At 36.7% G+C, this 144,179-nt stretch overlaps 1 protein-coding gene and 1 non-coding gene across 2 annotated transcripts; both read left to right on the plus strand.

The window, feature by feature from the left end:
• Positions 1–20,034: 20,034 nt before the first annotated feature.
• LOC118830431 lies at positions 20,035–20,141 on the plus strand. Its single transcript, XR_005009066.1, has one exon. It is a non-coding gene; the product is annotated as a U6 spliceosomal RNA (small nuclear RNA).
• Positions 20,142–33,253: 13,112 nt separating this feature from the next.
• Positions 33,254–114,243, plus strand: RAB11FIP2 (RAB11 family interacting protein 2). The gene is made up of 5 exons (XM_036735427.1): positions 33,254–33,791; positions 43,621–44,063; positions 44,776–45,244; positions 98,903–98,948; positions 109,918–114,243. The coding sequence occupies exons 1-5, from the start codon at positions 33,439–33,441 to the stop codon at positions 110,143–110,145; spliced, it is 1,539 nt and encodes a 512-aa protein (XP_036591322.1). The 5' UTR covers positions 33,254–33,438; the 3' UTR covers positions 110,146–114,243.
• The last annotated feature ends 29,936 nt before the right edge of the window (positions 114,244–144,179 follow it).

A 144,179-nucleotide genomic window follows, 5' to 3' on the forward strand; every position in this document is an offset into this window, starting at 1 on the left:
TGTATGTACAGAATATTACAGAATTTCATATATACATATATACACATCTGCAAATTTTCATATACACATATACACAAATTCATGTATGAATTGTAATAGGTGTATTATTATTAATGTTCCTATCAATTGATTTCATGTATTAGGCATCATGGTGCAGTGGAAGGAATAGAAATCAGGCAGCTTAGCTCTAAAATTAACTAATTAGCATCCAAATTACTTACTTTCTCGGGACCTCAGTTTCTTTATCTGCAAAATGAAAACTAATCAGTCTCTCATGTTCCAAATGGTATTATATATCATAATTCTATCATTTCAGAAGTAAAAGCAGTGACATGGCTTTTATTTCTTTTTTTTTTTAAAGAAACACAGGACTTGGAGCTGGAAGTCACCTTAAAGGTCATCTAATCCAGTCCTCTCGTTTTACAGACAAGAAAATGGAGGCCTAGAGAAGGTGAATAACTTCCCCAAGTCTACATAGTGAAATAATGGCAGGGCCAAAACTAGAACCCAGGTTCTCTTGACTCCCAACACCCGTACTCTTTCCACCTTGCAAAGTGGAAAACACTTTCAATAATGCCATATTGAAACATGCATTTTAAAAAGTTAGTGCCTTGGCTTAAACAGATGAGAAGGAGAGATGCAAAAGAAAGGTGAAACTCCTATCATTATCTACTTCTGGCTGTTTGTGCTGCTATTTACACCAGGTCAAATGTGGCACCTTTAATTTTTTTTCTTGGGGGACAGCTTATTTTTTTTTAATGCACAAAATAACTAGGTGTAATGGAAGGATTTGTGTCACAATTGTCACTCCAGAACCTTGGCACGATCCAGGCAGGAATTGAAGGCCACTTATGAATGCATACAGTTTCTTTGTATAAAAGGTTATAGTAGCTCTAGTTTCACTAACAAAAGGATAACAAGCAGTAAGTGGTTTGCTATACAATTTCTATTTATTTAGTCACAGTTAAAACCTTTTAATGTTGCTGCATGTAACTCATATGCCGATATGATCATTTGTTACTGCATTTGGTGGGTTTTATTATGACAAATCCTGGCTCTGTAGAAAGCAGCAGTGTTTTAAAGCTAGCTAATCATATTTCATTTACATCTAAAAGCCTTTTCTTTTAATAAAAACACAAAGTCAAGAAGTGAGGATTCATTTCTCAGATTTGGATGGTATAGAGTGTACACAGTGTGTATGGAAATTCTATTTGGACATTGTGTTTCTCATTGATTTTTCCTCTTTGTCTCAAGGTAATAAAATGCCTTGTAAAACCGTACCTACACTGCAGTAGTTCCATAAGCTCCACTAAATAAAACACATCTTCTTGATATAATAAAGTTTAGAAAGCGCTGAGTTTTCTTTCCTATAAATGTATCGTATTACACTTTAACAGGTAATAAAGTCTCAAAGAATGAGTGTGTCCATCTTTTCACAATCTGAGCCTTTGCAAATGTACATGAACTTAACTCTGATCCCTTATGTGAGAAGATGCTGGAGACAGGAAAGTACATGTCTTCTTTCAGTACTGGGCTCAGGATCAGCAGCAGCTGACTGTCAAGAGAGGGCAGCAGGGAACAGAGAGGACAGCTGGACATGCAAAGTTCCCTGCTGCTCTCTCCTACAAGCTCCTGCAGGTAGAGTTAATGAGGTTAATAAACCATGGTCAAAGCAAGGAAACCTATGCGGCTGAGTAGAAATGAAGAAGATATATAAATAGGGGCCAATTACCAGAATATCAGTCCACAGGGTTGGAAGAAGAGCAGATATCCACCCAAACAGTTAGATATTTGAAAATCACAGGATTTAGAGCTGGCCTAGGCTTCAGAGATCATCTGGTCCAATCCCCTCATTTTACAGAGGAGGAAGCTAAGGAGACACAATGAAGGTCACACCTGTAATAAATTTCAGAGCCATGGTTCAAACCCATCTCTGGACTCTAAGGCTAGCATCCTTTCTACTGCACCACATTATGCTACTTTCCCTACAGTAGACCACCTGAGGAGTAGAACTAAAATCTATCTTATAGAGGGTGGAACATAGGAATTGGTTCCTTCAGCCATTTCCTGGTCATTCTTAGCTATTGGGTGGTTGATTGAATATTGCTGATGAAGATCCTGTGTCTTTAGATTCAACCCTTTCTGAGTTATCATACCTAAAAAGTTAACAATGGCCTTTCTTTCCTCTGAATTAGAGCTGAATAGAACTTTGTGCTTCTCTAATGTGGTGATAATGTTCCATCTTAGTTTTGTATGTGTTGTGTCTCCCCCCAATAGATCTTGGGAGAAGCGGTATGTCTTGTCTTTTGAGAGACAGCATAATGTGGGATAAGAACTAGATATGGAGTCACAAAACCATGGATCGAATCTTAGATTTGTTTCTTGAGATTTGTGTGATTTTTGACAATTCACTTAATCTTGCTGGGCTCCCTCTTCTGTGGAACAATGTGGTTTGATCAGATAGTCACTAAATTCCCTTCTTGCTCTAAATCTGTGATCCTGTATGAGAACCTCAAAATTGGGATCAATGATATCAAAAAGAATCCTCCTCTGCACCTAGCAAAATGCCTCAAACATGGTTGATAAGGTACATAATAAATGTTTGTTGAATTAACAAATATATTGAATGTTGAGTCACTTGCAATAAAACTTGGATGCTCCACAGAACTGGTCACTTCATTGTATCCAAAAGGTATGTTAGAAGGAGTAGTTCCCACAGAGTATCCCTTACACCTACGAAAGCTTCTGCATTCAGGGAGTGTAGTGAAAAGTCCAAATAACATTGCCTCTCCTTACCAGCCTGAGCCCAAAATGGCTTCCTCTGGTCATAAAAATGCAGCATATTGTCAGAAGGTGAGAAGTTCAGGAATCCTCTGCCTTTGAACCTGTTTTCTGTGTATCTTCTAGTTGAGGGATGAACTTCAGGAGCCTAGTTTAGCCTAATCCTTCCTAGGAAATCCCTTTGCTGACTTGTGATTAGACTCTTCTAACACTTAATCAATGCATTCAAAAGGAGTCATGCGGAAGGCACTGAGAGAAGGGGGTAGTTATATTCTGATTTTATGTATAGAAGCTTCAGGTCTTTTTTTTTTCTTAGCAGCAGTGGATAGAACTACGTTGTCCTACTGGGAGCTCCCCTGAGTCACTGCCTCTTCAGCCAGGGCGGTTATTTCAGTTTCAGCGCCCTAGGGAAGGCTCTGGCTCTAGCAAAACCAATATGTAGTTAGGGGTCGTTGGCTAGTCTTACAGTTGTTTCCATGAGTTCTCTGTTGCTCACAGACCTGGTAGTTTGCCAAAATCTTTGTGCAGTTGAGAAAATATGAATTTTTTTTAAAGAAAAATTTCCAAGCATTAAAAAAGTTTCCCAGCAAAACTCTGCTTGGTGTGAAGTTGTGCCTGAACAAATATTTTTGTAAATGTTTGCTTCTCAAAAAAAAAAGAAAAGAATTGCATTGCAGATGTGTCTTAAATAACAATGACAGCTTTGAATCATGTTTTAAAGTTTACAAAAACACTTTTCTCACAACTGTATGCAGTAGGAAGTGCAAGCATTATTATTCCCATTTTATGGATTGAGGCTTAAAGAAACTGACTTATCTGTGGCCACAGAGCTTAGTAACAGAGCCCAGCTTTAAAGGCAGGTCTTCTGACTCTTGCGTTCAATGCTATAAAAGCACACCAGGCTGCTTCACATAGTAGCTAAAATTTTCATGTGTCATCAGTCATTCAGTTACAGCAAGGTCTTGATTAACACTAGTTTAAATGATGCAAAATTCGATTTAGTGTGGATGCTATAAAATGATCCCAGGATGCATTTAATGCAAGCCAAAATTCAATGAATGCGACCCATGCAAGCTAGGTGAGGGTGTTCACACTTTGCTTTGTCTTCAGTCTCCATGTGCCTATTGCTGCACATGGATAGGACGTGCTGCTATGTACCTCATATTGCATAACGCACCACATTATCAGCAGTGGTATTCTTTTTTTTAAAGAATCTTTTTTTAAGAACCTTAATAAAATGGACAAAGAAGAAATACTTTTGATGGAAAGCAAAACAGCACCCAAAAAAGAGTTAATACATGAGAACAAAAATCAAGAGTTGTTACAAGATTGTTTTATTACATAAGAACAAGAAATTGGTACAACTGCATGACCTGAATGTAGACATAATAACTCATTAAAATAGGACAAGATGTTGGAATGCCTGAGCCTCTAGTATGGAATGTTATAAAACATGCAGGTGAAATCAAAGAAAAAGGCAAAGTTGCATCAGCTTTTGTGGTTTGCAAACAACTACAAGGAAGAGAAATATTCAAATGATAGAAATAGAGCATCTTTCAGTTGTATGAATTGAAAACTGCCATCAAAAAAGCATTCCTCTTAGCAGAGCAGCCATTCAGACAAAAGCTTCAAGTTTATGTATTTATTGCAGTGAAAGAAAATGGAAATGAAGCAGATATTGAAGAAACTTTTATTGTAAGCTTTGGTTGGTTCCATGGCTCTAAAAATTAAGTTCAATTACATGTTAAAATTACAGGACAGGCAGCCAGTGTAGATGAGGATGTAACAGCTAAGTATCCTGAAGTTTTGAGGAAAATAATTGAATAAGATGACCACTCTGATCAACAAATTTTTAATGTGAATGAAATAAGGTATATTCTGGAAAAAGATGCCTTCTAGAACTTACATTTCTAAGAAAGAAAAAGAGCTCGGCTTGGATTTAAAATGTCTAAGTATTTCCTAACACTTTTATTGGGGGATAATGCAGAAGGGGAATTTAAATTAAAAGCAATGCTTGTTTATTGGCCTCCAAAATCCTCCCGATCTCAGAGGCTACAACCAGCGATATCTTCCAGCCTTTTGGTGTTCAAATAGCAAGCATGGGTGACTAAAGCTGTTTACTAGTTTTCCAGTAAATTTTTCCTAGCTATTGAAAAATGTTACGAGGACAACAATGTAATGTTTAAAATATTACTGATTTTAGATAATGATTCAGGTCATCCAACTATACTTGGTTCATTGTGTGAGGATGTAAGCATGAAAATTTAGGGAGATGTGGATAAAGCTCTCTGGAACCTAGCAGCACATATATGAAAATATGAAGAAAGACAAGACACTTCTCTCTATACTGCTAAAATATTTTAAACAACAATAACAATGTTTTCATCGTATCATCAGTATAGGCTTATCTTTAGGTACAATATTCAGTAATTTAAAAAATGTTGCTTTCTATCAGTATTGCTTTGTAATACACTTGAATCAGAAATACGTTTTTCTTATCCTGTTCTGCTATGTTATGATAATAAACAGATAAAAAACTTATTTAAAAATTTTTTATTGCATAACTATTAGGCTGGAACCAATTACCATATATTACATGTAATTATAATTTCAAATAGTGTAAATTCAAATAATGAGACTGCTTCATTGGATTTATTATTAGCATTAATTAGGACCTAGCTGCAAATAAGTTTTGTCAGACTCTACTATGTGTTTATCATGCAAAGTGCTATGGGAGAATAGAAAAGAACTAGAAGAAGCAGTCCCTACCTTGAGGGAAATTTTCGTAGACTATCAGAAGTGAATCATCTAGTCCAAACTCCCTTATTTTATAGAAAGAGAATGTGAAGCCAAGAAAGGTAAAGTATTTTGATTTCCATCTCCCAGTGAATGAACGGTGGAGCTTATATTACAGTCAGTTATTTTGACTAATCAAAAAATTGTTGAATGTTAGAGCTCCAAGGGCAGTTCCAAAGCCTTAATTTTATAGAGGAAACTGAGGCCCACAAAGGCAAAATGACTTCCCAAGGTCATGGATGGTAAATAAGGGAGAGAGACCTAAAACACAAATATTTTCACTCTTTCCACTGGAGAGTTTACAATGTTGTTGAAGAAACAAGACACAGAGCAAATAATGTGAAGCAAAGCAAAGCATAAACTCAAAGGCAAAAATGTGTCATGCAAAAAGTAAAACATGCAGAAAATTTAAAAAACATACTAAAGGGGAAAAAACTCATTGTTTTGAAAGCTTCAGTTATAAGTAAAAAGTGGAGGAGGAGAGGGAAAGGAGTATGTATAACATATTATATCCTGACAAAAGAAAAAGCCTCCCTGCTTGGTTAAGTATCACACCTAATGAGATAGTTTTACTACTGGATGTGACAATATGGAGATATGGTCTAAGTTTCACATTATAAAAGTATAAAATAAAGAAAAATTTCCCTAAATGTTTATACCTCAAAACAAACAAAAAACCCTATGGTTTTATCATGATGTGAGCTCCTATGCAGTTATTAGCAACAGTCTTGAAATACCAGTCAAGTACCAACAATGAATTAACTTTTGATCCAGGAAAAACTCTTTATTTTACTCTTTTTGTATAATAATTTAACAATATTTCAACTCAGTCTCCAAAAAATAGGCACTTCACCATTGATGTGGTTAGGTTCTGTTCAAGGTGTGAAATTAGTACGTGACAACACCAAAAGGAGATATTTCTTTTAATATTGTGCTTTCATGACATGTCTAAAAGATTATTGTTCTTTGGGAGGAATCCAAAAAAGCGTGGTGAGAAATTTTTATAGCATATGAGTATAATAAAAGATATTTAATCATAGACTAACAATAGCTTAAACTAGTAGGACATAGTTTACATTAGATCACAGGAATGAATATCAAAAATATAGGCAATATTTTTGAAACAACAACCAGCAGTGAAAAGTTTATTTATAATACAAACCAGATACTTCAAAATAATTTGTGGTTTGCTTAATTCTTACCGTTCATCCTATATTCTTTTGAATATGCCAAAGGAAGGCACCCGCGTAACTGCATCAGATGGTTTTGATTTGGAGTTTGAATTTTCACTGAGATGAAAACTCACTGCATGAGAAAGAAAAAACGCATAATTTTTATAAACAGATTTTTCTCATCTAGATATATTAATTGGGGGGAAGAATTATTTTAATAAATTATTGCTTCAGCATTCTATCATTATTTCTTAACAAATAATTGTATGTCCTCACAAAGACTCACATTGCTTCCAATGAGCTCTGCAATTTGCCCTCATAGAAAATCATTAGAGTAACAAAACCAGCTGCATGTAATAGAAAACAAATGATTTATGATGTTACTATAAGAAACTACTTTATTTCACATTATCATAAAAAGAGCAGAACTGAATATTTGCATAACAAACACAAGAATCCAGGAAATTCCAAATCTATCTCATTTGGGGGATATTTTAATAGGCATTAGCATTAGCAGGTGAATTAAAAGGTCTCCTGTACTACAAAATATTTCCAGTCTGCACAGCAATATCACTAGCACTTAAAACTTGCTGACTGGTTATTCATTCATTGAAAGAAAGAAAGGTCTAAATTATTAACAGTAAATAAAAAATACAAAGGAGTTCTTAGAATAATGTTTGTTTCTTTCCTATAACATTTATTTTCCAAGAATCTGATATTTCATTAATTTGAGTACAATATATTTTTCTTTAGTTTCATCAAGAAATGAAAGATATAAACATATTGTACATTCCTGTTGAGCGAAGAGTTTGTTTGCATTTGTCTTTAAGATCAACTATGTTTTTTAAAAACATTTCACCAACTAGAGGATGGTTAACTCTAAGACTTTCGGTTCAGACATATGATTGAAATTAAGAGGACTCAAATATTTCCTTTTATATTGAGCTTCCAAATTGACACCATAGCTTTAGTTCAATCACAGGCATTTTGGATCATTGATTATTTGACCTAGAATAGCAACTATTTGCTGAGAGGTCAAGATCCCTAGTATAGAGTCTAAGGACTGAACACATGAAAAAGCCAAAGTTGTTTCAAAATGTAATTATAAAGAGTCATGCAGTGATTGTCATAAAATCTTTGGATCTTGGTCTCTAATTGCATTGCTGTGGTATTATATCTATATAATTATATGGCATACAAATGGCAGACTGTATAGCAATGCTATAAAATAGGAGGTCATCTCTGAATCTTGTAGAGGCAGCAATTGGCACAGTGGATAGATTAGAGCCTGGAGTCAGGAAGACCTGAGTTCAAATCCAACACCAGACACTTAGTAGCTGTGCGACCCTGGACAAGTCACTTCTGTTTGTCTTGGTTTCCTTAACTGATAGAAGTAATAGCACCTACCTTGCAGGGTTATTGTGAAACCCAAATGAGATAATTTGTAAAAATTGCTTCGCACAGTGTCTGGAACACAGAATCTTTCTATAGAAATATTTACTTCCCCTTCCCTTTGCACTCTACTCAGTTTTGTGGCTTAGCTATATTTCCTTCCTGATAATTGGTTATTTTTAGTCAGATGTTTTGGGGCTAAATCGGTCAAGTAGAAGCCAAATAACTCAAATAACTTCTTCCTGTTTCTTCATCTCCATTTCTTCACATACTCATAAATCTTGAGTTTGATGTTGGATGGAGATACTTCATAAAAAACATCCTGCCAAGAGGAAATATACTTACACTTAATGAAGTGTTAAATTAGTTTTCTATGCCTAAGATGGATATCACCTGAAGGCTATTCCTGTGATGGACTTAAAGATTGGCACAATAGCCAGTGATCCTCTTTAGTATTTTGAGCCTAAGAAGTTAACTAAAAGTTTTTATGGGTCCATCATAATAACTCATTTTTATCGTGCTTTGAGATTTTAAAATACCACCTTCCTCAGAATAACACTGAGAGGTAGATATTCTAAGTAATCTACCCCAATTTTACAGATGAAGAAATGAACATTCAGAAGAGTAAGGGCACTTGTCCAGTATCGCCCAGCAAGTAGGAGTCGGAGCTAGAATTCAAACCAAGGGGTTTATACTCCTAGGTCGACGCTCTCCAAATGTCAAAAGTCAGAACTTGTGAAGTGCTTTTGTCTTTATTTTTACCTCATGTGCACTGGCTTTTTATTAGCACCTTTTTATTTTTTTAAACCACCACATTCTCTGTTATCATAAAGGCAGCTTGGTAGCATAGAGAGGTGGGCTAGGAGTCAGGAAGATCTGAGTTCAAATACTGCCTCAGATACTTACTAAATGTGTGACTCTAGGGAGTCTCTGGGCTCATCTATAACTTAATGGCTCTTAAGGTTCCTTCTAAGCTCTAACTCTGTGATCTTATGATTTTTTAAGCCATTGACAACAATGGTGATTTCGGAGTTAATAAGGGGGCCTGAAAAGATGACCATGAAGAATAGATGAAATTTGTCCCTAGATGCCACAGCTACTGGTTGCAGCTCAGTGTCCTCAGTTTTCAAAGCATGTGACAGCTTCCATCAAAATGTACTTTCCCATCTTGTGTTACTACCATATTTAGAGTGCTTTGCTGCTTTCCTCGGGAATCAATGTTTCTTTCAGTCTGTCAATACCATTTCTTCTCTGTGCCCACTTTAAATGATCCCACTTCATATCACCATCTACCTGATTGCCCTCTTCTCAGCTATCCTTCAGTATTAAAGCTAAGTTACTACCAGTAAACTAGCATCCTCTTGTTGCTAAGCCTCTGAGCTGCGGTTGCTAGCTGTCCGTGCTGAGGGACGCTGCCGGATGAGCTGAGTGAAGTGCAAAAGAAAACAGCAGTCTATGGCTGGACAAAACTAACAGTCATAGGGTAGGTTGGACCTTGTCACAGGTACTGGTGAAAACTGCTAGTTTGTTGCAGGTTGGATACTCTTTTATCTAATGTTAATCTATGTATGCCCTTTTTTTTCACCCATGTATCAGCTAACCTTTTGGCAGAAAGGATGTCAGTGAGCTAGGTGGCCCAGTGGACAGAGTGCTGTAACTGGAGTCAAAAAGACCCAAGTTCAAATCTAGCTTCAGACATTTACTGTGTCAGTCACTCAACCTGAGCAAGTCATTTGACCTCAGCATACCTCAGTTTTCTCATTTGTAAAATGGGGATAATAACAACCTCTATCTCCTGGGGTTGTGGTGAGGATAAAATGAGATAATATTTGTAAAGTGCTTCACACTATATAAATGCTAACCATTTGTTACGGTAGGAGTAATGATTTCTGAGATGACCTTTGACTGTGTACATAGGATTTCCTAGTATTGTATTTAAGCCATACATTGTCTTGTTCTTGATATGTACCACACTATTGCCTTTAGGTGTGCCTACTGCTTAAAGAACCTAGTGATACTAGGTAAAAATTAGGTAAAAATTAGATCCATTAGATTTTTTTTGTGCTTCTACTAAAACTTGTAGGCATTATGGAAGAGAAGTCGAAACAGCATCTAATAGAGCTGAGGAGTGAGCACAGTATATAGGATGCCTTGAGAAGTATCACCTGGTATTCTTGCTTGCTTGGAGGAATAATTAACTACAGATTATTTAAGAAAGGCTTTGAGTAGAGACTCGGGTAGTGTTTGAACTAGTCAATATTTGTTTCTAGCCAAAGTGTAAAGAGCAGCATGATTGGGAAGGGGAGAGTTCAATGGAGCTGCTGATACACATGAGCCTATATTGTCACCATAGTCTTTGGGTTCTCAAGTTTCTCTCCTTTTGTGTATAGCACCCCTCTGAGGCTCAGCCTCACAGCTGGGCACTCCTGCCTCGAACGTTGGGTCCCCGGAGGGCAGAACTAACTACTACTACCCTTTCAGAGTTTGATGAAGTAATCTTGAGGGTCTCATGGAAGTTTCAGGAGGTCTCTTCTAATGGCTCCACATGTAAAGCTGTTTGGTCATGGGAAGTTGGATTAGCTTGCTTGTCACAAATCCCAGGGACAGCCCCTCGTGTTAGGTTTAATGGAGGTTACTGCTCGTAAGCAACAATAAAGAATCCTAAGAGGATCCACATACAAGGTATACATGTGGCCAAAGAAGGTTAATTCACATCTGGGGCATAAGAAGCCCTTTTTTCCCATTGTGGAGTCCTTATGAAGTTCCCCTAGGTATAGCTGTCTTTTGGACAGGTCATCTGTTACTGGGCCAGGCTGCCACACATGGTGGGGGGCCAGGCCCTTCCACTGATGGGTCAGGCTATTAGATCACTGCTGATATTCTCTTTTCAACCCTGCCCTTCTGCTCAGGTGAAAGGGAATGGGAAGATGCAAACTACTGCACAGTTCGGCTGCTGCTGAGGAAACTGAGGCAAATTGAGGTTAGGTGCCCCAGGTGCCACACTGTAATCTTTTCAGATTAAAATGCCCATGATATTTTTGCCTGGGTTTATCTCTCTTAAGGGTGATGAGTTATTTCTGGACGCTGGTGGCTACTGATGCTTGTCTCTGTCACAGACTCCAGTTGCTGGTGGGACCGCTAATGGCACCTCTGGATATCCTGCATTCACAAGGTCACTTGGGCTCTCCCCTCTTGGAATATTCATTCACCTAAGATCAGGAAATAACATAAAGAAACAAAGGTGCTGTGTGCTCACAGATATATGGTGGAGGAATGTGGCCAGCTGCCCCACCCCAGGCTAGCAGCTGCCAAGAAAAAAGAGATAGATAGAAGGCACTGTTTGTATGTATACTCAGTTCTATCTCAGCAGACTCCTGTGTCATCAATTCTTCCAGCTCTGCAACCAATCAGAAGACTTTTCATCTTTACACAGTATTAATCCCTATGTCATTCATGGCTAGAAAAAGGCAGAGAAAATTTGTGCATATTGTAAGGATTAGAAGCAGTCAGGTAACATCTACATATGTTTCAAAGACTGGGCCTTCATAGGCCATTGTCTGTACAGACAATTCCTCATCTACTTTCAATCTTAAATATATAAATTCTCTCTGACTTAGTTCCTTTCTTAAGTTTGAGAGAATGCCTTAGAGTTGTGTCCTGGAGTGAGAGAGAGACAGAGAGAGAGAGACAGTGTGTGTGTGTGTGTGTGTGTGTGTGTGTGTGTGTGTGTGTGTCCTGAACTTCTTGTGTGTCTGAGGCTGGAGAGAATATACTAGAGCAAAACAGCCAATGGTGAGGTGAATGCCCACAGACTCAGGTAAGCATTATTCTTTATCTGAAGGTCTTTAGCAGGGCTTTTTCCCTTTTCCTTGAGGATGTCTATTTCTGAGGTCTTTGTACCTGACAAAAGAATTTATAGACACTGAGTCTTCCTCAATGAATTTTAAATAATGTCCATGGCCAATTAAGCTTGTAAGAAATTTTCAACCTGAAGACTTGGTTTCCAGGTTTTTTACCAAAAACTTGACATTAAAAATTATAACACAGGCACATATTTCCTATTTACTTTGTTGGTGATGTATAATAAACAGGACAAGATGTTTTAAACTATACAAAATGAAACTAAGCTAGAGGCAGCTGACTGTGCAATGGATAGTGTTGGGCCTGGAGTCAGCAACATGAGATCAAATGGCAGCATCTGACACTTATTAGCTGTATGATGGCTGGGCCATCTCTAGTCATCCTGATCTATATCTGGCTACTGGATCCAGATGACTCTACAGGAGAAAATGAGGCTGGTAACTTTGCACAGCCCTCCCTCACTTAGATCCAATTCACTTGGAAGTCATGGCATCATCTTCCTGATGTCATGGTCCTCTTCGAGAATGAAGGACAAACCACACAACAACACAAGTATGACCATGGAGAAATCACTTAACCCCTTTTTGCCTCAGTTTCCTCAAGTGGAAAATGCGGATAATAACAGCACCTACCTCTCAGGTTTGTTATAAAGATCAAATGAGATCATGCTTAGCATACTGCCTGACACATAGTTGATTGGTTGTTGTCCTTTTTTCTTGAAGAGTACCAAAATGACATCACTATGTTGGGGTGAAAGATTGTGCCCAACTGTGACTGATCAGACCAATGTGAGCATGGAAAGCTCTACCATAAATCGAGTACAAATAGTGCATATGAACATTAGGAGTGAAGATGTCTCTAAATTTGCACATCTCATGTTTCCTTTGAGCTACTGGAATTCTGCTTTGCTCATAGAGCACAGCACCTTCTTTGATGTGGATACGCCATGCTGGCACATAGAAGGCACGACATAAATGCTTATTCCATTCCCCCTACATTATGTTAGAAAAATGACAATATAATGGTTTGGTATGAAGTCAGGCATAGGGGGTAGGGGAAAGCTCTGAACGAATTTTCTTTGTAATTAAATAACATGCTTCAAGGTTATACAGATTGGTAAATGGGAATTTATCTAATACTGATTAAGAGAATGGTTAGATTATCAAGTATGCTAAAAGGAGCTGCTAATTTTTTCAGTAGCCAAAATTCACTTAGAAAATGGTTAGGTGACAAGTACCTAATGAATTAAATGAAGATATCTTGTATGATTCATTCCATAAAGTTCTTGTTCATCTTCCTAAAGTAGGAGGCATATAATTTAGATAACATCCATTACTTTTCTACATGTCCAGAATTTATGATAATTCTTATACCTTTCTCACTACTGAAACAAAAGATTTATATGTCAACATTTATAAGGCAATTAGAAATTCCTAAGATTTTTTGTTTATGTTTTGATGGGTTTGGTTAAGGTTAAAAAAAGTTCCAGTTCCAACTCTTATTAGCCATGTGATTGTGGACAAGCAACTTCGGATCTTGGGACCTCAGTTTCCTCCTATCTAAAATGAAGCACTCGGCCTAGACCTAGATTATATCTCTAAGGAACTTTTCAGCTTGGAAAATCTCATGACTATAAATACGGCATTAGGATAGAATCAACGGCAAGGCAATGATAAAGATGACCATGATGATAACAATGATGATGATGACGACTCATACTTATAATGTGTTTTCCTCACAGCCCTGTAAGGTAGGTTTAGGAGTATACTGGTAAGTGTTTAACAATTTGCTTCTGGAGGAAAAAAAAACTATATTCATTTAAGTTTAATGATAATAATAATAATAATAATAATGATAATAATGATAATCTGCATCATTAACTCTTCTTGAGCTCAAACAATCGATACAACAATAAATCAAGCCCTGATTTGCAGTGTTTGCCATTTTCCACTTTCTTTCATGATCCCATAGTTGCAAAGTGGTAGAGTTAGAATTAAAACAACAGTCTCCTGATTCTAAAACTTGCTTATTAAACATCCAGCTAGCAATGCAGACCTTATCAGCCTTTGCCAAAGATACAGACTAGGATAAATCTACATAGACTGGAAAGACAATATGAAATTTACTATGCTTAAGAACTTCAAAAGATATTTAGCACTAGAACAAAACCTAGCAATCAAGGGAGTTCTTCATGCCTCTGTCTCCCTGAAAGCCCTGAGGATGATGCCTCTGAAGAAGGCCTTCCAACTGAACCTGCAGCAAGCATGTGATTATGCGAGGGACTTAAAAGCTCTGAAGTTTAGATATTTTGCGCTTTTAAAACTTAACCTTTGTATGCCTATTTTCAAGGACTGAATTTTTTCCTCCATTTTTAACTCATTCCCAAATTTCACACAGCAAAAAATAAAATGGACTAAAAGTTGCATGGGAAAAGTACCCCCCCAAAAATCTCATTTTTGGGGGGCAGAGTCAAGATGGTGGCTGGAAAGCAGGGACTTGCTTAAGCTCCCCCCCAGGTCCCTCCAAATACCTACAAAAATGGCTCTGAACAAATTCTAGAGCTGCAGAACCCACAAAATGGCAAAGGGAAGCAGGGCTCCAGCCCAGGACATCCTGGATGGTCACTGGGAACGGTCTATCACACGGAGCTGGGAGCAGAACAGAGCACAGCCCAGCATGGGCCACGCCAGGATCAACCAGACCGGAAGCCGGGCGGAACAGGCGTAGTACCCTGAATCAGTGAACTGTGGCAGTTACCAGGCTTCTCAACCCACAAATGCCAAAGACAACAGAGAAGGTTAGTGGGAAAAGCTGCTGGGACAGAGTGAAAGGACTTCGCAGTCAGCAGGTGGTACAGCTCTGAGGCTGCTTCCAGAGCTAAAGCTGCAGTTGCCTCTGGCCCCAGGCCCACCTGATGGGAGGAATTAAGTAGTGGATTAGAGTGGGAGTGCAAAGCCTGCTTTGCCCTGCCTGGATCTGGGCCACAATCCTGGTTGGCGGTTCTTGGGGGAGAAAGAGTGCTGGTGTGGCAGAGCTTGCTGTGTAGAGGTAGCTCTGAAAATAACAGCACAGCCCCTCAAGCTTGGGAGAAAGTACTCTATACTCTACAAGCAGTCATGCCCTGACAAAAAGCTCAAGGGTCAAGTATTTGGCTGGGAACATGAACAGGAAGTGAAAATGGTTTCAGACTCAGGCTCAAACTTTGGAATCTTTTTTTTGGTGACAAAGAAAACCAAAACACACAGCTAGAAGAAGTCAACAAAGTCAAAGAGCCTACATCAAAAGCCTCCAAGAAAAATACGAATTGGTCTCAGGCCATGGAAGAGCTCAAAAAGGATTTGGAAAAGCAAGTTACAGAAGTAGAGGAAAAATTGGGAAGAGAAATGAGAAAGATGCGAGAAAACCATGAAAAACAAGTCAATGACTTGCTAAAGGAGACCCCAAAAAATACTGAAAAAAAATATTGAAGAAAACAACACCTTGAAAAATAGACTAACTCAAATGGCAAAAGAGCTCCAAAGAGCCAATGAGGAGAAGAATGCCTTGAAAGGCAGAATTAGCCAAAAGGAAAAGGAGGTCCAAAAGACCACTGAAGAAAATATTACCTTAAAAATTAGATTGGAGCAAGTGGAAGCTACGGACTTTATGAGAAATCAAGATATTATAAAATAGAACCAAAGGAATGGAAAAGTGGAAGACAATGTGAAATATCTCATTAAAAACCACTGACCTGGAAAATAGATCCAGGAGAGATAATTTTAAAATGATTGGACTACCTGAAAGCCATGATCCAAAAAAGAGCCTAGATATCATCTTTCAAGAAATTATCAAGGAGAACTGCCCTGATATTCTAGAGCCACAGGGCAAAATAGAAATTGAAAGAATCTACCAATAGCCTCCTGCAAAAGATCCCAAAAAGAAAACTCCTAGGAATATTGTCACCAAATTTCAGAGCTCCCACATCAAGGAGGAAATACTGCAAGTAGCCAGAAAGAAACAATTTGAGTATTGTGGAAACACAATCAGGATAACACAAGATCTAGCAGCTTCTGCAATAAGGCATCAAAGGGCTTGGAATATGATATTCTGGAGGTCAATGGAGCTAGGATTAAAACCAAGAATCACCTACCCAGCAAAACTGAGTATCATGCTCCAAGGAAAAATATGGATTTTCAATAAAATAGAGGACTTTCAAGCTTTCTCAGTGAAAAGACCAGAGCTGAATAGAAAATCTGACATTCTAACATGAGAATCAAGAGAAGCATGAAAAGGTAAAGAAGAAAGAGAAATCATAAGGGACTTACTAAAGTTGAACTGTTTTGCTTACATTCCCACATGGAAAGATGATGTGTGTAATTCATGAGACCTCAGTATTAGGGTAGCTGAAGGGAATATACCTATACATATATATATATATATATATATATATATATATATATATATATATACAGAGGGCACAGAGTGAGTTGAATATGAAGGGATGATATCTATAAAATCAAATTAAGGGATGAGAGAGGAATATACTGAGAGAGGGAGAAAGGGAGAGATAGAATAGGGTAAATTATCTCACATAAAAGTGGCAAGAAAAAGCAGTTCTGTGGGAAGGGAAGCAGGGGAGGTGAAGGGGAATAAGTGAATCTTGCTCTCACTGGATTCAACTTGAGGAGGGAATAACATACACACTCAATTGGGTATCTTACCCCACAGGAAAGAAGGAGGATGGGGATAAAAAAGGGGGGGATGATAGAAGGGAGGGCAGATAGGGGAAGGAGGTAATCAAAGGCAAGCACTTTCAAAAAGGGATGAGGTCAGGGGAGAAAACTGAATAAATGTGGACAGGATAGGAGGGAGCAAAATATACTTAGTCTTTCACAACATGAGTATTGTGGAAGGGTTTTACATAATGATACCTGTGTGTCCTATGTTGAATTGCTTGCCTTCTTAGGGAGGGTGGATGGGGAGGGAAGAGGGGAGAGAATTTGGAACTCAAAGTTTTAAAAGCAGATGTTCAAAAAAAAAGTTGTTTTTGCATGCAACTGGGAAATAAGATATGCTGGTAATAGGGCACAGAAATCTATCTTGCCCTCCAAGAAAGTAAGGGAAAAGGGGATGGGAGGGGAGTGGGGTGACAGAAGGGAGGGCTGACTGGGGAACGGGGCAATCAGAATATATGCCATCGTGGAGTGGGGCGGGGAGGGAAGAAATGGGGAGAAAATTTATAATTTAAAATCTTACGGAAATCAATGCTGAAAACTAAAAATACTAAATAAATAAAAATTTTTTCAAAAAAAAATCTCATCTTTGAGTCCTTAATACACTATTGTTTGGTATAGTAGATAATAAGTAAAAGTTTTTCAAAATGCTTTCTTAATTTTCCCCTAAATATTTAAAACCTAAACTAGCTATAAACTTAACTAAACTAGCTATAAACTTAACAGCCTTTTGGCATAGTAGACACTTGGAGAAGTGACTCTTGGAAATAACATAGTGAACCATGGAGTCCAGAAGATCTGGGTCCAAATCCTGCCTCTGACATTTAGTTTCCATTTAAAGAGCTTTAAAGGAAAAACTGAGTGCCAACTCCATGCCTCTGAACTATGAATCTTTATACTGATAGGCAGCTAAGTGGCCCAGTGGATAGAACACTGGCTGCAGAGTCAGGGAGATCGGAGTTTAAATCCAGCCGCAGATGCTTACTATCCGTGAGACCCGGGCAAGTCACTTAACCTCTGTTTGCCTTGGTCTCTTGATCTGCAAGATGGAGATAATACTAGCCCTACCTGCCAGGATTGCTGTGATAATTGAATGAGCATATTTGTGAGCATAGTTCCTGGCACATAGTAAGTGCTATGTCAGCTATTATTATGTTCATTTTACAGATGAGCAGTCTGAGGCTCAAAAAGATTGATTTATTCATGGTTACATAGCTACAAAGTGGTAGAGTCAGGCTCCAAACCCAGCTCTTCTGATTACAAAGCTTTCTGAGCATCAGTTTTGACATCTGCAAAATGTGAGTAATAATTCCTATAAAACCCAACCCCCCAGGGTTGTTGGGAGGTCCCAATGAGTTATATAAAGGCTTTGTAAACCTTAAAGTGTTTCATGAATGTTAATTACTATTATTTCACGAAATGAGGACTTTGGTACAGTTCTGCATTGTTCAGTCATGATACTCAACACAGAATATGATTGCTCAGTGATTCACAATTTTTAAGAAGCACAATTTGGATAGTGTGAGACCATACAGCAGATTTAAGGTCTCAGAGCCTGCTAATAATGGTACCAAGTTAATCTGTGGAAATATAGTTTCTTTTGATGTGATTCCGCTGAGTCAATGATCTCCATCCAAGTGACCTTGAAATTACTTTATATTAATTTGTATCTACTTTAAAAATATTTTATTATTTCATTAAATATTTCCCAGTTACATGCAAAAAATTTTTAACATTATTTTTTAAAATTTTGAGTTCCAAATTCTTTACCTCCTTCCTGTCCCTCCCCATTCCTTGAGAAGGCAAGTAATAAATAGGATATTGATTATATATGTGAAGTCATGCAAACTATATTTCCATACTAGCCATTTGTAAAAGAAAATATACACACACAAAAACCCCCCAAAAATAAAGTAAAAAAAGTATGATTTGTACTCAGAGTTCATCAGTTTTCTTTCTGGAGGTGGATAGCATTTTTCATCATGGGTTCTTTGGAACTGTCATGGATCACTGCCTTGATCAGGATAGCTAAGTCTTTCACAGTTGATCATAATTATAATTTTGCTTTTACTGTGTACAATGTTCTCCTGGTTCTGCTCACTTCACTTTGTTATCAATTCATGTAAGTCTTCCCAGGCTTTTCTGAAACCACCCCCTTCATCATTTCTTACAGCACAATAATATTCCATTACAATCATATACCACAACTTGTTCAGCCATTTCCCATTTGATAGGCACTCTCTCAGTTTCTAATTCTTTGCCACCACAAAAAGAGCTGTTTTAAATTTTTTGTATGTATGGGTCCTTTTCCCTTTGTTTAATTTACGTCTTTGGGGTACAGAACTACTAGCAGTATTGGTGGGTCACAGGGTATACACAATTTTATAGCCCTTTAGGCATAGCTCCAAGTTGTTCTCCAGAATGGTTGAACCAGTACAAAGCTCCATCAAAAGTACATTAGTGTCCCTATTTTTCACATCCCTTCAGCATTTGTCATTTTCTTTTTCTGTCACATTAGCCAATCTGATGTGGATGAGGTGATACCTTAGAGTTGTCTTAATTTAGCATTTCTTTAATCAATAGCGACAGAAAATTTTTTCATGTGACTATTGATAGTTTTGATTTCTTCTTCTGAAAGCTGTCTGTTCATATCATTTGACCATTTACAATTGAGCAATGGCTTGTACTTTTATAAAGTTGACTCAGGTCCCTATATATCTGGGAAATGAGGCCTTTATCAGAAATTTGCTGCAAAATTTCCCCCCAGTTTTGTTTTCCTTCTAATTTTAGCTGTATTAGTTTTGTTTGTGTGAAAACTGTATCTGCTTTTAAATTCACTTATCAGTGTACTATATCTCTTAGGATAACATAAACTCCTTGAAGGAAAATACTTTTATTTTTGGTTTTTGTATCTTCAGCACTCAGTATAATTTCTTACATATAATAAGTTCTTAATAAATGTTTGAATTGAATTGAGACTACTTTGTTCAGAGCAGATACTGTTGCAGGGTTGATTCCCTCCAGTTTTTAGCTTGTCTGAAAGGTATCTATTATTCTACTTGGAGGCTACATCCAGACACTTACTGGGTCTGATGCCCGGGTTCTTTACTTCAGCCTTATAAAAATCAGGGGCACCATATTATTCACACCAAATAGAAAAGATGTTTCTGACATGAATCTTTGAAAAATTTAGTCAAGATTGGTAGAGAATTATTTAAAATGTCTTAAAGCAACACAGCCTCTCCTGAGGAGAGATCCTAAGACTTGTGAGGAAAGTGTTTTGTAAAATGCTATAGAAAAGAGCTACTAATTTTTTAAAGGTACTCACTTCGGCAGCATATATACTAAAATTAGAACAATACAGAGAAGATTAGCATGGCCCCTGCGCAAGGATGATGTGCAAATTCGTGAAGCATTCCATACTTTTTTGACTACCATGTAAATAAGTTTAATTCGAAATTATATGTAGAAGATACATCGGATTCCATGCCGTTTTGGGGAGGGGTGGGAGAGGGGGAAAGCAAATCTGGAACTCAAAATGATGTGGAACTGAGTGTTGTAAACAAAAAAATAAAAAGTCTTAATTTAATTAAAAAAAGAATGATAAAATTGAAAAAAAAAATTTTTAAGCCTTTCATCTTGTCAATAATATCTGGTGACCATTTATATATTCCCTTAGAAAATTTGACCTATACTTTAGTATCTCTCCCCCCAACCTCAAGTGGTTTATTGCTAGTCTGAGGCCTATCTCTATGTAGATGAGCAGCGATTTGGACTTAGAAGTATGGTTCATTTCTTTCCAATACAGTTGGTTCTAATTCTTGCCCTTGCTACTCGGCAAACTCTTTTGCAGTTCAAAAAGATCATATAAGATGAGCACAAGGATGATATATATGCAATATTGCTTTTACTGTGTACAATGTTCTCCTGGTTCTGCTCACTTCACTTTGTTATCAATTCATGACTGAACAATGAAGAACTGTACCAAAGCCCTCATTTCATGAAATAATAGTAACAACAGTAAATTAACATTTATGAAACACTTTAAGGTTCACAAAGCCTTTATATAACTCATTGGGACCTCCCAGCAACCCTGGGGGGTTGGGTTTTATAGGAATTATTACTCACATTTTGCAGATGACAAAACTGATGCTCAGAAAGCTTTGGAATCAGAAAAGCTGGGTTTGGAGCCTGACTCTACAATTTGTAGCTATGTAACCACGAACAAATCAATCTTTTTGAGCCTCCGACTGCTCATCTGTAAAAAGAACATAATAATAGCTCACATTTCTATAGTACTTACTATGTGCCAGGCACTACGCTAAGCACTTTTACAAGTATTATTCTCATTCAACTGTCACAGGAATCCTGGCAGGTAGGGCTATTATTTTCTCTATTTTGCAGATGAAGAAACCAAGGCAAATAGAGGTTAAGTGATTTGCCCAGGGTCTCACAGCTAGTAATACTGTCTTGACTTTTTACACATTATAACATATTTATATTCTCTATCAAGTTATCATAGGATTGAGTGCTGGGAGGTACTTTCCTGGTCATGTAGCCTAACTCTTTCATTTTATAGATGAAGAAACAGAACATAAGAGAAGTAAATTGACTCGACTAAAGTAATACAGGTCATAAATGGCAGAGCTGAAACATGAAATGAGGTCTTCTGGGTACCTATTCCCTTAGGTAACAACCTATGGTTAAATATGGTTGCGTAGAGTAGATTAACAGTAGAGTTAGCTGCTGGCTAATACTTGTGAAGTTTTTAAGATTTTATGCCAGTGGTCGAAACTTCTTGATGATGTAAATTGTAAATACTCCTATGTCAAGCTTGGTCAATGGAGCAATGGAGTTGAGTGGTCTACTGCATTCTTCTTTCTTAAAGTTGGGCCCCATCCAACAAATCCTATTTGGAAGAAAGGTTTCCAAGGATGGAGCTAGGCATGCTCTGTTTTTATTTTTAGTGGTGTAATTTTTTTTTAAAGAGTTACATGTAGAAAAGGTTAAATTTACCTCATGGAGCAGCATGGTAAAGGGGAAAGAACATTCTCTTTGGAATCGGAGGACTTGGATTCAAATCTGTCCTCTGGCACTTACTGGGTATGACCTTGGGCAAATAACTTAACCTCCCTGAGACTCATTTTCCTTACCCACAAAATAACAGAGTTGTACAATTCTAAATTGATGATTGTATTTTAAATTAAGGACAGGAAATGGAGAATTTCATTCAATAAAGAACAACGTTTTTCAAATGAGGTCATTTCCAGTGCTTATTTTGAGTTGAATTGTGTTTTAGGAATGGGAATATGGAAAATATAGAAAGGTAAAGGGCAAAAAAGGTTGGTGGCAGAGACTAAAGGAGAGAAAGAGACCTGTTTAGAGTGAAGGAGAGAAACATGGAAATATCATAGAGAGGGAGAAGTGACGACAGGTCATGAAACGTTAGTCACCTACTTTTGATTTTTTCATAATTAATACTTACTTATACTGAAGGCTTTTGAATACAAGTCAGTGTCTTTAGCAATGTGAAAAAAAAAAACTAAAACAAAAACACTAGTTAAGGATTGATCACAGCTTTGAGTTCTTTTTCCTTAAAAAAAATACATATACATACATATATATGTATATGTGTGTGTGTGTGTGTGTGTGTGTGTGTGTGTATGATGAAGTTAGGAAACCATATGTTTTTAGTGGTCCTCGAGACCCCAATACCAACACACTGGGTCCTGCTTAAATGAATTCAACTCAAGCCTTCTCACTGCCAAAGAAAGACAAAGTTTATTAAAGGTTTGCCATATTAGGTTGAGTCTTAAGAAATCTTACCATTTGTGACACTTCTGCCCAAAACCAATTTGAGGTAGATTGAATCTAAGCACCTTCATGGAGGCAAGATGAGATTTATATACAGAAAGACTGTGGGAGGGACCCCAGGGGTCCTGGGGTAATGGGAGGAGGGGTTTAGGGAGGGTCTTGAGGAGGAGTCTGAGGAGGAGCTTGGTGGGACTCCAAGAACTAAGAGAATGGGATTAAGGGTGGGAAGTAGCTGGACCATGGAGGGCTGGGATAGGTGAAGAGTAACCTAGAAATTTGGGCCTAGTGATAATGAAAGGCTTATGGCCTCAGGTAAAACACCTCATCTAGTGGAAAGATTCAAGGAGACTTCTGGGTGCTCCCAGATCCTGTACCCCATCATATATGTGTGTGTGTGTGTGTGTGTGTGTGTGTGTGTGTGTGTGTGTGTGAGAAACTGCTCTGAAAAGAATAACCATGTCACTCCACCAAAGAGTAGATTAATTCTCAAAATGGCAGGATAGTGATAGAATCTGCATTGCCCTCAGGGGTGAAAGTTCCATACACAACTGTTTTATCCAAGAGTTTTGAAGGCAATCTCTGGTTTCTAGTTGTAGAGATTTCTCTGATTTTGTGTTACTCAAGACAGGTCATTTGAGATTCAAATTTCTAAATGTGTAATATGAAGAACATAGTAGTTGGGCTACATTTCAGAGGATGACTGATCGCTGAACTAAGTTACTGAACTCATTATTGAGAGCACTCTCATTGAATCCTCATCCCCTTCTTAATTCCCTTGAACCTATTTATGATTTTATAGACGTATAAAATAGTACGGTTAGGATAACAGCTTGTAAGTACATAGCACTTTACAAACATTATTTATTCCTAACAAGAACTCTATGAGGCAGGTGCTATTATTGCTCCCAATTTTTGGCTAGGGAATTGAGGGAGGCTGAGGGTAATTTTGACTTGCCCAAGGTCACACAGACAGTGTTTGAGTGAAGATCTGAACCTGACTCAGTTCAATGCTCGATCCTGTTATGCTACTCCTTTCACAGGTGAGAGAGTCCACTGTCCTTAGATAGCTCTGCCAGCAGCAGAAGGACAGAACCAGACTGAGAAACTCATCTAGTGCCTCAGGGAAGTTTGTGGAAGAGGGAGGAGACTGTCTACAATGAATAATTCCTACAGTGTGCAGGGTAGCCTACTGCTACTCCATTTTCCTGGACAAGCACTTAAAAGGAGTAGTGATGATATTTAAGTAGGTATTTTTAGCATCATCTTTGCTGAAACCTTAATTGGCAGTTCTCTCAGTCTTTAAAGAACTGTTAAGCATTTTATACTTTTTGACACTAGAAAGGTCTTAGGGTCTCTAGTAGGAAATACTAAGCTGGATAAACTATTGCCTCCTGGAGGCTTGGTTAGGCTGAACTCCTCTGAAAGCAAGAAAAGTCATCTTCTCTGCATCTACTGCGGGTCAATGGAGTCACTGAGCAGAGGACTAGTTACTAGATTCTGGTCTGAAGGTTTAGTGCTAATGTAGAGGTAACTTATTTTGGAAACTGGCTAGTGCCTTCTTATTTGCAAATATAAGCTTTGAAAGTGTTTCCTTTTTTTCTTTTCTATCACCTTGAACTTCTAGTCTGAACTTTTACTCATGCTGTTGTGTCATTTTTGTGTTTTGTGTTTGTCTTAGGAACCAGTGTTTTCTCTTGTTAGTCAATGAAGTGCTTACTATGTGCCAGGGATCATGCTTAATGCTGGGGATACAAAAAAGAAAAAATATAAATGGCCTTCGCCTTCAAGGAGCTTACGATCTAATGGGGCAAGATAACACACCAAAGGCTAGGGGAGGATGAAAAATGAGGTGGGAAAGAAGGGGGTAGGGGTATCTTTATATGGACAACAACAACGCAAAGTCAGTGAAGTACCAAAGCAGAGCAACCAGGTGAAAAATAAGATGTTCTGATCTGAATCCTCCTTAAATGAAGATTATAAACTCCTGGTAGGTTGTACCTTGTTTATATAGATGTAGAGTGCATGTGGATGTCATCAGCCAGCTTATCATGACTGTAGCTATGTAGGTAGAATATTGGCCCTAGCGTCAGAGGGCTCAAAATCCTGCCTCTGGGGCTTATAATTTTGTAACCTTGGGCAAGTCATTTAACCTTGAGACCTCAGGATTGGAATGGAGGGTGGAGCCTGAATTAATTATGCACTTAAGATATCTGGTGCTAAGTGCTATGGATACAAATAGAAAATGCTCTAGGAGTTCACATTCTTTTTGGAAGGAGATAACATTTCTGTACAACTGAGATGTCAAACTAGACAACCATTTGAGGTCCCTTCCAAACCTTAAGAAGCTTTAATGAGCTAGTTGCTTCTGTATATTTTCTATATAAGGAAGGCAGCATAGTTTAGTGGAAAGACTATGAGATTTGGAGGGCAAGGGGTTATGTTTGAATCCTATCTCTGCTACTTATTATTTGCATGACCATGTGCATTTAACCTTTAGGAGACTCAGTTTACTCTACAGAATGAGGGATTTGCATTGGATGATCTCCAAAGCCTTGTCTAGCTCTAAATACTATGAGGGCTTTTCTCAAATTATTTCTTTATGATGCTACAAATGGCCAAAACATCAATTTAGTGGGGAAAAAAAAATATCAGTACTACTGTATTGGCAGTACATAAGCAAAGCCATAGCTTTATGGTATTACCTTGTGACAGTCTTGATTTCTTCATTCCTCTGAACAGTCACCTAGAGAATGGCAATTTCCATTATGTAGGAGACTTGAAATCCCTGAATCAGTAGATTATTTGCAAGGTACAGTAATACATCAGTTTATTTCCAACAGGAAAACAGTAATATGTGGTATAAATTCTCTTGGGAACTTTCGTAGTGAAAAGTATGATATTGAGTAAATATCAAGAAATGTGATTGTAGTTCTGGAATACCTATGATGTTTCTAAAATTTTCCTTTGTGAAACTCTTTTGATAGCTAATTTATTAGTTATTTTTATTTCTGGTTTAATCATTCATATTCATTTCAGCAGGGATCTTATACTACTGAGTTGAGGATTAATTTTTTTTTTTTTACCATAAAAGTGTCAAGCTCTCATCTTTGGAATGGTCTCAAACATTCCAGGACATATTGCTAGTCACAAGAAAATAATGTTACCCTCTTCTATTCTGGCATCTTGTTAGACATTTCATTCTTCTTTCTTTCTTAAAATATAATTTCCTATATATCTGAAATCAACAATCAGTGTTTAAAACAATTGGAAATTCAAAAGAATTTTGACAAAGCCTCTTTACAAAGTTAAAGCATACATGTGACCTGACACCAGAGCAGATATTTTGGCTGCCCTTCAAGAGTAGTCTTTTAACCCTAGGAAGTTCAGTATAGTAAGCTAGTTCCAAGGCCCACCCTGCTCCTGCCTATCCAAGGAAACTTCAGGAATTTGTGGCTATGCTGAACACATTAAACACCCAGTTCTCACAGCCCCTTTTCAAGTGAGCCACTAAAACAATTCAAAGGTTAAGTGAAACAGCTCTCCTGTTCAAGGATGGACACCCACTTTTGAATCAAACAATTACATAGAAACCACTTCCCCTCTCCTTTGGGAACATATAACTGGTCATTTTGTGTTTATCCAACAGGCCCTTTTCAAGTGAGCCACTAAAACAATTCAAAGGTTAAGTGAAACAGCTCTCCTGTTCAAGGATGGACACCCACCTTTGAATCAAACAATTACATAGAAACCACTTCCCCTCTCCTTTGGGAACATATAACTGGTCATTTTGTGTTTATCCAACATTCATCAGGTTAATTATTCCCAGTAGCATTTCTTCCAAATAAAGCATTGTTTCACAGTACAGTCTTTCTTGTGTCATTAGGTCAACCTCTTATATATCAGTTATCCCAAGTCCCTTCTGTTCACTTGAGTACAGCCTTTGGGGAGAATCTCTTCATAATTGTGGTTGTTATCAGTTTATTGCTTTAATCACCTCATCAGCTTTACTCCAGTGTATCATTTCATTTGTCATGCTTCCACCTATAGCAACTATAGCTCACTTAGCAAGTCATTTTGGGATTGAAATATCCAAGTTCCACTCAGTTTCCCAAAATGATCTGTGAGACACTACTTGGCATCTGAAAAATATTTTGTAAAGACATAATGTGAAGTTCTACGTGCCATATCCAATCACTTGATGGTTCCTACCACCTGGCCTTCGAGCGTACCCAATCTGCATGATCCAGAAATTTATCAGTAGACAACGGGTACCCCACTCCTCCTCAACCATCCCTAAATATAGGATGGTTTAGGATTTCCAATCCATCTCCTCAATAAACTACATTTAACTCTGGACATGTATCCAAATTATAATATGTAGACTATCTTGCACCATGCCTGTGTTCTCCAACTTGGTTTTCCATCTCGATATAGCTACTCAAAATACAATGAGGAAAAAAAAGCCTGCCAAATTCGGTGGTTCTTGGTCAAGGATAGGACTATACCTAGCAACAAACAATAAAAATATATTGCCTAGAGTTGTGAATATGATCCGGAAAGCTATAAATTTAAAATGGAAGGGGAAGCAGAAAACACTTCACATATATCTGCCAAACCAAATACCTAAAACAGTATCAGTTATGTTATAACTGGAAGAAGAATTGCAGGAGTGGACTAGCAAAATTCACAGGAGATGAACTAACAGTAAAACTCATGGCCTCACATATCCATATACAAATGCCAAAAGTATGAGTAATAAAGGGGGTGAAATGGAGATTCTATCTCAAGGAGACAAATTTGATCTCACAAAATAAAGACTTAGGGGATGGGATTCATGGTTGGAATACGTTTCTGGAAAGGCATATCTTATTCAAAAAGGAATACAATAGATAAACTGGGTGGTAGAGTAACATTATATAATATGAAGATATGCTTACGTAAGAAAAAACCAGGACTGTGATGGGGAAACAAAGTGAAAAAGCATTTTGGTGAAGATCAACAGTGGGAGAAAAGAATTAACATTATTAAAGGAGTATATGACAGACCACCTAAAAACAAGAAGGAATTAGATCAAGAGTTGTACCAATTTTCAAATAAAGCAAGAAAAAGTCTGTAAAGCATAATCTTCGAAATTGGCTTTTACACCTGGCAAAGTCATAGAATGTACTATTTAAAGGGATGGTGTGTAAGTATTTAAAAAAGGAAGTAGTAATCACTAAGAGACAGTGTGATATCACTATGAACAGGTCATATCTGATGAAATTTATTTTCCTTTTTGACAAGGTAATTATGTTGATAGATTAAAAGTATCTCTGTATTTAGTAAAAAAAAATTTAGGAATTAGTCTTCCATATTATCCTTGACAAGATAAATATTAGCTAGATATTAGTATAGTCAGGTAGTATGAATGACTAGTCTCAAAAAATAGTTATCAATGAGCTCGCATGGCTTCAGAGGGAGATATCTTGGAGTATGCTCGAAGGGTCTTTCCTTGGTTCTATTCTGATCAACATTTTGAACACAAATCAATGACACAGAATGGTTTTCATGTATCCTAGAGCATGGAAGAATAACTAACATAATGAATTGCCGAGTCAGGAAACCTAGCCCAAATTCTGCCTCAGGCATCTACTAGCCATGTGATAATGGTTATTTAACTTCTCAGAATCTTTTTCTTCCTCAGTAAAATGAGAATAAGATATGCATCACCTATCCCCATCCAGCAACACATCTTACCTTCAGTTATGAGAACCATCAGAAAGGGGCTTTATGCAAATACAATATGCAAATACTAAGTATTCAATATAGCTGGGGATGAATTTTAGCCTTTGCAGTAATGTCTCTATCCTTCTTCCCCTTATTAAACAGGGCTCAATGTAACTCGATGGCAAGATACTTCTCTTATTTTTAGACAGAAAGACCCTGGCAATTTTCTGAACCTAGCATCTACTCTTTATCCAATTTCTTTGAAGGGGCCAAAGTCTTAAGGTAAAGACTAAGATTGCAGTTTTCTCAAGCAGTCCTTCTTGGGCCTAAACCAGATTTGCCCTATACTTGGGTACTAATGCCAGTCTTTGCTACAGGAAGAGTTTTTTCCATACTCTTCATTCCAGTCATACTGGATTTTCCTCTGTTCCCCCCCTCTATATTTATTCCCTCTGTATTGTTCCCTGTTTGGGAGATACTTTCCCCTATCTCAGTCTGCCAATGTCCTAACTATTCTTCAAGGCAGAAGCTTACATACTACCACCTTCATGAAGCTCTTTCCTGAACCTTCCATCAAGAAGTGATTCCTTCCTCATCTAACTTTCATAGCCAAGGAAAGGTACCCATCAAAGGCCATTAAAAGTTGTCTTGACTTCTGTCTTGCCATTGGATTTTGATAACTCTGGAGGAGAGAGCAAGGCTCATGACTTTATGCAACTCTGCCTCACTTACATTTAATTCACAACCAAGTCAAGACACTACCTTTCTGATGTCATTTGGCCTCTTCCAGAATGAAAGATGAACCACAACTTTCCTAGCACTTTGTATTCTTCTTTTGTAGTTAATTGTAACATACGTATCTGTACGTGTCCAATTAGCTTTATTGGAGTGCAAGCTCCTTGAGACCAACAATCATAAAGTCTTGTCTCGTGTATCTCATTTAGCATTTAGCACATTTTATGACCCAGCAGGTGTTTAATAAATGCTGTTGATTAGCCTGCAGGGTCTAGAGTTAGGGTCTCAATTTGCCGAAATAACTATTTCAAGTAGCTTTTCTTCTGGTCAGCACTTGAGAAGCCTTAAAGGAAATTTTGGTGATATGGGAAAAGGGCTCAGAAATTCACTCAAAAGTCTGCTCTCTTGCCTTTTTAATCATCATAGAATTGTGTTGAGTATGTTATGACATTACTGTGGACTATTCAGCAGCTTCCAACTTAGACTCTAGATATGAGTATACATTATTTCAAGTATAGGTGAAGTAATATTTGTAAACATCTTTACAATCATTTTATAAAGTTTATCTAGCAGTTTGTGTTTCAGAAACACATTTGATGTAACTAATTGTTCTTTACTGATGCATTATTACAACAAAAAACACTTAACAGTCAGCTGAAGGATAACCTTTTATGAATGTAATTTATGTATATTCAATTTTCACTAAAATAAAACTTCACAAGATGTTTTCAGATTTTAGCTATCAAACTGGTTTGTTTTTTTTTTAAACAAATTCTACCATTGCACTGGTCTTTTTTAAAAATTTCTAGGAATCAGCTTCTTTATAGCTGACAATTGCCCACTCTAGGACACAGATAACAGATTTGTGCTTATAATTCACATCATTGATCTTTGTATCGATTTGACTTTCCATGCACAGCCCCCAAGTCCCATCTTTGAAACAACAATATCACGCTCTCTTACTTGAGTGTATTATATTCTCCCTCCTTTTTTAATTCATGAAGGTAAAATCTTTGGGATGACTTAAAATGCAATTCTCTTGTTCTGAGTTATCTTTCAGTCTAGGATTATGTTGTGGGTCTCTGGTGTTTGATAGCCTCATCAAACTGATTTGACATCTAGTCTTTAATGAGACATAGTTCCCACTACGTGTAGAGTACCATGAAAAGTACTGTGTGTAAGCGGTGCTAAAGAAATAGTAGATATGCCCTATACCTTCAAGGGAAATCTGTCCTCAAAGTTCTTCAACTCCCAAGAGCCTTGAAAGACTGGAAGATACGGGCAAGGTCCCTGGTATAGTCTTTTATCTCTGTTATGCTATTCCTCAAAGTAAGTACAGCATCTCTTCTTTTCCATGATGATAAAAGGGATAATTTTCTCTCTCTTCAAGTAGTTTCCACTAAATATGCTTCACATACTTGCAAACATAAAACATTTCATGTAATTAACATGCCCCTAACTTCCCTTTGCTTCTTACAGTTCAATTCAGTTCTATAGTAGGGGCCTGTGAACATAGTGCTACTGAAAAGGGAGGAAAGGGAAGGGTCATTTAAAAGTATTTTATCTGAGGACATAAAAAAGTTCTCAGATGGAGAGCCTTTGAATATTGCTTGAACATCGGAATAAAACCTTAAGCTATGAAGTTTTCAAAGTGTGAGTTAGCTAAGGACTCACAAATTTCACAAATATTTATTGAATGCTTATGATATCCAAACTAGATGCTCTGAGAGACACAAAGATATGTGACAGAGATCTTGTAATTATGGAGCTTTTAGCCTCATTGGGAAGATAAAGCTGCTTTAGTTGTACTCAGGATTGTCATCACCATACCCTCACACCCCCAAGTAACTTTGTCTCCCCTTCCCCATGAGAATGTCAGATCCTTGAGAGTAGTGACTCCCACTTTTGTAATATCTATTTGGAGCTCTTAGCAACTCTTCAATAAAAGCTTGACTGCCTTTGTTTTGTGTGTGTGTGTGTGTGTGTGTGTAGTGTACTACTGTAAAGGAGAATAGATTTCCCTGTGACCACCAGGTGAGTCAGTGACTAGGTTAGAACTAGAAGTCAAGTCTGCTGACCTCTATTTCTGCTAGGTCAAGCTACTTCCAAACCGACTGCAGCACAGACTCCTACGCTCCATTCCACTGAGGCCTAATCCTAAACAAAAGAAAAGCAGGCAGCCACTCTTGTATACCTAAGATAACCTTGGCCAGGTCTTATCTTATTTGTCTCCCTCCCAGTTTTCCAAAATGCCTAACTTGAAATCCCTTCACTATAGAGTGTTTTAGTATGTAAGACATAGATGTCCCCTGGTCTTACCTTTCTCTTACTAATGAGGTCCACAGAGATGGAGTGATTTCTCCCAAGTCACAATCAGAGGTTAGTAACACAGTTAGGATTTGAATCTAGGCCTTCTGACTCTACTAAATCCAATTAAGATTATACAGGAAGCGTGGGAGAAAAATTAGACTATTAACTTCAAGTAGGTGGGCAGTCAGAATTATTTGAACTTCAAGTCTATCACCAACCCTTTCGCCAGGTTTGGAGATCAGAAAATATTGTTAGGATACACATTTTGTCTTCTTGGGAGTAGGGGAAATGGGCGGGGTATCTTTGAAATATAGTTCGTTTGATTTGGGAGATCTGGAAATCTTTGAATTTACTTCAAACATATTTGTGTTTACTTGGGCCCATGCTCTTTCCTGCAGATAGAATATAAGTTTCTTGAAGGAAAGGATAATTTCAAAAAATTATTTTTGTTCTTCTATCCCATAATGCATTCTACAAAGTAAGACACTAGTGTTTTCTGAGGTGAATTGCCCAATCTTTTTTGCTCTTCTTTGGGCCTCCAAAATTGAGGGAATCTTTCCTTGCAAACAATCTAGTGAAAAAAATAAGGCATGGGGGGTGGTAGCATGCATTGGTTGGGGGTGTGGTTTGGAAAAATGGGTATAAATGGTTGATACGGTAGTCAGAAAGCACTGACTTGCAGGACTGCATGCCTGGGTCAGTACAGTGTTGTTTTTACGTTGTTTCCGCCATTAGTCTGTGAAGTGCCCAGAGTAGGGTTTTTTTTTTTCCCTTTGAGATATCTTCAATGCTTAGCAAACGCTTGTTGACGTCACTATAGCACTGGTTCACCACAACTAGCTGTGTGCCCTTGGTCAAGTACTTTATCTTAGGGTAGGACCTCAGTTTCCTATTGTGTATCAATGAGGGGCGGGGCTCTGGAGCTCTAAGTCGGCACGTGGCGCTAGAGCTGCCTCCCCCCTGGAACTGCGAACTTTGGGCCTTCGGGGGAGGGCCTCAGTTTCCCCATCTGTACCATAAAGGCTTCAGGCCAGACGATCTTTTAGGTCCCTTCCACTCTATGACCCCAAAAGAGACGGTGCTTTCTTTCTTTCACCTTCCCCCCCTCAAAGTCACACCTCGGGCCTGGGCGGCCCACGGAACCATGGCAACCAGGGAGGGGCTTGACCCCTGACCTCCCCGTCGCCGCGCCCTCCCCCCCGTCACGTTCCAACATGGAGAAGCCCGGACCGGAAGTGCCGCCCCAGCCGCCGGGCCCTAAAAACACCCGAAGCCCCGGCCTGTCCTCGCGTCCCGCCGGTGCCCGTACCGGCCCAACCCCTTAGGTGACCGAGAAGCGAGGGCCGCGGCTCGGCAGCCCCCGCTTCTGACAGGAAAGGAGGAGGAGGAGGAGGAGCAGCAGGCGAGAGAAGGGCAGGAGAAGGAGGAGGAGGGAGGTGGAGAGGCAGGCAGGGAGAGGCAGAGGTAGCCGCCCGAGCCGCCAGGGGTTCGTATTAGCCGGGGGCGGGGGTCCCGGGGCGGGGCCGGGCCGACCTCAGCTAGCGCTGGGAGCCCGGCGGTGGGGGGGGGGTGGGGCGGAGGGAGAACCCGAGCAGGTGCAGCGGCGGAGGCCCCGGGCGGGCGCCGGCGGGGTGGGGGCGGCCCTGCCAGAGAGGGGGAGACTGAGTCCCGGGAGCCCCGCGGCGGCTTGAGGCGAGCCCCCACACTGCGCCCCGCCCCTCCCCTCCGGGCGCCAGGTGACTCAAGCAGGCCTCACCTGCTCCAGGGGCAGGGCCGGGAGGTAGCGTTGACCCAGACCCAATTCTCTCCCGGCTCGTAGCTTAAAGATTCTCCGTAGGCGGTGGGGAGGGAGCCAGGGGCGAGCAGCGGCCCCCCGGCCCGGGGATGCCAGCCCTTGGCCCGGCCCCAGAGGCGGCGACAGCGGGCGGGGGCTCCGGGGGCGCCTGCTTCCCTGGACCACGAGGCAGGAGGGCTGTTTGTTTGGACAGGAAGCAAATAGAAATTGGGCAACTTTGAGCTGCTGTGTCTGCGAAGTGCCCTTACCATGCAGTTATTAAAGACTTAGGCTCGGGGAAGTTTCATTTATTTTTATTTTTTGCTACTGCTTGTGTCTTCCTCTCTGTCGTATCGGGGACCCCCCCCCCAAAGTAAAAGGCAAAATGATGTTGTCCGAGCAAGCCCAGAAGTGGTTTCCAACTCATGTGCAAGTCACCGTGCTTCAAGCCAAAGATCTGAAGCCGAAAGGCAAAAGTGGCACCAATGACACATACACTATCATCCAGCTGGGCAAGGAAAAATACTCCACCTCTGTGGCAGAGAAAACCCTTGATCCGGTCTGGAAAGAAGAGGCTTCTTTTGAGCTGCCCGGATTGCTCATGCAGGGCAATCCAGAGAAATACATTCTTTTTCTGGTAGTCATGCACAGGTCTTTGGTGGGTCTGGATAAATTTTTGGGGCAGGTGGCAATCAATCTCAATGACATCTTTGAGGACAAACAGAGAAGGAAAACAGAGTAAGTCGTGCAATTTATTTTCTTGTTTTTGCAGTGTTTAATATATTTCCCATTTTATAAACAAAACACTTTCTATTTGAGAGGCATAGGTTTCTGGATGAAGTGTGACAACTTCTAACCATCCCATTCACGTGAATCAGAAGTAAAAACAATAAGTAACCCACGGGAAGAAACCTTTAAAAATGGCATTGCACATGTTCCATTCTATCATTTCTGTTATAGTTTAAGCATCTGCTTAGGAATTCCAAGTCTTAACGTTTTTTGGTAATGACTTTAAATAAATGGAGTTTTTTGGGGTATGATTAAGATTACTTGTAAGAAGCAGTCACTTTTAACCTTTTAAAACTAAGTAGGTATATAATTATATTTTTGAAAATTAGTAAATGAAAGAAATGGGGTAGTTACAAAGTTTAGTAGCCTCTGGAAAAATATATGAAACACATTAGTGCAGCATTTTAATATTGAAGTTAAATTTAGAAATCTTGGAACTTCTTATTCACATTTTGGGATTACATACACAGTAGCTCTTCATTATTTCTCTATCAACTGTTGCTCCCTCTCAAGACAACTTAGTATGTTCTAAGGCATTTGGAAGTCAAGAATTTCCAAGTTAAAAACTTGTCTCCTTTCTGACCTTGACTATTCTAATAACTTTACTTTTATATTTTCATCATATCCATGCTAGCATATTCCTTCAAAATTACTTCCACAAAGCTAATGTACTTGGACCATGCTAAGCGATTCAAGACAAGAAATACTGATTTAATTCTTATGATGAAGCAGCTTAATAGCATCTTCATTGGAAATAGGGCCTTCTTAATATGGATATTTAGTCATGAGACCTATTTTTAATAAAGAAGATAAGTCAAAACCTCAACACAGTGTTAGAATGAAACAAAGTAGGCAGTTACTTCCTAATTCAACTTTTAACCCAAGTATAAGTATGAGGAAATAGTCTTATATTCAGGAAAAGTACAGGTTGAATTACAGGTCTACAAACTTGGAAGAATGTTTTGAGAGTGAGTAATTCACTCATAACCACAATCAAATTTCCTCTTTAAAAATCATTTGACTAGTGTGAATTTACCTAATGACATAATTTCACATACTTTAACCATAAATATGTAGACTGAAGTATATTTTACCTCAAAACTTCTAGAAAATACTTATATTCTAAGCCCTGACCTAAAGTTTGTGTTAGTGATATGAAAACATCGAGAATGTAAGATGAAAAGTGATAGTAAATATTTTAAAATAATTAAGGTGAAAATGTCCTAAGGAAATGAAGGAAAGGATAAAAAGTTAAAGCTGATTGTGTCTGTGCTCTTAGCATAATGAAATACATTTTGGATTTCCTTTTTAAAAGAGTCATTATCCATTGAGCTTTTCTCATATTGGAGTTGTTTTTATAAAATCACATTTATGTGTATGTTAAAATTGTTTATTTTATACGTGTCTGATGATGCTTTAGTGTCTAATGTTTTGAACATACTTCTAATAGTGTCATGACTATGAGTTTCTTATACTGCATTCATTTTCAAATTTTATGCTGTCTTTTCAAATATTTAATAGGTCATGTGTTATTGACCTTCTTTTAAGAGTACATTTTCCAAATGTAAATTGACCCAGCTTCAAACTTAAAAATTCTTAGTTTGAAACAACCCCCAGTTTACCTTGATTGAAGATCTTTTCTTATGTGGTATCATTTATCCAAAAAAGTGGCAGTTGACAGTCTAGTTTCTACGTGCAAAAAGTTTGCATATGTATGTTGACTATTAAATAAAATTGATTAGTATTGTTTGAAATAAAATTGTTGCTTTAAAGTATTATTAGGCTTATAATGTTATTGTATTGAAAATGATTTTCTTATGTTCTGTAGCCTTAACATTTTTTGCTTTGTGTGGGGATGAATGGGGACCAGGTTGTTTGATGAAGTGTCTTTATTGGTAATATTTCTAGTTTTTTAATATATTTAATAGCTTCCTCTTTCCAGCACAGCTGTACATATGGCCTTGCAAAAGACAGACTTGAGATGCTGGTGTGGTACAAAAAAGATATTTAATATTCTGCACAATGCTGAACCTTGTCAGCAATTCCCAAGTGTTTTTTAGAAAATCAATATGAGTGATGAAGGCTACCAGCTGATTTAGAATTCCTATAAAAACTACAGGGTGACACTTTTTTTCCCCTTTGATACTGAACTAAAGAGAAATATTTACAGGTTGCTTTATTCCAAATTGCATCATGATAGATAAAGGATGGGATTCTGTAAACTTCTTCTGTTTTTCACTGACCCCACTCATTACTTTCTTCCCCTTGAAAGGAAGAAGGGAAAATGGCTGAACCTGAATAATTTAAGCAAGGGCCTGGAGAGTACTTCTGTGTCTTCAACTTTTAATGGCTGGCTGGCTTGGTGCTGCCATGAGACTTGAGAAAATAAAACCATGTTTAATATAGCAGAATAATAAAATTGTGCATGCTGTTATGTAATATCTATTGCTTTTTTACAGCAATATATTGTGTGTTTAATGCTCATGAAAATAATAGTAGTTGGAATCCCTAGAGTTAGGTATGATGCAGGCATGAGCTTTTTAAAACTTCTCTGCTCAGCCCTGCCAGTGCACCTGCATTCTGGCCTGTAGCACCCTTAATGCCAATCTTTTTCCCACTTCTGACCAAATAGCACCAGTTGTTTGGGAATAGTTCCCACATGTGTGGTGATTTTTCTAACATGGACTGGTGCCCACTAAAAATTGAACTGAGGCCATATTGAGTTTAAATCCAGGACTCGGGATGAAAAAAAAATCAGCAGTAATCCACTTAGCCCCAAATGCTATGTCTTCATTTTATCTTCAGAAAGCTTGGGAAAACAAATGATATCTCTAGAATGGCTCTTGAAGGTCTCATTAAGACTTCCCTGTTAAAGCAGTATAAAAACAACATCAAAGCAACTGAAATTACTTCTTATACTTAATTTTTTATTATGAAGTTTTATGTTTTAGCTTGTGGATACACCATAAATCTGGTGAGGGACTTCTATAATTGCTAGACTGTATGTGCTCACCTCAGCCTTGATCTAGCTCATGTTAAGTACCTATTTGTGCTTCCCATCAAAGCTTGCCCGTAGCTTTAGAGCAGAGATTCTTAACTTAGGGTCTGTGAACTCAGATACCTTCTCTGTTCACTCTTTTGATATTAACTGATGTCTTGTAATTTTATGTATTTAAAACTCTTATTGTGTGGAGGGGTCCACTGGCTTTACTAGACTGCCAAAGGGATCCTTTACACAAAGAGTCCTCCTGCTTTGGAGGTGTTTTATAAGTTGATTAATTCTGGAAACATAATACACCAATTATATCTTCGACCTCTACATCCTGATAATTATCCAATGTCCTAAAATATATAAATATATATATATATATATATATATATATATATATATATATACTTATGTGTGTATATATATATATATATACTTGTGTGTGTATATATATATATATCCTGCAATAAATGTGACTTAACTAATTGATAATTGGACTATTTATCAGGAAAAAAAAATCCTTTAGAATGTTCAAAGGGAATTCAATATCATTGACTCCTTTATTTTTTCTTTTTAGTTTTTATTTGACCTTGTGCAAGATACTTTACTTTGTTAGGTCTTAATTTCCCATTTAGTAAAATGTGGAAATTGAGCTAGTGAAATCCAGCTTTAAAGTTTATTCCACATCTGCTCGCAAATCTTTTTGCTAGGATTTGGAAAGGATAATAAGAAGTTGAAGTCATTGCTGAAATAGAGCTTCTTGTTTAATACAAGATATGCACAAAAATAACTTGATAAGAGTCAGTGTGTTCGCAAAGGAGTTCCAGACTTAGAATGATAAGACCTAGATTTGAATTCCTGGTTCAGCTGCATAGTTGCTGTATGACTGTAGGCCAGTAATTTCCTCAACCTCAGTTTCCTTTTCTGTGGATGGTAATGCTTTCACAACCTAACCTAACTCATTAGGCTGTTGTGAGGATCAAATAAGGTAGTGTATATGAAGGGCTTCATAAATCTTAAAGTGCTGTATAAATGTCAGCTATCATCATCATTATTGACAGTTACAAAGTGCTTTGCTACTTCAGAAGGTATAAGACTACGATGTTAAAGTATCGAAATCACTTGTTATGGTTAAATCTTATAAATTGTCGTCATGTTCTTGTCAAAACACCTCACAGATTTAAGGTTTTTTGTGTATAAATTCTTTGATTCTATTTTCCTTTTCCCCTCTCTTCTTTTGCCTTTGGGTATCTTTCTACTTGTCCTTAATAGTGTGATACCTCTAGATATTATTTACCCATTGTTATATTCTCAGTTGATGGGTATTTGATGTGTAGGTTGTCTTTTTTCTGTAAATTATTGCTGTTTGTGATGTATAATCTATCAGATTTCTCAGTATGAATGTTAATTGATAATTCTGTAACTATGTTACTACATTTTCTGTTTTGTTTTTTCTAATATCCTAAATTCCATAAAGATTGTAACACTGTCTTCTCCTGTTTTCTAGTTCATGTCATTGAATTAAACTGTTTGCTTCAGATTAGTGCTACAGGTTAATTCTTTTTTAACTTTAAGTCTTTTATTCCTTATGTAACTTGTTTAACATTGTTGGTTCTTAATTGCTAGTATTGTTTAATGTTAATTAAGAAAATTATTTTCTTAAATATTAGATGCTTGTAAAAGTAATCAATAGAAGCAGTCTATATGAATAATTAGCATTGGAGACCTGAAGCTTAGCTTGAAAAAGTGGAAGCAAATTATGGGGTTTTCCACACATAGCTAAATCTCTAGATTTTAAGAATTAAACAAATTGAGGCACCACTTAACCTCATAACAAAGGAGTAGAGATAAATTGCTAGGAGGTTGCTTTTTGTCTTAGTGCCTTTGATGATACATAGTTTGTCTTCTTTTGGTCATTTGGGAGGTCAGTATATTAGAAAAAGCAAGAGTAGGAATTAAGAAATCCAGAAGGCTGACTACTGCAAACTTGTTATATAACCTTAGTTCAGTCCTTTAACTTATCTGGGTCACCAGTTCTTCAGCTGCAAGTTGAAGGGATTGATTAGAATGATTTTTAAGGATCCTTTAAGCTCCATTTTGTGAAAATTTGGCAGGTATCTTTAATATCAGTAATAAAAGTAATATAGTATTTAAGGCATTTATCATGTTATGTTGTTGGTCTTCATAATAATCTTACACAGTAGGCTTGCCTTGTGATAGAACTGATATATCAGTCTTCTGATGCCAAATCTAGGCCTCTTTCTACTGTACCATAAGTAGCTATCCCGGATATTATTTCCATAATTAAATAATAACTACTAGTTTAGAGAAATTTTCTTAGAGGTCTGGTATTAGAGTAGTGATTAGTTCTCTCAGTGGTTGGTTTTTGAATGTTTTTCTTTCTTAGTATATATGAAGATGATTCTACTCATTTGTTAGGTCATATGCTATGAGGTGATATATATATAAAGCACTTCGAAAAGTATATCTGTTGGCTATCATCTAGTATGAATGCATTCTCACTCATCCATTGACCTCTTCTCTCCTTTGTGACAGACATTTGTGAGATAGGATTAACATTGCAAAACTAAAGGGCTCAAGTAGTCATGACTTTAGCCCTGGTGTACTAAACTACTAACTATAGTGCTACATGTTCTTGTAGATATATCAGAGAAGAAAAAAGACTAGTAGAGTATATTGAGTAATTTCTTTATATGTAAAGTCAAGGTCAATAAATGACAGTTAATCTTGATAAGTATATATATAATCGGTGAAAGTAGGAGAATGTGATTACAATTTTTATTTCAAAATAATTTGTCTCATTCATTTTATAGCATCTTGAATCATGTTACTTAATTATGTACAATTTTATTTCAGATAGAGTTCAATATCTACACAAAATATACTCAGTTGAGTCAGCTGAAAGGAAAGAGGGGGAATGATAGAGAAGCAGAAGAGAATGAACTTGTATATAAATTCTTTCAGATTGGTTATGTTTTAAAAAGTTGTATTTAAAAAGTAACGACTTAACATTCTAGTGCTTACACCCCACTGTGAGGAAGAACTGGTGAACTCTCATTGCTGGTATGATACAATGAAGATTGCGTTTGGTCTAGCATATTCTGAGGTCTTGGGACAACCATATGTTAAAGCTCTATATACACTTTGGCCTTCTGGGCTTTATTTGTTGGAATAAATGAATCATGTGTGGACACCTGCAGAATTATTGTAATATCAGTTTTCCACCAGTAATCTTATACACTAAGATGTGTCCTGTTTGAATTTCCTAGAATAGTATCTACATAGATCAAAAAAGGATATATTAATAACAGAGCTTTTATACATCTTCTTTCAGTTAGAAAATCTAAAAGTAAATACTTGTCTTCAGAGATTTTAAGTGTAATTACTTAAATTCATGAGAATATCACACCTTGCTTGCCCTTGTACTATTTAAATATCTAACTCTAGGCTAGTACTATTTGAGGTACTTTGTTCAGATGTGACTACTTTACCTGTTGCATAGTAAATGTAGTAGCTTGTGTCTAGCATATTCTGAATGGGACCTATGTAAAATTTAGTCATTTAATTCCTTTTTAACTAAAAAGTTTTTTAGGTTTGACTTTCTGGTCTTCTTATGCCTTACTTATCTTTATGTATACTTTGATCCAGTGACACTGGCCTTCTCATGCAAAACACTCCATTCCCTGATTGCAGGCATTTTCACTGGCTATGCCTCATGCCTGGAATTCTCTGCCTCCTCATTTTTTATCTTTGGCTTTCCTACCTTCCTTCAATTCGTACCTTCTACAGGAAGCCTATCTGGATTCTCCTTCATGCTAATGCCTTCTCTTTATTGATCATCTCCAGTATATCATGTATGTGTCTTATTTGTACATATTTTGTTTTCATATTGTCTTCTCCATTAGACAGTTCCTTGAGAGCAGTGATGTCTCTTGCCTTTTGGTAGGTGCTTAATAAATATTTGTTGATGTGTGGACTTTACTTTATAAAAGACTTTTGTGTCACTTGATAATGAAGTACAATATCTGTACTTTCACAGGAGTTATTTAAACATAGTTAATAAGCATGTATTAAGCCTTTACCATATGCCAGGATAAATGCTCTTTTGCAGTGCTATAGCTGTTTGCTCTTGTAAGAAGAACTACTTGTGATATTCTGAAAATTGTAGTCTTTTTTATGGTTAAAAATTCTGTAAGTGAAACAAGTAAACTATGCCTTGCATACTCCATTTAAAAGTGTGTAGTACGTTGGGATAAAATGTCTGAAAATATAAAACTTGGCTCTATTTTAAATTAGTTTTTTAGTATTTCTACTTTAGTATACTATTGTGTGAAGCACATGGATGCTAGCAGGAGGCATTTAAGCTTTTCTTTTTCAGTAATCGTATGACAGCTTATTAGAAACTAGGTTTCTCAGCATTTTGGTCACTTCGCATGTATTATAAAAACTCAATTCAGCATACATTTATTAAGCTCCTCTTGTGTATAAAGTATTGTTTTAGGCATTGAGGATGTTCCCTTCACCCTCAAATAGACCCTACCATCACAGTGCTTACAGTAACTTTTACTGGTGTTGGGAGTGGTGGTAGAGGGGATTGGGGAAAAACAAAACATGTATACAGATAATATAAAGTTGGGGACAGGGCTTAATTTGAGGATATTCAAGAAAGGTTTCATGTGGGAGATGTCACCAGAGCTGAAACTTGAAGGGAGGCAGGAATTCCAAGAAGCACATAGGAGGGAGAACATTCCAGGTATGGAGATCAGTTAGCTTGTGCAGGGTCATGGAGGTGACGGATTGCCTTCTACACATTCAGTTGAACAGAGTGAGTGGGATAAACATGAAATATATTTAGACATAAAGGTTGGAGTTAGATCGTTAAGGCCCTTGAATGGCCAACAAAGAAGTTTGTATTTGTTCCAAGAAGTAGTAGGGAATCACTGAAACTGTGAGCAGATAAGCTACATGGTCAGATCTGTGCTTTAGGAATTTCAGTGTGGCAGCTGTGTAGAGGATTGATTAAACTGCGAAGAGACTAAAAGCAGGGTGACCAATCCTATAGTCCAAGTGAACGATGATGAAAGAGAATGAAACTAATGGCTTTGTAAGTGAAAAGAAGTGAAAATGAGATGTGGAGGTATAGTTAACAAAATTTCCCATCTGATTGACTTGGGCTAGGAGTGTGAGGGAGAGTGTGATGTCTTAGAGTTGGCTCTAAGATGGCAGTCTTCAGTAAATTATATGATGGTGATCCTCTCCACAAGAAATAGGGGAGTTCGATGAAGAGATGGGTTAAAGAGAGAAAGATTTTTAATAGCCTTCTGGACCTGTTGAGTTTGAATCACTTTTGTGACATCCAGGTGAAGATGTTCAGTCTGTAGTTGGTAATGTGAGACTAGCTAGCTAACAATAGCTAGCGTTTTTAAGGTTTACAGAGTGCTTGACAAGTCATTAAGCTTACAGCCTTGTAAGCTAGGTGCTATTATCTGCTTTTTACTCCTGAGGAAGCTGAGGTAGAGAAGTTAAGTGACTTGCCCAGGGTCACACAGTCTGAAGCTTAATTTGAACTTGTCTTCCTGATTCTAAGTCTGTATCTTTATCTCTGGTCCCACCTCATGTAGATTTGGGCATCATCTGTATAGAGGTAATAATTGAAGCCATGGGAATTGATGAGATCACATAATATGAAGAGAGATCTTGTGCTTTTTTTTGAGTTTTTATTTATGAACTGAATGTAAAATGTAACATAAGTAACTTGCATTATGTCCTCAAGTGGTCTCCAAAGTTACCGAAGTCACCTTGTTTGGGTGAGTTAAATGTACATGTCATACCCAAGTAGTATTTTTAGTGCTGAAGGACTTTGGGAGGCTTATTTTTCAGAGAACTTGATCATTATTTGTCATTGTAAATTACCTAACTCAAAAAGAATTTTTATTGGTGAGTGCTTTCAGATTCCCTCCTTCAGTATTTTTCAATGTCAAGAAAATTTACTTAGGCCATTAGCAACACTTATCACACATGGAAACATGTTAGCTATTACTGATAAGAATTTTAAAGGTGAGTGGTTTTAAAATTATACAAGAAAAGGTCACTTAAAAAGGTATACTGACACTTCTGTTTTCAGGCCTGTTCAGCTAGCTTCATGTCATAGCACAGAAATAGTTGCATAACCTCTATGAAAATGGATAAAGCTAGAAATCTACAGTGTAGCTAAATTTGATAAATGTTGTTATTCCATGTTTAAACATGAAAACAGCCATTTAGATATGTGAAATTTTAGAGTTTCTATGTAATGAAAATATACCTTACTGATCTTTAATTTTTAAATGCTTTTATGTTATTCTCTTTATGTGGTATGTTTTAATATAGATTGGCTTGATGCATGTATTTGTTTTGGAAAGAATTGCTATTCTCCCTTAATTTTTTTTTTTTACTTCAGAAATTAAAGAAAGATGCTACACTTTAAAATGTCAGGAGAAGATACTTGTAGACATATGGCTACTCACATTTGAGTTGGGTTAGGGTAGGGGATGGGTGCTACAAAAAGTGCTATATATTTAAAAGAAATTTAAAATATACAAACTTTGGAAGGTGTATTTTGTAGTTTTCAGAGCACTTCAAGTCTTGGGCTTCAAGGATACCTTGTATGATTGATGGAAATTTTTTTGAGTGTTCTGTATTACTGTGCAAGTAATGAATTTAACAGAAAAATAGGAAATAACATAGCTTAAATGCCTGATACAGCCCATTTTTTTCCTTCTTTTTAAGGTGGTTTAGGTTAGAATCTAAACAAGGGAAAAGAGCCAAAGACAGAGGAGAAATAAAGGTCAACATTCAGTTTATGAGGAACAATATGACAGCCAGTATGTTTGATCTATCAATGAAGGACAAAACAAGATCTCCTTTTGCAAAACTAAAAGATAAAATGAAAGGTAGAAAGAACGATGGGACGTTTTCTGATACTTCTTCAGCGATCATTCCAAGTACTCATATACCTGATGCTAACACTGAACTTTCAAGTAGTGAAATACAGATGAAATCCAAACCAAAAAAGCCTTTTCTTTTGGGACCTCAGCGACTCTCTTCAGCTCATTCAATGTCCGATTTAACGGCATCACATGTTTCTTCAGAGAAATTGAAGACCAGTACTATTGGTCATACACATCTTTTCAGGCGCCAGCTAGAGTCTTTCGAATCTGTTGAGGAAAGTGGTAAGTGAAATGTTTTCCTAGGTATTTTGGTGGAAGTTTGAACTATGCTTTGGTTTTCTTATGTAATTTTTAAAGTTATAAAATGCTTTTTTTTTCCTTTTTTAGAGTTTTTAAGTTGAGCTCTTCTTAATCCTTTTATTATTAGTAGGTAATGTAAATTCATTTCTGTTTATAGCAAATTTTCAGCATGAATTCTTTGGTTTTAAAACCTTCTTTTATGATCCAATTCTGTTTTATTGCTATTTTTCCCATATTAAAGACTTTATAACATTTAATTCTGCATAGATTGTGTTACAGGATACACACTTTCTGGGGTCAAAAATGTCTTTGAAAATAAATCCTGCATATTAAAAACAAGTTTAATAGTAAATGATTTTGAAAACCCACACAAATCCTTGAAATGCTTTACTGCTTTCTCATGCCAAGAAGATACACTGACACTACAATTTGTTTACATCATGTTTTGTCTGAAGTGAGGAACTTGATAGGCACGTGTCTAGTAATGCAGTGATTGTCATTAGCTTACAACTTTTATGCCATTATACAGTGGCTTCTTAAGATGAATTGTTTTACGAGATTATTTTTAAGGTTAATATCTTGAAATAACTAATTGCTCAACTTCTAAAAGCAGAACCAGTGTGCACACTGAATGTGTCAAATAGTGTGATGTAATGTCTCACTGGCTATGTATTAACTACAAAATTGTTTGCAGGAAGTCTCAAATCTCCACATAGAAGAACATTAAGTGCTGATACTTCTAAAATCAACCAACCTGACAGCATAGTTGATGAAGGTGAATCGTCTTTTGGAACACAAAATGACCCATTTACCAATGTGACTGCTTCATTACCCCAAAAATTTGCAACACTGCCAAGAAAGAAGAATCCATTTGAAGAAAGCAGTGAATCATGGGACAGTGGCGTGAGTTTATTTTCAAAATCAGTTGAAGTCAAAAAAGAAAATAAAAGAGAGAAAAGGGAGAAAGTTAGTCTTTTTGAAAGAGTGACTGGGAAAAAAGATAGCAGGAGGTCTGACAAACTTAGCAACGGGGGATCGGACAGTTCTTGTGACTTGAAATCACCTAATGCATTTGGTGAAAATCGCCAGGATTATTTTGATTATGATTCTACTAACCCGTTTACAACAAACTTCAGGACTACAAACATGATGCCATCTTCTAGGTAAGCTTAATCTTGGAGGGGAGGATGGTATTTTGAAAAATAATGTAAATGAAGGAATAAAACACCCTAGATATTTTTTTAAATACTTCTGCTTTGGCACTCATTTCATTTAAATTATGATTTTTGTTTACAATCTTTTTTTGTAGCAGTATTTGTGCCCTTTATAACAGTGGTTCTATCTTGGTAACTCCAGTGGGGCAACAAATCCTTCCTTTCATCTATTTTCTTATAATTTAAAAAAAAATCAGCAAAATTTAAGGAATGAATGCTAATCTTTTTTGATGAGATATAGTGAGGAGTATCTTCATTTATTTTAAAATTTTCTGTTTTGAAGATTCTTATATTATAGATGGTAATGCTTTAAGAGACCAACCCATACCACACCCCTTGAGAGCAGGAGCAGACCAATTGTATAGTCTGTAGACTACACTTTTGAAAACCACTATCTTACATCTAGAGTTAATTATCATAGTGCTTTGATCTTTGGATAAGTAGCCATCTTCAGAAGATAGCAATTTGAGATTTTTATACCATAAACATTTGTTTTTTAATTCTTGTAATATCCCCTGAGACTCCAAGTGAATAATTGTTGCTCATGTAGTACCTTAACAATCATAGCGCTATCAATCTCAGAGCCAGAAGTAGAAAAGATTCACATGTAGTATAGTAGTCTGTGTCTGGCAGGGAATATATGTATTCATTCTCTGTTTTTAAGAAAAGCATCAGATGTTGGAGAATATGAAAATATATTTGTAGAGATTTGCAGTAATTTTATGTGGAAAAGCAGTGATGAGATTTTGCAGTATAACCATGGAGTCAGTTCCTTATATTTTTTTCTTTTAGACAATTGCCTAATTTCAGAAGCTCTGCTTAGTCCCCTTCCACTGCCTGCCCACCACCACCTCAACTCCCCTCCCTACTTTTCTAAGTAAGGAAGAATTCTGTTGAAAAATATTGCATTATTTGTTTTCTGTGTTTGAATTCTGTTGTACGGAAAGGTCTGTCAAGTAGAATTGGTACTAAAAATTTAGAAGAAATGTATACTTTTTATTTTTGCCTTGAGAAAGATTAGGTGGTTTGCTATGGTTTAAAAAAAATCCACTGGATTTTTTAACATGATACCCAAAAGAAATTTATTGTTATTATATAGTATTGCCATTTCATTGAGAAATACATACATACATATATATATAGTCTACATATATATCCTGCTTTTAAATATTTTATTTCCTTTGTATTGTAATAAGCCTCATTTCATCAAATCCCAAAGGATCAGTGAACAATATACTGTAGTTTTACCTCACAAAATAAAAAAACATCATAGAATGTTAATTATGAAAAGGATTCATTTTATAGATGAGGAAATTGAGGTTCAATTAAGGCCACTGTTTTACACTGTTTAATATTTGCATAGTGCTTAAAGGTTTGTTACATGCTGTATGTAATTAGTTGATATCACACAGCTTATAAAAGGCAGAGTTTAGACTCACTCAAGTCTTCTAACTAATTTTAGTTCTCTTTCCATTATACTATGATTCCTTCCCCCTTTTGCCTTTTTCTGTTTTCTCTCATTCAACTTTTTATGCAAAAATTTGGTCTAAGACAAGATAGTTACTTTAAAGGGCCTGAATGAGTTTTGTGGGGCTTTAAATTCCAAATAAGTGAAAAAGAAAGGAAGGTAGTATGATAGTTTTTTAAATTGTAAAGTGTTAAAGACTGTGTGGCCCAGGTGAAATCAGCGTGTTACCAAATCTGGGATTGCAGGGCCATGTGCACCTAACCCAGTGCAAAAGCTATTAAATAGAGTTTTGAAATCAAGAATTCCATTTGGCCTGATCCAGGCTTGCCAGTGGCTTACTTCATAGTTAGTGCAGAATTTTCCATTAAAACTGGGCTGTTTCATAATATGGTTAAGTTTTACATAGATGAGTTAGATTTTCAATGACTATTTTCAGTAATGATATGCTAAGTATAAAATAGTATAGGTTGACAAATTTGTTTGAAATCTAGGAACTAACTTCAAATCTTGCAGAAGGAATTTTTTGGCTTTCAAGGAAAGAAAAACAAAAGGAAAAAAAAAAAAGTAAACATGCTCTACCCTAGGGCATTGGTTCCCAATCACAGATTGAGGCCAAATTAGGATCATTGAATATTGGCAGAAGAATCTTTACAGGATCCTCTTAAGAAAATTCAAAGACTATCCTACTAGATCAGGTACTTTTGGGGGCAAATAGAGGAAAATGAAGATAGTAACTAATTATTCCTTTCCGTATTCTATCTGTTTGCTCTCTCTGTTCTTCTAATGGACTCTCCTTTTTCCGTCCTCATGGTTAACTGCTTTCTCCACCATGCCTCTGGTGATTTGGCATTTGATCATTAGAATACCTTACTTGAATCCAGTTGCTTTTTGGATGAGTGGCACTATCTGGCACATTGAATCTCTTTTCATGTTATTGTAATTACAAAATCAAAAGCATATCAGTTCAAAATTAAGCACATCTCTGTAGTTTCAGGTAAAATTTCCCTCAAGTGCCATGTCACAGTGTTTGGGATTTTTCAAGCCCTTAATGTAGCATGGTAAAATATATAATAACATAGTATATACCTTCAAGATTATGATTTTTTAAAAATCTCACCATATAAAAATGCATAGCAGAAACATAGTGATAGCTAGTTTTTATTGAAAGTATATAAAAGGATAAAATGTAGGGATATTGATTTAAGAGTAAAATGTAGGTCAGACTCTTTGGAAAATAGCCTTATCTTGTATGTACATTCAGAATTTATTTTAGCACTGAGGAAGGCCTCTCTTTTAAAATCTGTCTTTTATTATCTACTTTCCTGTCTTACCCCTTGCAGTGATATTTGGTTGATTTTTTCATATTAAAGGATGAATATAGTCTGTTTGTTGTATGTTATAATTATATCATGGTTAATACCAGCAAGTCTCTGAATTTCTGTTAATGGCCAAAGGTGTCACATTTTCACTGTTTTTCTTTGTAACTAATGATATGCATTTGTGAGAATATTTGGTCTGAGAAGTGTAGGAACTGCGTATCTTCTATCTGAAGTACTTGGTCCATAACTGAATTGAATGATAGTAATCGCTAGCACTTATGTGGTGCTTTAAAGTTTGCAAAGCTCTTGGAATATCTCATTTGATCTTCCCAACAACTCTGTGCGGTAGGAGCTATTATCTCCATTTCATAGCTGAGGAAACCGAGGCTAAGAGCAGGTAAAGTGACCGGCCCAGGGTCATGAAGCTAGTATTTGATGGAGGTATTTGAACCCAGGTCTTCCTGACACCGATTCCACTGTTCTGTCAGCTATGCCACCTAGGTCCCTCCATCTTGGTATCATACTAACCATAACAGGAAAAGCAGAGATTTATCTTAGATGAAGGGTACAGTTTATTTTGTTAGCGAGAACTCTATGTACCAGGCAATCTGACTGTATTAAAGAACAAGTTTAAAGTATTTCCTGGTTTTTCACTCCTTAACCAGTAAAGTCTGCCAGAAAAAAAAGACTTCATATTATAGGATCATAGAGTGAGAGCTGAAAGGAACCTTAGAGGCCATGGCGTCCAATCCCCTCATTTCATAGATGAGAAAATTGAGGAACAGAAGTTAAGTGATTTGCTGAGGATCATACAGCTCTAAGTTCCAGAGTACTTTGTTTTGTCTCTGTTATGGTGTTACATTGTAATGATGCAAGTGATAGAGAATTCTAATCTGTCTTGACTACATAAGCCTCCTTTGTGTGTGGTGATGGAGTCAGTGATAAGACTGCCTGCCTTGGGGACAGGAAGACAGATTCAAGGTGACCTCTGACACATACTAGCTGTGTGACCCTTGGCAAATCATTTAACCTTTTGATGCACTGTACAACTTTCTGAGACTTTAATTGGGGAGGAGATACCAACATACTTCAAAAAAGGGAGTTGCTTTATCTTTTGAGCTCCTTGAGGACAGGGTACTGTCTTTAGCTTCTTTGGCTTCACCAGCATTTAGCACATAGTAGGCACTGCAGCTGTTTGTTGACTGATTGGAGTCACTCAACTACACCAACTAAATCACAGGTTCACTGCCTAGCCTATCTTTTCTGTGACTTAATTTTTGATATTTCAGGTTAATTCTTTAGATTTTAAATGTAATATGAAAAGTATTTTGCTTTGACATGATAGACTTAAAGAATGGATTGTTAAGTTGGAGATGGAGAACCCAACAATTTGTTGTTGATTTCTTTCTTAATCCTGTTTTTTTGGTTACCAGTAGTTTTTAATTGCTTTCCTTCAGTTGTTCTGGGAGCTTCTTGGTTTTTCTGCTCCATTGTTTTCCTAGTTCTCTCCCAGCTGGACTAATCATTCTGAAGCACTACTTCTCCCCCCACCCCCATTTTCAAGATCCTACAATATTTCCCCTTTGCCTATTATGTCAGATCTAAACTTCTCTGCTTATCCTTCAAGATGCTATAATTTAGTACCTGACTTATCCAAATCTATCATTACTGGTTTGCCAAAATGTTATTCCTAGAGTACAGGTCTGACCGTGTCATTCCCCTGTTCAGTAAACTCCAGTGACTCCCTTTTACTTTCAGGATCAGGCACTTAAAGAATTAACTTGGGTCCAAACTCCATTTTCAAGCTTGATATTCTTTACTACTTTAGGTGAATTACATGATCCATTCAAACTGGCTTTTTTTCTGCACATGACATTATACCTTTCATTGTTCTGTCATTCCAGCTCCCCATGTATGGAATGCATTCCCTTTTCCTTTTAGGAATCCTTGGTTTCTTTCAAATCTCAAACACCAGCTTCTGCTGGAGGCCTCTCCTAATCCCCAAAGCAGCTAGTGCCTTCTTATCCCAAAATTATTTGCATATACTTGTTGTTGTTATTTGTCCTTTGTTCTCAGGAAGGTAATGCCATGACTTACTAGTGAATTGGATTTAAGTGAGAGAGGGCTGTGGAGTCAGCAGTCTCATTCTCTCCTCTGGAGCCATCTGGGTCCAGTGGCAAGATATAAATCAGGATGACTGGAGATGGCCCTGGATGCAGGGGGAGAGTTGCATATACTTAAATCATTCAATCAGTGAGCAATTATTAAGTACCATGTGAATATCAGGCATTATGGTACTTGCTAGGTATATACAAAGTCACAAATGAAACGTCCTACTTGTGAGGCAGACAACTTTTTGGGGTATAGTATACGAGAAATACAGAATGAATTCAAGATAGTTTTAGGAGGGAGTCAGTGGGTCAACAAATATTTATTAGGATGGTACTATGTGGCAGGGACTTGACCTAATTGCTGAGGGAGGGCACTAGCAGCTGGAAGATGAGTCAGGCTTAATCTGTAAGGTGGCATTTGAGTGGAGTATTGAAGAAGTACTCCAGAGTACATACGTTACTTGGGAGACTGCCAGTGCAAAGGCACAGTGATAGGAATTGGGTTGTCGTGTATACTTGACAGGTAGAACAGTATGGTTGGATTACACTATGTGTGCAAAGGAACACTGTGATGAGACTGCAAAGATAAGAAGGGCAAGTTGTGAAGAACTTTGAATTCTAGAAGTCTGTATTTAATCCTTAAAATAATAGGAAGCTGCTGGAGTTTAATTAGAGGGGGAATATTATCAGACCTACTCTTCATTTTTTTAAATTAAATTTTATTTTCAAATGAAGATCTACCTTTTCTCCTTTTTACCTCCCCTACCCCGCATTGAGCAAACAAAAAAAACAAAATCCTTGTTATACATGGATAGTCAAGCAAAACAAATTTCCTAATTGGTCATGTCTTAAAAAAAAAAATTTCAGTCTGCTCTCTGAGCCTGTCACCTCTTCAGTATGTAGGCTGCATGTTTTATCATAAGTCCTCTGAAATTGTGTTTGGTTATTACATTTACTTAGAATTTTCAAGTCTTTCCAAGTTTTTTTGTCTTTTTGTTATTACTGTATAAACTGTTCTGGTTCTGCTCACTTCACTGCATCATTCTATACAAGTCCCAGGTTTCTCTGAAACGATCTTCTTCACCATTTCTTACAGTAAGCACAATTAATATTTCATCAAATTCATAAACCATGATTTGTCAAGCTATTCTTCATTTGATAGACATTCTTTTAGCTTTTAGTTCCTTGCTATCACAAATATATTTTTGTACCAAAGGGTCCTTTTTTTACCTTCTTTGATCTCTTTGTAGTTTAGACCTAGTAATGTTATTGCTGTGTCAGAGGTTATGCATTAGTTTAATAGCTATTTGGTAGTTATATAAATAGTTCCAAATTGCTTTTCAGAATTGCTGGGCCACATCACAGCTCCACCAGCATTGCATTAATGTACCTATTTTTCTATAGGCCCTCCAACATTTGTTATTTTCCCTTTTTTGGTCATCTTTGTCAATCTAATGGGTCTTGAGGTGAAAGCTCTGAGTTATTTTGATTTACATTTCTCTAATTATTAGTAATTTAGAGCATTTTTTCTTATTGCCATGGATAACTTGGTTTTCTTCCTTTGAAAACTGCTTATTCATATCCTTTGACCAGTTATCAGTTGGGAAATACCTCTTGTTATGAATTTGAATACTAGCATATCTTATTACCCAATAATTGAGTGATGGACTTTTTTCTTTCTATATTCTACAACTGCTCAATTTTCAAAAAGTGATCATTTTGTTTCTTTTTTGCCTATATTTATAGCCTCATCAAGTGGAGAAATTGTGGAGAAAGGGCCCACCTTTCTCATCCTAACTGGCAACAACTGCTGACCAACTGCCACCAATAGGCAGATGGGCATGGGAGCCCTAACAGGGGCAGCAATCCCAAAATCACTGGTTGTGCTTCTAGTCCAGTCCTCACAAACATCAAACAACACCATTCCCACCACCTGTCACTGACTGCCACACATAGGGCAGACAGGCCAGCCTGGCTGAAGCAGCTGGCCACCCAGAGGGAGAGAGAGGGTGTAGAACGTGTCAGGCAAGTCAAACCACCTCCACCACTTTGACCACTGTTTTCACTCAAACCATGATAGAGACAGCCCAGAACTCTGAACCGAAGAGCCTTGGAAATAGCACTGCTTCCATCCCAGTGCCCTCAGCCATCATTCTGGAAAGTAGCCTGTGTAGATATTCTGCAGCCTGGTAGCTGTTTTTGTACAGAAAGGAAAGTTCTTACCACCAAAGTCCTTAGCACTGTTAAAGAATTCAGCATCAGAGGCTGATAAATGGTTTTAGCGATGGAAATGATATTAAGGAGATCGTACACTAAGGACCATGGGACTTAGGATCATGGGATTTAGCTGAAACCTTCCATAGGTCACGAATCCACCATTACAACATGAATTCCTTGAGAGCAGGGACTGTCTTAATTTTCTTTTTTGTATCCCTAGTACTTAACACTGTGCTTTGCATGTAGTAAGCGTTCCATCAGTGCTTCATTCAATTAGAAGTGCTCAGAAAAGATAAAATAAGTTCTAGTTTATGAATCTAGAATACTTTTGCATGAATGAAAACACTGTATAGTATAAGGGACAACGTAGAGTGAAAAAATCTTTGCATCAGATATCTTTGATAGGGTGTGTTATGGAAGATATGTAGAAAATAATAGAAATTAATAGGAAATTAATAGACACATAAGATTAAAAATCATTTAGCAATTGATAAATTGTCAAAGATATGAATAGTTCCTTATGAAAGACTGCTGTAAATTACCAATACTAGCACAAATGCAAATCAAAACTGAAATTGTACCTCACATCCAACAAGCTGGCATAGATGATAAAAGATTTGGAAAAAGTTAGCTATCTGAGCAGCTATGAAGAGGAAGGTACACTAAAGCATTGTTCCAATTGAATTGGTCCAACCATGCTGTAAAGCAATTTGTAATTATGCTAAGAAAGTGACTAAAATGTCCATACTCTAAAAACAGAAAGGTCCCATATATAGCAACACTTGGTAACAAAACTGGGAACAAAGTATTTGAAAACTGGGGGATGGCTAAACATTGCGCAGTATATGAAGGCAGTGTAACAGTACTCCATAGTAAGAAATGATGATGAGAATTAGAGAAGCATGGGGAAAACATAAGTTGGTGTAGGGTGAAATAACAGAATCAGGAAAAGAACATACAGAAAGCCTACCACAATATAAATGAAAAGAACAAAAAAATAAAACTAGACCTTGGATTACTGTAATGACCAACCTTGGCCCTAAAGGAACATTGAGAAAATGCATTCCCCCATCTTCACCCAGATTGTAGAATAGATACAGAATGTTGTATATACTGTCAAACAAGGAATGATACATTGATGTTTTTCCCCCTCTATTTTAAAGTTCTTTGATACAAGTAATAGCTAAATAGGGGAAGTGGTAAGGACATATTTAGCAAGGAAGACAATGTAAAAAAAAAACGGATAAAGTAAAATTTAAAAATTAGGACAGAGGACAGAGTAAAACCATAGGAAAGAAAATGGAGAATGGAAAAAAATAAAGACTATTAAAAGGAAAAAAACAGGATGAGACAGAAGCATTTTAAAATAAAATTCCAATTAAAAAACAAAATATAGAGAATAGTCTTAAAGAGTAGATTAAATGCTATAGTTGAGAAACCTATGTATTTTTAAATTGTTTGCATAAAACTAGCAAAGTTATAATATAAGCTTGGGGGGAAAATCTCAAATGAATAATCTGAATTACTTGAATACCATAAATGAAATGTCTGTAACTCTTTAGGTACAGAACACTGATTTGTTCCATCCACAGCTCCTTGAGTTGGGTTGTTTCCACAAAAGGCAGTGATCACGAAAAGAGATGTGGAATTGGATATCCAGCTATACCCAGTCTGGGAACAAAGTATCAAAACTGAGTCTATCTGTAATAAGCCTAAACATATGCCTCCTGTGCCTTTGAGTTCCAGATTAGATTTCCAAAATGAAAAACTACTGTCCTGATATTTCATGCAGGGGCAAAACCCCCTGCCCAACTTCAGCCTCAGATACCTTGCTGTTATAGAGCGTAAATCTGCAAGTTGGACCAAGAACTCCTAATAATATTTTTATACAAAATCCAGATCTAAGATGTCATCATGACACAGGCACTAGTGCAGATATTGTCAAGGATTGTTGTGTACGTTTAGAATCCAAAGGAAGATAAACCTGCTAGCTACAGAGATGGCCAAGAACATGTTTACAAAAACAAGTCGAAAAAAAAATTTAGAATTTTTCTCAATATTTATTCAATGGATGATTAAGACAATAGTCTACACATGTAATAGGGCTCCCCTACTCCTCCTAGATGCCAAATTAAAATTAAATTCTACTGAAACCATTTTAAAAGCTAGATAATGATTTATAAAAATCTTTCTATTACAAAGGAATATCAATTTATGAAGTATTTTTTTAAAGTCTTATCAGGGACCTGAGAAGAACTTGATTCCTACATCTGATCATGTCGTAACAACCTGTTCACTTTAACTATTGGATTCTCTATGTGTTACCCTGTGTCCAGTGCATAAGAGCTCGTTAATTACCTAAACTATATCTCCATAGGTCTTGTTAATTACCCGTCTCCTGTCTCAGAGGACCTTGTTAATAACTTGTAGAGTCTCTCTAAAGAGGTCCTAACAACACATTAAAATTAAAGATGCTTTTCTTTTAGCACCTGTCAAGTGCTGTAAATTGAGAAATTTTCACATCAGTTTATTGGACTACAGCAGTTTTTGTGGAATTTCTTTTTTGGTTTGTTTTCCTGTTCTCTTTCTCTCAGTAAAATAACTTAACAAAAGTTGGACTTTTTTTGTTAGAGGTTTTTGTTTTTTTTTCTTTCAGTTTTGAAGAATATAGATATCAATTTGCATTAGAGTCAGCAGGAGGGTAGAGTAGTTGGTCTTCTGCAAATTAACCCACAGGGAAGTAGAGCAATTAATGAAGAGTTATTATAATGAGCATTAGGATGACAAAGAATAAAAGTTTCAAGTGGTGTCCAGGGAGTTTGTGATAAAAGTTCCGGTTACTGTTAAGGGAACTAATCATACTGAATATCTGATAGTCTTAGTCATCATTTCGTTGGCTGCATTCAGTAAATCTCTTAGCATTAATAGATTAATGGATTTAAAAGCATCATCTGACAGATTTTTTGTTTGTTTTTTCAATTTGGCTACAAATTTTTCTAAATGTTAGATTTCCTAGTAGTTCTGCTCATAAGTTAAAAAAAGGCAAATCATTCTTTATAGAATTGACAGGTGAGAGAAAAATAATTCTTAGTTCTCAAAATTGAACTTTTTTCAGACTTATAATACAGTATTAATACATTTCTTTCTCTTTATGGAACCATTATGCTCCCAGAAACATACACTAGTAGGAAAAAAAAAACCTGTTTAAATTACCATTATAACACAGAAATAGTGAGGAGTTTAAAAAATTTGTAAAACTTCTGTGAAAATAAGATTTTGGGAATAATTTGTCTAATTATTAAATTTTTTTAAAAAATTTCAATTAACAATAGATTTAACCAACCTTTTCACATGACACACATGTACATTTATGTAATAGTTACATGTTTCTTGGTCATATGGCAATGTTTTAAATATTTGAAACTTTTAAACCTGTTTACATATAAATCACGTATACATTCTAGGTTACCAACTCTCATGGGTGTTTAAAAAGCATATTTCGGCTTCAATTATAACAGATCACTGTGACCCTAAGAGGGCGAAAATGTCAGTTTGACATAGGGAAATATGAATTATTAAAGGGACAATTAAGATTTTTGTTTCCTTGGCCTCTATACTACTATGAACAAAGGATTGTTAATCAGCCAAAATTAATTAATTGAAAGCCAGAATCAATCAATGTGAATTGCAAAGAGAACTGTGTGTTCAAGTAGCTTCAATCCTGTTGGGGTAATATTAGAATGTGAGCTACTGTGATATTCAAGAGTATTTACAAGATAACATTGCCCTAAAATAGAAAAGTCATTGTTACCCAGAATCTAAAAAATTACTTAGCCACATTTAAACAGATATATACCCTATTCAAATAAAAAAATAGAAGGCATGTTCCCAAAGCAAAATTCTCTAGGTAAATCATCTCACTGAAGTTCTACCACTCTAAGTAATGAGACATCCCTTACACTGCAAACAATTTAAACTCACCACGAATAGTTCCCAATTGAATTTATTCCTCTCTCTTCCCATCTCACAGGATTTTATTTTTAAATTTTTTTTTTATTGATGACTTTCATTTTAACATCACATTTGTGAAGAAATCCTACTCCTTCCCTTTCTCAGCAAACCATTCCATGAAACAAAGTTTAAAGAAAGGGGGAAAAACAGTTCAGCAAAACTAACCAACAGAGTAACCTGATGCATGTGCAGTATTGGTTGTTATAATTAAACAATGTTCAGCTAAGTTTGTATGTTATGTTTTGTTTTGATTTACATTGTATCTTACATTCTTTCATGATAGCACAGTCACAAAAACTGAAGAACAAAATTTTTAATAAATACATGGCTGTGCTAAATACTCATAACCTCCAAGCTACATGGACCAAAAGCCTTAAAAATATAAAAATCTAGCAGAAATCAAAATCATGTGAAAGCAAATTGAGATATCTGTCATCCCTGTTACCCTGTCTGCTATTAGAGTTGTACTAAGGATGCTTTCTGTGAGCCTACATTCTAATACTTTTGTTTAACTACAAAAAGCATTTTATTCAATTATACAAGAATATACAGAACATTAAATATAATATAATAGAAGGGTAAGGACTTGTCTCAGTATCGTTTCTATCTGAACTCCACTGAAAGAGGTGAGAAGAAGTTGATAATAACATTAAAGTTTACAAAGTGTTTTGCATATGTCATTTGATCTGCACTATAAACCTCTGAGGTGATTATTATGTCCATTTTACAAGTGAGGAAACTGAGGCCACACAGCTAGTAAGTATCTGAGTGGGATTTGAACCCAGGAAGTCTAGCACTGAACATAAAGGAACAAAAAATAAAAAAATTAATCTGACAATACACTCTAGATCTTGGCACAGATTTCAGAAGATTTAGGGAAAAGATTAGGAGTATCCTACTGACTAAAAATATACAGGGTAGGTCAGCCCGAGGAGGAAAACCTCTCAAAAATGAAATTTGTTTGCACTAAGAAATAATTCTAATGAGAAGGAAAAAGGAATTGTTTAAAGAGACCAGTGTAGATATGGAAGAAATTCAGTCAACTCACATATGTATATATATGTACACACATGAAAGCAAAGGAAGTAATAATGACTGAATATAGAGGAATGACAGAAAATATTAAGAATTTTTATAGAGCTTAAGCTCAGAATGAGCTGAGGGAATGCCAAAAATGGCAGGGACAGAGGATTTTGAAGGAGCTATTCTAAGGAAAAGGTCAAAAGAGGGTTTGGGACAGCATCTTAGGATAGATGGAATGATAAGAGAAAATGGAGAGAAGGCATATATGTACTCAATTTTTCTTTTCCTTCTAATATTCTTCCAAAAAAATATTTTTGTAGTGAAAAGAACAAAAAAAAAAGGCTAAATGGTAGTTGAGACTCAAGAAAAGTAGGGAGATAGTGGGCACTGCTGAGGATGGTTTCAAGAAGCCACACTCAGATTCACTTCAGGCCAAGGTATTTAAAAAACTGGAAGATATGAGTGCTGGGCTATTGTCAATGATCTCTGAAAGATCATGTAGAATGGGAAAGGTGCTACAAGCATAATAGCTAACAATTTTGAATTTCAGTATAGGGAAGAGAATGGTACCTGCAAACTGTAATTCAGTAAATTTAACCTAAATTCTTGCTGAAATTCTAAAAAAAAGTTTAAAAGTATTATTGAGCAGTGAACTTCTAGAAAAGGAAGCAGTGATCACTGAAAGATAACATGGTTTTGAGAACAGGCCATTGCCAGTATAACCTTATTTCTTTTTCTGTTGTTAGTCTGGTCAGGCAAATTACAGAGTATGAGGTTTATCTACATTTTGGCAAAATACTACTCTCTCATGCCATTCTTGCAAACAAGATGGATAAATAGAAACTAAAAGTGTAGTTGGTTGGATTTGAAAATACATGGATAGGTCACATAATGAAGAGAGGAATCTGTGCAGCCCAGTACTCCTCCACAAATACTCCTATCTAACACCTAAAAAGAATCCCAAACCTAGTTGTGATGGGGAAATCCAAGAAGAAAACACAAAGTCATTTTTTCAGCCTAGGTCAGTATAGATCTTTGGGTACTGGGCACATAGTCTATCCAAGAAGACTTTAAGCTAAATGAAGCTATGTATTAGAACTAGAGCAGGAAGCATTAATGGGTCCAGGAGGGAACAGGTCTGACTCCAGGCAGGGAGAAGGAACAGGAGGCAACTAACAGCTCTGTTGCTCTGACTCTAGAGCGCTTTCAAAGACCTAGTATGGATTAAGGAGGGGACCTGCAAGAAGGGTCATCTGACCTGATCCCGAGGCTGTGTATTTACTTAAGGAATAGGAGTAGAAGTGAGTAGCAGCTGTATGGTTCTTACTCTAGAGCCAGATCTCAGATTTTTGCCTTCAGCTCAGTCTGAGGTTTGCAGCTGAGTGACCGGGGAGGGATACTCAGACCAAGGATGAGCCTGTAATTCTGTCACTTTGAACCTACACAATCTTGCAGCTAGTTGAAAGAGTCTAGAGCCAGCCTACGAGAGGGGCTGGGGCAAACCCACAGTGGTATTGCCCAGACTCAAACCCTGGTCAGAAGAGCCTGCAAAAGCTCAGACCAGGATGACAGCAATGAGACTTAAACCAAAAATCATACTGATTTGAGCAAACTTTAAGTCTGCAGGTCGTGGGCCTGAGCTGCCCATGAGACTTTTGAAGAAGGTGGCCCTGAATATTCGAAGAAAACAGCAGCAGAAACGCAGAGAATTCAAATCAGGACCAAACAAATCTTATATATTCCCTCCAGAAGTACATAGAACTGGACCCTAACACAAAGTCCAAGTTCGGGAAGAAAGACTTTAAGAATGAGTAGCATAAAAAGACCCACCATAAAGAACTATTATGGAAACAAAAGACACTTGGAAGAAGAGAATGACTTCAACAAATCTGTAAACTCACAATGAAAAATACAGCTTAGCCACAAGGTCAACTAGAATTGCTGGAAGAAATTTGAAGCAAGAATTTTAAAAAGAGTTGAGGTACAAAGTATTAGCAAACTGAATATAGCAATATATCACAAAGATTACATACTATGAGTAGATGACATATATAGTAGGAATGCAGGGTTGGTTCAACATTAGGAAAACTGTCAGACAACAAAGCTGTTGTTGTTATCCTTCATTTCTGAAGAGGACCAGTGACGACATGGGGTGATGTCTTGACTCGAGCATGAATTGGATTTAAGTGAGGCAGAGTTGCACAAAGTCACCAGCCTCACTTTCTCTTCCAGAGTTATCCAAGTCCAGTGGCAAGACGAAAGTCAAGAAGACTGGCGATGGCTCAGGATGCAGTGGATGACCTTGGCGTCTTCGATGTCTGACCAAGCTCTAAGTGCTCCACAGCACCTCCTTCAGCCACATTTATGGCCTTTGAAACAAATTGTTCTCATCCGCCCATTAGGCCTGGGGAAGTCTTCACATGCCTGGGGTAGACATCCCCACAACTCACTGACAGGTTTGGGGCCTGTTGGTTACCCTCAGCCTGGTGTAGCCCATCTGTCGAGACAGTTTTACCAGGGTGTGGCTGCTGCGCATGCTAAAGCTTCTTGGAGCCACAGGTGAGAGTTGGGTGAGACGTAGATATCAAAGTTGGATGAGTAGTGCTGAAGAGGATGGCAAGCCCTCGCATCAGAGGTTCCAGGCCTCCCTGAGCACCGAGTACACTGTATTATAACAAAAGATGCAGAAAGAGCTTTTGACAAGATAACATATTATCTTAGAATAGTGTTCCTACAAAAAACCAGTAAAATATGTAATTGACTTATACTTAATACAATAATTAAGAACTATTTATCTGAAAACAAGAGCTAACATTACATATTAAATAGAAACTTAGAGGCCTTTCTAATAAGAAAAGAAAGCAAGGGTCTTCACTGTCACCACTACTAATTGACATAAGGCTAGAAATATTAACTATGGAAATAAGATGAGGAAAAAATGAGGGAATACAGGCAAAAAAATATCATTTTTTGAAGATAAGAGAAACCTAGAGAAGCTACTCAAAATTAACTGAATAACTTCAGCAAAGTAGCAAGATATAAGAAAAGTGCATATGAATTATTAACATTTCTGAATAATAAAAACAAAACCCAACAGGAAGATATAGAAAGAGAAATGCAGAAATTCCATTTAGAATAAAGAACATACAAAATTTAATGGATTCTGTCTTTCAAGACACAAACAGGAACTATACAACTACAAAATATTCTTTACACAAATGAAGACAGACCTAAAAAATCGGAGAAATAGTAATTGCTCATGGGCAGAATGAATCAATATAATAAAAATAGGAATATTATCTAAACAAGTTTACTCACGAAACTACCAAAGGATTACTTTATGGAGCTGGAAAAAATAATAAAAGATCAATTTCAAGGGAAATAATGAGAAGAAAAAAGGGAAGGAAAGGAGCTTAGCAGTACCAGCTATCAAACTGCACTACGAAGAAGTAACCACCAGAATGATCTGGTTATGGCTAAGAAATAGAGAGGCTGTTCTGGCTATTCTGGAAAGTAACTTAGAACTGTGAACAAGTGTAGCTACATTGTGCGTACACCTGTAACCCAACAATACCCCAGTGTGACTAAAGAAAGTAGAAAATGATCCATATGTACAAAAATATTTATAGTAGCTCTTTAGTAGCAAAGACCTGAAAAGGGGGTGTCCATCAACTGGGAAATGACTAAACAAATTATATGTAAATATAATGGAATGCTGTTGTCCTGTAAGAAATAATGCAAAGGTTAGTTTTAGGGAAACCTGGAAGACCTATGAACTGAAACAAAGTGAAGTAAGTATAATAAAAAGAATGACTTATGTGATAAAAAAAAAAACGTAAAAAGAGATAACTTTGAAAGACTTTAAGAACCCTTATGAACATAATAATCAGTTATTCAAGAGGACTGATGATGAATGGTGATGGATTCAGGATGTAGAACGAGACAGAGTTAATGTGGGAATTAGTTTTGCTTGACTATACATATTTGTTATAAAGGTTTTGTTCCTTTTTTCTCTAGGGGTGGTGGAATTGTGGGAGAGAGAGAGAACAGATTTTTGTTCACTGAAAAAAATTGAATTAAAAGAAGAAAAATAATTTCTAGAGCCAAAGAGTATTCATTAATATTTCTTTAAATAGTTCAAGAGACCGTTTTGATAGGAGGTCTGTAGTGAAAGAATCATGGATTTGTCCCTGTTGCTGTGCTATTTATTATTTTTATCAATGACTTGGATGAAAGCCTAGATAGCAAATTTATCAGATATGCAAATGACAAAGCAAGGAGGAATAGCTCACACGTTGGTAGATAGGTTAGACAAAAATCTTGGAATGTTGTAGAAATTAGTAAGTCTTAAACCTCAGGTCCAAAAAACAATTAACTTTAGAAGTAAAAGGGAATGTGAATCTTGACTGCTGTTGCTATGAAAAAAATCTATGAGTTTTAGTTAAATACAGATTCAGTAGGTGAGTCCAATATACAAATACAGAGTCAGTAGGTGATGTCAGCTCATAATTTTAGGCTGCATTAAGTGAGGCAACAGTGTCTAGAACATGGGAGTTGAAAATCCTATAGTGCCTTTTCCTAGTCAGAATATTCTTGGAATAGTGTGTTAAGTTTTGGGGAATAACATTAGTAAGTTGAAGTGTACCTAGAGGAATAAATCAGGGTAACCAAAGTCCTCAAGAGCATGCAATGCAAGCATGAGCTGAAGGGACTAGGAATGTCATATATGAAGAGGGCATGGGTGGAAAGAGTGCATGAGTGATAAAATTGTCTTCAAGTATCTGAAGGACAGTTATCAGATGGGAGATGATTAAACTTGTTTTGGTTGGCCCAGGAAGGTGAATTTTTACTAAAGGTAAAAAACTAAACAAGTCATTTTGGGAGGTTAAGGGGTGCTTTTAGAGATCTTAAACCATTAGAGATACCCTAAAAACAATAGAGATCTTAAAAGATGCATTACCACTTGATGATGCTATAAATGGGATTCTATTTTAGGTACAGGTTGAAGATGGCTTCTGAAGTCCTTTTCAGTTGAAAGTCTGATTATAATTTAGTGTAGTACAGTGGAAAGAACATTGGAGTTAAAGTCAGAAAAAATCAGTTCAAAACTTATCTCTTGTGTGGTACTGGGCAAGCCACTTGACATCCCTGGGCCTCAGTTTCCTAAGCTGTAAAAGGAGAAATTGAGACTGGAAGATCTCCAAGATACCTTCTAGCTTCCTGATTCTATAATTTTTATAGTGCTTTGTCAAGTATCATAAGTCCCATTAAAAATTAAAATTAGAGACAAAGAATGAGTGGGTTAGAGAGCAAATAATAGAAACAGCTAGTATTTTCGTTAATGATAATGATGAGATAGCATACCAATTGGGATGTAGCCAAAGGAGTTCTTAAGTGAAAATTTATATCTGTAAGCAATTTTATCAGTAAAAAAAGAATACATCTATAATTGGGTGTATAAATAGAAAAACTGGAAAAGCAATAAAACCCTTAATAAAACAGCAAAATAGAAATCCTGAAAATCAAAGAAGTGATTAACAGAACTGATACAACAACAAAAACAGTGATTAATAAAGAAAGTGAACTATTTTATTGGGGGGAGAGGGAATTAAATAGACAAACCTTTAGCTTACATGATTTTTAAAAAGAAAAAAACCACATGACCAGTGTCAAAAATGAAAACAAATTCACTACCAGTGAGGAAGAAAAAAAATTATTTGTCCAACTATATGACAATTTAAAAGGATAAATATTTACAAAAATACGAAATGACTAGATTAACAGAACAAGAAATAAATGATTTAAACACCATCTTGGGAAGATAAATCAGATAAATCAAATTCTCAAAGGAAAAAAAAATACAAGACAGATTTACAAGCAAATTCTGTCAAACATTTAAAAAATAATTCAAATAGTATGTAAACTTTGAAAAAAAAAGGAAAAGAAAGGGTCTTGCCTTATGACAAAAATATGGTTCTGATACCTAAATAGGGAAGAGTCAAAACAGAAAATTAGACCAATATCCCTCATGAATTTCAATGGGGAAAAAAAAAAAGATTAGCAAGGGGAGTACAGTAATATATGACAAACATTACAGACTATGGCCAGGTTGAATTCATACAGGATTGTAGGGCTAGTTCAGTATTAGGAAAACTATAATCATCATTGACTATTAATAAGAACATATTTATTTGTCTAGCCCTAACTTTTCTCCTCACCTCCAGTCTTGAATTTCCAATTGCCTGCTGCACATTTCTGAGTAGATGTCTTATAGATATCTTAAAATTAACATGTCCCAAACTGTTTTCATTATCTTCCTGCCAAATACTCCCTCCCCTCTTTCTCACTTCCCCATTACTGTTTGGTATTATTGAGCCCTGTTATCTGAGCTCAAAATCTAGCCCTGTTATCTAGCTCAAAATCCTCAACTTCTTACTCTCATCCCTCCCCATGGCCCGGCAGTTGCAAGTTCTGTTGTTTCTACCTTCGTGATGTTTCTTATACATTGCTTTCCCTCTTCAATAGTGCCACCACTCTGGTGCAGGCCCTTATCACTTCACACTAATTAGAAGTTAGGAGAGAAATGCTGTATTATCACATACCAGTCTCCTGCCTTTGAGCTAAGGGGAGAGGGTGTTACTCCATCGTGCAAAGTCTTCCTGATCTCTAGTCTCCTAGGGAAGAAGAGAAATGCCCTTCTAACATGCTTCAGTCTCCTCAGTAGTCTTTAAAATTGGAGGGAAAGAGAAAAAATGCCATTCCATTGCACACCATTCTCCTACCTGTGAGGTAAGGGGAAAAAACATCATTCCATCATGCTAGGTCCCCTCCCTGGTTCCCAACCTTTCTTGGGAAGAGGAGAAGTAATCATTGGTCTCCAACCTACTAGGGAAAGAGGAGAAGCACAATTCCATTAAATCTCCAGCCTGATCTCCTGCCTTGAAGGAAAGCGAAGTAACACCTTTCCTTCAGCTCCCAGCACTTTGCCTGAAATGCACAAAGCCTTGAGAGAACTACACTCTGAGGCCAAACCCCCATGGACAATGAAAACCTACCTCAGCTCATTCCTTAATGATTAACAAACTATCTCCTGATGATTTTCTTCCCATCCTAGTGATTCTGAATCCCCTGGCTGTCATCATTCAGACCCAGGGCTCTGTCCCATTCCACTCCCGTTCCCTTTCTCTGGCTGGTGTCTCACTCTAGAGCAGCCTGCCTCTTCCAGTGTGCTCTCCGGAATGTCTGCTCCATAGGCAACAAATTTGCATTAATTTCACCTGCTCCTGTATTCTGGCTCTCTTTGAGACATTGGCTACTTTCTCGTGAGACATTCTCCCTACCGGACTGGCTACACTTTCCCTCATTGTCCCAAACTCATTGGACAAAGTGGAGAAGTTAGAATAGTCTTTGTTCTCCATTGTCACTCGGTGTATTACCATCGCTAAGTAACTTTTTCTTTGGGGTTCACTTAATCCATACGTGCCCAAACAAAATCTGGGTAGCTGTTGTTCTCATGGTAACTTCCCTTCTCTTCTCAGATAATCAGTGTCCAGGCTCACAGTCTTTCCTCCTCAACTCTTGCACTCTTATTAGGGGACTTTAACATACATAGTGATATTCCCTCACTCAAATCAAAGTCAACTGCAAGTCGTGTCATCATTTCCCTGATGTCGTGGTCCTCTTCGAGAACGAAGGACGAACACAACCTGACATCCCCTCAGATTCTCCAATCTCCCACTTCTTAAGCTTAATCATTTCATATCCCACTGCAGTCTACCTCAGCAACCCACAAAGATGATCATACACCTGATCTGGCCATCACCCACAAATGTCCTACCTAACTCATTTTACTGAGTTACTCCTAAGGATTTTCTTCCACCTTTCTCCATACTTTATGCCCCATGCTCAGTCTGGTTTCATGGACTGCCTGATTCCCTTTCCAGAGCATCTCATATTCATTACCTTCGCTCCACTCAAATAGCTACAACTTCAGTTTAGGACCTCATCACCTAGCCCCGAGATTATTTTAATAGCCTCCTAAATGGTCTCTTTGCTTCTAGACTCCATTCTTCCTAATACATCTTCCAAGCAGCTTTCAAAGTAACCTTTCTAGGATAAAGTTGTGAATGTCCCTCCATGCTCAAAAACCTTCAGTGGCCTATTGCATTTTGTATTCAATATAAAACTCAACCTGGAATTTCAGGAACTCTACCCCCTGGCCCCAACCTACCTTTCCAAGCTTCTTTCATATTACTTCTCTTCAAATACTTTATATTTCAATCAAACTGGACTGCTAGCTAGCTACTAACCAATTCAGTTTCCCCCACCATTCCTTTGCATGACCTGTCCCTCATCCCTGGAATGCACTCCTTCCTTAAATTCTGCTTCTCAAACTCTTACCTTCATTCAATGCTCAGGGGTCACTTTTTCCACATAGACTTCCCAAATAACACCACTTGTTAGTGTTTCTCCTCACATTGCCTTGTATTTACTTATCTGAGACCATGATATACCGCTCCCCCCTGCCCCCCCACCATGAGGATAAAATCTACTTGAGACAACTACTTAGGCATTATATTTGTATCCCTAGTACCTACTGGAATGCATTGTACTTGATAAATGTTTATTGAATTAAATTACACTAATGAATTAATTCTTAATGTATTTAACCAGGTAATTGGCATTAAAAGTGATCTAGAGGCTTAATAATGATAGCTGACATATAGCCTTTAAGGTTTACAAAGTGTTGTATGTACATTATATAATTTCATAATAACAGCTCTGTGAGGTAGATGTTAATATCCCCATTTTATAGGTAAGAAAACTAAGGCTGAGAAAAGGCAAGCCAGGATCACACAAAAAGTTTGAGGTATGATTCAAACCCAAGCCTTGCTGACTTCAAGACCAGCACTGACGCATTATGTCATGTTACAACCTCGATATTATTGTTGGTAATAGTTGACTTCATTGGGACACTGTGAAGGGTAAGCTCCACGTCCCCTATTTGTGAGAAGAATAGAAGAACATTCTGTTGTTCTTCCTATTCCGTTCCACTGTGGATGACCAGTACAAAGATAATTTTTTTAAAAGCTTTTGAGAATGTAAAATTAGAAAGTCATCAAATCCCCTTTAACCTTATACCCTCATGCATGTAAATTTCATTTGTACATAGTTGTTTACATGTCATCTCACCAGTTAGACTGTGATCCCCTTGATAGCAGAGACTGTCTTTTGCCTTTCTTTGTATCCCCAGTGCTTAGCATAGTGTCAGGCACATAGTAGGCACTTGATAAATTATTGACTGACTGAATAGCCTGCTAGTTGGTCTCCCTGTCTCAAGTTTCTACCCATTCCAGTCTTCACTCCATTCACCTTTCAAATTGATCTTCCTAATGCACAAGTTTGATCATATCTCACACACACCCCCAGCCCTCCCCTTTACCCCCGTTCAGCCTACTCCACTGGCTTCCTAATGCCTCCAGGATCAAACATAAGACCCTCAGTTTGGCTTTTAAAGCCCTTCAGAACCTAGTCCCCTCCTAGCTTTCTATCCCTATCCTACTGTGTACTCTTTAATCCCATGACATTGGCCTCCTTGCTGCTTCTGGCACCAAGCACTTCATCTCTCAACTCTTAGAATTTTCTCTTACTGCCCCTCCTCGTCTCTGCCTCCTAACTTGCCTGGCTTCCTTCAAGTCTCAACTAAATCTTGCTTTCTGTAAGAATCTTTTCCTGATTTATCCCCCTTTATGCTAGTGCTTCCCTTTATTGATTATCTCCAGTTTATCTTGTCTATGTTTTGTTCATGAATAATTATTTGCATGTTATTCCTTCCATTAGACTGTAGTAGCTTGATAACAGGGATTGTCAGTTTTAATCTGTTTTTGTATCTCTGGTGCTTAGCATAGTGCCTAGCACATAGTAGGTACTTAATAAATGCTTTTTGATTGAATGCCTATTTTGTTTTGAGCTCATGAGGTTTATTAAAATCTTGTACAGGGATGACTTTTGGTTTGGTTTGTGTTTTGTTATTGATGATAATTGTACTTCAAATTAATAACAAAACACTTGACAACTATTAATAAAATGTAATTTGAATTTATCTAATTGTAAGAGGAATAGAAACATTTTTGTATTTTCCCTTTGGTTATCCTTTGACATTACACATTAAATATAAGTTGATTTTGGAGTTCCTTTTTGTATTTGGTGAAACGTATCTTGATACCCTTGGTTTGGCTACTTAGTATATGAGTAGAGATTACAATCCAAACCACCATCTCATCATTTCTTTACTAAAAAAAAAAAAAAATGCATTCGGAGCTCAACCATATAGATCACAGAATTCATGAACTTAATTGTTAAAGACTCATTCCCAAACCAACATAAATGTTATATTAGTCTTTTATAAACATTTTGGTATTATGTGTGCATTTGCATTTTGCAAACATATCATTAACTTTATACCAGTTTTTACTCAGGAAGCTATGGAACTTTGCCTTCTCTCTTCTCCTTGCTACTCACTCTCTAGCAGGTTTTTAGCTACATTTGTTCCTTTAGGCAATTGTGAAACCAATTATAGTTTACCAATAGGGTAACAAGTTTTTTTTTTTTTAATCTAGCATAGTTGGTGAATGGGATCTTTTGGTTTAATTAAATATACTGATTAATAGGCAGCTGCCATATATCTTTATAATATTGCCCTTTAAAAAATCAAAATACTATAAAATGCAATCAAAACTGAAATACATGGTCCACATTTTTATCATTTTTTTTTTATTTTAAAGGTATGTCAGTATTTTGTATCTGGGGGTTGTGATGCCAATGAATAATTCTGGTGAATAGAAAATACTCAGGAAGCTAGATGGTGTAGTGGATAAAGTGCTGAACTTGGATTCAGCAAGACCTGAATTTGAATCCTGACTCAGACACTTACTGACTGTGTGACCCTGGGCAAGTTACTTAAACCTTTTCTTAGTCTTAGTTTCCATATCTGTAAGATGGGGATAATAATAGCAATTACCTCAGAGAAGTTGCAATGATCAAGTGAGATAATATATGTAAAGCACTTTGCCAGCCTTAAAACACTGTATGCCTATTAGCTATTACTATTACTGGCTAACCAAGTTCACTGTGTTTGCACAAGGGCCACAGATTTTTTAGTGTTGGAGAAGACTTCAGAGAATAGCTGTATTTCATAAAGTTGATATAGTGCACCAAATTTTTCAGAGAGATAGCCGTTTTTATTTTGCGGGGACTTTCCCACATGTTCGCTGTGCAGATAGTTCATCTGCTTAAACTCCTCTACCCTCTTTTCAGGTCCTTTTTATGTGTTGCCTTCCCCCATTGCAATAAAGCTTTTTGAGAGCAGAGACTGACTTTTTGCTTATATTTGTGTTGCCATTTCTTAGTGCACATAGTAAATACTTAATAAATGCCTGCTGCCAGCCTGCCTTCTTAATATCCTAGAATTTCGTTATTGAATGAATACTGTCCTGTTTAAAGAATAGGCCATAGAAAAATCTGATTAATGTTCACCAGGTTAGGGTAACTATTAAGCTGTTAACTTTTCATTTACATTTTATTGGAGGAAGTGAGTAAAATCCCTATTTTGATAGAAGTATAGAGAAATACCAAGGAGTCTTCTTAAGGCATTATCAAAGTTACCATCAAATGCAAAGCAAGTGTTAGCAAGCTGTAGGTATGATTCTCAATGTTCTCTCTTGAGTCTGCATGTATATACTCATTCATATAGATGTAATTGCATCACTTTGAGTTCCTGAAGGAAAAAGAAGCCATTCATTTTACTCATCTTTATAGTTGTATATCTTTGTAGTAAGTAGAGCAAAGCACTTTTATGGTGGGCCATAGGCTTGAGTTTGAAAAATAACTATTTTCCTTATCGTGAAATTTGTTATACACATTTAAGAGAATTTAACATGAAGTAGGAATTAATACTTAAGAGATTCTTGATTGGGCTTTTATTTAACAATATGTATGCTTCGTATTTAAAAATTTTCCTTACTTTCCCTAGTTGGAGTGTTTGCTGAAATTTTGTGGTAAATTAAACTTTGGTATATACTTGTGTTGTAAATGCATTATTTAAAAGAACTCAGTATCAAATTTTGATGTATGAGAGATCATTATCTCTTAAATTTGCTTCTGTGGCATGAATTTGGTTTTTTGAAAATTCTTTTTCATTCAACTCTTGAAATTCTAGTCACTAAGCAGGTAGCAATGCAGATTCAGCTTCTGCAAATAGAGACCCTATTTTCTAGATGTTTTAAGGAAACACTAGTTGCCCCTCAGAATGAACTTAAATAAAACAAGCAAATTGTTTTAAATCATCTACTCTTCATTATAACTTATAACCTGAATGTAGTATGAATACTTGACTGTATCTATCATCCAAACTGGATAGCTACCTGTCTTGGTTAACTTAAGAAGATTCTGTCTGAACAAAAGTTTAATGAATTACGTTGTCCCCTGGGTGCTTCTCACCACAGAATTCTGTAAAAGTATTTGATAGCATTTTAGAGGGTATAATAAAGTTTTCAACAATCTGGCTGCAACTCACCTTTGAAAATGTATTTCATGTTACTTCCCTTTGCACACTTTGTTTTTTTTTTTTATTTTTTATATATATTTAATTTATTTAATATATTTAGTTTTCAGCATTGATTTTCACAAGACTTTGAATTACAAATTTTCTCTCCATTTCTACCCTCTGGCCCACTCCAAGATGGCATATAGTCCAGTTGCCCCATTCCTCAGTCAGTCAGCCCTCCCATCTGTCACCTCACTCCCCTCCCATCCCCCTTTCCCTTCTTCTCTTGAAGAGCAAGATAAATTTCTACGCCCCATTGCCTGTGTATCTTATTTCTTAGCTGCATGCAAAAACTTTTTTTTGTTGTTGTTTTTGAACATGTTTCTAAAACTTTGAGTTCCAAATTCTCTCCCCTCTTCCCTCCCAGTCCACTCTCCCTAAGAAGGCAAGCAATTCAACATAGGCCATATGCGTATCATTATGTAAAACCCTTCCACAATACTCATGTTGTGAAAGATTAACTATGTTTTGCTCCTTCCTAACCTATCCCCCTTTATTCAGTTTTCTCCCTTGACCCTGTCCCTTTTCGAAAGTGTTTGTTTTTGATTACCTCCTCCCCCTATCTGCCCTTCCTTCTATCGTCCCCCCTTTTTTATCTTCTTCCTCCTTCTTTCCTGTGGGGTAAGATACCCAATTGAGTGTGTATGGTACTCCCTCCTCAGGTCAGATCCGATGAGAGCAAGATTTACTCATTCCTCCTCACCTGCCCCCTCTTCCCTTACTAGAGAACCGCTTTTTCTTGCCACTTTTATGTGAGATAATTTACCCCATTCTATCTCTCCCTTTCTCCCTCTCTCAATATATTCCTCTCTTATCCCTTAATTTGATTTTATTTTTTTTAGATACCATCCCTTCATATTCAACTCACCCTGTGCCCTCTGTCTATATATATATATATATATATATATATATATACACACATACACTTATATATAGACACTCGTATATATATATATATATATATGCATACACACACACACACACATATATATATATATATGCATATTCCTTTCAGCTACTATGATACTGAGGTCTCATTAATCATACACATCATTTTTCCATGTAGGAATGTAAACAAAACAGTTCAACTTTAGTAAGTCACTTATGATTTCTCTTTCTTGTTTAGCTTTTCATGCTTCTCTTGATTCTTGTGTTTGAAAGTCAAATTTTCTGTTCAGCTCTGCTCTTTTCACTGAGAAAGCTTGAAAGTCCTCTATTTTATTGAAAATCCATATTTTCCCTTGGAGCATGATACTCAGTTTTGCTGGGTAGGTGATTCTTGGTTTTAATCCTAGCTCCATTGACCTCCGGAATATCGTATTCCAAGCCCTTTGATGCCTTAATGTAGAAGCTGCTAGATCCTGTGTTATCCTGATTGTTTTTCGTAATACTCAAATTGTTTCTTTCTGGCTGCTTGTAGTATTTTCTCCTTGACCTGGGAGGTCTGGAATTTGGCAACAATGTTCCTAGGAGTTTTCTTTTGGGGATCTTTTTGAGGAGGCGATCTGTAAATTCTTTGAATTTCTATTTTACCCTCTGGCTCTAGAATATCAGGGCAGTTTTCCTTGATAATTTCTTGAAAGATGATGTCTAGGCTCTTTTTTCGATCATAGCTTTCAGGTAGTCCAGTAATTTTTAAATTATCTCTCCTGGATCTATTCTCCAGGTCAGTGGTTTTTCCAGTGAAATATTTCACATTGTCTTCCATTTTTTCATTCCTTTGGTTCTGTTTTATAATATCTTGATTTCTCATAAAGTCCCTAGCTTCCACTTGCTCCAATCTGATTTTTAAGGTGGTATTTTCTTCAGTGGTCTTTTGGACCTCCTTTTCTGCCTTTCAAGGCATTCTTCTCCTCATCGGCTTTTTGGAGCTCTTTTGACATTTGGGTTAGTCTGTTCTTTAAGGTGTTATTTTTGTCAGTATTTTTTTGGGTCTCCTTTAGCAAGTCATTGACTTGTTTTTCATGATTTTCTTGCATCACTCTATTTCTCTTCCCAATTTTTCTTCTACTTCTCTTACTTGCTTTTCTACATCCTTTTTGAGCTCTTCCATGGCCTGGGACCAATTCAAGTTTTTCTTGGAGGCTTTTGATGTAGGCTCTTTGACTTTATTGACTTCTTCTGGCTGTATGTTTTGATTTTCTTTGTCATCACAAAAGGAATCCAGAGTTTGAGTTTGAGTTTGAGTCTGAGTTTGTTTTCGCTTCCTGTTCATGTTCCCAGCCAACTATTTGACCCTTGAGCTTTTTGTCAGGAAATGACTGCTTGTAGATTAGAGAGTACTTTGTCCCAAACTTTAGGGTCCAAGCACTGCTGTTTTCAGAGCTGCTTCTATTCTACTGTCACCCCAGGCTCTGTCACAGCCCCGCTCCTCCTCCCTCAAGTACCACCAACCGGGACGGCAGTCCAGATCCAGGCAGGGCACAGTAAGAGAACCTTCCTTTGTGCCCACAAAGTGCTCCTTGCACTCCCCCTCTGATCTGCTGCTAGATTCCTCCCACCGTGTGAGCCAGGGACTCAGGAAGCAGCTGACGCTGGAGCTTTGGAAGCAGCCTCAGGAGCTTCCTGCTGCTGCCACTGCCACTGCTGCACCACCTCTGCTTCCCCCAGGGCTGGTGGCTGAACCAGTCTCAACTCGATCCTGCAGTTTCCCACTAACCTGCTCTTTGGCCTTTGTGGGTTTAGAAGTCTGGTAACTGCCACAGCTCAATGATTCATGGCCCTAGGCATGTTCTGCTGGCTGACTCCTGGTCTGGTCTATCCTGGCCAGGCCCATGCTGGGCTGCACTCCGCTCCCAGCACCATGCGGTAGACCCTTCCCGGTGACCATCCAGGCTCTCCTGGGCTGGAGACCTGTTTCCTTCTGCTATTTCGTGGGTTTTGCGGCTCTAGAATTTGTTCAGAGCCATTTTTTACATGTTTTTGGAGGGATTTCGGGGAGAACTTACGCAAGTCTCTGCTTTCCAGCTGCCATCGTGGCTCCGCCCCCCTGAATTAATTTCTGTAAGTATTGAGTGATAGAATCTTCTTGCTGTCTAAGCCATTCTTGAAAGTCTTCTCATTACCACAATTCAAAAGCATCGATTCTATAGTGCTCAGCTTTCTGTATTAGTCCGACTTTCAGAGCCATACATTACTGTCATATGTTACTGGCAAGGTGATATCTCTGCTTTTTAGTATGCTGTCCAGGTTTACCATAGCTCTCTTTCCAAGGCACAAGTGTCTCTTAATTTCATGGCTGCAGTTGCCATCTGCAGTGATCTTTGAGCCCAAAAATCTGACACTGCTTCCATTTCTTCTCCCTCTATTTGCCAGAGAATGATGGGACAAGTTGCCATGATTTTAGTTTATTTAATGTTAAGCTTCATGCCAATTTTTACAATCTCCTCTTTCACCCTAATCAAGAGGCTTCACTTTGGCCATCAGAGTGGTATCTCTATGCATGAGATTGCTGATATTTCTTCTTGTAACCTTAATTCCAGCTTTTGATTCATCCAGCCTGTCATTTCACATGAGGTAATCTGCATATAAGTTAAAGAAGGTGACAACATACAGCCTTGTACTCTTTCCCCAATCTTAAGCCAATTAGTTATTCCATGTTTGATTTTAACTGTTGCTTCTTGACCTGCATACAGGTTCCTCAGGAGACAAGTAAGATAGATGATCTTGTATTCCACATTTTGCCACATTTTGTTGTGATCCACACAGTCAGAGGTGTAGTGAATGAAGCAGAAGTTGATGTTTTTCTGGAACTCCCCTGCTTTTTCCACAATCCAGTGAATGTAGGCAATTTGGTCTCTCATTCCTCTGCCTCTTTCAAAAACATTCCAGCACTTCTGGCAATTCTTGGCCAAATGTTGCTGAAGTCTAGCTTGCAAAACCTTAAGCATCACCTTGCTGGCTTGTGAAATGGGTGCATTGTTTGGTAATTTGAACATTCTTTGCATTGATGGTTTTTTTTAGGATTTGGGATATAAACTGATCTTTTCCATTCCAATGGCCACTGTTAAAATTTCCAGGCAGATTGAGCACAGCACTTCAACAGCATCATCTTTTAGGTTTTAAGTAGTTCAGCTAGAATTCTTTTACCTTTGCTAGCCTTACTGTTAGCAGTGCTTCCTAAGGCCTACTGGAGTTCATTCTCCAGGATATCTGGCTCTAGATCGGGGCTTCTTAAAGTTTTTCTACTTGAGACCCCTTTTCTAGTTTTGGCAGTGTTTGTTGTTCTTGTATGGCCTGAGGGCATGTGCAGTGCAAAGTATGTATGCTTTTGTGTTCAGAACTAAGGCTGCAATGAAGTTGTGTGATGCAGCATGAGCAAGCGCTGCCAGAAACACCTCAGATTCATTACAGGTTTGATTTTTAATTAAGTTTTGGTTGTCGTGTGTTCAGAAACCTTTTACTGTTGCCAAATTTTTCACGACCTCATATGGGCTTGCAACCTGCAGTTTAAGAAGCGCTCTTGTAGATCAGTAACCACACCATCATGGTTATTGATATTTTTTTTTTCATATTCCAAGTTTTCTTTTATTGTTTTTTTTGGTTATTGATATTATTAAGATCTTTCTTGTATAGTTGGGTATCTTTTTGCCACTTCTTAATCCCCTCTACTTCTGTTAAGTAATTTTTGTCTTCTGTCATGCTCATTTTCGTGTGAAACATTCCCTTGAGATCTCTAGTTTTGAAGAGATCTCATCTTTCCCGTTCTGTTGTTTTATTTCGTTGCATTGCTCATTTAAGAAAACCTTATCTCTCCTTGCCTTTCTCTGGAAATCTGATTCAGTTGAGTATATATTTCCCTTTCCCTTTTCTTCTTTGCACCAATTTGTAAAGCCTCATTAGGCAGTCATTTTGCTTTCTTGCTCTTCATTTTCTTTGGAATGTTATTTGTTGCTGCCTCCCATGCAGTATTATGAATCTGTTCATAGTTCTTCAGGCACTCTTATCTACCAGATTTAATCCCTTAAATCTGTTCATCACTTCCACTTCATATTGATAAGGAATTTATTTAGGTCATACTTATGGTCTGATGGCTTCTCTGCTTTCTTCAATTTAAGTCTAAATTTTGCAAAATGAAGCTCATGATCTGAGCCACAGCCAGCCCCAGGTGTCGTTTTAACTGATTGTGTGGAGCTTCACCTTTGGCTGCAAAAATGTATAATCAGTATGATTTTGATGATGACCATCTGGGTTTTTGAATTTTGCTGTGACCAGTGAGTTATCCTGACAAAACTCTGTTAAATAGTTTCTGCCATGCTTCATTTTGTACTCCAAGCCAAATTTGCCCATTATTCCAGTTATCTTTTGATTTCCTACTTTAGCATTCCAGCCCCCTAAGATGAATATAACTTCTTTTATGGTGTTATTTCTAAAAAATGTTGTAATTTTTTATACAGTTGATTAACTTTGGCCTCTTCTGCATTAATAGCTGGAACATAGACTTACTGTGATATGGAATGGTTTGCTTTGGATTTGAACAGATTATCCTTGTCATTTTTGAGATTATACCCCAGTACTGCTTTTCTCACTCTTTTATTGACTGTGAGGGCTACTCCATTCTTCTAAGGGATTCTTGCATACAGTAATATATGTAATGATCACCTGAATTAAATTCACCCATGCTGTCCGGTTAATTTCACTGATGCTCAAGATGTTGATGTTTAATCATTCCATCTCCTGTTTGAACCACATCCAGCTTACTTTGGTTCAGAGATCTTACATCCTTGACTTCCATGCAATATTTATCTTTACAGCTTCGGTCTTTCCGTTTGTCACAAGACACATCTGTATCTAAGTTTTCTTTTGGCTTTGTCGCAGCCACTTCATAAAGTACTAGCACTACTTGTAGTTGTCCTCCACTCTTCCCCAGTAGCATGTTGGACACTTGACCAGAGGGATTCATCTTCCAATGTCATCTCTTTTTTCATTTTAATATTGTCTATAGGGTTTTCTTGGCAAAGATACTGGAGCGATTTGCCATTTCCTTCTCCAATGGATCATCTTTTGTCAGAACTCTCCACTATGACCTGTCTTGTTGGGCCCTGCGCAGCATAACTTGTAGTTTTATTGAGCCATACAATCTCTTCCGCCATGACAAGGCAGTGATTATTATGTAGGTGGGGATAGCAAGCAGGCATACTGTAAAATCAAATACTAATGAAGTATAAGGAGTATCAAGTAAGCCAAAGAATATTAGTAACTGGCAGATGATTTATGGGGAATTAAACCCAGAAGGAGTGATTACTACATATAAGATTGATAAAGGGAGAACCAGAATCAGGAGACGATAAAGTCATTAGCTACAATTTTCTTGAGACAATAGGTGTGTGAGCAAGAGTGGAGAACAGACAGACTTGGCATTCCAGCATGGACTCATGACAGCTCTGGTTTGGGAACAGGAAGGGAAAAGGTCTCAGGAAGCATTGGGACCTGTATAGCAGTAAAAAGAAAGGAAGTAGGGACAGAAATTTGTGTTTACAGGCAGAAAGAAAGGGAAAATTTTTGTGGCCACTGTGCTGGGGTAGGAGTCAGGGTAGCACTCCTATGTGGTCATTTGAGTAGAAGAAGTAGGCTGTATTGCTTATAACAAAGTAAGGGAGTGCCTGTAAAGAATTCAGTTAAATTTTACTCTGTAGAATATCACCCATCATTTAAAGAAATAGATATGCTCTCTTATCATAATCATATGTTTTTCATATTTTGTTTTCTCATTGGATAACTTTGGGCCAGACTTATTGGAGTTGAGCCTCCATTGCTAAGAAAGTATTGATATTTTTGTTGTTACGTTTATATGCTACTATCACTGTTCTCTTTTTCTTGAGTCCTTGTACCCTTTATGTTGCTGATGGCACTTTGTGAAGCCTCAGCCTTGGATGACTCCCACCATCTGCCACCTTTGCTCCTATACACGTGCTTTTGAATGTAGGTGGAAAAAAATCATGCAACTATTTTGATTTGGTCCGATACAAATTAATGTTATATAACCCGAGTAGTGAGTGCCTTAACTGTTGCTTAGGCAGTCCTTTTGCTTCCCACTTATCAAGTCACTCTCTCACTCTCCACAGCATCTCTTGTCAACTTTTTTATCCCTCCTAAATCTCCCATGGCTTTACCTTCTCCCTACCCTCACCCCTTAGAACGTTACCTCATATTTTACAGAAAAAATTGAAGCCATCTTCCTCATCCCATATATCTCAGTTGTCTTCTGCCACTGTTTCCTCCTTCACCCTGGCTCACACAAAAAAGTAGTCTTACCCTTCTACCGGCACAGGTGATCCCATTCCATCCCAGATTCTCCAACAGACTGCTCCCCTCTGTCATCCTCCCTATCACTTATCATCAGTTTCTCCCTATCTACTGGCTCCTTCCATTTTGCCTGTAAACATGTCCATGTTTCCCCATCCTCAAAAAGCCTTGACTTAATCCTTCTATCCCCACTGTCGTCTTATATCTCTTCTGCTTTTGTGACCAAACTCCTTGAAAAGGCCATCTATAATTGGTGTCTCCACTTTCTTATTTTCTTCTTAACCCCTTGCAGCTCAGCTTCTGACCTCATATGCTTTCTCCAGAGTGTCAGTGATTTTTTAATTACTGTACCCATTGGCCTGTTTTTAATCCTCATTTTTTAGCCCTCTCCACAGCCTTTGACATTGTTGGTCACCCTCTTTTCCTTGAAACTTCTTCCTAGATTTTTTTACAATACCACTCTTTCCTGGTTTTCCTCCTACCTATCAGACCACACCTTATGTTAATCTCTTTTGCTGGATCCTCATCCTGGACCAGCCACTAACTGGGTGTGCCATAGGGCTGTATTCTGGTTCCTCTTCTCTTATTCTATACTGCTCAACTTGATAATTTCATCAGCTCTCATGTATTTATCATCTCTCTACTGATGGTTCTCAGATCTCTCTATCCTGTCCTCACCTCTCTCTGCTGACCTCTAATCTTGTCTGTCCAACTACCTTTTAGAATTGAATGTCCAGCAGACATCTTAAACTCAGCATACCTAAACCTGAACTCATTATCTTTCCCCCAAGTCTCCCTCCACAATTTACCCAATTACTATCTAGGCTACTGGGATGGGGGAACCTGCTGTCTGGAGGCCTCATGTGGCCTTCTAGGTCTTCAGGTGCAGCCTTTTGACTGAGTCCAAGGTTTTTTTACAGAACAAATCATTTTATTAAGGGGATTTGTTCTGTGAATTCAGTCAAAGGGCTGCTGGACCACCACTGCTGGACCTTAAAGAATATGTAAGATTTGGAGAAGAGGAAAGGAGGGCACAGGGAGGTTCTCTTCTAAGCAAGAGAACCAAAATGAGAAAATGTACTTGGGAATAGTAAAGATAAGGTTGGATAGGTAGCATAGCTTACATTACTAAGAGTTTAGAATACTAAAAGTTTAGAACTGTTATCTACAGTGGAATGTTTTAGTCTACATGTAAATCTGTTAACTGTGTATACATCTTTGTTTTAAAAAAATGCTTATCAGAAATTTGATCCAAAGATTTTTTTACCCATTTATCCTAGGTACCTTAATTTTATCTGTAGAGAAGCTTTTCAGTTTTAGGTAGCCAAAATGATCAGTTTTATCTTTTGTAATTGCCTCTGTCTTTTGTTTAGTTAAGCATAACTCCTTCAGTTATTTGTGTAAAAGAAATTTACAGGGGGTGGAGCCAAGATGGCTGCATGAAGGCAGCATCTTACCGGAGCTCTCTCACAAGGTCTGTCAGATTCCTATAAAAAAGTGAATTTGAGCATATTTGAGAGAGTTAGAAACCGCAACCAGTCTGCTTGGGGCAAATCTCCGAGCCAGGAGAGTCTGAAAGGCCGAAGGCACGAATCTGTAGGCTCAGAGAGTGCTGGGTGCGGAGCTGCTCCAGACCAAAGCAAAAGCGGCTGGCAGGGAAATCCACGTGGGAGACAGGCTGGGAGAAAACTGGGCGCCTGAAACTGACAGAGATCCCCAGGACTCCCAACACAGGACGGCAGTCTGTGGAAACGACAAGAGGCAGTGCAATGCCACCGGCCAGGAAACACCAACTCCTGACGCTTGCAGCCCAGAAACTCGGTTTCTTGAACTTCCGGGAGACATAATGGCCAGGTAAACAGCTCTAATCCCTCCCCTCCCCACCCAGAGAATTCCTCAGGGGAAAAAAAAAGAACGCTAGAACAGAGCAGAAAGAAGTGGGGCTTCAGTGGTCAAATAGTTGAAGTTCATCCCAGAGGGGCAGAGTCGGCAGGGGTCAATGCCAGGAGCCCAGACGTAATCTTGCTCCCCCAGGGGAGGTACTAGACATCAGCTCAAACAACAAACAGCTGAGACCATTGCTGAAAAGCAACACTGCTGGAGAGCACCCATAGGGGGGAGAAGTCAGGGAGCCAGACCCCTCCCCCACACCTCAGGAAACTGAAGGCTATAATTCTAGACTCACCATCCCCAGAATAAGAAAGCTGGGACAGAGAGCCCTCAGCCCCAAAGGCAGAAATTTGTTGTAAAGCCAGGAAAAGGCAAACCAACAAACGTGAAGAAGAACACAAAAAAACCGAGGACAATAGATTCTTTTTATGGAGACAGGCAGGATCAAAATACCAATATGGAAGAAGACAGCAATGACACTGTAGATACATTGGATACCTCAAAAGGTAATATGAACTGGTCTCCAGCTCAAAAAGCATTGCTGGAAGAGCTAAAGGAGGATTTTAAAAACCAAATTAGGAAACTAAAAGAAAAAATGGAAAAAATGGAAAAAAAAATCCACTGATGAAATCAAGTCCCTAAAGAATAAGATTGGTGGAATGGCTACGGAGATTCAGAATCTAGAGAGAGAAAATGACACCCTGAGAGGCGAAATCAACCAATTGGAAAAGGAGACTCAAAAGCAAAATTAAAACACTAACTTATTAAAAATTAGAGTTGATCAAGTGGAAGCTAATGAATCTATGAGGCACCAAGAAGTAGTAAAACAAAATGTAAAGAATGAAAAAATAGAAAAAAATGTGAACTATCTAATTGGGAAAACAACTGACCTGGAAAATAGATCCAGGAGAGACAATTTAAGAGTTATTGGTCTACCGGAAATCCATGATGAAAAAAAGAGCCTTGACAGTATCTTCGAAGAAATCATCAAAGACAGCTGCCCAGAGGTCCTAGAACCAGAGGGCAAAATAGTCATTGAAAGAATTCACTGATCACCCCCTGAAAGAGATCCCAAACTGAAAACACCAAGAAATATTATAGCCAAATTTCAGAACTATAAACTCAAGGAGAAAATACTGCAAGCAGCCAAAAAGAAGCAATTCAAATATCGTGGAACTACAGTAAGGATCACGCAGGATCTCTCAGCTTCCACATTAAAAGACAGGAGAAATTGGAATATAATATTCCGAAGGGCAAAAGAGCTGAGACTACAACCAAGGATCAACTACCCAGCAAAACTAAGCATAATTTTTCAGGCAAGGCGATGGACATTCAATGAAATAAGGGAATTCCAGACCTTCCTGATAAAAAGGCCAGAACTCAATGGAAAATTTGATCTCCAAATACAAAACTCAAGAGAGACATAAAAAGGTAACCGGGGGGAAAACCCCCACAAACCTTATTAACCAATAAGGGCAGGTTGTCTGTATCTTTATGTGGGATTATATCATCATATGTATGTTTTATATATATACATATATATGTCAGTCTTGAGAATGGTACAGCTATTATGACAATTGAAAGGGATACACATAGATTGTGAATGCCTGTATAAATTAACTGATGTAAAGATAAAAAACATAAGTAAGTGATGTAAAGGGAGGGCTATGAGAAAAGAGGTAAGGAGGTAGTAGAAATGCGTAATTAACACCAAATGAAGAGGCACAAAAACATATTATAGTAGAGGGAATGAAGGGAGGGAGAAGAGCAGTATTTGAGCGTCACTGTCATCTGATCTGGTTCAAGAAGGGAATAACATACCCTGATAAGTTTAGAAATCTAACTTGACCTACGGGAAGTGGGAGGGGAAGGGGGGAAATAAAAGGGAGGGGGGGGTCAGAAGGGAGGGGAGAGGTAGCAAGTGGGAAACGGTAAGATAAGGGAGGGGAATAAAGAGGGAGGGTAAACTGAGGAAGGCGGTGCTCAAAAGCAAAACTTTGTTGAGGAGGAAAAGGGGAAAGGGAGAAATAAAAGCATAAACGGGGGAAATAGGATGGAGAAAAAGACACAGATAGAAATCATAACTCTGAACGTGAATGGGATGAACACTCTCATAAAACAGAAGCAGATTGCAGAATGGATTAAAAACCATAATCCTACAATATGCTGTTTACAAGAAACACATTTGAAACAGGGATACACACAGGGTAAAGGTAAAAGGCTGGAGTAAAATATATTGGGCCTCAGCTAAAGTAAAAAAAGCAGGTGTAGCAATCCTAATCTCAGACAAAGCAAAAGTAAAGATAGATTTAATTAAAAGAGATAAGGAAGGACATTATATCCTGCTAAAAGGAACCATAAACAATGAAGCAATATCATTGTTTAACATATATGCACCAAGTGGTAAGGCATACAGATTCTTAGAGGAGAGGTTAAGGGAGTTACAGGAAGAAATAGACAGCAAAACTAATATTGGGAGACCTCAACCTCCGCCTTTCTGAACTTGATAAATCTAACCTCAAAATAAATAAGAAAAAAGTTAAGGAGGTAAACGGAATTTTAGAAAAGGCAGATATGATAGACCTCTGGAGAAAACTGAATGGGGATAAAAAGGAATATACTTTCCTCTCAGTGGTACATGGCACATACTCAAAAATTGACCATATACTAGGGCATAAAAACCTCACAATCCAATGCAGAAAGTCAGAAGTAGTCGAAGCATCCTTTTCAGTGATGCAGTAAGAATCATTTTTAATAAAGAACCATGGAAAAATAAGCTAAAAACTAATTGGAAACTCAATAATCTAATTCTAAAGAATGAGTGGGCCAAAGAACAAATCAGAGAAACAATTAATAACTTCATTCAAGAGAATGACAATAATGAAACAACATACCAAAACTTAAGGGATGCAGCAAAAGCAGTTCTTAGGGGAAGTTTTATATCCCTAAATGCTTACATGAATAAAATAGGGAAAAAGGAGATCAATGATCTGGGCATAGAGCTGAAAAAGCTAGAAAAAGAGCAAATTGAAAATCCCCAATTAAATACCAAATTAGAAATTCTGAAAATCAAAGGAGAGATTAATAAAATTGAAACCAAGAAAACTATTGAATTAATAAATAAAGAGCTGGTTTTATGAAAAAACCAATAAAATTGATAAACCTTTGGTCAATTTAATTAAAAAAAAGAAAGAAGAAAATCAAATTACCAGTATCAAAAATGAAAAGGGTGAGTTCACCTCTAATGAAGAGGAAATCAAAACAATAATTAGGAATTATTTTGCCCAACTGTATGCCCATAAATTTGACAACCTTAGAGATGTGGATGAATATCTACAAAAACATATACTGCCCAGGTTAACAGAAAAGGAAGTAAAATTCCTAAATAACCCCATCTCAGAAAAAGAAATTGAGCATGCCATCAATGAACTCCCTAGGAAAAAATCTCCAGGGCCAGATGGTTTTACATGTGAATTCTGTCAAACCATTAAAGAACAACTAATTCCAATACTTTGTGGACTATTTGGGAAAACAGGTGAAGAAGGAGTCCTACCAAATTCTTTTTATGACACAAATATGGTACTAATACCCAAACCAGGTAGAGTCAAAACAGAGAAAGAAAATTACAGACCAATTTCTCTAATGAATATTGATGCAAAAATTTTAAATAAAATATTAGCAAAAAGATTGCAGCAACTCATCCTGAGAATAATACACTATGACCAGGTAGGATTTATTCCAGGAATGCAAGGCTGGTTCAATATGAGGAAAACTATTAGCGTAATTGACCATATCAACAACAAAACTAGCAGAAACCATATGATCATCTCAATAGATGCAGAAAAAGCCTTTGACAAAATACAACACCCATTCCTAGTAAAAACACTAGAAAGCACAGGAATAAATGGAACCTTCCTTAAAATTATAAATAGCATCTACCTAAAATCATCAACAAGCATTATTTGTAATGGGGATAAGCTAGATGCATTCCCAATAAGATCAGGGGTGAAACAAGGATGTCCATTATCACCCCTACTATTCAATTTGGTACTAGAAAAGTTAGCTGTAGCAATAAGAGAAGAAAAAGAAATTGAAGGAATTAGAATAAGAAAAGAAGAAACTAAATTATCACTTTTTGCAGATGATATGATGATTTATTTGGAGAATCCTAGAGAATCAAGTAAAAAACTACTTGAAATAAGAAACAACTTTAGCAAAGTTGCAGGATATAAAATAAACCCACATAAATCCTCAGCATTCCTATACATTACTGACAAAGCCCAACAGCAAGAGATAGAAAGAGAAATTCCATTCAAAGTTACTGTAGACACTGTAAAATATTTGGGAGTCTATTTGCCAAGACAAACCCAGGGCCTATATGAACATAACTATGAAACACTTTTCACGTGAATAAAGTCAGATCTGAATAAATGGAAAAAATATCAGTTGCTCATGGTTAGGCTGAGCTAATATAATAAAAATGTCAATTTTACCTAAATTAATCTATCTGTTCAGTGCCATACCAATCGAACTACCAAAAAATTCTTTTACTGAGCTGGACAAAATTATAACAAAATTCATCTGGAAAAACAAGAGGTCTAGAATATCTAGGGTATTAATGAAAAGACATGCTAGAGAAGGTGGCCTAGCCATACCAGATATTAAACTGTACTGCAGAGCAGCAGTCATCAAAACTACCTGGTACTGGCTAAGGAACAGAGGTGTGGATCAGGAATACAAGATGGAGAAGTCAACAACTATAGCAATCTACTCTTTGATAAACCCAAAGAGGCCAGCTTCTGGGCTAATAATTCACTATTTCACAAAAACTGTTGGGAAAATTGGAAAATGGTAGGGCAGAAACTGGTTATAGACCAATATATTACACCATATACCAAAATAAAGTCAAAATGGGTTCATGATTTAGGAGTAAAGGCTGATACTATAAGTAATTTGGGAGAGCAAGGAATAGTTTACTTATCAGATTTATGGAAAAGAAAAGAATTCATGACCCAACAAGAGATAGAGAGCATTACAAAATGCAAAATGGATAATTTTTATTATGTTAAATTGAAATGTTTTTGTACAAAAAAAGCCAATGCAACAAAAATTAGGAGGGAAGCAGAAAATTGGGAGAAAATCTTTACAACTAGTATCTCTGATAAAGGCCTCATTTCTAAAATATACAGGGAACTGAGCCAAATATATAGGAACACAAGCCATTCCCCAATTGAGAAATGGTCAAAGGATATGAACAGGCAGTTTTCAGAGGAAGAAATTAAAGCTATCTATAGGCATATGAAAAAATGCTCTGGATCACTACTGATTAGAGAAATGCAAATCAAAACAACTCTTAGATACCACATCTCTCCTGTCAGATTGGCTAAAATAACAAAACAGGAAAATGATAAATGCTGGAAAGGATGTGGGAAAATTGGAACATTGTTACATTGCTGGTGGAGTTGTGAGCTGATCCAGCCATTTTGGAGAGCAATTTGGAACTATGCCCAAAGGGCTATAAAAATGTTCATACCCTTTGACCCAGCAATACCACTTCTAGGGTTGTATCCCAAAGAAATCACACAAGCGGGAAAAGGACCCATATGTACAAGGATATTTATAGCAGCTCTTTTTGTGGTAGCCAAGAATTGGAAATCAAAGGGATGCCCATCAATTGGGGAATGGCTGAACAAGCTGTGGTATATGAAGGTAATGGAATACTATTGTGCCATAAGAAATGGGGATGATACGGACTTCATAACAACCTGGAAAAACCTACACGACATAATGCTGAGTGAGCAGAGCCAAGAGAACACTGTACACAACCACAGATATATGGATTCCGTGAGGACAAACCCTGACAGACTTTGCTCTTCTCAGCAACACAAGGTGCAGGCACAACTCCAAAGGACTCACAATGGAGAATGCTATCTACATCCAGAGAAAGAACTATGAAGTTTGAATGCAGATTGAGACACACTTCATGCTCGCCTTTTTCTCTTCTCTTTTGTTTTTGTTTTTGGGTTGTTTTTTTTTTTGTTGGTTCTGTTTCTTCTTTCTCATTATTCATTCCATTGGTCATAATTCTTCTTCGCCACTTGGCTAGCATATAAATTAATTCAATGCGAAGTCATTCGTGGTAGTTATATGAGATTCCATGCCATCTTGGGGAGGGAGGGGGGAGGGAAGGGAGAAAATCTGGAACTCAAAATTATGTAGAACCATCTGCTGTAAACTAAAAATAAAAAAAAAAATTGTTTCAGAAAAAAAAAGAAATTTCCAGTATACTTTTCAAGAACACAGCTATCCTGTTAATAAGTGCATATCTGTATGCCACAAGACCCATTCTTTCTAAAACATCAGTGAAATTACCTATAGAAAAAAAGTGTCAAAAGTAATATTCTGTTGTAGGTTGTCATTTTCTGTGGCAAATAATTTCCATTAAGTCCATTAGAACAAACTAAGAACCACTCTATATGCGTACTAATGTGAGGAGCATGTGATATCACACAAAGCAGTAAATTCACTGCTAACAGAAATTTCATAGGTTTGGAATTTTGCATCATGATGAACCCCCTTGGCTCTGTTTAAACTAGTAAACTTTTCAGATGGATTTTCTTATTATATAAGCAATATGATTAAACTGCATAACTTTTTTTCCTTTTGATAGTAAATGGAAAAGTATTGATAATCTCAAGGCCATATAGTTTTGGAGAAACAGTCCTTACTTTCACAGATTTCTTTTAATTTGTTTCATTTTATGGTTTGTATCAGTATTTATTGCTGGAGAAGATTAAAAAGGTCTGCAGTTCTGAATCTGTTGCCCATTATCTTTACTGTTACTGACCACAAGTTTTAATTGTCTTGCCTGTGAGAGCTCATAAAGCAGCCTATAGGGCTGTTTTTTTCTTCCTATGAGAATATTAATGAGTAATTACTGTTTTTCCCTAAGGGCTCTTATATATTATATTCTATTTTGTCATCCTTTTGGGTTCATTGTACACACTCAAACCCAAGGGAGATGAGCACAGTGTTTTGGTCTGTAACACCATTAATTTGGGATGGTACTTAAAGCTTCTCTTAAAAAAAGAAAAGAAACACGTTAGAGATTACATCTCTAAAATTCTCCAAGGTTTATAATATACTGACATTCTCTAGTTCATGTGTGTGTGTATGTATATGTATATGTGTGTATGTATATATGTGTATATATATTTTTTCCTCTAGAACCTTTAATTCATTGCTTAATTTTTATAAAAGTTAAAATAATGAATTTTCCCTGAAGACCCATGCACTTCTGTTTTCCAACTAAAAAAACAAACCCTAAGCTAATCAAGCAAACAAACCAAAAACCCTGAAGAATATTCCATTGACCTAACATCAAGTTTAGATTTCTTCCTCAATTCTGATATTACATAATATATGGAGTATTAAGAGAGGACTAGCACTTTTGGTTTGAAGGCTTGCTGAGCTCTTTAAAGGGCTGCTTGTCTTATCTTTGGTGTCCATCTGGTCACCCATCACTCACCTGTGTCTCCAAGAAGCTCTAGTTTGCACAGTGGCCGCACCCTGGTAAAACCATCTCAGTAACCAAGTTCAGGCTAACTGACGGGCCTCAAACCTGTCAACGTGTTACAGGGCACTGTGGAACGCTTAGAGCTTGGTCAGACATCAGAGATGCCAAGGTCATCCAGTGCCATTGCCAGTCATTTGATTTCTGTCTTGCCATTGGACTTAAAGGACTTCGGAAGAGAGAGTGAGGCTTAAATCCAAATTACATGCAAGTCAAGATATCACCCCATGATATCATTAGTCCTCTTTGAAAATGAAGGACAAACAATAACAGTATGATATGTTTTATCCCTTTTTTTTGACTGATAACATGCTGCTTATCTAGCATTGAACTTGATTTTGGGAGGCCTGGGTTTTTGTATACTGCCCCAGGTAGTTAATAATTGTGTGATAATGACACTTTCTGAACCTTAGATTCTTTATCTTAAAATGAAGAATAGTCATTCATATTCTAACTACCATTGATCTCAAGAAAGTATTTTTTGTTGTTGTTCAGTCTTCTGTCAGACTCTTCATGACCCCATGGACTTGTCTATGGGGATTTTTGGCAGAGATAATGGGTGGTGTGCCATTTTCTTCTCCAGTGTGTCCCCATTTTACAGATGAAGAATTGAGGCAAATAGGAGTAAAGTGATTTGCCCGGGGTCAAACAGCTAGTGTGTGTCTGAAGCTGGATTTGAACTCAGATTTTGGCTCTAGGCCCAGTATTCTATCCATATACCACCTAACTTCCTGGAAAGTCTTTTATAAACTATAAAGTTTTATGTGAATCATTGTTCATCTTTCATCTAATCAATCAGAGCCTGTTTCTCAAAAGAAAAAAAATAACATTTAAGTTGAGAGTGGAACAGCTTTCATCTTTGAGACTTTAAGAAGAAACTTTAGGACAAGGTACTGTTATAAACAATGCACAGAAGCTGGAAAGCTCAAATCATGTTTGGGGAATGACAAGTAATCCATTTTACCTAGAACATAGGATTCATTAGGGGACAGTTGAAAAGCTAGGTTGGGGCCTGTCATTGGTTGAGCCTAATTTGGATAGTTCTCCTATTGGTTTAGGTGTGGTAAGACACTCATAGGTCATTTAACATTTGACAAAAGGAGATTTATGTAGCCGTAGCATAGAAAGGATATTCAATAAACACATAGCATTTGGCTCCAGTAGAGGTGATCCCCCTTGACTGGTCAGTAAGAGGAGTGTATGTGTGGGTATGTGTGTTAACCTGGGAATATCCCACCAAATCTGAAGAACCCTACCTTTGTTGGGGAAGCTAGATGGCCCAGTAGACAGAGGGCTGGGTCTGGAGTCAGAAAGACCTGAGTTCAAATTCAACTTCAGATACATAGCTGTATGACTTTGGGCAGGTAACTTCTTTTTACCTGAGTTTCTTCAACTGTATGGAGACAGTAATACCTCCCAGGCAGGATTGTGAAGATCAAATGAGAAAATATTTTAAAGTGTTTTACACAGTGCCTGGCATATAGTAGACACTATATAAATGGTATTATCTTCACTGTCATTACCATCATCACCATCATTATTATGATTACCTTTTTATGGCATAAGGTGACCAGGAAGCCATATCAGTATGGTTAGCAGGAAGCTGAGTTAACACTTGTGCTTTATTACCTAGGGCAAATCTAGTCTTGGGGAGAGCATTGGTGTCTTCAGGGGAAAAAAAAACCCAACCTAATCTGGATGGAGTCAGGTAGGAGTTAAAGGGGATAGAGCTCTGGGACACTAGACTGCTTCAGTTTCCTCAACTCCAAAATGGAGATCATAATAGCACCTACCTTTCAGGGTTGTTGTGAGGATCAAATATAAAGTGCTTAACAGTACGTAGATACTACTAGTTATTCTTCTTATTATCCTACATGGCAGGAGAATAGAAAACTGGTAGATACTGATCGTATCACAGGGCTAGTTTTAGACAGTCTTAAATGATAGGACAAGTGGTTTATACAGGGAGTAATTTGAAAGTTTGTAAGCAGGGACTGATGTGATCTTATTGGTGCTTTAAAAATAATTCAGAGGTAGCTTGCTGTAGTAGAAAGAGTACTGGCTCTAGTATCAGAGGATCTGGATTCAAAACATACTTTTGATTATTATCTTGGTAACCTCATTTTATTTATTATTTTAGTGAGTCTCAGTTTCCTTGTGTAAAAAGAGTAGGGTGATGGCCTCTGAAACCCTATTAAGCTCTAAATATATGATACTGTGTTCCTAAAACTAATCTGGCAGTGGTGGGCAGGATGGATTATAAAAGAAAATATCAAACAAGGAGCTAGGGTAGTAGCAGAAATTGGAAGGGAAAGTAGAAATGTTAGAAAATAATTAACAGGACTTGATTGTTTATTGAATCTAGGAGGCAAAGCCACAGGTTAAGTCAAAAGATAACAAAAGTTTAGGCCTATATGACAGGGTTATACTCTTCCAACTCTAAAATTCTGTGATTATCTATCAAAGCAAAATCAAGAGATTTGCCCAAAGCCAGAAAGCTACTAAGTACAAGAGCTGAGTTTGGTTCCAGGCCTTTTGATTCTAAATTGAGACACAAGATTCTGTCTACTCCCACTTTCTCATTATTCTCTTGCTGTGAAATCACTCATTCCTATTGTTTCAACTATGTTCTCTATGCAAAAGACCTTCTAATCTCTATTTTCAGCCATGACCACTCCCTTCCAAGTTCTGGTTCCTATTTCCAGTTATCTGTAACACATTTCTAACTGCACATCCTACTAATAACTGAAACTCGACCTGCTCAAAGTGAAATTACTCTCCACAAGACTAGCTCTTTTCCCCAACTTCTGTATTTCTGTTAGTGGGACCACTATTCTTTTTCTTGTTAATTTTTTTCATTTTTATCCATCTCTTCAAATTTTTCTGTTAGTTTTTTCTTGGATTGAATTCTTCTCTTTTTAAATTTTTTTTGTTATTTTTTGTTTACCCTTTTGACACATTTCTCACTATTTCAAGATATAAGAGGGAACTGGGCTTTAAATCTTGATCAGTCATCTTACAATCTTACCCCTTTTCTTGTGTCACCTTTTTTATAGGCGAGGCTCAGACCCGGAGTGACTTGCCTCTCTCTCTCTAGTTAGTTTCAGGAACCCAGAGTTCTTACTCCAAGAACTGTAGTGGTTCACTGTGATGCCGGGATTTGTGGGAAAACGACTGAAATCATTAATTCCTCCCTCCCCCACCTCAAATCTTCCTCACTTCCAAAATTCTCTATGCCTCTCAGAGGCACCACACAGTCCTTCCAGTCTTTCTTTAGTATTATCTTCAACTCCTCACTCTCCCTCACACTCATATCCAATCATTTGCCAAATCTTCCTGTTTTTACCTTCACTGTTGCATCTCTAAAATCTGATCCTTTCCTTTTACTCATACGACTAACACTTTTGTTAAGCTCTCATCACCTCTCACCTAGATTATCCTAATTCCTGTTTTAAGTGTCTCACGATTATCAGTCTATTATTATCTACACTGCTGCTAAAATAATTTTCCTTAAGTTCAGATCTAACCAAATGATTTCCTTATACTATCAACTCCAGTGACTTCCTATTATATCTAGGATAAAATATAAACCCTTTTTAGCTTTTGAAGCCATATATAACCTGGCCCAATTTATCTTTATATTACCTTATAGTTACTTTATATTATTACTTTATATTACTTCCCCTCACCTCTGTGATCCATCTAAACTAGCCTTCTCTCTGTTCATCATATATGACATATCATGTTTCATCTCCCATTCCCACATTCCTGGAATATATTCCTTCTTCACTATAAAAAATGCTGCCATAAATATTTTGGATATATAACATTTATTTTTATCCTTGGTTTTTTTTTTTTTGGTGCTCCATGCATCACAATGGAATCTCTGCATCAAAGCATATAGACATAATTATTTTCTTAACATAATTCTAAATTAGTTTCCAGCATGGTTTGCCTAATTCACAGTTCCACCAGTAATGTATAGTGTATAGTGTGCCTGTCTTGCCATAGCCTCTAAGGAATTGACTATTCACATGTTTTCTCATTCTTCTTACTAATTTGTTACTGTGAGTTGGAACCTCAGAGTTGTTTTAATTTGCGTTTCTCTATTATTGGTGGTTTGGAGTACTCTTTAATATGGTTGTTAATAGTTTACAATTTTTTTAATACTATTCATATTCTTTGGTCACTTATCTGCTTAAGAATGGCAGCTAGGTAGTGAAGTGAACAGAATGTTGGGCCTGGAGTCAGGAAGATTTCTCTTCCTGACTTCAAATCTGGCCTCAGTCGCTTACTAATTGTGTGACTCTTGTTTGCCTCAGTTTCCTCATCTGTAAAATGAGCCAGAGAAGGAAATGGCAAACCACTCTAGTACCTTTGCCAAGAAAACCCCAAATGGGGTTGCAAAGTCTTCCTGAGTTCAGATGTGACTTCAGACACTTAAGTAGCTGTGTGACCCTGGGCAAGTCACTTAACCCTGTTTGCTTCAGTTTCCTCATCTGTAAAGTGAGTTGGAGAAGGAAATGGCCAGTTGCTCCAGTATCTTTGTCCAAAAAAAACCCTCAAATGAGTTCATGAAGAATTGGCAGGACTGAAAATGACTGAACAACACATATGTATTGATTATCCTTTTAAAATTTGATAGAGTTCTCCTACAAATCCATTTGCATAGAAATTCTCTCCCTGCAACAACTCCTTCCCTTGCCTTCAACCCCTAGTGGCTTTTTTGTAACTAATTTTAATTTCTAATTCTTTCCTGAAATTGGAATATTTAAGAGCTCTCTTTTTGTTCTGTTAATTTGAGTATTTAATGTTGTCAGTTTTTTTTGTGTCCAATTTATCTGGTTTTTTCCTAGTTTTCAAGATTTTCTCTTCTGTGTTTATTTTGGGTTTGTTGGGTTTCTAAATTTTTATTAACATTCAATTCAGAAAGCTTCTCTTTCTGTTTTGTTAATGCATAATAATAATAATTAGCATTTATATAGCACCATAAAGGTTTCCAAAGTGCTTTCTTTATATTTCATCTCATTTCATCCTCATGTCGACCATGTGAGGTAAAAGGTATTATTCCCATTTTACAGATGAGAAAACTGAAGCTGAAAGAGATGTAGTGATTTGCCCAGAGTCACTTAGCTGGGGACAGTCTATAGACGAATTTGAATTGAGTTTTTCTTGATTCCAAGTCTAACCCAATAGGCAACCTAGTGGCCACTAGAATACACATTCTGAGGGATGTAATTTTTCTTCTGTTAACAGTTTAGCTGAAATTTTAGTATATTGTTTCACCATTTTCATTTTTTTTAAAGTTATTAGCACATGTTTCTGTGATTTGTTCTTTAACTTACTCATTCAGGATTAAGTTTCCATATAGGAGATGGCTCATATGACTGGCAAGATGGAACAGTAGATTTTTTTCTCCAGTCCCCCTGAACTCTACAAAAAAAAATATCAAGAGGAATTTACATGCCAGAGGGAGAGGAGTAAGGAATAAGCATGATAAACATGTCCATAGTGCCTATGGAATGCCAGGTGCTGCGCTAAGTACTTTTTAAAAAAATGAACATGTATCTCGTTTGATCCTCACAACCCTGTGAGGGGGGTGTTACTGTTTCTCCCATTTAATAATAGAGGAAACCCAGGTTAAGTGACTTGCCCAGTGTCATACATGTAGCCAATAAGTGTCTGAATCTAAGTTTGAACTTGTGTCTTCCTGACTCCGGGCCCAGCTGCCTGGCTAGTATCACTGGCTCCCTTAGGTCAAGCAATTACAGCTGTTTTTGCAGGCAAAGGAACCAAGAAACCCACCAAGTTAATAGATAGCCTTATTATTTAGCAGTCAAGAATGCTGATTCCTAACACAGTTGCTCAGCACCCTCTTCACCCAGCCTCCTTGATGTTGCAGGGTATAACACAGCCTACCACCAGCTTGTCTTCCTGGATCCACTTAGTAATGGTCCTGCTGCTGAAATCTGCCCTGTATCCCGTGTCCCCTCTCTTACCCCAGCATTCTTTTGCAATAAGTAGTAGACTACAACTCTTTAGTTACTTACAGAACATGGGGAAGTGTAGTGGTTGGTACCATGCTCTGCCTGGAGCAGTTGCACTTAGAGAACTAAAGAAGTGAGGTAACTGGAATAGGGTACCCGTGTGTGGGTTGTAACATGTCTGAAAGAAGATGGACTGGTGTTTAGCTGGGGTCAGTACTGTCCTCCCAGAAGTTACTTGGGGGAGGGACTGTGGCTGATAATAAATTAATTCCCCAAAATGGATGAGGGTTGAGATAGCTTTGAGGTCCAGCTCTGGGAATGAGAGTCAGAAAGTAAGTTAAGAGAGGAATATGAGGGGGAAAAGCCCCAAAATGCCAAAGTCCTCAGAAGGAAAAAAACTCACATAAATCAACAAGTAAGATACTAAAATCAGAAAGATGGTACCAAAACATCTAAAAGATTGCAAACATCTCCAAATACAGCAAGACAAAGGAAATTGAATCAATGCATGATAAAACAGAGTTGGGTTCCTAAGAAAAAACTGCAGTATAATGTTCCAAAATGGTTTGAGAGACAAATCAGTAACTTGAGAGAAGAATTTAGATCAAAATGGCAGAACTTATGACCTGCATAGAAGAGATGATCATCAGAGTAGAAAATTTAAGTCCCTGCAAAGAAACAAAAGAAAAAACAACAGATTGAGAATACAGATATGCTATAGTGAATGACAGTCTGGAAGAAGAAAAGCAATAACTAAAAGAATGCATATTCTTTAGGCAAGCATAATATATTAAGCTTCATGACAGGATGGGTAGGGATAACTTAAAGATCGTGGGCCTCCAAGAAGAACATGATATAAGTCAAAAAAACTGAATAACATAATGCAAGAAATAATATAAGAAAGCTGTCCAGACCTTCTCCTTGGGAGAAGGGTGGGAACAATGAAAGAATCCACAGACTGCCAGTAGGAAACACAGTAGCAACAAAACTATGCTTCAAACTCCCCAGCCAGATAGTGGTTAATATATACCAGTGACAAACAGCAAATTCTGCAAGGTAACAGAAGAAAGACTTTGAAATATAAAGGAAAAGAAATTCAAATAACACAAAACTATTCTGCACCCACCAGAAACTGCAGAAGGGAATGGAACATATTCTGAAAAGCAGAGAAGTTCCAGTCTTCATTGAAGTCTTTGTTTTGCGTGGGTCCCCTGTGTTGGATTAATATTTCCATTTTATTTTAGTGTAGTCAATAGAAAGATGGCTTCCAAGTCAGGAAAACCTAGCTTCAAGTCCCATCTCTGACACAACTAGGTGACACTTAGCAAGTTATTTATTTCCTCAGTGCCCCAGAACTGTAAGTTCTACAGAAGAGCCAGATTTGCATTGGTAGAGGAAGTTCCTCACTCATAGCTCTCTACCCTGATGAAATCACAAGTGTGATTTTAAAAATAGTCTGTAAAAGATGTGATTTGGTTTTTCTGCTTTGCTTTTTTTATATTATTCTGTGACTTAGTACATGGCCTCTTTTTGTAAAGGTATTATATAGTGCTGAGAAATATGTATAGTCTTCATTGTTTTCATTTAGAAGGTGCTGTCAATCTTTCATCCCTGAATTCTCCTAGTTTGTTCAGTTCTGTATTTTTCTTTTTATCGTTAGATGTGTTTATCAGTTAGCTTTGAGAAAGGAACATTAGAGTTACCTACTATTATCATATATTGGATAATATTTATTTTTTTAAATGTTTTATTTTTTCCCCATTACATGTGAAAACAATTTTTAACATTTGCCATTTTTTAAAAAAAAATTTTGAATTTCAAATTCTATTCGTTCCTTCCTTCCCTCCCCCCTCCTTGAGACAATAAGAAATCTGATATAGGTTATATACATGCAATCATGTAAAACATTTCAATATTAGTCATATATTTTCAATCAGTATAATTGTTACTCTGGCAAAACCACGGTTCTTTAGAGCCCCAACTACTCATGGTAAGTAAGTGGGCACGTTCTGTAAGATATAAGTTAAAGGTGTTAATTTTCTTCTGATTGCACATTTTTTATGCCCTATTCGGGAATGGACAAATAACTGATGGGAAGGAATGTAATTTTGATTCATGGAAGTGTTTCCAGATGAGAAACTTTAATAGATAGCACTAACTAATAGCATTAATTAGGTTGAGCTAATTTGTTAATTAAAACTATTGCTTTACTAATGGCAGCATTACTGTGCTTCATATGTATATGATCTAGATTATGATGAAAATTTGTAATCTTAAAGTGCTTTATTCTAGACACAATGCTGTGTATTTAGTAAAAGATCAATAATCCTTGCATATTTTTGTTCTGTAAATGAACAATTTATTTGTTCTTTGTTCTTATTTGTTCATCCCCTTTTTAGCTCTTAAGAATTTTTAGGAAATCTTGAATAATAATTGTAATGTTTTGGCTTTTACTACTATGATTATCTTTAATACTTTATAAAGACTGATTCATCTGGCCTACTCACATAAAACTATTTTTCTGTATTCATAAAAAGTAGATAAACAATGCTACTTTGAGGAATCACTGTTTCTAAAAATTCCCTAGGCAATTTATATGTTCAGAATTTTAAATGTCAAATAATTTTTTCAATAGAAATTATGAAAATTTTCAGTCATCATAACATTTCAACATCAGTTTGCTGCAGAATGTTTTATTAATTTAAACTTGTTTTTTGCCAGAATCCTTCAGTACTTCAAAATTTAAATTTATTATCCTAAAATTTGGTACAGATGACATTTGTATATTTTAGTACCTCACAATTTATTCTATATATTCTTAAAAACACCGTTCTTTTAACCTGTCAGCAGCTCAGTTGAGCAGTCAGATTGCATTATTCAGTATCTTGTCTGACATGAGGACAGCATGCCAAGGAGAAAGATATCACAAATTGGTGCCACACTTCGATAAATAAAGACATTTTATTTTTCACCAAGCTAATTCAATCCAGTTCAGCTAACTCATTTTTTTCCTCCTTAAGGACAGATCAAAAAAGGCAGTCCGTGAATGACTGAGTTCATCATGTGTTTGACACATCAGTGAGAATAAAGAGCAGACTATGAGGGAGGGTTCCTGTCTTTACACTTTAGACAATACTCGATAAAAAAGGCCTCTCACTCAGATCTCCTTTATGGAATAAGAAGGGCAGAATGCCTCAGCTCTCTGTTAAAAGCAGGTATAAGGGGAATTAACTAGGACTTGATTCACTAGACACCTTTCCCCTTCTAATTGTTACCTTATTGTAATATAATCATCCTAAAGTATTCTTGTGTTTTTCAGGAGGTTGTTGGCTTTCACTTAAGTTACAAAAATCCTTAGGCTTTGATAGACTGGGCTCCCAGTTTTTCACCATTTTGAGTTATTTTGCCCTTTAAATATTTTATATTCTCTTATATATTCTTTGTATTTTTTTATATCAAAGGAGCAAAATTTTTTTTGTGTGTGCATATCAGTGACTATGCTATAAGGCCAGGTAAAATAAAAAAAGTGAAAGCACATTCAATTTCATGAAAGATGTTTAGGTCTTATGAAATTATTAAAACCAGATTTTTCCAGGTCTGTTTTGTTTTTACATCATCTATATTTTGCCCTGAAACTTTTCCTGCTGACCCTCCCCAAGAGGCATCCTTTTCTTAAATGAAAAAGAGGAAGAAGACCCTGTCCCCCAAATCAGTAAAACCAGTCAATACATCAAAATAAAACCTGACATCATCTGCAGTGTTGCACACTAATGGAACCCCAACCTTTTTAGAAAAGTTAGGGAAGATGTCTTCTCATATTTTGTATTTAGACCTAAGCTTCTTGCTTGTCAATTTCACAATGTTCTGTTTATAGTGGTGCTTCTGTTTACATGGTAATTACTGATACTGTTTTTTCATGGCTCTGCTTACTTCACTTTAAATCAGTTAATGTAAGTCTTTCTGTGCTTCTCTGTACTTATCATAGCCATTGTTTTTTGCAACATAAAAATATTTCATTAATTTGTATTCCATAATTTCTTTAGCCATTCTTCCAGTCAGTGATCACCTAATCTGTTTTCAGTCCTCTGATGCAAGTTCTCTGTTTCAAATATTTTGGTATATATGGAGTCTTTCTTTTTGTCATTAACCTCCTTGGAATATATTCCTAGCAGTATAATCTTTGGGTCAAAGATTATGGATATTTAACTACTTTATTTGCTTAATTCCAAATTACTTTCTAGAATGGTTGTACTAAATTATAACTCTTATGTGTGTTGGTTTACTTGTTATTTAATAACCCCTGCAACATAGAGTACTTCTATTTTATATCATTTTTGCCACTTTGCTGGGCATGATGTGAAACCTTAGAATTGCTTTGATTCTTATTTCTGTTATTATTAGTGATTTAGAGCTTTAATCAACTTATAAATATATTTTATTGATACTTTCATCATGATACAAAACTTGTTATATTATTTGAGAAAGTAAATGTAAATATTGTACAGCCATATATGAGCAACCCAACTGATATGTGCATGTGTGTGTCCGTCTGTCTCTCTCTTTCTCTTATACAAATATAACATATTTGAAGAGCTGAACATTAACAGTGGAAAGCTAACCCAAAGCAGCAACAGAGGCCGACTTCGCTTAAGATTCTTATTTTTTTTGCCTCAAAGGATGATTTCTTATGTTTCTTATTCTCCTATCTTTCACCTTTTTCTAACAAATTTGATCAATACCAGCATTACACTGCTGCTTTTGAGTCCAGGGCTATAGTCAGTGCCTTAAAAAGACCACGAGTAGCATTATATACTTGCTTATCATGATGCCTTCTTTGATTATCTGGTCCTCAGTTCACTTCTTTCACTTTCTCCACCTCACAACTGTGCCTTCCATCCCACAATTACAATACATGGTATATAATTTTCTTTTTTAATCCATGTGTTAAATGTTTAATCTTAATATCTCTGTATTTTTGTTGCCTATGTTGAATTTTAAGCTGGACAGAAGAGCATATAAATTATTTACTTTATACATTAGATAATACAGCCTGGTCCAGTAATAAAGCAATTCTAAACTCATGGTGTTGTAGTATTATAATTGTAATGACTCCTAACGTAGGCCTGATAGATATCCCTTAGTATCTACTGGGAGTTCATGTATATTGGGTAAAAACCATCATCTTGATATTGAGGCTATTAATAACAAATGAAACTTTTTAATAAGTTTATGTAGATTTAGTCTTTGATGTCCATATTCTTTATGTAGATCTCCCCAAAAGTTAAAATGTAAAATTGATAATTCGCATAGGAATCCCGTTATAGCATACCCACAATCCATTTTAATTCAGTAATAGTAATACTTATTAAAAGCACAAGAAGTTTCCCTAGGGCTCAATTGTTATGTTTTGTAGAAGGTGTAGTAATTTTAAATAATCAATGAAAATAAGTGATACCTACACATTAAATTCTGTTTATCTCCTAAATAAGTTTTTGGTTGCTCTTCATTTCTTAAAGGGCAAGCTTTATGGCAAAAGATTATTGTTGCATTCAGAAATAATCCTAATTTCTTCTCTTTTATTACCTTTTAGTCTGAATATCTGAATTTTAAGTCCAGTATGAAGAAATAGCTATGCCAGGAAGGGGTCTGCACAACTCAGGATTGAGTCTTAGCAGTAGAATGATATATGGAAGGTTAATTTTGCTGAGACCTATGAATTAGAGGACTTTTTCCTCATTCTATCATTTTAATATCTTTGAAGTCCCAAATTTATTTAATTTTTCATAGATTTGTATAAAAATATCCTGAGATATATATATCTTCTAGTATTGCATGTATAGTATTAATAATATTTAATGTATAAATTTCATTTTTGTAAACTATCTCTGTAGTTAATATTATTTTTAAATTTATATTTACTGCTTCAGGAGCAATAGGTTTAAATCTTCATTTCTGAGGTGTATGTAGATATGTAGAGCTTACCTCCAGATTTTAAATTTTAAGAGAGAGAAGAAAACCAATGATAGCATTCATGAACTATTTGTTATTACTTAAGATGTTATCATAGAAATTACTTTGATATTGGTTTTAAAGAGTATAATTTTGCATTCAATGTAAGCTATACCTATTTGACATTTATGTATATTTTTTATTACTCAGTTTTCATATGAAACCGACAAGCAGTGAAGATCTCAGGAAAATACTGGTGAGTAACAGCATTGCAAACTATCGAAATTTTTCTTTATTACTAGAGTTAAATTGCTAAGGTTCCTATAAAATAATGAGAGTACAAAAATGCCTTATGTATCTATCTATATATATCTATATATCTATCTATATATCTATATATCTGTATATGTATATATCTATATCTATATATCTATATCTATATCTATATCTATATCTATATATATATATGTGTATATATATATACACACAACAGGCAATGGGATCCATACCACTTGTAAAATTTTTAGTAAATAGTGTAATTATAATTGAAGAATTTTGAATATATATATATATATATATTTCATTTGTTTTGATATTCGTTTAAAGATAAGAGTTAAAATGAACATATATGTGTGTTCAAGAATATGGAAATGAAAATTGCAAGAATGTTTTTGTTTATTGTAACATGGATAACTTTGGAGCAAGGACAGTGCTTGAATAACCTGAGTACCATACGTGAAAAGTATTGGTTAATCTGGTCTCAGTCAATCCAAGACTATATCTTCTTTCAAATACATTTGCTTTTTGCTCTGATGGTGAAGATTTTAAGTGTCTTAAGTATTCTATTTCCCTTTTAAGACTTTTATAGTCAGATATATCTAGTGCCAGAATAAATGCTTTTCTCTGTATTGAATATTAACATTTCCTCAGTTTATTTCTTCTGGTTTTACTCTCCTTCTACAGTTAAATCTGTTGTTAGGTCATTGCTTAAAGTTAGATTTTATTTGTAACCAGCTTAGCACATATTAAAATAAGTGGTGAGCTGCTTTAGGAAAACATGGGCAAGTGTGGCCAGATCTTGGTGTAAAAGTTCTCCCTGAAAGCTGAAACTGGGGCTTTAATCCAAGAGGTTTGGTTAGTTTGTGCTTAATGTGTATGATGTGGATGAATAGTAATAAGATTTTTTAAAAGTGATATATCACAATTTGCATGATGTGATATGCTTATAAGAAATGATGGATTTATTAGGACTTATAGACTACTCAAAATATTTTCTAATTCTCAAACTATACAGAAAGTATTATAGAAACAGTATGATTTTGTACCATTTATGTAAATGAATTATAAGTTTTGATATTTCATAAAAACCTAAGTTTCTATATATGATAGACTGATAGGAAATGTCAGAATACATGAAGTCAGCCTTTGATCAGATAGTAAACTGAATTTTATCAGCCAGTTACTTAATCTCAGACAAAATAAAACATCAAAAAATTGACTGAACATGGTAGCTATTGTCTCTAAAGTAACCTTAATTACAATTTCTGTGTGCTTGTAAATGTACTTCCCCAAATCATGTAATTCATTACTGTAAAAGCATCCTTAGGCTTCTTTAAAGAAATAAAACATGAAAATTGTTTTATTTAAAGGATTTAAAGGTGATAAAAGAATTCCTTGATGTGTGATTATTTTTCTTTGGAATACTAACTATCCTTAATGACAGTTAAAGGATTACTAGGTGTTGTTAATTTAATGCAAGATGTAATTAAAAGGAGAAAACGCTTTCCTTTTTTGAGGAAAAAGTATTTGAAAAATTTTTATGAAGATTATAAGATGTTTGAAGTAATTTACATTAAGTTCTCCAATAATAGCAATCCACCAGGTTATTTTTTTCCCTCTGGACATAGTGTTTTGTAATTAAGTTTGTATGTCTTATATTCTGGTGCCAACACCTGTCTCTGAAAGCACAGTGTTTAAACAGGAGCAGTAGCCAGTTGAAAGGGCAGTGTGAGCTCTTTAAGGCCTAATTAAGAACTGAAAGGGAGATCAAGGGAGTAGGACAAAAGATGTGAAAGTAGCTGAGATGATATTCCCAGAGCAAAGTTCCTCATTAGAACAATAATGAGATGATCAGAGAATGCCAAGCCTTCATCTTATCTCTCTCTCTCTCCTCTAGTTGCCTTGGATGTCAGTTAGTACCCCACCAATATTTGGTTACCAGGACAACCTTTCTTTAAATCTTTAGCTATTTTGAGTCCTGGTAATTTGCTTTTGTTTAAATTTAAGTATTGAAAAAGATACACATTTCTTATTTAAAAATGTAGAAATTTGCACATAAAGGAAAATATAGGTTATCTACGAAACTGATATCTTATGAATGTGTATGTTAATATTAAAAATTCAGAGTAGATAACATTGATAGTAGTTCCATTATTCTTTCACCCCATCCTCAAATCCTTAAAATATTCTTATTGTCTCCATGTGGGGATTTTATTGGTGGGATGGGTGGGAAGATGGTTTGCATTGAATTTCAGCATAAGAAAACATCTTAAAAACATGTGTTATGTGGCATAAACTAGGAAACAATGTAGAACAATTAGGAATCTCATTGAATGTTTGTTTTAGAGTTTTACCAGATTATATTTTTCCAATATCAGCTCTTTTCCAAAAATAGTACACAAACTATTTTTAGATGATTAAAAGAATTTTATATTTGAATTCCAATTTAGTTTAATAATGCTGTTAATATCGTTCTGTTTGTAGATAAATATATTTATAACCTAGTGGATCCCTGCATTTTAATTTTATTCACAAGTGAATATTTTTTACATCTTTACAATATAAAATGATCTTTTTTCAGGTTGTGTATTAGGCAGTATTAAAATCTTTTCTAAAAATAGAGTTGCATAGTTTTTTCTAATCTGGAATAAAATCTGGAACTGAGATCCAACTGTGTTTTTAATTACTCTGTATTCTTTCCCAGAATGTAGCTCATAATACATGTGTTTCTAAGATGTTTTCTTACAACAAAACTTCATGTAAGCTTTCTGGGGCAAATACTCATATAGACACAAGAAAGCTCTGGGAAATATACTCAAAAGTTTATAGTGTGGAAGTATCAGCTGTCTTTTTTGGGCATAGTTTTACTTCCTGGTAGTCTCTCTACACCTTAGTATGTGTTGGTTCTAAGGACTTATCACAGAGTTCCAGAACAATCAGATATTTGGGGAAATTAAATTTCCACATGCTAGTATTTTGGTCATGGTTAATTTAAACTTCTGATCATTAAGACAGTCTTAAAATCTATTATTTCTTATTTCTGTTTTCAATGTCTCAAAAAAGGTGTTAGTTAAAAATAAAGCTTTTCTTTATAGTATCTTATGATATCAGTATTTTTGCAATTATTGCAAAGGAATTTAAGGAATACATTGTAGATCTGGAAAACAGAGTCCATATAATGTATGTTTTGATTATTATGAGCAAGATGTTGATGGATGAATACCATAGTTTTGTCAGAATGAGCAAGAATAAGCCAAACTTTTTCATAACGTATCCTGTATAGTTTCATTTATTTAATTCTCACACCTACTGATTTGTCACAGAATCATTGAAAGCCCATGGTAAGGATAAATATTTTAGTGTGACAGTGAAATCTTAGAGGGTTTTATTGCTTCTATAAAACCAAACACAAACCATACTGCCTAGAATCTTAGACTTGGAAGGGAACCCAGACCTCATCAAGAACAACTTCATTTAACATATGAAGAAACAGAGGTCCAGAGAGTTAAGTACTTCACATTACATTATTATGACAAAAAGTCATCCATTTGAGGTTCAGAATTTCAACTCCTATTGCTGGACAGGTGCTTAGGTCCAATATAATGTGCTATCTTATTATGACAATTGCTTGGAACAGCCTATATCATCTTGCTTTCAAATTGTAGTTGCTTCATTTTTTTCCTTATTAAAATCAGATCTCCAAGAGTAAAAAAAACTCACAAAACTAAGTGATTTTAGATCCAAAATGTTTTTTGGTTCTTTCTTAAATATATATAAAACTATGTATATTATGTGTATCATATAATATATGTAGTTTGGCATATAACATATAGTTTGATATATGTAATGTGGAGTTAGATCTTTTCAAAAGGTCATTCAGAAACTTAGCTAATATGTTCAAACTAAATATGTTTACAAATTGAATTATTGTACATTGATAACTATCACTAATTGAAATCAAACTGGAACTAGTACTATAAATATATATGTATCCTACACTGATTTGTATATTCTTTAGAAGAAAGTTGGTTATATGGATAAGAGTGAAAAAAGTATCTAGTGGTCAGAATATTGATCTTCCAGAAATAGACTGCACACCTAAAATATCTCATTAAATGTGAACAAAAGTATGTACTTAAAAATTATATAATAATACTGTACTTTAAAAAATGGATCTTTTTGGGAGAATATTTTTTTTTCAAAACTAAATAAGTGTTTGTCACAAAAAATGTAAGGTCTCATAGCAAAATAAAGGAAGCCTAAGAAAAGGGGATATTTTGAGTGTCATATTCCAAAATTTGGGTGTTTTGCATGTGAAAGTTTAATACGGATGAGTCAATCAACAAACATTTATTTGGAATCTACTTTGTACTAGAATCCATACCAAGTGCTGGGAAATGCAAGTACAAAGAAGAAAATAATACTTTAAAAAATTTAATTTCAAATGGAGGGAACTGTGACAGCTTTTAAGTAAGGTGGTGGCTCTGAGTGGAAAGAAGGGGTCACATTTTAGAGATGTAGTTGAGGTACATAGATTTTGAACTGATTAGTTATGTAGGGTAAGGAAGAGTGAGAAATTAAAGATAGCATTGATAATGAAGATAATGCTAGGAACCTGAGAGACTTTGGGTGCCTTTGACAGGAATAGAGAAGTTGGGAAAAAGGAACAATTTGGAGAAAAGATAAGCTCTGTTTTATGTATCTTGAGGTTGAACTATCTCTGAGCCATCAGTTTGAAATGTCCAATAGGTCGTTGGTAATGCAGAATGGAAGCTCAGGGAAGAAGCTAGATTAGGACATTAATGTCTTTATCTGTTGGTATGTGTAGAGCTATATATGTATAGATCTTTTCTTGCTGAGATTTTGTGTGTGTGTGTGTGCGCGCTCACGCATGTGTGTAAAAATATGATCAGTTGGCATTTAGAGAGCAGATGAGAGCCTAGGATAGGACTTCACTCTCTTTCTAGCCAGCTGACACTGCCTGTATTTAGGCTTCTTCTGAGACATCCCTTTGATTGATTGCAAAGCTTAGAAATATCACCTCCCCATGAAACTACTACCCTTGTTTTTCCCCACCTACCATCTAATCTTTACACTGAGTTGTCTGGTGCTGCCTTTGTAATTGAGCCTCAGCCTAGGAGTTAATCATAAGCACAGGTAGACTCCTATTCATTTTATGCTTTTTGTAGTTTTTTAAAATGGAATTTCCTATTCCATCTCTTCCTGCTGAGTTTTGTTAATAATACAGTGATACACAGAAATGCCAGTAACTCATGTGCATGTGTCTTACGTCCTGTTACTTTGTTTGAAGTTACTTTTCAATTAATTTTTAGTTGACTCAAAGGTTCTCTAAGTAAATCATCATGTCATGTCATCTGCAGAAATCTTTACTTTTACTTTCTCTTTTCCTGTACTTACTCCCTCAATTTCTTTGTCTTGTATTATTGCAATAGCTAGCATTTCTAGCACTCAAATAATAGTGGTGATAATAGACATCCTTATATTACCTTTGATCTTATCAGAAGACCTGTGGATACCCTCATTACGTGGCACTTAGTTTTAGATAGTTATTAATAATCATTAATAATTATTAATAATAATTTAAGAGAAGATCCATTTAGTTCTTTAGTGTTTTTAGTAGGAATTAGGTGCCAAATCTTGTTAAAAGCTTTTTCTGTGTCTCTTAATAGAATCATATTGTTTTCATTGTTCTTGTTATTGATATAATTTGTTGTATGTATAGTTTTTCTAACGAATCCTGAATCCAACCAGGTCATAGTGTATAATCTTTATAATATGTTGCTGTAGTCTGCTAATATTTCATTTAGTAGTTTTTGTTAATATGCATTGGGGATATTGGTCTATAATTTTCTTTCTCTCTTTTGACTCTCCCTGGTTTACATATCAAGATCATAGTTGGATCATAGACGGATTTAGTAAGACCATGTCTTTTCCCATTTTCAAAAAGCTTACGTAGTATTAAAAATAATTGTTCTTTGAATGTTTGATAGAATTCTGTTATAAATTCATCTAGGCCCAAGTGTTTATAATTTGAGAGCTTATTTTTGACTTTTTCTAAGATCGAGTTATTTAAGCCCCCTATTTCTTATTCTGCTAATGTATGCATTTTATGTTTTTGTAAATACTCATCCATTTCATGCAGATTGTCAGTTTCGTTGGCATATAATTAGGCAAAATTGTTTCAGATAATTTTGTTTCTTCGTTTTTTGTTAATGTAACTAATTCATTTTTTATATTGGTAAAATGGCCTAATTAATTTTTAAGATTCAAATTAGCTAATTTTTTCCATTTTATTTTCCCTCCAAAGCAGCAGCTTTTTGCTTAATTTATTAATTACATGCTTTTTTTTTTCTTCCTTTTTTTAAATTCTCTTTATTCAGAATTTCTTTTTTGGTGTTTACTTGGGATTTCAATTTATTGGTTTTCTAGTTTTTTTCATTGCATACCTAATCTATTGACCTGTTATTTCTCTCTTTTGTTAGTGAACATATTTAGAGATTTAGATTTCCGTGAGGACTGTTTTATCAGCATTCCAAAATTTTGATATGTTGTCTTATTATCTTTAATTAAATTACCTATTTTTCTTTGATTTGTTTTTTGACCTACTAGTTCTTTAGAATTAGGTCATTTGTTCTTTAATTTTTTGTCATTTCAGTGGCTCTTAAATTGTATATATTATTATATATTTATTGCATCCAGGTCATTAAACAGTGTGCTTAATTTTTCTCTATTTTTGCAAGGTTTTTATGCCTTAAGTACTTGATCAGATTTTTGTAAAGCCTGCAATGTACTGCTGAGAATATGTATATTCCTTTCTATTCCCATTCAGCAGTTGCCATAGATATCTGAAATTCTACTCATCTTTTCTTTTTATTATATTTGTGTAGGTCTGAAAAGGTGTATGTAGAAGTCTCCCACTATTAATAGTTTTATTTTGTCATTTCTTCCTTTAACACATGTAACTTTTCCTTTAACTATTTAGATGCTATGCCATTCAGCACATATATATTTAATATTGCTCTAACAATTTCTGAGGTAGATTTTAACATACTGTAAGTTTCCCTTTTTATGTCTTTTAATCATGATCTCAGATCATGACTGCTACCCTGCCTTTTGAGGGAAGCTAAAGCATAATATTGTCCCAGGCCCTTTAACTCTTATGATAATCTTTTTGTTTCCAGTATATTTCTAGTAAACCACATGTTGTTGAATCTACTTTATAGTGTATTCTCTCCTATTCCATTTTATGGTGAGTTCATCTCGTTCAATTTACAGTTTTGAGAATTAATTGTGAATTTCTCTCTATCCTAATCTCTTACGTTTTTTCCCACCTGTTTATTGCCTCCTCTTTACAAAGAAAAGGTTTAGTCAGGAAGGAAAGGAGTATGCTGAGAACCCATACTTTAAGTACGATGCAATCTGTGTCTGCTCCTCCTACTCCCCCTTCTCTTTTCCTCACTCAGAGCCCAGTCACAAATTCTTATTATTTCTTTCCTTTTAGACCCATCTTTGAGATCCACTCTCCTCCCTGAATTCACTTTCCTCCCTCTCCTTTTCTTTTAGTTTCTCTTGAGTGAACTATATTTCTCTGTCCAACTGTGGGTATATATCCTTTACTCCTTTCATCAATTCACATGAAAATGAAGTTCAAGTGTCACTCCCTTCCCTTGCTCCTTCCTCATTTGTGTAGTCTTTAACTTGGGCCCCTCAATTTTGTGAAATAATTTCCTCCACTCATCTGCTCCCTTTTTTCTCTCTAGCATATTTTTCTTTCTTCTCTTTTAAGATAATCAAAACAACAAAACCACTACTGAGATCTCTCTTATGTATCTCCTTCTATGACTCTTGATGATGGTAGGATTCTGAGGAGACACTCATATTGTCTCTCTCTGTTCGAATACAGGGTATTCCTAAAGTCTGGACACATAGACACTTGATGGCAATGTGGAGTTATTGCACCGAGTTCACGTGACCTTTGCATCACAAATGATGGAAATCATATTGAAGATGTTATTTGTTAATATTCCAATTAAGTAAAAATCTTATTCATTTCATTTCTTGAAAATATGCATTTTTGCCTATGTTTCCAGACTTTAGGGACACCCTTATAAAGGCTTCATCATTGATTAGTCCCTTATGATAGTTTGCTCATATTTACCTTTTTATGTTTTTCTTTTTCTATGTTTATATTTAAAAATTTCTACTCAGCTTTAGTTTTTTCATCAGTTCTTAAAAGTCATCTAGTTCATTAAAGATACTTTTTTCTCCCCTGTATGATGTTACTCAGTTTTTCTGGGTAGTTTATTAATAGTTATATAGCTATATATTTTGCCTTTTGGAATACATTCAGAGACCGGTACTCCTTTACAGTGGTCGATGATAAATCTTTTGAGATTGTATCTGTGGTTCCTTAGTAATTAAACTCTTTATTTCAGGCCGTTTGAAATATTTTTTGTCTTTCATTTGGAAGTTCTGGATTTTGTCTTTGCTTTTGAGAGTTTTCATTTTGGAGATTATTTCAGGAGATGACTAGTGGATTCTTTATATTTCCACTTAGCTCTCTTTGGTTCTCATAGTTGTAGGCAGTTTTATGATTTCTTCGAAATAAGACATACAGGCTTTTTTCTTTCTTTCCTTCTTTTTTATCACAGCTTTCAGACAGGCCTGTGATTCTTAAATTATCTCTCCCCAGTCTGTTTTCCAGGTCAAGGTTTTTTGTTTTATTTTTAATAGTAGCTACCTTTTTAAGTAGTCAGTTGTTTGTTTGGATAAGGTGTTTTACTTCTTAAGTTGTTAATTCTCTCTCCAAGTTTCTCTTTTCTAGCACTCATTTCTTTTCCAATTTTTTTGTCTATTTCTCTGGTTTTGTGTGTAAAAATAATTTTAAGTTCTTTATTTTTAAATTCTTGATTCATTTCTTCCAGGAAATCTAGGAGAACTTTGTGTCCAAGTTGTATTTTTCTTTGCAGTTTTGATTGAAAATATTTTGGAATCATTCTTTTTCGAGTTTGTGTCTTAGGTGTCCCTGTAACCATTATAACTCTTTATGGTGGGATTCTTTTTCTTTTTACTCATTCTTACAGCCTTACTCTTCCTGAATTTGGACTTTGTGTTAAGACCCTACTCTCACATTGGGAGTGAATGAGTACAATCTCACTTTTTACAAGAAGACTTTCCTCCTTTAATATTAATACCTTTGCCCTATTGATTATATTCTATTTATCCAGATTGAATATGAGTAGTGAGTAGTTCATTAGGCATCTTAAACTCATATTGTCCCAACACCGTCCTTCCACTTCTTCACGCTCACACCCTAGTTGGCATCTTCTGTTCCTAATTATCTCCCCACAACCCCTACTTCCCATTTCCAGCAGATTAAATAATCTGTTGCCAAGGCCTGTGAATCTCACCTCATTACTTAATGTCTCTTGAATACATTCCCTTCTCACCTCTGATACTGCAGTTCTTCATCATCTCATTCTGGGCTATTGCAGCAGTCAAGTGGTTAGTCTGGCTGCCGCAAGTCCCTCTCCAATCTAGTCCATCCTCCATTCATCTGTCCTTTGCACAGGTCTGTATATCTATCTGTCTGTCTCTGTGTCTCTCTCACACACACACACACACACACACACACACACACACACACACACACACACACACACACACACACCCCCTCTCCTCCTCCCACATAGTCTTTGATCCAGTGATAGTGGCATCCTTTCTGCTCCATGAACAAGACATTCCATTTCTCAGCCCTAGGCCTTTTCTCTGGTTGTCCCCTAAGCCTGGCATGCTCACCCTCCTCATCTCTGCTTCTTGGCTTCCTTCAAATCCCACCTAAAATTCCACCTTCTGCAGAAAGCTTTTCCCCTCTTCCCTCTTAATTTTAGTGCCTTCCCTCTGTTACTTCTTGTTGTCTGTTTGTCCTGAATATAACTTGTTTATATATATTTGGTTGCTCGTTGTCTTCCTGATTAGATTGTTAGCCCTTGAGGGCAGGAACCATTTTTTGCCTTTCTTTGTATACCTAGAACTGAGCGTAGTGTTTTAGCACATAGTAGGTGGTCAGTAAATTCTTATTGACTGACTGGATGACCAGTTGCCAATTATGTTATAGGTATTCTTTTTCTAGTATAGTTTGGACTAACTTGAGTTACATTCCAACTCCAATATTCTGTGGGTTCATGATTTTGTAACCACAATTCTATATTGCTATTTTTAACACATATATTAGGTATTTAAAATGTAGATATCATCCTTATATGTGGGGCCTATACTTTTTGTTACATTCTAAATCAGTATCTTATGCTATAAATACTGTTTGTGTGTTGTGAAATCCTTAAGCTGCTCATGAAAATGTTATCACTTTATAGTGGAACCACATATATCACATATAGAGATGCCTCAGAAGTAAACTAGTCACTCTTTATAGTTTCATTCTTTTAAAGTTTCTACCTATAAAATTATTTAGTAAATTTAATATCAATACTGTGTTCCTCTTGATTCTAATAATAAGTCATTTGCAATTTGTCTAGGGAGACCTAACAGAAACAAAGAAAAGAACCTTAATTCACTTTGGAAAACAATAAATTGTAAAGCACATTTACTGTTATTGAAATGAAAAGAAAACAATGTACTGACCAGATTGAAATTGAATAGGTATTATCAATTTTGAGGTAGCATAAACTTCATGCAGATTTTAGAGATTTGGATAAGCAAATATATACTGGTGCTTTTTTGTTGTTGTTAAGAAAAAATACTCTGTAATAATAAACGTGTTTCTTTTTCAGGATTGATTGACAATGATTCATTTCCATTCCTCCTTTGTCTCCCCCATGTCCTGATTCCCCAAAGCCTTTGTTTGGACCTTATTGTTTACCTGTGACATAACATCTAATAAAACTAGTATTTTTATCCTGTTCCAGGATAGCAATCCTTTTGATGCCACAGCAGGGTATCGAAGTCTTACCTATGAAGAAGTATTACAAGAGCTGGTGAAACACAAAGAACTACTTAAAAGAAAAGATACCCATATCCGTGAACTTGAGGACTACATTGACAATCTTCTTGTAAGAGTAATGGAAGAAACCCCAAGTATTCTCAGAGTGCCATATGAACCTTCAAGAAAAGCTGGCAAATTTTCTAAGAGTTAATAAGCCAGTTGCACTGCATTTCATACTTTTAAAAAATGCTAGTGGAAGACACTGTACAATAGGTTTAAATTTTGTTTTTTTTTTTCCTGTTAACTTCTCAGAAATTGCTTTAAATTAGTAGTGGGGATTGCCAGAAAGTGTCATCTCTGAAGTGAGCTAAATAATATAAATCTTTAAAGTAAAAAAGGCTAGCATCTCTAGGGTGTATAACTTTTCCTTGGGTGTAAATTAGGCCTTCTAAGCCTACTTCCCTACTTCCTGATTAATCTATTGGTGCGGACATTTACCTTAGTAACATTCACCTTCCAAAATGCCTGTCTGTTGCTAAGACTTTTTTCATCATTCAGATCCTGCCTTCTGAAATACGATTACATTTTTTTTATTTTTTTTGAGAAATCAATTTGAGGATAATGTTTAGGCACAGAACTACTAATTACATATATGCACAGATAAGCATTTTATATTTATAATTGATACGTTTTAAGGTTGAATTTCTCATGTCCTTCATTTGAACATGTGAATGTGTTTTATTTATTGGTGCAAAACAAAAATCAGTTCTTACTAGTATTACTGTTTATGCAGAGACTATTTTGACTCGGTCCTAACCATGTGATATTTGGTGTGAAAGTGAACTGCAATGTAATGTAATACTTTAAAATCCATTCCTGGTACTCATTGGAAGAAATGGCCCAAAAGTGGTGGAGTGTCATACTTATGTAATATTGAGACTTTCTTAGGATATTTCAACTTCAAGAGCTTAGATATTTGTTGGAGCTCATTTTTTTTATCCTAAAATTTTAGTTTTGTGTGAAAACTGTAAAATTGGTAACAAACTAATAAAATATGTGGGTTTTTAAAAAATATTTTGTAAAGATATTGCATGCTTTTAAAGATGTGGACAAGTTGTTAAAAAGGAAGATGTCAAACGTCAAAGAAAGTTGGAGGAAGGGGAAAGATATAGTCAAATATTTGAATAATTTATAATAGTGGCACATATAAGATGTTTAGAACTGAGCATAAAATTGGCAGTGTTGTAGGAATATTGACAAAAGCAAAATACATTTTAAACATTAAGAGTTTCAGGTTTGGGAATTTTTAAACTTTAAACCCCCAAAAGGCTAGATGAAGGGATTGTGAAATTTTAGTGCACGTCTTTACTCAGAGAATAATATATATTTACATTTCTTGAAGGTTCAATTAGTGATATGATTTTTTTTTCTGGTGAATTTTTCATCCCTCTACAAAGCACGCTTAGTTACTTCTATAGGGCATCTTTAGATGTTGTTACAAAATGCATGTGAAATTATCCCATCATTTCAGATGGAAATGTAGTGGTGAAAGAAAAAAGTTTTTGTTTTGTTTTTAAACTTTCTGTTTGATAACTTTAAAGAAATTATTACAGTGATAAGCCAAGAAGGAAGCTTTATCTTCCTAATGTTAAGAAATTAATTTCAGTTTGGGATGTGTCTTCTACACCCTCTTGTCCCTGTTCTTTAATGAAATTTGTAATGTTTCTGACACAGCTTGACTTCACTAAAAAAATAATAAAGTAGATAAGATTCTTTAAAAGAGCTAGTTAAAGGACTTGTTTTTAAAACAGTATTTAGAATTATCTTTTTTATCACTTTAATATTTGGAGTCAGAGAATATTGAGTGTACTTATCCAAAGGATCTGGCCCTTTATTCACAATATTTACTTACTTCTCCTAAGAGAGCATCATTTTAAAATTCTGAAATAATTTTCCTAAGTAGCATGTAGTTCATTTTCTAAAATTAGAAAATAGGAAATGGAAAATTGATTTGGCCCGTTTTTCCCCAACTTACTGTTTAGGGTTTAGAATATATAGCGACTATACCTCGAATATCAATTTTTTTTTCTTGTTTGAGGTCTTAATGACAAATATTTTCAAATCTGGTGCCAAAGGTTATGATTTTTATTACTAAGATTGGGGGTCATTCATTTGTGCCACAAAGATTCTTGGATATTTTAGTGTACTTTGGCCAAATATGCTTTTATGTAACAAATTAATTCTATTTTGCCATAGGTACCCACATATCTCATGTCATAAGTATGACACAACCAAATCTACTTTAAAAGAAAGACTATTTCCCTGCATAAAGAATCAGGAATCAATAAGCTGTTCATTTTTATTGTTGTAAGCCAAAATGAGTATTGTATTAAAACTTGATTTTAATTGCACTTAGTACCACCTGAAACTATTTCAGTTATTGGTTACTATCACATTACTTAGAGCTGAATGCTATTTTCATTATGATTACATTATAAATCAATATAATTGAAACAGAGAAAAAAATTAGTCCTCAAATTTTGTTTACAAATGAAAGTGTTTTAATCTGTCCTTGGTTGAAAGTAGAAACGAAACTGCCTTCAATATCTAGAATTGCAAAAAGGCAGAAAATAATATTATAACTTGTATTTTTAAGTATAACTTTATAATCAAATATTAGAGATTTGATTATGTATTTTTTTAGGCTAGTAGTTTAGAAATGAGGGTACAATTAATTTTTTAACAGGAAGTATGATAGTAATGAACACATTTTTTCCTCTGTGCTGAAACACATTTATGTACTCAGAAGCATTTCATTGATCTTTTAAACATAAAATAATTCACACAATATATTCTCAAAACCTGTTGTAAGCCGAGAAACTTCTATTATATTAATTTAAAAGTTTTTATTTTATAAAATCACACATGCAAATTTCATTTCAGTATTCATTCCAATTTAGTGATAATAATATTGGAAATATTTGCCTACAGTTCTTTTAACTTTCACTTACGGGACAAATACCAGGGTCATATCTTAGAGTTGTAAATAAAATGATAACTTATTACCCATTCATGAAGAATGTATAACATTTAGATGTTACTTTTTGCTGCTATATTTTGTTTTGAGCTTTGTTTTGTCACCTTTGCATGCATGAATGTAGCATTATCCATAGATTAGCCACTACTACATCTATTGCTTTTGGCAGGGAATCAAGATCTAGTTGTAATTTTCCAGCTGTGAAAATGTTGCCTTGTTCTTAAAAATATTTCATGAATGGAAACCTAAGCAAAACTAAGTTCATCAGTGAATAACTTGCTTTCTTCCTATGTGCTTTCCCCCACCCCCATCTTCCTCAAAGGGGGAGGGGCACATTTTCTTTGACTAGGAGAATCTTAAAAAGAAATAAGAACTGCTTTCTTTAATATATCTACAATAACTGCTGTATGAGAGGTTTTATTTTCTTCTATAGCTTTTAAGAAAGAGCCTATCTTGGATTTGTAAATCACACCAAAACTTTTTGATGTTCCTGTACTCATACATCTTGTAGATATGGTAGGTGTAAGTTGTGTGTGTTAAAATGAACTTTAAGAGCATGTTGATTCACTTACTCTCTTTGAAGTAAGAGGTGAAGGATTATGGCATTGCTAGTTCATGATACTAGATTTAAAGGTCTGTCAGCACTTCCATTGTAAACTCCATTTTAATGGATTTATAACTTTAATAATCCAGATGTAATCATTGGAAGTATTTAATATGCAATAGATAGCACCTTAACTAATCTGCATATGAAGGGTTTTCAGATGCATTTATTAAGAAGTATAGAAGCTCTTCAAGCATTAAACTAGAGTTGACATCATTTATTTCATTTATTTTCTATGTCAAAGAATTCACTCTTATGTGGAATTGAAATCTGTTACAAATAATACATTTGGGCTTATTCATGCTAGAAGCTTCCAGATGTTTTGTATTTTGAAGTATAAAAAATTGCTGCAGAACCTAGAATGTGTATATTTATCAGGTATGCAAAAGATATAAACATTATTTATAACAGAAGAGTACATACTTGTCTTATTAAAAATACTGTAGTAACTTGTACACATTTTTGAAGGTACAAAACTTACAAGTATATTTAAATATTGTATTAATGTGACACCAAATTTATGTAATCTGATGCATGAAGAATCAGAATTTTTATATTACATACTGTAAGTATTGATTTATTATAGCTGATTAAAATGTATAATCTTAATAACCATCTATAATTTTAATTGCATGTCTAAAATATTAATAAATTTCCAAAGTACATCACAGTAGTTCTTTTCTTTTAGTTTTAGTATACACATTAGTATGTGACTTACTCATTTTGTTTGTATAGAATATTTTAATTTGATATATTCTGTAAGAATGAGTATAAGTATGAAAGCATTTATGAGAATAGCAAATGAATCACCTACACGTCTCCTTTGCATTATGTACGTGAACATTTAGACTCATCTGTTTGGATAAAACCTACTTTTTGTTCTACGTTAGTATGAAAATACAGATTAAACAGTAGTAATGCATGTTATTAAAACACAATTGTCAAACAATTAAATTCACATAACTTAAATACTGTATTTTGCACATTTCATAGGCTCATAGATTTAGAATAGTATTGGACTTTCAAGATCATTGAGTCCAACCCCCTGGGAACCTGAGAAAGAAAACCCAGGCTGTGAAGGGTTAAGTGACTTGCTGTGACATCATACTTAATAAGTCTCTAAGGCAGGGACTCCCAGTCCAGCTGTCCGTCCATTGTACTACTACAGTTGTCTCTAAGTTAGAAAAATTGGGTTGTAAATGAGTGTACTTTGAATAATTGAACTGAAAAGACCTGAAAAATTGTCACGTATAATAACTTATTTTTATATAGCAAGTTGCAATTTAGTGTTCTGGTGTATATGGAACATTTAATTACTCATATCTTGAAAAAAAAAATCAAAACACCTAGTTTTCATTGGCTCCATCAAAAAAGTAGTAAGAATGCTACCAAGCAAGATTTTGAACATTTAGAGGAAGCTGAAAGCAAACAAATAATTACAGACTATTCAGGGGAAAATTGTGTAGAAAGAGATTATATGTTATCATTAACATACGCGCATGCGCGCGCACACACACACGTGCACACACACACACCCCTCCATTAAAAAATGTACTATTCCCCTTTTGCATTTTTATTATTCCTATTGTTGAGGTCACCACCCTCCTCCTAGTCATCCAAGCTTCAACCTAGATGTTATTCTCAAATGCTCACTTCTGCACCTCCCCCATATCCAGTCAGTTCCAAATGCTGTAGATTCTGTCTTTCTAACATTTCTTGTACTCCCCTCTCTCTTCTGACATTGCTGCCACACTGGTGCAGGCCTCCATCACCTCATTCTGGGACTATTGCAATAGCTTCCTGGTTGGTCTGTCTGCCTCAAGCCACTCCCCACTCCAGTCTCTCATCCATTTGGTTTTCAAATTGATCTTCCCAAGGTGCAGATTTGCCTATGTCACCCCCCTATTCAGGGGCCCTCTATCACCTCCAGGATCAAATGTAAAATCCATTAGCTTTTAAAGCCCTTCATAACCCAATCCCCTCCTATTTTTCAAGTGTTCTATACCTTACTCCCCTCCAATAACTTTGCCATCCTGTGACACTGCCTTCATTGCTGTTCTCGCATAAGACACTCCATCTCCCAGTTCCACACATTTTCATCAGTTGACCCTGCGTTCCTAGAGTGTTCTCCTTTATCTCCATCTCCTGACTTCCTTCAGACCGAAATCCTACCTTTTTCAAGAAGTCTTTTCCCCATCTTGCTCAGTGCTAGTGCCTTTCCCTTGAGGTAATTTATCCATTTATATCTCATTTCTGCGTAGTAATTTTGATGTTTCTCAGTTAGAATGTGAGCTACTTCAGAGCTGGGATTGTCTTTTGCTTTATATCTGTCTCCAGTGCTTAGCACGGTTCGGGATACATAGGTGCTTAATAAATTACTATTAAACATTGCCTGTTAAATATTTCAGAAAATAAATTCATTGGCTGAATCTCGGAAATATTTTGTGTTACGCAGAAGTTTGTTTTCACTAGGACCAACACTCAAATATTTGCACATAAACATACTTGTCAGATTTAGAGGCTTGTGCTTTCATCTGTGTCTACTCTCCAAAATTCTTACTGACTTCAAATAGGAGCCCTGCCTTCTCAGAATATGCCAAGCCATTTGTATTATTGCAGTTGGGCCATTAATCTTAAATATGAAGCCATTCTATAGTCTGGTATATAAACCTATTCCTTTAATAAATGACTGCCAATTTGAGTGTAGAAGATTCATTTTTTTCTTCCACCCAATCATGCCTTGTGTATTCCCCTAGTTATTTTCCTGTCTTTTCTCCATGTCTCTCGTAGGCCCTTATGGAGTTGATCCACCAGCTTTTCTACATGTAATTTAAATCAAACACTTAACTAAAGTAGATAAATAAATCAGGCTCTTATTAAGCATTTACTTTGTGCCTATAGGCCACTAGGTGGCACAGTGGACAGAGTGCCAGGTCTGAAGTCTGGAAGATTCATCTTCCTGAGTTCAAATCCAGACTCAGACACTAGCTGTGCTGTATGACCCTGGGCAACTCACTTAGCTCTCGTTGCCTCAGTTCTTCATCTGTAAAATGAGCTGGAGAAGGAAATGGCAAACCACTCCAGTATCTTTGCCAAGAAAACCCCAAATGGGGTCATGAAGTGTCAGACATGACTGAAATGACTGAATCTCAACAGCAACAACACCGTGTTAGGTGCTGGAGATGTTACTTAAGTGAAGCTGTGGAATATCATGAGTCAGCATAGAATGATGCAAGTCTCACCTCAGACACTTAACTTTTTTCTATGACTTCAAAATGAGGATGATAGTACTTACACTACCTACTTCACAGAATTGTTGTTAGGCATGTCATTACAAAAATTTTAATGTGAGATACTCCTATTAATGCCTTTTCATCCTATACTTTTTTTTGTCCATGGTTTTCCATAGACTTTTCAGAGGGTACCTACCCAATGTAACAGTCTTCCCTTTATTGTTTTATTATGCCCTGAATACCAGTGTAACATTTGGATGGCCCATTTGTTATCTCTCAATTGCTAAATAACGTGTCCACTTCCTTTTTTGGTTGCATATTTCCTAGATATTTTTATGTCACTTACTTTTGAGTCATTATCAGTCTTACATTGCTTCCTATTTAAAGGCCACCATATGTCTCCATTGCCATATGAGTCCCAGCATCTGAATTGGATTTTTAGGAATTTTTCTTAGAAATTCGTTCTCTAACCTTCACTATTTCCTCCTTATTTAAGCTCAGTCCCTTTACTTTTCCCTAGCCTCTCTTTGAAGGCAAAAAATTGCGTGGCAGAAGACTAGAAAAGAGCGAAAGGGTTGAACTGAACAAAAAGGAATTTGTGAAAAAAACCGGAGATTGAATTTGGTTAGGAGAAATTTGAGGAATAGAGATGAATGACTGAACCTGAAGGAGGAGAAAGAAGATTGAGAAGGAACTGAGGAGAGGTGACTCAGGAAGGTAGCTGGTAAGGCAAGGTAAGCGTAGCAATGGGAGAATAGGAAGAATTTAGCAGTGACTTGCATTGATTTGCAGGGCTTTTCTTTTTGGCAAGGCTAACGTCAACTTTTCTATATCCTAGAAAAGTTGAAGGGTTTTGAAAAATCCCTCTGTACTCCAGATGATCGTAGAATAAGTTCCTTTAAAAGAAAGAAATGGGAATGATTTTCCTGTGTGAAAAACAAGTAAATTGATCTGAAGAGGCAGAAGGGAAGCCCAATCTGAATCTGGAGGTTGAGTGATACAAAGAAAAAACATTTGCAGCTAAAATGAATAAATTTAAATAAAATAAACTGAGAAGTTCTTTTCTGAAGAGGAGGGAGTTGGCTACTCTAAAGACAAAGTGGCTATTTTGTCATCCAGGAAAAGATAAAAATAGATCTACAGATACTATCAGGTAAGGGATCACCCAGTAAGATCAGCCAAAAAGGAGCAATGTTTGATACTTATTAGGAGTACTGAGGCAGCTGTTTGGCAAACTAATAACAATAATATGCCTTCCTGAGGCGTAGGTTCAAGATGTGGTAGAACTTGTCAAAAATAACTGCAGTGCGTTTCTGTTGATGTGGGTATGTATGGTACTGCCAAAATGACCCTAGAAAGCATTGCCAAAGATTGCATTCTTCAAGAAGCTGAAGACCTAGCTAGGCAAAGATGGTATTGTCATCCACGGTTCTTATCGAGGGAATATAGAAGAGAAACATAAATCTGGAAAGGAAACAGCCAAATAGGAAGATAAATAAGAGTGGGAATTTGGATATCTGGACGATACATAAAATAAAAAAATTCTAGGTTCCTCACTGGGGATAAAGCATACCTAACCCAGAAGCTGCTAAGAGGCTATTTACCTAGAGCTTTGGAAATCTAAAAGGTCTTTAAGCTAGGGACTATTATAGCTCCAACATGAAGGAGGGAATAGCTTTTGAGACAAAAGATCACTGGAGACAAAATTCAAGAAAGGAGCAAATAGTGAAACCCTTGGCCTTGAATGTATAAACCTGAATGCATATATGTTACAGGTAAGATGGTGCAAAGGTCGTAGTGCAGTGGGTCAGATTTGATCACTGAAGAATCACTGACATTGGTATAATAAGACTTGTGACTGAAATGTTATTAGAGAAGGGTATATTTTATTCAGAAGAAATCCCACAGGTAAGAGGGATATCGCCACAGCAGTGTATAGTGAGAAGATCTACCCAGGTGAAGAAATTTATAGATGAGAGGGGAAAAAACAATATAGTGGAGAACCCTTTAGTTGAAACTTTGTAGAAGTAGAATAAAATGATTTGGGCATTGGGATATACTATAGGACATTTGACTAGAAAGAGATAATAAATAGGTTCCAGTAACAGAAACCAAAGCTGGTACCAGAAGTATGATACAGTAATAATGGGAGTCAACAATTGTTGGAATTGGTTGGAACTTTTGCCAAAAGCAAAATGGCTAATGGTTTTTAATTTGCTTAAATAACACTTTGATCTTTCAAAAAAGGTGGGGAAACCAAAAAGGGAAAATCACAGTAGGAGTCCATTCTTACCAAAAGGTGTAGTGGGAGTTGGTTTCTCTGGTAGAATTGATGGCAACCATGGCGCAGGAACTGGTTGGTCACTCCTTACAGAGTTTGTGACTGTGACGAGTAAAGCCATAAAGTTAAGTAATCATCCAAGATTTATGGAGGGTAGTTTTCTAAGAGTTCAGAAGAAGGATTGGTTGGTCTTATGAATGATATTCAGAGTGGGATCAGAAGCTCTCAAGAATGAAATTTTGAAGGCAGAAAGAAATTATTCTGATGAAAAATGAATTTTTTGAAGTGTTTGATATGGATGCACAGGAAATCTGCCCACTTAGATTTTTTTTAAAAGCAAAGGAACAGGATGAATACAAAGGTGGGACATTGTACTATAAGGCATCAAGATTTCTAAAGCTGAGAATGATCTGAAGCTGGTGAAAAGGGTTAAAGGATCCACTGTCCAAGGTGCATGTAACAATAATAACTGATGGATGGTTTCTCTGCTCAAATTTTGTATTGGCTCTTCATGCTTTTTGTCTGTTTTTCCTGCAAAGGAGAATACCCAAGGTAGGTGAGGAGATAAAAGCATATGGGTCCTTTCAAGACCCATATGAACTATGTTCTAAGGTTTTGGACAAACAACAGATGTGATTGCTGCACTGCTATCAGAAATCATGGAAAGATCATGGGGAACAGGAGAGAGATCCTGCAAGACTGGAGAGTAAAAGGGTGAATGTTTCCATATTAAAAAAAGAGGGGGCAGAGGAGATGGTATGGACAAACTCTAGGTCCATAAACTTGACTTCAATTCCTGGCAAAATTATACAGCAGATTTTTAAAGAGATGGTGAGTAAACGAAAAGAGCTGCAATTTGCCAGGTGGCATGGTTTCATCAAGAACAGATCACATGAGAAAAACATTACTTCTCCTTTTTTAAAAATATGGTTACCAAATTAGTAAATCAGGGACTGTTGGAAATATGTATATAGATTATAATGAAACACTGGATAAAGCCTTTGGGGGCGAGTGGCAGGTGCCCTTGTGTATGCTAATAGGCTTGAAGATAATGCAATTTAATTTGTTACATTTAGAATATAAGCTCCCTGAGGGTAAGGAATGCTTATTTCTATATCCTCAATACCGTATGAAAAGCCCAGAAACTTAATAAATGTGTATAGAATAAATGGTTCATTGTCAAAGTAGTGGAGTGCCCCAGGCATCTGTGATAGGCTCTGTGCTGTGTATTTATTAAGCATCTCTTGAAGATTCTAGGAGGTTGGGGATACAAAGACAAAAACAAAGTAGTGACTGCCCTCAAGGATTTTACCGTATGTGGGGGAAAACTGCACATTCACATATAAGGAGGGTGTCTGGAGCAGCTAAATAGAATCTGAGGACCCAGGTTTGAATCTCAGCTGTACCATTAACTACTTATGTGACCTTGGGCAGATCACTCTCTGGGCTTCAAATTTTTCATCTGTAAAATGAGGTTATTGGTCTATGTGGTGTCTATGATCCCTCCTAGCTTTAAATATATTTTTACAATGATAAATTTTTTAAAGATGTGCAAAGTAAATAGTAATTTTGGTGGGGAGTACTAGCTATTGGGGAAAAAAGGGATAAGGAAAGCCTAATGAAGGAAGAGGTGATCTTTGGAAGTAACTAGGGATTCTATGAGGTGTAGTAAAGTGCACTTCAGGAAAATCACTTTGGAATTTATGTGGAAGATGGGTTAGAAATAGGAAAAAACTTGAGGCAGGGAAAGCAATTAGAAAGTTATTGTGGTAGTCCAGGTTAGAGGTGAAGAGGTCTTGAATTAGGACCTCATGTGAGGTAGAAAATGGTAGAGAAAGAGACAAGTATGAGAGATGATGTGGTGGTTGGCAACTGATTGGCCATGCGGGGTGATGAGTATGGAATTAGGGGCAAGGTTGAATTTTCAAACATGGGAAACTACAGCCTTGCAGCAGCCTTATTTCTCTGTCTCAAGTCTCTTCCTACTTCAGTCCATCTTCCATTCAGCTTTCAATTAAAGTTTGGGTCTGACCATGTCATCTCACTATTCAGTAAATCCTAGGGGTTCCCTATTTTTTGAGGATCACATATAAAATGCTCTCTGGCTTTTTTCCCTCATAACCTAAACCCTTCCTACATTGTGGATCCCCCCCCCACTTCAATAACCAGAATACCAGTATGAGTGTTCATCTAATTCTTAAGTGGTATATTTAGCTTACTAAAAGTACCAAGAATTATATTAGTATTGATAAAGTTTAAGACCTATGTGTTTCTTAGCACCCTCTGCTCCTTGTTCTGCTTCTCTACAACCATTGTTACTGGAACCAAAGGGGCTACCCAACACAGAGAAACATTTTGTGTTTTTAGCTGCTCAAGGGGTTGCCATAGCCAAAGAAAGTGTCATGTACTGGTCCATCTTTAGGTGATGAGCATCTCTGTACTTGGTTCTGTTTGGCCTCAGATAGCCAGGAGCATATATGAAGCCTATTCAGCTTAGTAGGCCCTTTTAAGAACATATACTTCACCACAGTCTTTAAGAATCCATGGTCACTTCCATGATAGGAGGAAGCACCTGAGTTGTAGTTTTGTGGAGAGATAAATGGCATACCAATCCATTATTGAAAACTTAAAGTATTATTTTACTGTTAGAAATAACACAAAGCCTTACTTTTGGGCAAGATAGCTCCTGAAATAAGAGGGAGACCACCTGGCTCCCACATACCTACCCCAACAAAACCCTAGAACTGACATCAAACCAAATAATAATCAAGAAATTCAATGAGAAACAACAGTAACTTCTGTGTTAGAACTGAAATAAAGTACTTCCAGAATCTTGCTGGCAACAGGAAAGAAGGCTACTAAGAAAACCAGCATCTGCACAGGATTGTTTGCTAGCATGACTAGATCTAGGCATGGCCGTGGCTTGAAGCAGCAACAGTAGACTGCTCCCTTGAAAAGGCACCACGGTGGGGATGTTGGAAGCCTTAGGAAATAGCACTGAGTATGGATCAACATAGTTCCACAGCACTCACACTGGAATGCTTCAGCCTAGAGACTCTGAGATCCATCAAATTTTGTCTTAACATATCAGAGTAGGTCCTGAAGATCCAGTTCTCTGAACCTCAGATAATTGGTGCATTTTAATCCAGGGAGGAGAAGGTCCTCACAGAAACTGAGGGGAGGCCAACCAAGTCCATGAAGGGCCAACCACCCAACCTAAATGCAAAAGTGGAGCAGAGAATGGAGCCCAGGCACAAAGCCTCAATTCAGGAAGTAAAAGCTGAAGAAATGAATAAATCAAAGAAAATGTTGATCAAAATTAAAAATTATTGTATATCTAGAGATCCCCCTAAAAGGAAAGAGTAACTTTATAATCAACATAGAGACTAAAAACAAAAAGATGGATTTTCCATAGTGATTACCTGGATACTTAGAAGAAATGAAACAAAAGATTAAAAACCTGGAGGGAAAAAATGGAAGAGAAATAAACAGCCTAGAAAAGAAAGTGGTAGACTTTGCTGAAAAAAAATGGACTTACCAAAAACTAGAATCCACCAAACAAAAGTTAGTGGTTCTGAGAGATGGCAAAAAACATAGAACAAAATCAAAATAGATGAGAATGTAGGGAAAACAGGTCAAGGTGAGATAGTATTAAAACCAGTGAGTACCCTAAAAGCCATGATTTAAAAAAAAAGAAACCTGGGCACTTTAAAAAAAATCATAAATGAGAACTTACAGATCTATTAGAATCAGAGAACAAAAGTAAAAACAATCTGCTAGTCACCTGAAAGAAATCCCAAAAGGGAAAGTGCCAGTAATGTCAGCAAAAATATAATACTCTTTTGTGAAAGAGTAAATACTGCAAAGCCTCCAGAAAGAAGTAGTTCAGATGGCAATGAAATACTTTCAGCATCACACAAGACATGGAAATTTCTACTCAAAACCAGAGGAAATCTTGGCGTATAGTATTCCAAAAGGCAACAATAGAGATTTACAACAAAGAATAACAGCTTGCAGATCTAAGTAAAATCTTATGGAAAGGGGGTGGGTTGGGGAAGGAATGGTTCTTTAATGGAATAGAGGACTTTCAAGCATTTCTGATGAAAAGAATGAAGTTAAGTAGGAGCTATGAAATAAAAATACAAGAGTCAAAAGAAACCTAGAAAGGTAAATTTATTTGAGCAATTGGAAGGAATGATATAGCGATGATGCAGTACTAATATACTGATGGGGTGGGTGGGGGAAAGAGAGGAACAAGTGTCCCTATACAGAATCTCAATGTCTTCAAAAGGCATTGAGGGACCTAAATTAAAAAAAAAAAGAATCAATCCTTGAGGTGCATTGGTTCTGTTCTGGGAATTTTGAGAGGGTAAAGAAAAAGAGGGTAAAAGGAATTTGCTGTATAGAAAGGAGGAGCAAGGGAGTGACACTTGATATTTCTCATTGAAGTTCATGAGGACAATATATAAACAAAAGAAGGGGTGGGGATGAATCTCACTCTTACCTAAAGTGGACAAAGGAGGATTGAACATATACACACAGTTTGATATATGAATATTCGGCAGGGAAATAAACAGATAAGGAAGTGGAGAGTTAAGAGGGAGGATGATACATGGGGAGGAGAGAGTAACAAGTAATTTCCTGATCCTGAAGTACAGATTTAAAGCAGAGAAGAGGAAGAGTAACATAGCACAAAAATTTAAGGAAGTACCTTAGACTGCCTCTGAAAATTGGAATAATTGAGAAATGGCTGAATAAATTGTGGGATGTGAATATAATGGAATATTATTTCACCATGAAGAAATGGTGAAAGAGAATTTCAGAGAATTTGGGATGGTATGAACTGCTACAGAATAAAGCGAGCAGAATTAGGATCATCGTAATGGCCAGCCATGTCTCCAGAGTACCTGTGACGATGCTTATGTTGAAGCACAGATAACAGACATGATGGAGAAGGGGACATACATTTTTGAATATGGTCACTCTATGGATTTCTTCCGCTTGGCTGGGAGTTTTTACAGTCTTTTTCTTCCTCTCTTGGTTTTAATGAGGGGAGAGGTTAGCAATAGTGATGCCAAAAAAAGAAGAGGAACATTGAAACTTTTTTTTTAAATGCACAGAAGAGAGCCAAAGGAAGTTAAGAAGGAGGTACAAAAAGGCACGGTAGTATTGAAAGTAACTTCTAGAATGTGTTAGGTACTTTTTAAAAATGCAAATTGTATAAAATGGAGATTAATGATTTCACATGCAATCCTCTTTTGCACCTTTCCTGGCACATAGTAAATGCTTAATAAATACTGGTTGATTTGCCTTGACTCCATTATGATCTGCATGAGTGGAAATCCTATTTTTGATGTTTAAGTTAAGAATAAAAAAATTAAAACTAACAGTAGGTGTCACTTGTCCAATCTTAAACTTTATTATAGATTTTAATTACTTGTGAGGATGAGTTAGTTTTCCTTTGGCAACTATAATAACAATAAATAATATGATTGATTGTTGTCCTTTGTTCTTGAAGGGGACCAAAATGACATCACTATGTTGTGTTCAAGGTGCAGGTGTCTGAGAGTGGCTGGTTAGACCAGTAGGAGCTCAGAAGGCTCTACCATAAGGTGGGGCACAAATAGTCCATATGAACATTTGGAGTGGAGATGTCTCTATATTTGCACATCTCATGTTTATTTTGAGCTGTTGCAATTCTGCTTTACTCATAGAGCACAGCACCTTCTTTGATGTGGGCACGCCATGTTGGGTGGTACTGTACCATTGTCTTCCGTGTCTCACAATTAATTCCAAAGTTCTTCAGAGAGTGTCACTTCTTCTGACGTCTATGTGATATATAATATACAACAGTACTTTTCTGAAAAGTCTATATGAGTTTAAATTTGAAAGGTGGTAGCTTCAATATCTAGATGCTTAAGTCCATTTTGGTATGAAATATTTTATATTTTACAATAAACAAGTATCAGCTGCATAAATAAATTTTAAATATACATTTATACAGAAGGCAATCATAATTATTATAAAGAATTTTAAAGATTTTATTGAATTTCCATTATCCCAGCAGAAAGAAATGGTAAATTGTTGTTCTCTATTATCCAACTCTGAATTTTAATTTTTTTCTGATATCTCTGATCATAGGTTAGGTATAGTATAAGTTCATAATTCATGATTATTAACTGAGAAATCAGAACTCTCTAGATGTTCTGTATTGATAAAAATGACATAATATTTGTAAAATACTTAGAATAGTGCCTAGCACATAGTAGGTGCTTAATAAATGCTTATTTTCTTCCTTACTTCACTTCCCTAGTGAACCTATTCCTTTCTGACTGCATTTTTTTAACACAGAACAAATTTCATTTATAATATGAGTCCTGTAGACCTTGACTTATACATGCTTGGTTCGTAATATATACATAGAAAAATTAAACATAATTCAGTGTCTCCTTATGATTTGGAGAAGACCTTACATTCAGAAAGATGGTGTGAGATATATATATATCTATATATATATATAGATATATATATATATGTATACACAGAGAGAGAGAGACAGAGAGAGAGAGAGAGAGAGAGAGAGAGAGAGTGCGCACGTTAGATTTAGTCTCAGGAAGATCAGGTTTCAAACTCCACTATAGATTTTTACTCTGGTCTCACTCTGAATAGATGCACCAGGAACAACAATGATAAAGTCAAAGAGAATCAGCTGTAGAACTTTCCATTAAGTTTAGCACAGAACAGATACAAACTGGGGTTAGTTGCAGAGTGGAATGTGAAATAGCCATATCCAACAGCAAGAGACAAAGGCCAGAACAGGACCCAAAATGGAGTGATGCAAGGCCCTGAGCCACTGCAAGTGATAAAGCCCGACTAGGGTCCAGGTAGCATCTACATTGCATGGATCTAAACCATAGCCAGAAAGAAGGGATATGAACATTCTTGCATATGACCTATGCCTGCCCACTGGACTCAGGATCAAGCAGGGTCTACTTACCCCAACCAAGAATACAGGTGCGGAGTTTGGCCCAAGTACAAGTCCCCAGTTCAGAAACATGCTGGAATTGACAGTATGGAGTGTCTGTTGGATGAGTGTCTGGCCCAGTTTATTTTGGCAAGCAGGCCTTTGAATGTGGTCAGCTGAGAGAATTGGGGCCCATTCCCTTTAGTCAACCCTTGTGGAGAAGATCAGTCTATATCTTCCTGTATAACAGTCCTTACTCTTGCTCAAGGGGCAGATTGCTAATACTGCCATAAAAGAATTCTACTTTAAATGATAGCAAAGGCCATGGAGTTCTGACTCCTCCCTTTTTATGATAAAGGAGTAATGTCTATTAACTTGAGCCCCTTTGATGCTCTTCTGGGCAATTTCCCTTTTAGTCTGAGAGGTTTTTAAATGTTGGGAAGTTGGTTGGCTGTGATTAATATCTCCTTTTGACTGGAATGAACAAAAGGAATCTGAAAGAAGCGGTAGAAGCCTAGCTACTTGCTAGGGACAAAGATCAAGAGTGCTTTGTAGTGACAATAGTTTACCTTGGTTTAATCTGCTCTCTCTCTCTCTGGGCCAGTTCACCCTCAAAGGCCTGACTGATGCAGTGAGGGAGGCTATAACCTCTCTGGGAGTTACCTGCAATGTAAATCTGAAGTGCTGTACAAGTTTGAGAAGCTTAACCTTTAAAAACCTAATGCTTTAGTGTGGGATTTATGTCTTCAGTTGAAGATGTCTTTTGGACTGGAGAAGAGTAGAAGGGAAATTAATTGTTTAAGGGTAGAGAACAGAAGCTGAGGCTGGACTTGAACAGGAGGAATCCTCGGGCATGTTAAAAAGAGGTTTGGGGAGATAGCTCTACAGCCTTAGAAATCCAGCAGGCTTTATGCCAGATTTCTCAGTGTTCCATAAACAGAGAAATTGATGTATCCATTTCACATATTATTACTCTCTTATGCTTTTCCCTTTCTTACTTGAAGAACTCCACAGAAGATGGATACTACCACTGGTAGCCAGTTGGAATATTGGCATAAACAGCTGTATGATATATATATATATACACAGAGTTGCTTCTGATCCCCTTTTGATTTTGGTTCCTTCAATTGGGTTGAGCACTTCTATTTCGTTAGACTTATAAACTTAGATAACTAAGTAACACCAATAGTAGTACCCTGTAAGGTTTGTAAAGCTTTTTGTAAACACTATTTCATGTTATCCTCACAACAACCCTGAAAAGTAGATGCTATTATTATCCCCATTTTACAGATAAGGAAACTGAGGCAGACAGACTTGCCCAAGATCACATAACTATTAAGTGATTTAGGGTGGATTTGAACTCAGATCTTTCTGATTCTGGGTCCCTAGTGTTTTTTATCCATTGTGCCACATAGCTGCATCGGTAACCTTGCCAAGAATAAAATATTGTCAGAATTGTATTTTACTAGAATTCTTATGTTCTAAATGGGACATTGAATATTTGGTCTTTTTCAGGTTGTTAGATGGGAGGAACAGGAAGGTCTGAAGGAGTAGCTTCACAAAGGTGATAGGAGGACTCTGTTGAAAAGACCTTTCTGTGTGTGTCCTCCCTTGAAAGGGTCATCAAAACTATTTGGTACAGGTTAAAAAAATAAAAATAAAAAAATCTTGATAAATGGAACAGATTTGGTACACACAAGACACAGAACAAAATTAACAGAGTAGCATAGTATTCAGTAAACCTAAGGACTGCAAATACTGAAGTAAGGACTCACTCTTCAATACAAGAAAATGCTGGTAAAAATGGAAAGTAGTATGGAAGAAAAATAGGTTTAGATCAACAACTTATACCATATACCATATTAAGTCCCAAATGGATATATGACCATAAAAGGTCACATTTCTCTAAAGACAGAAAAGGAAGGGCTATACTTTTCACAACTATGGATAGAGGAAGAGTTCTTACCTAAATAAGGTGTAGAATAGATGAGAAAATATGCAATTTTCATTCTATAAAATTTAAAAGTTTTTTGAATAAGCAAAACCAATCCAGTTAAAATGAGAAGAAAGGTATATCATAGGGGGAAATTGTGGCAATTTCCTCTGATTAAAATCCTTATATCCAAGATACATAAGAATTGATCGTACAAGCTTATGTGTGTATGTGTACACATGTATATGTATATGTACGTGTGTATGTGTATGGGGTACATATATGTGTGTATGCATGCATATAATGTGTACACACATACACATGGCATAAAACAGTGACAGATACGCAGTCTTGGAGTGGCTTAGAAGTCAAGGAGAAAGTTTTCCTGTAGACAGTAAAGCCTTCCAAGTACTTGTTTTGTTCGATGACCCTGTGCTACTTACCTGGCAGAGCCTCCTAAATGAGATGTATTATCAATCAAGAATCTTATCTAACAGCCACACGGGAAAAAGCAAATGACTATAGAATGCCTATTGTCCAGACTCTATTATGCAGTTGAATTGACAACCTATGGAATTTGTCCATCAATAAAGCTATCAAAATTGATATTGATATCCCTATCTATATCCATATTTATATCAAGATTTTTAATGATTTGAGACCTAACCCTGAAACAAAAGCCCACTTTTTTTGTATCTTTTGCTTTTAAAAAAAATCTTGAATTATCTTTTGTTTTTATATTTCATTTCCCAGTGTATCCTTTCTGTCCCCTTCCCAGAGAACCATCCTTTGTAACAGAGAATAAAAAAAAGAGTAAGAAAAATTCACTAAAACAAACCAACATATCAAAAAAAATCTGATATTATATGCAGTATACAAAACCTCCAGTCCCGTGGTCTTCCTCCTCAGCAAAGAAGGTGTGGATTTGGTAACCATTACATAGAAATTCCTGGAGGCAGCTAGGTGACATAGTGGATAGAGTCCTGGACTTGGAGTCAGAAAAATCTGCATTTGATTCAAGCCTCAAATGCTTACCAGTTGAGTGACCCTGGAGCAGGTCATTTAAACCACTCAGCCTCAGTTTCCTCATCTGCAAAATGGAGATAGATAATAGCACCTGCTTCATAGGATTGTTGTGAGAATCAAGTGGGATAACATATATAAAGCCCTTTGCAAATATTAAAATGATATAATAATGTTAGCCATTATTGTCTTTTCTTCTTTGGAGCTGAGCTTGGTCATTATACTTTTGCAGCATTCTTTTTTTTTATTCTTTCTATTTACATTCTGTTCATTGTGTTCCGCCCCCCTTCCCCCCACCCGGTGCTATTCGCTTCATTTTGTACTGGTTCATATAAATGTTTCCAAACCTCTCTGTATTAATCACATGCATCTTTTCCTATAGCACAGTCATATTCCATTATATAATGTACTACAATTTGTGTAACCGTTGTCTAATCTATTTGCATCCAATTTGTTTCCAGTTTATTGCTACTGCAAAAATAAAAAAGTGCCGCTATAAATATTTTAGTTTATGTGAGTCATTATTTTTGACAGAGATCTCCTTGGAATAGCAGCAGTGGAATTTCTAAGTCAAAGGATAAAAAGCCCATCTTTTAAATAATTCTTCCAGTGGCAGTGAGGTGACCCAGTAGATAAAATGCTTCACCTGGAGTCAGGAAGACCTAAGTTCGAATCTGGCCTCAGACACTTAGAAGCTATGTGACCCTGGAAAAGTCACTTAACCTCTGTTTACCTCAGTTTCCTCAACTGTAAATTGGGGATATAATAGTATCTACTTCCCAGGGTTGGGATCAAGTAAGGTAACATTTGTACTTAGCACAATGCCTGACCTATTAATAAAGATATTTTCTTCTTTCCTCTATCCCTTTGTCCTTCCCTCCCTCCTTTCCATCCTTTATTTCCCCCTTCTAGTGATATATGGCTGAGAGTCATGGAACATCATTATCTCTGAAGAATTGAAATTGAGGCGTACCTGAAGGACAATGGAGAAGTAAATGGTAGGTGTGGTTGGGTACCACACATTATAAATGGTTGCCTTCATGCTCAAAGAAGACCAAAATGACCTCATTAGGTTGGGGTCACCTCCATATGAGTGCTTGCCTTGTACGAGTTCTCCATAAACTAGTCTTTTAGGCAAATGCACATTTAGCATTCAAACAATACGGCCAGCCTGTGGGAGTTGCACTTGTTGCAGAAGAGTTTGAATACTTTGCAGTTCAGCTCACAAAAGGACCTCAGTGTCCAGCACCTCATCTTGCCAGGTGTAATGGCTAACACACTGGTATACCCAGGATGGCTGCTAGTGCAGGTTCTTAGATCTGCTTTACTAGGAAAACAAGCTGTTTCAGGGGTCAACAATCTTCTTTAATTAAACAGAAAAAATACAGAGAAGAGAAATAAAGACCAACAGGGCTCTATTGCCTGAATCAAAGCTTTACATCCACCGCTGAATTTAGAGAGCCTTTACCTCTGAGGAGTTGGTGAGCTCTGAACATACAGCCAGTCAGCATCTTGAACAGGGAATCACAACATCTTTCTCATAAGCGAGCCCCCAAAGCAGAAACTTACCTCTCAGAATATATACTCTTTCAGCTAATAGGCTCAGTGCATAATTAGAAATTAACAAAAGGTGTGTAAGCCTTCCTACAAGTGAGCAAGCTTCCCTTAATGGGTTCCACATGAGGCCTATTGATGGGAGGGGAAGATCTTATTCCCCATTAACCTCACAGCAGGTGATGTTCAGGATCTTCCTAAGACAATTCAATTGGAAGTTTCCGAGCATGGCACACAGAAAAATCACGTGAAGCTGTTATCAAAGAAACGTATGAACAAAAAAGATGATTAGTTGGTATACCAGTGAGAACAAAGAATAACCAACCAGTAGTCGTCTTATATGCTACATTGGTGTCTTCATTATGTCAAGAGGACTTGATCAATGCCTGCTCCCCCCAATATTAGATGAACCACCTTTGATGAACTTATGGAAGGAGAGTCACAGGGTGAGCAGGCACCAATGGGTTATGATCCAAATTATTAGAAAAATATACAAATTGGTGAAGGCATAGTTCTGTTGCGTCTTAACATATCTAAGGAGTACATGATTGGCTTGGGATGGGACAAGGAGAAATCCAAGTGAGGCTAGGCAAGGAGAGGTAGAGTACTGATTACAAGCCAGCATGGAAGCATAGTCAGAATGGAGTGCTGGCTTAGGCGGGAACAGGCAGGCCAGTAGAGAAGCAGATAAGAATGCCTTTTCAAAGCAAGCAAGGAAGAATTTGCAGATAGCTGGGTCAGTGTGGATAGTGGAGCAGGTTATCAGCCCATGACCAAGAGCTGGAGCAAGGTCAAAGACAAGTCAGAATTGCTTCCAGAGGGATAGGTGGTATCAAGGGAGGTCCACGCTACATATATTATACCCTTTTAATTGTGCTTTTGGCACCTATCTCAGTGGAATGCTGGACCTGGAGTTAGGAAGACCCAAGTTCCAATTCTACTTTAGACATATAATATCTTTGTGACCTTAGGTAAGACATTTAACCTCTGCCTGTCTCAGTTTCCTCATCTGAAAAATAAGGATAATAGTACCATGGATATCCCAGGATTGTTGTGGGGATGAAGTGAATGATATCTGTAAAGTGTTTTACAAACCTTAGAGCAGCTGTATAAATGCTAACTGTTATTCTTCTGGAACTGTCATTGTTATCCTTAAAGCAGGTCAGTTCATCTCAGATCTAAGGGGGGGCCTACACTGTCAGGTTGGGTAGTGATAGTATACATTTCCTTGGTCAGTAGTTTACTGATCCTTCTCCAAGCAGACCTCTCAATCCATCTCAGGAAGCAGTTCTCTATTCTCAGTGTAGATTGGCCACAGACAATTCTGAGGATTCCTCATGAAATATTTGTGCGTATAAATTGAAACTATGAAAAAACTAAAATTTGAAATGAAATTTTCCAAATTAGGGTTGGTTTCCATTATCCTTGGCCATTATCATGCATAACTGAAAGTCTAATTGATTGACATTTCTAAGAAGCAAGAAAATTAAATGTCATTTTCTCACTCACCTAAGCTGGGACTGCTAATGAATAGGGAAAAATGGCAGGCAGATGGAGAGGAGAAGCAAGTGGCCTAGATGATCTAAAAACTAAAATGGCCTTTCCCTAAATAAGTGAGATTATGCTGCAGACAAATGCACTAGAAGGAATATTGATGTATCGCAAACAGCTGTTGACTGATCCAGCTGCAGTATTTTTAATGTGCTTTTGTAATATTTATGTTGGAAATGTCTTTATTAATGGGTTGTTGCTGGGTATCATTTTTATGATTTACAAACTATAAACTATTTTAATTCTTTACTCATTTGTTTACAAAACCATGTTTCATATAAAGCTATAAAACATGTAGTTTTTAAGACCATCTGTTGAGTACATATGCATAATGTGCATTGCTCTGTATACAGTAAATACAGCATGAAATTTAAGCAAAGTTGTGTAGAAAGCATAGTCATGAATTTTCAGTGTGAATAACTCCTTACTAAAATTAGATTAATGAGCAATTTAGTCCTAAATTTATCTGCACATCCAAAGCTGAAGGTGCTATCTTCCCCAGGGCAAGTTAAGAATATGCCAGATCCCAGGGAAATTTAATTTCTTCTCCCCATGAGCCATCACTGTGACTTCTAGAATTTTGGGGGGCAAGAAGGGATCTGGATCTGCGATGTTATCAGCATCCACTATACAAACGTCCTCCATCGGGCAGATTGTTTGAAAACCTGTCCTTATGGTATTATCTCAGAAAGACCTGTTAGCATTAAGAAATTCAGTATCTTGCTAAAGGTCACATGGGTAGTATATGTTACAGATAGGGCCTGAACCCAGCTAACTCTGAGGCTGACGCTCTACACATAACCCCATGCTATCTCATTAGAGGGTGGAGTGTGCGTGTGTGTGTGTGTGTGTGTGTGTGTATGTGTGTGTGTGTGTGTGTGTGTGTGTGTGTGTCCACATATAGGTAGAAAATGAGCCATTGAAGTTTATTAAGATTTTGCTAGTGTTCAAGAACGAGCAGCACCTTCGGTGTGAGGGCTTGCCAAGCCTTTTTCAGGGTTTGCTCATCCACCTTTGGTGTTCACCTGCACCCAGCTCTCACCCATGGCTCCAGGAGGCTGTAGCATACACAGCAGTCATACCTATGTAAACCATCTTGGCAGATGGGCCAAACCAGGTTAAGGGGAATTGATGAGCCTTGGACCCATCTGCGAGTTACGGGGATGTCATCTCCAACCATGTGAAAAATTCCCCTGGCGGAATGGTCAGATAAGAACAATTTGTTCCAACAGCCACGAAGACGGCTGAAGCAGGTGCTGTGGAGCACTTAGAGCTTTGTCAGACATTGAAGATGGCAAGATCATCCACTGCATCCCAAGCCATCGCCAGTTGTTAGACTTTTGTCTTACCACTGGACTTGGATGACTCTGGAAGAGAAAGTGAGGTTGATGACCTTGTGCAATTCTGCCTGACATAAATTCAGTTCACTCTCAAGTCAAGACATCACCCTGTGATGTCATTGGTCTTCTTCAAAAATGAAGGACAAACTACAACTAAACCACAGAATTGGCCATCTCATTCTCTATCCCTCCCCAATAATCTTGAATGGCTCATTCTCTCTCTAGGATTAAATATAAACTTCTTTATTGGACATTTAACACTTTTTACCATCTGACTCCTTTCCCATCTTTCCAATTATGACTACATACAAACACACACACATACACACACATACACACACGCTACTGTCCAGCTATGCTAGACAATTTGCCATTGCATAGTTCATGAAGGTTCCTCCATTTCCCTTTCCATACCTTTTTCATTGGCCATCCTGCCTTGAAATGGTCTCCCACTTCATATCTCATAATCATTCGATTGTAAGCTCCTTGAGGGCAAGAATTGTCTTCGGCCTCTTTTTGTATCCCCAGTGCTTAGCACAGTGTCTGGCACATAGTAGGCACTTAGTAAATGTTTACCGAATTTAATATCTGTCTCTTGGAATCCTTGCTTTCTTTCTGAATTTAGGCCAAGGACCACAGTATACAAAGGCCTTCCTCTCCCCTCCCTTCCTCATCCACCATGTCTCCCCATGACCCCCAAGAAGGCTAATGCCTTCCCCTTAAAGGTATCATGTATCTATATCTGCATATCTTATGCGTGTCCATACATATGTATATACATATATACATGAAATATATCTATTGTACACATATATGTATGTGAATATATATTATCTGTATCTATATCTATATCTACATCTATCTCTCTCTCTCTCTCTCTATCTATGTATCTATCTATATATATATATATATATATCTCAATCTCATGTTGTCTCCTCCATTGGGAGATGGTTTCACTTTTTGTCTTTGTACCCTCTAGTACTTGTCATAGTGCCTGACACATCTAAGTGTCTAGTAAATGTTTATTGATTGAGTGATTGTTATGATTGATTGTGTTTTAATAGATCCATCAATATAGATTGTGGAATTGCATAAGACTCTCATCCTTGATGCAGAAAATGACTCAATGTTCTGTGCCTTCCTGAGGGGTGGGATTGTTGAGAGAGCTTGAAAAAAAAGAGATTCTTTTCCTGACTTCAGATTTCCAGGCTCTCCTCAGGGTCTGCTCCCAGGAGGGAGAGAAAGACTCTGGGAAGAAGCTGACATATAGAGGGGCTGGTACCTCATGTCCTTCTTTCCAGCTTCTCACACTAGAGACTTCAGGAAATTTCTCCTTGGGTGACATCAGGGACTTTCTCTCTCTCTTGGTTGAGCTGAGATATTTCACTCCCAGAGGGAGAGCTCATTCTCTCTAGGTGAGAAGGAAGGAAATAAGCATTTATTAAATGCCTACAGTGTTTTGGAAACTGTGCTAAATGCTTTATAAATATTTTCCCATTCAATTCTGTGTATTTTCTGGTATATTCTCATTCATGTAACTTTTCCAATTTCTGTTTGTTATCTGCCTGGATAACTAGATTCATTTGCTCTTCAATATATGTGATATTCAGTATATGGGAAGGGAATCAGACCTTTGTATATAGCTTGGGACTTTCCTTTCCCATTAAGAGATAGTGACTGTGGAGTAGGGCATTAACCTAAAAATTATTTCCCCAAGCCTAACAATATTTAGGGAGGTAGGTAGATATAATTCTAGTCCAGCACTCCCTCTCTGGGAGCAGAGTCAGCCAACCTCATGGTCTCACTCTCCTACTTCTCTCCTGGCAAAAACTAAAGTCTCCCTGGGAGAGGGGTGGACCAGATTCCAGAGATTTAACCTCTTCTCTCATGAGCCACATTTAGACAGACTCATGTAGACATACACATAACCTATGTGGGGAACACATATACCTTACACAACCTTAAAAAGCTGTGATGCTTTTTGTTACACACTGATAACAAGAATTTAGTTTAGTTCAAAAAACTTTTGATTAAGACATGATTTTTCAATACCTATTATGGGCAATACTATTGAAATATGTGTGCAAGACATTGTGCTGGGTATTAGTGACAACAAAGATAAGAAAATGACATAGACCTTGCCCTCTCGAAGCTTCCTATCCAGTTGAGGGGACAAGAAAAGTATACAAACAACTACAACACGAGCTAGAATGGGATTTAAGTGAATAGGAGACATCAAGAGTGGTATAGTATATGTGAGGAGAGGAGGACTACTTCTTGTTGGACCACGAAAGCTTCTTCCTTAGTGGTTGGACCAGGTACCCTTAGAACAGGTGGCAATGGTGATGGGTCTTAAAGAGAACAGTTTCAACAGAGATGAGATGGGAAGTCCAGAGAAGCATCCATTTCGAGCACTGATTGAATGCATATGTTTTGGGACAGAATGTGACTGCAAAATGCGAAGTCCAATGTGGCGATTTGGTTGGAATAGAGAGCGTGTAAGGGAAGTAAGTAGTGTAAAACAAGTCAAGAGGCTGTTATTTGTTTTTTTCAAAGATAAATAGAATAATAATTTAACCACGGTAATCATTTGACTTCTGTTTCCAGTGGCTAAATTTTTAAAAATGCCTATCAAATTTGAAATTTTATATCATCATAACATCAGATTGAATGCTATTTCTTTTCTCAGCCTAATTGTGTATTTAACTGAGGAAATGTGTCTGCTTTTAAGGTTTATGGTGCCAATGTGGTGTTTTGTTAGCTTTGCCTAGTAATAAATTCTATTTACTTTTGTTTCAACGGTTATGGAGTCAAGGTGTTTTTTTTAATGTATGCACATCTGTAAGAATTTTGCTTCAGAGGAGCAAATAAAAAAATCTTAGCTATGAATATATATTGTACTGCTTTCCATATAATCGATATGATAGTTTTTACTAAGACCTTCGTGGTCTGGAAAAAAGATCATATCATAACAGATTTGGAGCTGAAAGTGATCTCAAGGTTATCTTTTCAACCCCCTCATTTTAAAGATGAGGAAACTGAGATACACATACGTAGACTGACCACTTAGAAATTACACAGGCATTATGTGATAGAGCTAAGATTGGAACCCTGTTTTTTTTTAACTCCAAATCCAATTCTCTTTCCCCTGGATCCACACAGCCTGCTATAGGAAAAACATTTTTTTTTTTTTAGTAAGGATCAATATAGTGAACAACGCATTATTCAATTTGGGAGGCCCTAGTGAAAAAAAAAAGTGGGGGTGGAGTGAGAATTTTTTGTAGTCACTGAAATAGAGTAAGTTAGGTCTTTGGAGGAAATCTTGCCCACCTGGGACAGATATGTTAACACTGAAGGAGAGCTAATCAGATAAATAGCAAAGTGTGTTTATAAATAGGACCAGAGGAGGTCCTACTTATAAACTTAGTAGTTAGATCCTTGGAACGGATTACAAGAAGGTTGTTATCATATTTTTGGTTTATATAGTTCAGATGATAGTATATAAAATGTCATTTTTTTTCTAGCTCTTTGTTTTCTTGCTGTTTAGTCTTAACTTGTGATTCTATCAGTATAGGGATTCCTAGTGAGGAAACTCTCTCAACTAATTTGCTAGATCTTTATCTAAAAAGCCTCAAGGCTTTGTTCCCAGCCCTACATTGCCTCCTTTCCACTCACACAGCCACCATTTTGGTATGGCATTTCATCAGCCCATGCCTGGACTATCGCAATATTCTTATGGTTGAACTCCGTGCCTCAAGTCTCTCTCCACTCTATTCTAGCCTCGACTCAGTTGTCAAAGTGATTTTTTTAGACCACAGGTTTAACCGTGTCCCACACTTAGTAAATCCCAGTGGATCTGTGTATTTCCAATACAATATCCAATAAATCCAATAAAAACCACCTTATTTAACTTCAAAAAACCTTCACAACCTGAGCCTTGTCAACCTTGTCAGTCTTCTTACATTTCATTCCCTTCTACCTACTACTTTACTATCAGCAGCACCAGCCTTTTTGCTCTTCCTCTCACACAACACTCCATTTCCCAGCTCCTTGACTTTGACTGTCTTCCTCTGTCTTTGCCTCCCAGCTTGTCGGGGTCCCTTTAAGACTTGGTTAGAATCCCATTTTCTGCAGGAGACCTTTCCCAGAATACCTTTCCCCAGTTCTCCCCCTACACCTCCAAATCCCCTTGCTTTGAGTTTTCCTTCCATTTACACTAGACAGACAGACAGACAGACAGATGGACAGACACAGATCTATGTCTGTTTATATCTGGTATGTAGTTTTCCTTGTTAGAATTTGAGCTCCTTGAGCGTAGGCAACCTTTTGCCTTCTTTGTACAAATCCCCAGTCCTTAGCACAATGCTTGGCACACACTTTAGCAAATGCTTATCGACTAGCTGGCATTTATATAGAAAACTTTAAATTATCTCATTTGAGCCTCAGAACAACCCAGTAAAGGAAGTGCTATTATTATCCTTACTTCACAGATGAAGAAATTTGAGGCAGACAGAGGTTAAGCGACTACTTAAGGTATTAAGTGTCTGATTCAGGATTGAATTCATGTCTTCTTGACTCAGTCCAGAAGGGTAAGCCCAGTCAAAGTCTAATATATAACCTAGATTTTTACAGAATAGCTTTCAAAAGCATACAAAGATGAAAATTAAATATAGCCTTCATCTTCAATAAGTTTATGCCCTACTTGGCAATTCTACTTATAAACAGCAGTCTGTAAGCATTGGGTAGGATTCAGGAGGGTACTGGTAAATATTTAATAACCATCTCTCTGGAAAAAATTATGAAATACTCACTTGTAAGTTTAATCTGCTTTAACATTTTTCTATCCTTCTAGACCATCAACACAACAATAACTCAAGCTCTGATTTGTGTATTTGCCTATTTCAAAAATGTAAATGGTCGAGTTCAAGTTGATAACGCTCTGATAGGATATCATGTGGAAAACAGGTTATAATTTTTCTGCTTGGTCCCAGCAGGAAGAACAAGGAGTAAATTTAGCCTTGATATAAGAAAAAATGTCCTAGCAATTAGATTCTCCAAAAATGGAGTGGGCTACCTTGAGAGTTGGTGAGTTCCCACCCCACTTGAGATCTTCAGGTAAATTCTTGGCTGACTTCTCATTGGTTAGGCGTACTCAGCTATAAGTTGGACTAGAGTAGCCTCTGAAGTTCCTTTCAACTCTGTGGTTCTGGGCAGGGCAGTTTTGAACTTTTAGAGGGCAACAGGAGTGAAAAAGTGATTAAGAAACCTTAACTGAATCCAAGTGACAACAACTAATAGAGATTTAGTATTATCATTTTACTGAGATGTTATCTCATTGTCATTCCTTAGACCGTCTGACTTTGACCCATAGACAAGGAGTTAATGACAGAGGGACCCCACAGCATTGAAAAGAGATCTGGTTTTGATCTTACAATTAATAGATCTCTTTTCACCAAGGGTTTAATTATGCAAAAATAATCATTTATATATGCTGCTGTCACTATGTCCTGAACTTTAATAAAAACAAAGCTAGTTAGACAATGATGAATGTTTCAAAGATGATTCTAAAATTAATATGCAACATTTCCAGAACTTATCTTTTCCCCTCAACCCTACTCCCCTCTCTACCTTTATTATATCTGTGTTTGGTACCATGGTCTTTCCATTACCCAGGTCCCAAACTTTAGAATCATCTCTGATTGTTCACTTTTCCTCACGCCTCCACTATATCCAATCAGTTGCCAAGTCCTGATGACTTTACTTCCACAATCTCTCTCGAATTTTTCCACTTCTTTCACTCACATGGCCACTACTGTAGTGGGGACCCTACTCATCTCTCTCCTGGACCTTTGTAAAACCCTTCTAATCAGTCTCTTTGCCTTAAGTCTCCCCCTTCTCTAAGTCATATTCCACACAGCTGCCAAAATGGCAGGTGTATCCCTAAAATATAGGTTTGATATGGTCACTTAGTAAGCCACATTGGCTTCCTATTGTTTCTAGGAGCAAATTCAGAGCCCTCAATTTGGCATTCACAACTTGGTCCCAACCCTTTATAGGCTTATTGCATGCAACTCCCTTTCACACACTCTAGGGTCTAGTCAAATTGTCTTTTCTGTTCTTCATACATGACCCTCCATCTCTTGTCCCTCTTCTTTTATACAGGCTAATTCTTATGTCCAGAATGCATTTCTAATGCTTGGGATCAGAAATCCTTTATTTCCATGAATGCTTAACTCAAGAGCCATCTTCTACAGGAAATCTCTCCTGATTCCCCTCTCCCTAAACTGCTTAATGCCTTCATTCCACCTTGCACAAATCCCTTGTATTTTCTTTGTATATTTTATATGTAATTATGTAGGCACATATCATTCCCCCAGATAGAATGAAAGCTCCTAGAGGGAAGGGATGCTTCCTTTTTTTCCCCCTTTGTATTCCTAGGAGCTAGCAGAGTATCTGGCACATATAAATGCCTAATAAATGCTTGTTGATTGATTTAATACTGGATCAAACACAGATATGAGACAGTTCTTCAATAACGGTCTTGTTGATCTTTGCATCTCCTTCTGTGCCTAGTACATAGTAGACATTTGATAATTGTTATCGAGTTGAATTAGAAGGCTGCATTGTGATCTGTCTCTGCAGCGCCTACATGAAACTTTCTCCCACTAAGGTTCTTACCCAAATTAGAAATAGCATAAGGAGAGAAAATGTTAAGTCAAAGAACATAAAACAACCCAAATCCTCCAATACCATTGTGGAAATGAGTTATTTTTATGGGGGAGGGGGTGGAGAGGGGAAAATAAATACCAAATGGCTGACTGGAAAAACATTACATGATTAAGAGTTTTATAAAGAAGGAAAAAAAATGTGTTTTCCTCTAGTGGCTCCTGGGTGGAATAAAATTATTTGTGAAAAAGTGTTTCATAATTTGAATGATGGTAATACTTGGTTCATTTATCCTTGTTATTGAGCATGAAAAAAATGCCCAAGGTTGAAATGAGTAGCTTATATTTAGTGATCAAAGCCCCGTTGACCCCATTGATTTTAAACCTGGTATTAATGGTAAAAAAAAATGCCTAAATGCAATTTTCTTGGTGGGATTTTGTATTCTGGCACTTGACGAGCCTAAGGAGACATTATTTGGCCTGACTTGGTATATTTTGGATGTGCTGTAATGTGCAGACAATTTCTTAATGGCTGTCCTTTGTCTACTACCACCATTGAGTATTTCTGAAGGCTGGAAAAGCATAATATAATCATTAAAGATCCAGACACAAATAGATTGGATTAAAAAATAAATTACTTGCTTCTGATCTTTTAAGAGAACAAATGGTTTGTGTATAAACAGCTCCAACTCCATCTGGAATCTCTTGACTTTTTTGACCTTGTACAGTCTCATTTCAAGAAGGGGTGAGCAGAAAGCTACACACATTTCACTGGTCGGGGGATTTCTCCAAGTAACAAACAATAGGTAAATCTTGACACAGGAATCAGCATTTAAGAAACACAGAGATGGGAGTAGGCTTGAGAGTTGAACAACATTTAAAAGAGTTAGTAGAGAAAGTTAGTAAATCATGCCCAACCTTTAAATTAGTTAGCTGGTTTGTGGAATGACTTATTGAAGATCATGATTTAAAACCACACACCAGAAAGCAAGATAATATCTCCAAGTGAGTATTTCCTAAACTGTGGCTAATTATAGGTAGTCACTGAATGATGTATCCCATTGACTTGTGAAGTCAGCAGTTTAGTGTTTAACTCGGACACACTGATGACAGCTGCTTGGTTTCCATTGGCATTTTATAGCTCTGTCTAGATATTTTCCCTGTGTTTTCTATAGTCAGGTAGCACTTTTCTCAAAGTCAAGATTAAGATTTCTTTAACGATCAACTAGAACTGTGCCCTCAATGATGTGCGTACCCCTTCCCATGATGTTGATGCCAGCCCATCCAGGCCTGCATGTTCTGTGTGACTTATCCATATTTTCCTGTAAATCCAGCACAGGGGATCTACCCCTGCTGCTTGGCACCTTCCCTTCATTCTTTTGGATTATGTGACCACCAATTAAACATGTGGATTGTCCATTAGTTATTTCTTCCTCTTACTGTGTGACTGGCCCTTCTTTTTTTTCTGACCTACATTTCTGTGATGACACCCTTGATACTATTGCCCATTAGGGAAATATTTATATTGCCCAATTTAAGCTTCCACTTAACTCCTAACCTTATGCCTCTTCTTATCATGGAGGTAACCTTGGGTTCTTGAAGGCTACACTGGCAGAGCACAAACTCAAACTCTTCCCAAGCTTTAAAGAATTCAGGTATGGGCCCAACAATACATTTGTATGCCCATCATCTGAGGACCAGCCTAGCTAAGAAGAGGGTGGAAAGGGCACCCGTGAATGACTTTTTTTTTCTGACCACAGCAATTCATAATGATCATCAACTAAGGAAGAGAGGTTGCTGTCTGCACTGGTGGAAAGTAAATCCTCTTGATAAAACTTTGAGATGTTGAAGAAGTGTCTCATTATAGATGTTAGCAGTAACATTACCTAGTTTGGGATTTTAGTTTTAGCTGTTACCAGCTACATTTTTCTTATGTACAGAACTAATAACATCATTACTTTGCTCAAAACCTTATACCAGTTTTCTATTGCTGACCAAAAAATTGAAAATCCTTTTGCCTGACATTTAAAGCCCTTCACAATTTGGCACCAGCCTGCATTTCAGCTGTATTTCATACTACTGTACTGTCGTCGACATGCTCTGCTATTGTTCCTTTGTGCCTCTTTGCTGTCTGCAAAAATTCTACTCACCCAAAGGAAAATAGGATCGTAGCTCTTTGTGGCATCATGGGGTCATTAAATCCACCACCAGCATTTTTCTGATGAGGAAACTGAGACTCAGGTGAGATGGCTTTTCCAAGGTCACCCAGTAAGTTAGGGGTAGCATTGGGACTAGATAAAGCGCAGCTCCAATATTCCATGAAATTTTCTGTGATCTTTCCCAGTCAAATGTTAAACACAATAAATGTTTATTGAATTAATTTAATTATTCAAGCAACAAGAATTTATTAAGTGTGTTGAGGTAATTTACTAATGTGCTCAACACTGGGATTTTAATATGAATAACTGTGCCCATTGAGTAATTACAGAACAGTGAGAGATAGGTTTGGAAAAGAGCATTTCTATAACTTAGTAACTATATCCATTCAACAGATGCAATTGTTTTCCTGTACCTTTAAGGTGTAGTTATTTCTCTTTTAAGCTTCTTTGGTCATTAATGGTTTTTCCTTCCATGAAGGCTTTTGATGCTGCTTGCCTTCTTACCTTCAACTCTCACTTTGATTGATTTCACTGAGGTCCTTCTCTTGGGAACCTCTCCATTTGAGATGGACTAATGGTAAGGGGCTTAAGTCTTCAATGGCCTCCTTCTATCTGACTCATTTCTCATATGCTTTTAGTTGGTTTCTAGTACCTGTTTCATTTAACAAGTGCTTTGTAGGTTGTGTTTGGGCTACAGGGGCTTGTCTTCATCAGTTTTTGTTCTGCCTCTTATTTGTCTCTCTCCCTCACACCCCAGGTATTTCTGCTTCCATGCCTTACCTGCTATAAGGAAGCCTTTAAACCAGAAGTTTCTGAACTTATTTGGCCTACTGCCCTGTTTTTTTGGGGAAAATTACTTAGTGCCCCCTTGAAATCTACTTTCTTTAACCTGTTAGTAGTTCTCTTTTTTGAAATTTGCATCATTTCAAAAAAATATAAAATATTTTTTGAAAAATTATGCATGTTAAATTTAATAATTTACTGTAAATTTGTGGAGTTTTTCCTGCATTGAAATTTTAGTGATGCAATATTATGTTATGTAACTGTATAGTATTGTATTGTAAACATGATGCATGCTGGACTTCCTGACAATGCAACATGATCACCTGCCAATACTTGCTTGTTAAGACCCGTCAGCAGACTTGACCACTGATGGATTATACCTTGCATTTTATGTGTTTATTTGGAAAATAATGTAATTGCTATTCCTTTAACACATACAAAACAGATAAAACATGTACGAATGGCTTTTCAAAAATTTCTTATCTTCTTTATGCTTCAAGCACTGCCCCTTTATTTTTATTCAACACTCCACAATTGTGCTGGAGGCTATTACCTTCCCCCAGGGGGTGGTATCACCCACTTTGGGAACCTTTGCAAGTTTTTAAACTGAAGGGGTGATACCTGGCACAGTCTTCTTTCCTGGGTCTCCTTTGAAGAGTTCATTTTTCTCTTTTCCTCTGGGCCCTCTCTGGTCTTCATCTCAATCTCAGTGGCCTTTTAAGTCTTTTGCCTCCCTCCCTTTCTTGTTTTGAGTCTGCAACTCTGGACCCACATAATAAAAAAGCTCTAGTTTCAAATCAACGCTCAGAAATGAACTAGATGTGTGACCTAGCGGGAAGTCACTAAAATTTTCTCAGCCTTAATTTTCTCATCTTGAAAATGAAGATAATGTATCTGTAGAGTACTTCCCTCTCAGGGTTTGTGGGAGACTGAGATAATATATGTAAAAGTGTTTTGGAAACCTTAAAATGCTGTATGAACACCAGCTATCATTAATATTAAACCTCTCTGAGCCTCTGTTTCCCCATCTTGAAAATAGGAATAATACTATCTGTAGTATCTATCACATAGGGCTGTGGTGAAGCTCAAATGAGATAATGTATGTGAAAGGCTTTGCA

Source organism: Trichosurus vulpecula, chromosome 8 (assembly GCF_011100635.1).
Source record: "Trichosurus vulpecula isolate mTriVul1 chromosome 8, mTriVul1.pri, whole genome shotgun sequence".
Taxonomy (NCBI): domain Eukaryota; kingdom Metazoa; phylum Chordata; class Mammalia; order Diprotodontia; family Phalangeridae; genus Trichosurus; species Trichosurus vulpecula.

Bases quoted from the DNA above. Each gene is read 5' to 3' on its own strand.
- RAB11FIP2 (XM_036735427.1), top strand. From the start codon at position 33,439: ATGATGTTGTCCGAGCAAGCCCAGAAGTGGTTTCCAACTCATGTGCAA. The intron at 33,792-43,620 runs GTAAGTCGTGCA...CTTCTTTTTAAG, and splicing joins AAACAGAGAAGGAAAACAGA to GTGGTTTAGGTTAGAATCTA. The intron at 98,949-109,917 runs GTGAGTAACAGC...ATCCTGTTCCAG, and splicing joins AAGATCTCAGGAAAATACTG to GATAGCAATCCTTTTGATGC.